Genomic DNA, 144,179 nt, shown 5'->3' on the forward strand with positions numbered 1-144,179 from the left:
GTCTAATTGTCAAGTAGCCTGCTCCTCGGGGTCTTTTCTGAAGTGTAGGGTACAGATCAGCTGACCCGTTTATTTCGGTTCATCTCAATTCCATACACCATGTATAAAGATCTGTTCTCAGGGCTGACGTGCCACGTGAACAATGAAGACAGAGCCTCCGCCCCCGTCTCCCCAGGGGACTCACTTCTACATAGAACCTCGTTAGCGCCCTCGCGCAGCAGGGACACACCAGCCAGTCTGGTTATCTTAGCTTCTCTAGCTTGCTTTCTTCATGCATAAAAAACACCATTATTAGAGGGGGATATTGATAATGGGGGAGGCTATGCACGTGTGGGGACTTATGGGAAATCTCTACCTTCAGCTAATTTTGCTCTGAACCTAAAACTGCTCTACAAAATAAAATCTGTTTTGAAAATGTCATTAGATGAGCTAAGTGGTTTTATTCATCATTTGAATTTTACTACTTTGGTCTTAAAGGATTAACCCACCTACATAGGTGTTATCTTTTCTCTGAATGCTCAGAGGGTTTATCTAGAACTTTCGCCAGACTTTGGCCTTCTCTACCCTTCCTGCTCACTGTTTTCAGGCAGGTGCTGTATTTGTGTGTTCACTCTCCAACTCCTCCATTAGAACGTAAGCTGCAAGAAGTCAGGGCCTCTGTTTTCTTCACCATGATAGCCCCAGAGCTCGGCACAGTGCCTGGTACCGAGTAAGTACTCAATAGAGTTAACCCAGCAAAGTGAATGAATAAATTGTTGGAGAATGAACCACAGAGCCACCCTTCTAGACTCTGCTCTCCGGGGGCAGGGTGCCTATCAAATGATTCTCTAAAACCTGCAAAATACACACTAGGGATTCAGTAATTGTGTGATGTATCAGGGACTCGAATCACAGCATCTTGCGCCGGTCTAACCGTACACAGACGTCCTTCTGCAGCATCCCAACTGGACAGTCATTCAGCCTCTCCTGGATGCTGCCAGTGAGGGAGGCTCAGTACTTCCACCACAATTTCTACCTTTATGTTAACATGACAAATGAAAAAGAATTAATTCTATCTTTATCCAAATATGGTGCTGTTCAGATAAATTAAAAGACATGATCCTTGCCTCCCTAAAGGTGCCCTTTTCTAGCAGAGTATCATCACTGAGCCCAAGCTGATGACTCCTCTGGGTGTCCCTTGTATGAGTGGATAACCTAAGGCAGCGTCGTTCACAATGTGTACCTCTGAATCCTCTCTGAGCCTCAGAAAAATACAAATACCAAGACTCCTCTTCTGACCCCCCCAAATCAGAGTATCTGGGGGAGGGCTCTGGGTAGACATATTTAGCTAACTAACCAGGACTGAAAAAACACTAAGATAAGGACATTTTTAGTTTCAAGTTCAAGAAAGAAAGATGTTTGTGGCAGAGGTCCTTAAATCTTGAGTAGGAGAGAAAAGGTCTGAAGACATTTCTCTGCCCTTCTCCCGAGATGGTTTGGGCTCCCATGAGGACAGCAGAGGCAGAGGTGGGAAAGTTGAGAGATCGGGGACTGGGGACATTGTGACACACGGAGGGAAGCCAGCATGCTGATGCAGTGCAGACGTTTGGGGGGAGGTCAGCAGCAGCTGCAGTCACCAGGGAGACAGGCAGGGGACTCAGAACAGCCAGAGGCCACAAGGGGACTGTGGTTGACAGATGGACTTGAACACATGGTAGACACCCTGCTGGGGACTTCCAGACTGGTTTGGGGAGGAGAACTCTGCAGGGAGAGTCATTCTTTCATCTAAAACATATTTGCTGAGCACCTACTATTTCCCAGGCACTGTTGGAGGGTCTGGGGTTGCAGGAGAGTGGGAATAAGTGTAGAATCAAGTGCAGGAAATGTGAGTTCTTAAGGCTCATGGGACTGTCAGGGGCTCTGCCTAGTAAAGTCCTGAGGCATTAGGAATGCAATTTAAATAGCTAATGTCAAATCAGATACACACAGATCCCCAAAAAAGTTACTCTTAGTGAAATAAGTCAGACAGAGAAAGACAAATACTCTATGTTATCACGTATATGTGAAATCTAAAAAATAAAACAAACGAATATAGACAACAAAACAGAAACAGACTCACAGATACAGAGAACAAACTAGAGGCTACCCGTGGGGAGCGGGAAGGGGCCGGGCGCAAGATAGGGGTATGGGATTAAGAGATACAAACTACTACGTATAAAATAGATAAGCAACAAAGATATATTATACAGCACAGGGAAATTTGGCCTTGTTTTGTAATAACTTAAAATGGAATACAACCTATAAAAATAGTGAATCTCTGTGTTGTACACCCGAAACTAACCTAATATTGTAAATCAACTACACTTCAATTTTTAAAAAATTGATACACATAAAGAGATCAAGAGGTTATTTGTCTTCCTAGCCTCTTACTTGAAGAAAAGGGAAATCACTTCTTGGCCTGCCTATATTTTTGAGAAAGGTACACATGCACAGCAAACCCCGGCACCCTCTCTGGGACACCAGGTATCACTTCTACACGGAGCCGTCCTCTGTTCGTTTCCCGCTCTGCCCCACAGCGCTCAGGAGAATGTCAAGTGGGGTGCGGCCTCCCCTTTGTTCTGGCCACAGCTGTCTCGGCGGGGATGAGCCTCTAACAGCCCAGGGTAACGGTCTTGCCCGTAACTGCTCACAAAAAGCTATGAAAGGTGAAACAGGCTGCCACATGAACACGATGCTCTTTAATTACAAGGTCACCCCCCCCACCCGCCACCCCATGGAAGGAAGGCCAGCAGACAGGCCAACACATTCCAATTATGCTAATACACCTGGTAAACATCAATTTTTTTTATTCTGAGATTAAAGAGAGCCTGTATCCTCACAGCACTCCTGAGACGACCGTGCATCTCAGGGCTGTTGCCAGTACTACTGGGGAAACAGGATTTCCTTTGGTTAAAATAGACTTTCACAAAAACAACAGCCTCGAGGTGGTCAAATGTGACTTCCACTGCAGGCTGTCCAAAATTTCAGTCATAGCTCTCAAAAAGCTTTCAAGAAGGACCGAGTTCATATTCTCAGAGGAAACTGATGAGCCTCCCCTGTTTTCTTCCAGCCTTTTCCCCAACCACACAGAGCCTGTGGTCGGTTCCCTTGGTTAAGCCTGGAAGTGGTGGGCCTTGGGGCTGAAGTCTGGTTGCCGTGTGGGTCACCCGCCTGCACTCAGTGTCAGCTCCTACTGGGCCACACACACACGGATGGAACTAACTCAGCCACGTTCTCGGGTCCAGGTCCGCGAGGGACCAGTGGCCTGAATGTGCCAGGTGAATCGTCTGGGTCCCCCGCCACTGGTTCCAAGCTCATCTGAGGAGAGGTGGTGATGAGACTGAAGAAACCCATGCATGTGCCTTTCTGAGAGCAGGCTTTCTGGTGGGTCACCATCATACGAAAAAAATATGTCCTTGAAATTCCTGATTCTCTATTACAAATAAATGTTGGCACAAATAAACTCCCAAAGGAAGAGTTTTTCCACTTGAACCAGTAAAACTCAACTCCTATATGATGAAAAATCCTACTCAGTGCAAACAACTCCACGTTACAGCAGTAGCTGTCTATGGTCTGCTGAACAGTGGCAGGCAAATCAGTCTTTATAAGGGCATCACAGTTTCAACACCTAGGAGAGCTCAACACACAGAGAAGACAGGCAGCGAATCCTTGAAAACTCTCCTCTGGTGGCATGGACATTCACTTCTAATTTCTCCATCACATTCATCTGAATTTTTGTATGTCAATCCCTCAAAGAGAGTGTTCATGCTACGTATTGGGGGAAATTATGCCTTATGAATCCCTCTACAAAACACAGTCTCTCTGAGATCGTGGAAGGAGGCGGTGAGAACAAGTGACTCTTCCACTTTAGGGGCTCTTACAGCAAAACTCCAAGATACTTGGGGGCTACTTGAGTGCTCAAAAGGCAGGAAGTGGGCAAGGTGGGCCTGAGAAGAGACAAACCTGTCTACACCCTCCTGCCCGCCCTCCCCCTCCAACCCACCTTGGGCTTTATACAGATTCAAGTGAATATCACGGGAAGCACTGAAGGGCAGGTCAGTCGTAAGGGCACTGCACGGGGAGAGTGAGAAACGAAAGGCAGGGTCCGTTCCCCACACGTCCCACATTTGGGTGAGGGAGAGCATGACGGTGTGGGGTGATCTAGGCTCATTGTTGGTACCCGGGAAGCCAGAGCATCCATTGCTTTAGGCACGCAGTAAACACCCTGCCTACCTAGCTATGACGGAACAGGCACTGGGGTGAGTGCTGGGGTTGGAAATGTGAGTTGGACAAAGCCCTCAGCCTCAAGCTGCTGAGAGTCTGGTACAACAAGTACACAAGGAAACACATTCAAAACTAAATAATATAAAAGTTCATCATACATGATGTGAAGAGAATACAGAAATGGAATAAAGGAGCAAATGATTACCTTGACCTGGGTGGGAGCAGAGTGGTCAGGGGAGGGGGGGTGGGGGAGGGGGGTTGTCTAGGCTTTGGTGACACGAGCCAGACCTTAAAAAATAAAAAAGAAACCCATCAAGGAAAAATGAGAAAATAAAATTCTGAGCAGAGGGAACGATCCCTGGAGAGGCACAGGTGTGTACAATAGTATGGCGCACTCGGGCAACACCGGGGCCTTCAGGATGGCTAACACTGCTGAGGGTAGAGGCAGGAACCAGGCCGTGGGGACCCTTGAACCCCAGGCGAAAGGATCTCAACTCCATCCTGTACTCTTGGGGAGCCATGGAAAGCGGGGGGGGGGGTGGGCAACAGAGTCACTTAATCTGCAATGTGTTTTCCAAAGATCGCTCTGGCTGAAGAGGGGAGCATAGATCAGAGGAAAGCCAGACTGAATGAAATGGAAAGTTATGCGTCAGGTTCAGAGGAAAGCAAGGGGAGCTTGCACTAGGGCAGTGGCCATGGAAATGGAGAAAACAAGAGGGGTGGGAGCCAAGTTTAGGAATCAAGTTTATGAGGTTGAATCATGACAGGATTTAAGGAATGAGGAGGAGGAACTACACCTAGAATGATGTTTTTTTTGTTTTTTTTGCGATACGCGGGCCTCTCACTGTTGTGGCCTCTCCCGTTGCAGAGCACAGGCTCCAGACGTGCAGGCTCAGCGGCCATGGCTCACGGGCCCAGCTGCTCCGCGGCATGTGGGATCCTCCCGGACCAGGGCACGAACCCGTGTTCCCTGCATCGGCAGGCGGACTCTCAACCACTGCTCCACCAGGGAAACCCAAGATATATTTTTTAATTAGAGAAGAGTGTAGTGGAAAAGTGTAATACGAATGAGAATGCCAAAGGAATACTAAAGATGAAGAGACTGTCACTCATGAACATGGTAAATTTCAAATTTACTGTATAAGTACCAAATTCTCATTGTCTAGTAAACTTGGTGAACCTCTTCTAGGTAAAAAATATATATATATTTTTTCCCCTTTTCCTTAAACTTTATGTGGAAATCACTGCATTAAGAGTGGCAAGTGACCTCATTTCCAATTCCAAATTTGTTTTTACTTTTCCTAAAAACTAAAAGTGATGCTTCTGAGAAGACATGGATAAGCATTTTAAGGACTGCCTTCTTCTATGAAATCCAGCCCCTATCACACTTTTTTGTTTTTACTAGAAATTTCTAATACATTACGAAGACTCCTATTTCTTTAAATAGAAAATAAAAGTCCACTTTCCCATCACTTAGATCAGAAAGACTGCTTCTTGTTTGCTGGGGGGTTTTTACAGTTGCAGCTTAAATTCAGGATGAGTTTTACGAGGCAGGGAAGATGTAGATCCCTCTGCAAAAAGAGGAACTTGCACAATGAGTGAAAACCAAGAGTGCTGATACAAGGGGCTGGGGGAAAATGATGTGACCACAGCAGCGCAGTGAAGGGAAGCGTAGCCCCAGCCGCCTTTCCCAGCCCGCATGCTGGTCCCACACACGCCCCCATGCTACGGATGCTCCTCCATGGGCTCTGATCCCCGAAGCAGGGACCACAATAAAGAGTCAAACGCCTATCTTTGCTTCTAATACTGAAACCAGCTGTGTTTTTCCCTCCCTGACTCCCTCACCTTCTGACTGCCCTCATAGCCTGCACAGAAAAAATGTCTTCGGGCCAGACAGGCAACCTTTCAGCTTCACGGAGCACGTAATTTCTTAGTAGCGAACGCCTTCTGTAGGCTTGTTTTCAAAAACTGCAAGTACCCAGTAGAAGCCCCGGTGATATATAAAAGGATGTTCTCCTCTTAGAAGGAGAAACTTCAGAGCCATCCCTGACATGCCAGAATTCACTGCTTTTCCAGTAAATATTATCTATTTTGGCCAGAGAATTCTAGGTTTGGGGATAGATTGGAAGATGAAGCGCCTGTGTTTGGTGTAGCCTTTCTATTTATATTCTAAGCTGGAAACGTCATCCACTGGGTATGTATAACCTCACAAGGCGGCCGCTCAGAGGGAGTGGAGCAAAAGCTCACTCTGACTTCGTTGACCCCGTCCTTGAAAAGCCATGAGCAAGCACGCAGGCAGGCCCAGCACAGGTGCTGTAGTGATGGATGCAAGAAGCAGGGCTGGAGGGAAGTCTGTGCTCCAAGGAGTGTTCAGCTCACAGGAGAAGGGCAGGCACCCTTGTAGAAAGCAAGGTTAAGGGATTTGATGCATAATTTTTAAGATGTAAAAATACTGTAAAATAATTGCTATACTAATTATGAGTATTTTATATGTAGTTGTTATAGAATTTACTTAAGGAATTACACGGGTTTTTGGCTTGCGTGTGTTTTGTGTGTGTGTTTGCTTAATTGTGTCCTCACTTTTCATTCGTAAGATGTCCTTTCTGTCCCCAGCCTGGGCTCCGATTTCACCATCTTTCACATGCTCACCACAATCTTCCCCATAAGCTTCACCAACAGCTCAGTTGGACCATTGCTCCTGACACGAAGTACCTTTCATTCTGTAGAGAATCAACCTCAGCAAAGCCATGAACATCTTTTTTTGGGTTTTTTGATGAGAGGAGGGGGATAAAACTGTTCACTCTGTGACTTAGAGATCACACCTGGGGCAGCTCTAACTCTTTACCTCTTCATGATCATAACAAGCATGTCACGCAAACTCTTCTCTACCACATGCAAAATAAAATCTCAAGATCTCTGACACAAAGGAATTCATGAGTCGACCAGATCCAAGGCAGTAAAGAGGCAGTGTCTAGAGAAACCAAATGTAGACAGAGCCATGACGCTGATTGGAATACCTGAGATTTCACTGGGCTGAACACAGGATGAGAAGTTAGAGACACGGGTATTTGAATCCTACTTTGCCATTGACTCACACGGCAGCTGCTCATGTCCCCTTTGCCTCAATCCCTCCATGGTGTCATTTAAATCACCTACCTACCTAGGACACACAAAGTTAGCCCCTTTTCTTGGACCAAGTTTCCTATGTGGTTGGTGTGAAAAGCAGCATTCTTGGGAATATCTACTTCTTAGGAGAAAACTTAAGTCTCCAGTCCTCTTAGTGTCCAAAGACTAGAGGCATCTGTCAACAGATGCCCAGAGGCCCCTTGCCCATCCCTGAGCCCCCTAAGCCAGACAAATAATTTTTTTGTTTTTCAGCTAAGAGAGTCTGGCTGGGGGTTCCAGATTGAATCTCACAGGTATCGGTTCTTGACAGAGCCACTGCGGGTTCAGAGCTTAGTCTTCAGAAACTAAGCTTCAATCAGCTGAGCCACTGGGAGCCCTTCTGGAGGCAATGAGCTCGTGCTACCCAAACCCACACAAGGGCAACTGTTCCAGCAGCACACAAATGAACTGATGAGCTGGGAGGCCTGAGTCCACGCATCTGTGGAGGTTGCCATTTCCTGGTTGGGTTAGTCATCCAGTAGGTCCACGAGGGAACTCCTGCTTAGTGAGCTCCACTTTCCATCAGGAGCAGCTGGTCTTTGTCAAGGACTATAGCTCCTGCTGGAAACACTCTTAGAGACTGCTCCTCTCTTCCCAGGAAGCTTTCTATACCAGGAACTGAGGCTGGCTGCCCCGAAATCGAACACATTCTTATCCAAATACAGCTGGATGGACTTCTTCCTTGGCTTGCTTCTTCCTGGCCCTTGTACCTAGCACACCCTTCTATTGCAGGCTAACAATTAGTCAAATTGAAATGCAGCTGAGTCGTGCACACTTTCTTAACATGCTACATTTCTGGCTTTTGCTGATAACATCCTAGGATCAGTGGCAGCATTTCAACAAACCATCTCTTAAGGCAATCTCCTTCACTTTCTGTTGACCCTTTCCAGCTTTTGTTTTCTCACCAGGGCCCCAAATTTTGAGAGTCTGCCTTCACAGCCTGCTACTTCCCAAGGATTGTCTGTGCAGACATGCCCCTTGGGTGTCTCTGAAACAGAATCGAAACAGGTCTGACATGTGTCACACACAACTAGGCATCCTTAAATGAGCTACACTGTGTAACAAGAGCAATCAGACCCACCAAGGCTATAGGTAGCTTTTTCTCAGTAAAGAATGCTACACTGCAGTATACCAACAGTGTACTCTCCTTGGGAACAGTAAAGAATGTTCCCAAAGGGCAGTCTTTGGACCAATTGATTCAACTGATTAAAAAACTATGCAACTGTTAAAAAGATATATTCCCTGGTCCCCATACCAAACCTACAAATATTAGAATCTCTTTGGTAAGATCCAAGAATCTGTATTTTTTTTTAACTTTCCTAGGCATCTCTTTTTTTCTTTTTTTTTAGCTAGAATCTCAGTTCTGCTATTACTTAGGGACATACACTGGGGAAGTTACTAAATCTCTTTGAGCCTTAGTTTCCTTCTCTCTAAAATGTTTATAATACCCACACCTTAGGGTTTTTGTGAAGAATAAATGAGATGGTATGAGGGAACTACCAGACACAAAGTAGGCACCTTAGACTTGGTAGCTATCAACAACAATGATAAAAGAGCAATGCAAATGAGAATGGCCTTGCATCTGGAGCAGGAAGGAAACCAGGAGGGACTGAGCACAGCACTGGGTCACACACTGAGGGGCAGATGCCCCTGAAGGTGCTCGGACACCATGCATCCCAACAGGCAGACACAGCATCCAAGTGCAGGCCCAGCTGTCAGCACGAGAAGCACAACAGGAAAGAGCAGGGATGTCTTGGGACATCCTAGGGAGAAGCTCTTGGGACTAGAAGGAGGAGCCTAGAAGCAAGGGATCCAAAAGCCTCAGAAATCCAGTCCAACCATGCAGCCTCAAAGAAGCAGGCAGCCACGTAATCTGGCAATCCCACTTCTGGGTTTATATCCAAAGGAAATAAAATCACTGTCTCAAAGAGGTATCTGCTCTTCCATGTACACTGCAGCATTAGTCACAATAGCCAAGATATGAAACAACCTAAATATCTGTCAGATGAATGGGTAAAGAACATATGATGATATATACGCACACATATCACACATGTATACACATTTAGCCATCAAAAAGGAGATCCTGCCATTTGTGACAACATGGATGAAACTGAAGGACATTATGCTAAGTGAAATAAGCCAGACACACAAAGACAAATATCACATGACCTCACTTATATCTGGAACCTAAAAAAAAAAACAGGTTGAACTCATAGTTACAGAGAGTAGAAGTGCAAGAGACTGGGGGATGGAAGGAAAAGGGAGATGCTGATCAATACTGATCAAAAGACATGAACTTTCAAATATATGGAAGTTGACTGATTAATGTTAAGGATCAAAGCGTAGGGACTTCTCTGGGGGTCCAGTGGTTAAGAATCTGCCTTCCAATGCAGGGAAACGTGGGTTTGATCCCTGGTCGGGGAAATAAGATCCCACATGCTGCAGGGCAACTAAGCCTACATGTTCTGGAGCCTGAGCCACAACTAGAGAGAAGCCTGCGTGCCGCAACGAAGATCCCACATGCCGCAACTAAGATCCCACGTGCTGCAACTAAGACCCGGTGCATCCAACTAAATAAATAAATTTCTTTTTTTTTTTAATGAAGAAGAATCAAAGTGTAGAATAAAGGCAATACCTGGGAGGCAGGGGGTGGGGGGAGGAAAGAAATTGGTGACGGAGAGTAAGAGGTACAAACTTCCAGCTGAAAAATAAACGAGTCACAGTTATGAAATGTACTGCGTGGGGAATATAGTCAATATCAAAGTAATATCTTTGTGATGACATGTCGTAACCAGACGTGTGATGATCATTTTCAAATGTATAGGAAAAAAATCACTATGCTGTGTAACGGGAGCTAACGTTGTGCTGTAAGTCAATTATACTTCAAAAACAAACAAATATACAAACAAACCTGTAGAAAAAGAGATCATATTTGTGGTTCCCAGAGGTGGGAGTGGGAGGAAGGGGAACTGAATGAAGGCGGTCAAGAAAGGTACAAACCACCAGCTATAAGATAAATAAGTACTAAAGATGTCATGTACAACATGACTAATACAGGTAACACTGCTGTATGTTATATATGAAAGTTAAGAGAGTAAATCTTAAGAGTCCTCAGCACAAAATCTATTTCTTTATGTACTTATTTTTGGCTGTGTTGGGTCTTCGTTGCTGTGTGCGGGCTTTCTCTAGTTGCAGTGAGCAGGGGCTACTCTTCGTTGCAGCACGTGGGCTTCTCATTACGGTGGCTTCTCTTGCTGCGGAGCACGGGCTCTAGGCGCCCAGGCCTCAGTAGTTGCAGCAGGGGGGCTCAGTAGTTGTGCCACATGGGCTTAGCTGCTCCACAGCATGTGGGATCTTCCCAGACCAGGGCTCAAACCCACGTCCCCTGCATTGGCAGGTGGATTCTTAACCACTGCACCACCCGGGAAGCCCTCTATTTCTTTAATTTTGTATCTATATGAGATAATGAATGGCCACTAAACTTACTGTGATGGGAATTCCCTGGCAGTCTAGTGGTTGGGACTCCTCGTTCTCACTGCCGAGGGCCCCGGGTTCAATCCCTGGTCGGGGAACTAAGATCCCACAAGCTGCGTGGTATAGCCGAATACATAAATAAATAAATAAGCAAACTTATTGTGATAATCATTTCTTGATGTATGTAAGTCAAATCGTTATGCTGTACACCTAAATTTATACAGTGCTGTATGTCAACTATATCTCAATAAAACTGGGAGGAAGTAAATAGATAAATCCAATACCCATACTCACCATTGTACATAATTTGCTTTTAGTTACAAAATTTTTAGAATTTCTTTCCCTAAAACATTCACAGCAGAGGTATTCATTTCACTTGCCTATTTCACCTCTAAATACCACCACAGTTACTGGGATTACATGAGGTAAAGGAATAAACCCAATGGCTATTAACCCAACATGGCTATCTGGAAATCTGATAGGAAAGTTACCTACAGCCATGTCTTACAAAGTGCTTAAAAGCTCAACCTGAGACCTTAAATACATAAATTTTAAAGACCTAATGTACAGCATGGTTACTATAGTTAATAATGTATTACACGGTGGAAATCTGCTACGAGGCCAGATCTCAAGTAGTCTCACTACACCAAAAAAAAAAAAAAAAGAATTACGGGAGGTGATGGATATGTTAATTAATCTGATTGTGCAAATCATTTTACAGCGCTACATATATCACATCATCACGTTGTATACCTTAAATATATACAATTTTTATTTTTCAAAAACACATAAATAAAAATCAAAACAAAACCAAAAAAAAAAAAAAAAAAGCAGGCATTCAAGCCTGGGTGATCCTACTAGGATTCCATAGCAGGATTCCAGTCCCTTAAGACAGAACAGAGGACCGCGGAGTAGGCTTTTTACAAAGAATAGGGCAGAAGCCCAGATATTAGAACTCAAGATAAATGACCCCCAGAGGACAAGGCCTAGAGCCCGATCAACTTCTTCAGAAAGCGTGGGCGTAAGTCTTTGTCATAAGTTGGTCTGACTCAGGCGAAAGCCACAGTATGACTACAGCAGCTGAAACAGTGGGGCTGGATGGACCCAGGTGGCGAGTCACTGGGGCTGTCACCCTGCAGGGGCAGCTGGCAGAGCAAAGGTTCTCATCCCGACAGGTGCAGCAGGGTGGGGGGCTGCGGGGGGGCCAGAGGGCAGGTGAGAGTCATGTGATGGGAGAAAATAAAGGACTTTTCTCTCCTGGGATATCAGAGCCTTAAAGCGTTAATTCATCTGGGGAGGGAAAGACAAAAAGGCACACCAATATGTTCTCTAGGGAAAAACAGAAGAACTCAACTGTCAGGAGGGTGGGCAGCGTGACAAACCGGGCGGCACATGCTGGAAGGTATGAGGCAGACACGAGAGGGCATCACAGAACAAGACAGCAGGTACTAAGTGAAAGCGATCAGGAGCTGGGGGTGGACGGGACAGGAGAGTGAGGGGCCTCCGAGCCCCTGGGAGGCCCAGAGAAGAGGGCAGAGAATATAAAAAAAGAATTGTGAGCTATGTTCTGGAACACTCTCAAATGTCAGCAAGAGGGTTAGAAAAGGATGAGAATTCCTATCTGTGCTCCTTGTAACACAGCACTTTGAGAGTGAACCACGTGGGTCCCGGCTGCCCGATGGCTGAGGTTTGCGGGAAGGGCAGTGCTGAAGAAACAGCGTAGCCCGGCAAGACCTCTCCCATGATCACATCTAGAGAGTGAGAACCGGATTTGTGGGGAAAAAAGAGCCAGGCGCCCCTGCCAAAGCCTCCTGGGCTGGCAAGTCCCAACCTGCCCAATCTCAGCTCGTCCCAAAGCGCCGGCCACACCACAGGCCTGGCCATGTTCAGTCCTGTTGCACAACCCCTTCCGCTTCCCCCATACTAGGTGTCCTCATGCCTGAGGGCCAGCTAAGCGCCCGTCCTCCCCAGAAGGGAAGTCTGAGCGCTGCTAACCTGAACCTGAACGTGAACCTGCCCCAGCCTTTGTCCACTTCCCCCCACCAGCAGCTTCCAGCCTTGGCTTCACTCACCATTTTACTCATGCCCTCATTCCAGCAACCCCTGGAGACTCCAGGAGGTGCCCCCCCCCCCCACCCAAGAGCACATGCCCCAGTAAGGTGATTCTGCCTCAGTCAAACAACTAATCAACCAGGAAACCCAACTCCAGACCCAATGGAGAAAACAAAGGAAAAGGAGATAAACTATTCCAGAGGGCAGATTAGTTCAATGTGGTAAAGGAAGGCGGAGGATGTAGGCTACACCAGAATCCCGGGTTCTCAACTGGACCACACGCACCAGATTCGAGGCAAGAAGAGTAATTCTAGGTCTCACTCACGGAGTGGCAGAGGTGCTGTTAACTTCCTGCGTTGTTCAAGAAGAGAGCAGCTTAAATCCTCAGCGGCAGCGGCAGCTGGCGACAGGGAACCTGCTGTGAGGGATAAAGACAGCAAGGTCTGAGCTCCAGGGACTGGGATGGGCAGAGGTCAAGGAGGTCAGTCCCAGGGAGAAGATACAGGAGTGGGGGGTGGGGGGGATGTTGGACGGAAGGGGAGAGATGCGATATTTGTCAAGTACCTACCAACCGAAGGGCACTGGGAGATGCTTTACGTATGTCATCCACGTTCATTCCTACAGTAACTCTGGGAGGCATCTCCATGTCACAGCGGAGGCGCTTAAGCCTGTTTCTCCTAAGTTGAAGCTAAGGAGCGATGGGGCTTAGATCTGAACACCTGTGTGTCTCATTCTACATCCTGGGCGTGTTCCTACAGCACCAGTGAGCGTGAACCAGACACCACAGAGCAACACAGGATCTGGCCCCAAAGTGTGCCTTGGGTGAAAGCAAATGACGTCTGAGATCTGTGTCAAAAATCACCTGGCGGGTGGTGGGTGGTGAGTGGGAGGAGAGCAGAAACGAGGCTGGCCACGTGTTCATAACGGTTGAGGCCAGAGGATGGCTGAGCCCGAGGCTCAGTGTACTATCCTATTTTTGTACATGTGTGAAATTTTCCATAACACAAAACAAACTCTCTGCTGTATGAACAGTCAAGTTAACACACCATTTCCTCTGGCTTTACCCATCACTAGACGCTTGCTCTTTGGTCTGGGGCTTCCTTTTGGTTATAAAACTGAATATTCGCTTCACCGAAGAATTCTCATACTTTCCTAGGAATTTGCTTCTGTGTTGGGTAAGCGCACACAGTAGGCACAGTTCCATGGAAGAGGACACTTTCAGGAATTTGTTGTTCCATGAAAATAAGAAACTTAAGAGCTTTTTCTCATTATAATATTAAGGGGGAAAATATGATACAAAACCACATCTGAATCATAAAATGGACTGGATATAAATACATATATAGAAAAAGGAAATGCACTAACATGAAAACCATGGAGTTAACTTTCTGAATTTTACAAACTTGACAATCAACAGGCGTTCATCTTTGGAAAATATTTTAAAGAAAGTTGGTTTTTTGGTTTGTTTGTTTGTTTTTGGTACGCGGGCCTCTCTCTGCTGTGGCCTCTCCCGTTGCGGAGCACAGGCTCCGGACGCGCAGACCCAGCGGCCGTGGCTCACGGGCCCAGCCGCTCCGTGGCATGTGGGATCCTCCCAGACCGGGCACGAACCCGAGTCCCCTGCATCGGCAGTCGGACTCTCAACCACTGCGCCCCCAGGGAAGCCCCAGAAAGTTGGTTTTTTTAATGGGCTTTAGGGAAACAGAACTGGACTAATTAAACGCTTTGTCTACAATACTGTGTTGTCATTGGTCTAGCAGTACTTTTCCAATAATTAGTATTGAGAGGCTACTATTAACAGCTATCGTGTGCCAGGCAATGCATAGGTTATTTCTAATCTTTACGACAATCCTGCAAATTGGAAGGTTTTGCACTGATTTTGAACTCAGATCTGCTGGTTCTGAAGCCTGTCTTGCTCCATCACACCTGACCTCCTGCTTCTTCAGCTCTTACATTCTGGAGTGCAGAAGCACCCCCAGCAGATCCCTGGAACAGTTGGGACTAGAGGTTTACACCTCCAGCTGTGGCTTGGGTTCTCCTATGCTGTCATGACCCATATTGCCCAGTAGTCTGGGTCTGGCCAGGATGCAGCTGGTTAATCACCATCTGGCCAACAAGACAGACTAGACTCGCCTGTTCTTCCTTCCTCTGAGCTGACAGACTGGAATCCCAGCACCCTACTCTACGAATGGATGACTTCTGATTTATACTGGAATATGACCATCCTCTCCAAATAATACTCATATAACATTTAGTTTAGGGCCTTGGAAGGGAGAACACTATTTCATTAAGGGGGAAATGGGCCAAGATTACCTCTCCTTCCCCATGACAGCAGAAGCCACTACCTGGTAACCATGGCGAAGTACAGAAAGGGGAAAAGGTGCCTCTACGGAGGCTGAGGGCAGACACTGAAGCCAGGGGAAAGTCGGGAGTCTGAGCCAGACGCTAGAAGAGGTTTCAGACAACCGGCTGGATGGGTTACCGGTGCTGGCAGCCTCTTGAGGTGACAGGGCAGGTTGGCCTGTTTGTAACCGGCCATCAGGGAAATGATCCAGTCAGCAAGCCGGGTCTGGAAGTTCACAGTCTGGGAGCTGTTGTGAGAGCCACTTTCTTCTAGTTCTCCCACCCTCCCTCTGAGTGACGGTGAGGCCTGAAGCAAACCCAATTCATTTTCCTGTCGGTGAAACGTGGACACACCTGCTCCTTGACAGGAAGGTGTCTTGTTCTATGAAGTGTGTTGAGCAACTCAATCAAAAGTATTATATACACAGTTCTATTTTATAACAAATTCCCCTAGAAATGGCCAAATCATTTCCCCTGGTAACTAACGCTGTCCACCGCACCCCAATTCCCCGGTGGTAGGTTAACCACTGTGGTAGCACAGCTGTGCACAAGCCGTGCGGCCTCTCACACCTAACTGGTTCCCAGCGGGCGCTCGGCTAGATCTGTTTCCCAGGCAGTCCGAGACTTGGGTGTTGTGTGCTGCCGATTCTTGGTCTTGCTTTGTTCTACTCAAATTAAAACAACCAAAAGTCATACATCCACCCTTCACAGCCTCCTCAATTGTAAGAATAGGTAGGGATCCGATGTGGGAGGAAAAAAAAAAAAAGCCCAGGAAAGTATTCAGAACCACTTTCTTCTGGAAAAGAAATGGAGATCTAAGGAGGTGGTGTATCTTATAGAAAAAAATCATCCACCTTTGCAAAACAAGAGTAAACCAGGCCTGAGTGGGATAGAAATTACTTCCTAAAAAACAGTTCTTGCTGAAGACACTGACGCCTGAGTCTCTGAGAGTGGGCAAGGAGGGAGACTTCAGCAAAGGGATTAAAGTAACTCACTGGTCACTGAGAATGAGAGGGTCACTTCACAGCCACTGTGGCCCCAATCGTCAGGCTATTTGGCCGACCTAGTCTTAGCAGCTGTCTGCCCTTTGAAGGCTTCCCAGGTAGCTGAATGACTTCCGTTCACTTTGGGCTACCTGGATTTGATCATCTCACCTTGGATTTGGCTGTGATCCCAAACACTAACCCTGAAATCTACAGTGCCTTAAGATAATCAAAATAAAGAAAAAGAAGACATCGGAGGCTTAGGAATTCCTGCTTTCCGTTATTTTCGCCAAAGAAAGTGTTGCTCGCTCTATGTTTAAGGGGCAGGGCATTTTCTAAAACATCTAAGGTGACTTAAAGGACTAGGCATCAGTTTTGGTTTGATTTTATATTTTAACGATTCAAAAATTACTAGTCATGAAAAAAACTAGTAGCCCTGTATGAAGTGATTTTTACCTTCAAAAGCACCTTTGTGTACAGTGGTTTTGGTTTATGTGGGTCTTCTGTTTTTGTTTTGGGGTTTTTTTTTTTTAGTATAAAGGGAAAATGGTGGGGAAAATACATATTGTATTTTATCAAACCCCAAATGTGAAAAATAGTTTAAAAGACTGCTGACGCAATTGCAGCTGGGCTCATTGAAGCCTAATTAAAATGCCGGTAACACATGATCCTGCCCAGAAGTGCTGACTACCGCTAGGCAGAAACCAGGGCCATTCAGCTGAACAATATTAATAACACCAGCAGCCAGAACATTATCATAAACGTTTTGAGTGAAGCCCCCAACCTCTATTTCAAGGTTTAGAAAATCTATGATTTTCCAGGCAGTGGTAACCACAGAGAAACCAGACTTAATTACAGAATAAGAAACCAGCAACTGAACATACGGCTTAGACAAAGGGACTGCTCAATCACTAGGACCCGATCCTTCATTCGTTGTTCTGGCAATACATTAGAAGCCGGGGATACAAAATTAGAATAAGGTTATGATCCATGATCTCAAGAAGGTCCAAGTCAGAGCGCTAAAACTCTTGGACTTCAATCTTACGTTTTCTGAGTGACGAAAAAACCTGGTAGAGAGGTGAATGACAAATTAACTCCAGACAGAAAGACAACATGAATGGCTGAATAGAAGCTATAGGAAGGAGATCTATATAAAGCCCTCTGCTGAGTACTATGAGAAGATAGTTGAGTAAATAGAGATGATGCCATCATTCAAATGTATATAGTGCCCCAACATACCTGGCATTATACTGGTAGCAGTTAAAACAAATTTTCTCTCAGCCCTAACAATAATAGAGCACTGAAATAGTGTCTACTCCATGCCACACAATATCCTAAGTACTTTACATACATTCACTCATTTAATCCTCAAAACAACCCCATGAAGTAAATACCGTTATCATCCCCATTTTACAGATGAGGAAACTGAGAGGATAGTAACACATCCAAGCTCATTCAGCTAATAAGTGATGGAGCCAGGATTTGAACCAAGTCAATCTGGCTTTATAGACTGTATCCTCAACTACTTTGTTATACCTCTTCTCTATAAAAATGGTTATGTTAAAAACAAAGGAACCGTACATAAACACTGTACCGTAGTTGCTAAATTTGTTTCTCATGGGGATACAGGTTAACAATTCTGAAACTGCTTCACAGTTATGCTGTGGTTGAACAAATATTAAACGGACAGTGGACAGTGGGAGCCAGGTTTCCTGCTATTGGAGAAGGGGTTACAGATAAGCAAGAATGACTAGAATGAACCCTACAGTGCTGTATTATAGTCAGAGACACCAGTATAAACTCATGTTTAGCTTAATGTATATATACAGATGTTTAGATACAGAAATAATTATAGATATGTGTTTACACAACTAATACACACACACTATTCCCAGCTCTGTTTGCTGACAGAGCCCAGAAGCAATGGGGCCCAAGAAGAAATGAGCACACCCAGCACCAAGATCTTGGTTTCTAAATACCATTTTCCAATTAAAGGAACCAGGGCTCTTCGAAGAAATGGCTATTTCTGGGAGTGGGGCAGGGAAAACACAAGATATACCTGCAGGTTCTTGTGGTATCAGAAAAGAGAGATGTGTTCAAAAAAATAAAAGGATGGAGGCATATCAAAGGGACACAGGAACCAACCTGAAAGAGCTCCCATGGCCAAAGGTGGAATAATTTAAGCAACAAAATAAATAGCATCCTATAGGATTATAACCCAAAGTAGAAAATAAATACACGAGTCCACACTGATATAAGCAAATGATTAAATAAGTAGATGGGTGAAAAGAGACAAATCTTCCTTAAAGAAGAATTCTAAATAATGTATGCAGATACTCTTCATTCCAGGAGGTACAGCTTATCCCCTCCCTGTTTGGGGATGGACTAACCTTAGTGACTCACTTCCAAAGAATACAGTGGAGAAGTGGAAAAATAATACCTTTACAGTGGAGAGATCTGCCCGCAAATGCTACCTTAACCAAGTGATGAAGGTTAAGATCCTCTGTGATATTATGTGGGTATCACGTACCCTGTCATATGATGTGACAAGAAGGACACTCCACTTCTGTGGTATTCTTTCTAAAAAACCATAACACTCGTTTTTAATCATGAGAAAACATCAAACAAACCCAGACTGGGGGACACTATAGGGTATCTAGCCAGTGCTCCTCAATACAGTAAGACTGTCAAAGTCCTGAAAAACAAGGAAAGACTGAGAAATTGTCACAGACCAGAGGAGACCAGGGAGACATGTCTAAATGCCATGTGGTTCCCTGGATTGAATTCTGGAACAGAAAGAGGGCATTCATGGAAAAAACTGGTGAAAGGCAAATAAAGTCTAGAGTTAGGTTTCTTCGTTTTGACAAATATACCATGGTAATGTAAGATACTAACATTAGGAGAACTGGTGATGGGCATACAGCAACTCTCTGTGCTATCTCTACAACTTCTCTGTAAACATAAAATTTTTCCAAAATAAAGAGTTTAAGAAATTATTTTCTTCGAAAATAGGCAATCTATGCAAAATAAATAAAAGAGCAATCATGTATCATGCCAGTGAAAGGAAGCTAGAAATAAGAGCATAACAATTTTCACGTTAACGTTAGCCTTCTGCTACCTAGCACTACTGATAGGACTGTTATTCCTTAATTCTTCATAAGGTATTGTATTCTGGGGGGAACCCTAAACCCATCCAAGCTCATTCCAGTCACAAACGCTTACTGGGTACATAAGCGCCAGGCACTGTCCTAGGCACTAGAGATGCACTGGTGGACAAGACATGCTTCCTTTGTCCAAAGAACATCTAGCTTCGTTGAAGAGCGAGATATAAGTCAACACAAAATAAAACACAGCATGTTAAGTCCTGACTAAGAAGAGGTAATTTTAAGATGGTAGGGGCACACCCAGGAGGAGCATCTGACCCTTTCAGTGCCAAGGCACCATGGAGGACAGAGACGGTCTCCTGGAAGAGTCCATGAATAATCTAAGTGTCTTATGACCATCACAAGGACCCCTGGTGATGGTGATATATGCCAACCTCCTGGCAGCATAAAGTGCATTCGGGAAATACAAATTTAATTATGCCACCTCTTCCTAAAACCCTTCAAAGGCTTTCCATTACTCCAAGTTCCTCACTGTGTGGGATGGGTAATTTGATATGCTAACTTGGCTAGGTTATAATACCCAGTAATTACCCACTAGCTGAGGTGGGTTTTTTAATATTTTAAAATTTCTTTTTAATTTTTAGTTTTTGGCCATGCTGTGTGGCATGTGGGATCTTAGCTCCCTGACCAGGGATCGGAGGGTCTTAACCACTGGACCACCAGGGAAGTCCTAATTGAGGTGTTTTTGTGAAGACATTTTTAGATGTGCTTAATGTCCATAGTCAAATTTTTAGATGTGCTTAACATCCACAGTCAAATTTAAGTAAAGGAAATTCCTTGATAAAGTAGTGGGCCTCATCCATTCAGTCGAAGGCCTTAAGAGAAAAAAACCAGTTTCTCAGAAAAGAAGAAACTCTTGGGACTTCCCTGGCGATCCAGTAGTTAAGATGCCACACTTCCACTGCAGGGGGCGCAGGTTCAACCCCCGGTCAGGGAACTAAGATCCCGCATGCATGCCACCGTGAGGCGGGCACGGCCATAAAAAAGAAGAAGAAGAAATGCTGCCTCAAGATTGCAGCATCATCTCCTGCCTGAGTTGGTAGCCACCTGCCTGCCTGACCTACAGACTTCAGACTTGCCAGCTCTCTTTATGTAAATATATTTCATATATGGGGTTATATTATACATAGGATATTATATAGAGAATTATATATATGTAGTATATATATTATATATAAAATAGGATATGCATTATACATCTCTTATTCTGTATTTTATATATATATATATATATATATATGTTGAAGACATATATATCTTCTCTTGGTTCTGTTTCTCTGGAGAACCCTAACTGACACACCATGGTCATGGTCTCCGGGCTTCATGTAGTCTGGCTCTTACCCTCATCAGCCATGCCTTCCCCCCCACGCCTTCCCCCCCACCCCTTTCACACTGTCTCTTCTACTCACACTGGCCTTTTCTCATCCTGAGTCCTTTCAACTCTTCCTGTCCCCTCCTTCCACAGGCTGCTCTCTCTGTCTGGGTCACTCTCCCTTCTTTTCCTGATTGACACCTACTCAAGCCTCAGACCTCAGCTCAACTGCTGCTTCCTCAGGGAAGCTTCCCATCATCAGACCCACTTAGTAAGCCTTCAGAGCACCTCACAGCTCTCCTGAGTAGCTGGACAAATTATCACTTCAGGCCTCCTTACACGTAAGCTCCACGAAAGCAGGAATGATGTCTGGTTTTGCTCTTTTTTTGTAATTATATTCCCTAGCACAGTGCTTGGGGCATGAAAGGTTCTCAATGAGCACTTGTTTAACGAATGTCAACACAGGTGTTAGAAGAGCAGAAACCTGCCCCTCTCCATAGCCACAGCCTCTGAAGTTCTCACAGGTAGAATCCAGCGACACAGTCCTCTTGACAACGCATCAAGCTGAAACTCAAGGTCAAAAAAAAAAGAAAAGGGGAACTTGGAAAGGCAGTCAAAGCAGGGAGAAGGAGGGGGCTTTACTTGCTGGAGACAGAAATGTCTCTGCAGATGGGCTGGAGGTAGTCAGTGCGGCTGCAGCCTCAAGTTGACACTGATTTCTCCAAAAATGCCACCTGCCTCTTCACCCAAACTGGGCTTTATACAATCACATTTCCCACTTATTACCGACTGCCAAATGTCGAAACTCTCAGAAGCACCTTTTTTAAGTCTTAAAAGAAACACACTCTAGCCTATTAAAGAAGAAGAAAAGAAAATGAAGATATGTTCTTACCAGACTTCTTTTAATAAAAAAGGTTCAAACCTAAAAAAAAAATTTTCCCCAAGTTTAAGTGCTAAGATTTTATTAGGAGGTACATTCCGAAGGCAGCAAGGGTGAGGGGAAAGGCAAAGGAAAGCAAATGATATGCGCAAGTGATCGTTACCTTTCTTCTTTAGGTTATTTTTACCCTGAGCTACCTGTACTGGACAAGCTGGCAAATTTCCCAAAACATCAGGCCACTGGGTCACGTTTCTAAAGGCAGTAACTACAGCTGATGCCTCAACTCATATACGTGACAATTTTAAAGCATATCTTCAAATTTATTGACATTTTTCCTAGTGACACATGGGGTCTATATCCCCTGCTTTTTTTTTTTTTTTTTGTGGTACGTGGGCCTCTCACTGTTGTGGCCTCTCCCGTTGTGGAGCACAGGCTCCGGACGCACAGGCTCAGTGGCCGTGGCTCACGGGCCCAGCCGCTCCGCGGCATGTGGGATCTTCCCGGACCGGGGCAGGAACCCGAGTCCCCTGCATCGGCAGGCGGACTCTCAACCACTGCGCCACCAGGGAAGCCCCACCCCCTGCTTTTGACTCTGGGAAGTTTGTGATTCACTTGTATCCAGTAATATGTGTTGAAGTGCTGCCAAGTGACTCCAGGGCTTGCTTATGGATAACAGTACAGTTCTGCCTTATTCACAGGGACAGTCATCGGTGGAGCCCTGAGCCCACAGGTAAGAAGTGTGACTTTCCTAAGGCTGCCATGCTACGAGGAAGTCAAGCCACAGAGGGAGGATGCGTGAAGGTGCTCCAGTTGGCAGTAATGGTCTTCAAGTCCTCCTCTCCCAGGTGCCAAATATGTGAGTGAGCATGTTCTCAGATGACTCTAGTCCCCAGCTGTTGAGTCAACCCCAGACTTTGAATCTTCTCAGCTGAGACCTCAGACATGGGGGAGGGGAGGGCACAAACAAGTCATCCCCACTGTTCCCTTTCTGAATTCCTGCCCCCAAAGCATACAAACACTGGTATTGCATTACAGTACTGTGGTTGAAGGGGTGTTTGTTACGTAGCAACGGTAACCCGAACAATATAGAAAAATGGGAGTTATTTCTTAGATGTCAAAACAGGTGTCTAACTTTCCTCCACAAATCTGACAAATCTCTGAAATGTAAACAAGCCAAACAAACAAATAAACAAATAAAAGCTGGTTTCGGCCTTTCATGAAAGGAGTAGATTTCAAACAGAGAGATACTTACTCAGAGAGAGAAAAGAATTGTCTTTGAGAAGGGAAGTGCTCAATGTTTGATGAATGAAGAAAGGAATGGCTCAAAGAACCATGAAATGTTTAGGTGAGGATATCGCAGAGGGCAAAGGATCATTTTCCAAGATCAATGGCAATCTTAGTCCCCAGTTCAAAACATTCGGTCCTCCAGAAATTTCTAGGGCTTATCCTCGTGTCCTCTTCCTGTAATATTTAATGATTTATCAACAAGCAAATCACATGCTGAGGATGTATACTTGTATATGACACACTTTCTGATGCAAAACTGAGCTGGATAACAAACACCTTGAATGACAGAAAGAATCAAAATTATTTTGACAAGCTGGAGTAATGAAGCAAGATAAATATAAGTGGCTGAAGTAACCCTATCCTAGAGGGCAGCTGAAGAGACTGTGCAAGGACTCCAGAGTCTTTGGGGGAAGTGTTGGACTCACCCTGAAGATGACAGGAAGCTACGGAATACTTCAGAATAGGGAAGCGCTGTACTAAAACACAGTGTTTTAGAGGATGAATTCAACATCTCTTTATGTGACGAAGTAAAAGGAGAACAAATAGAAGGAAGAAAGGCCACTTAGCACGTAGGAGACATCTGCAGTCCCACAACAATAAAAATATATAGGTCTGAGCTAGCATGACCATGGCATGAGGAAAAGAGGGGCAGCGGTGATTCAGTGGCACCACCAGGAAGACCTGGGCAGCCGATGGGGTATCAAGAGTACAGGTGAAGGAAGAGTCAAAGAAGGTTCAGAGGCCTAGAGTGGGAGGTCAGTAGAGCTGATGGAAACAGAAAAAATGGAGGAGAAAGTATGCTTTGAGAAGAGAAAAAAGAGCTCAGTAGGAACCCATGGCCTTTGAGATGGTGCTAGCAAGACATTTAGGTAAAAAGAGCCAATGGGTAATAGGAGACCTTGGATTAAGGTTTAGGGAAAGAGACAGGCCTAGAGAAGTGGAGCAGGTGATCCCTAAAGCCATGAATGAATTCCCATAATGCACCATGTTAGACTCTGTTAAATCTTTGGTCTTTATGGCATATTATAGCTCAGAATGCAATATTTTGAAAATATACTGCATCCTTGTCATGTAGTGAGTGGGCTGCATAATTAGGGCAACCACAGCACAGCCATTATATTGACCTTTTAATAAGTAAGAAACAAAGATATAAATTGCCAAGAGTACCAAAACACGAATTTGTTTGGCTCCCAATATATTGGGTTGGCCAAAAAGTCCGTTCGGGTTTTCCCCTACAATGTTATGGAAAAACCCAAATGAACCTTTTGGCCAACCTAATATTTTGAACTACTCCTCCTACTCACTTCAACTGACAGGATTGGCCTCAGAAATTAAGAACCATTTTTAACGCCTTTAAAGAATATCTGGGTGGGCTACTATCCCTTCGGCTCTCCACTTGAGTAAACTGTAAGAACACCAAGAGCTTGTGTGGGGCCAAAAAGGACCAAAGAATGTGCAGCTGGAGGTGTCAGCTGTGCATGTCGAGTTCTAGCCAAAATAACTCCCCAGGGTGTCCAGCTGTAGAGAGAGAAAGAAAAAGAGAAGAAAGACAGTAATTCAGTCGGGGAAGTTAACAGTGGCTGAAGATTCGAGTTGGCCACAGAACTCTCTTAACAGTTGGGTACCAGAAGACACGCTGCTGCCACATTTGGGTAACTTACAATTACAGAGTGAACATCTGTCTGTGACCATCTGTCTGCAAGCACGCTGGGGGTCAGAGGCACAGTGAAATATAGACCTGAAAGTGGAGTGAGATAAGATAAGGAGAGGAAAATATGTAAGGCATCTAACTGATTTCACCTAGAGAAAGACAGCCAGTTGAAAGCAAGTGTGGACGGGGTCTTCTTAAATAAATTATGACTCAGCAAGTGCCATTTTATCTGTCTAAGAAAATAATTACAGGAAAGCAATGTTTCCTGAAAAGTGTCTCTTCCGGAAAAAGCCCGTTTGGAATAGCGGCAGAGGTTTCTGGCAGATGGAGGGTAGCACTGCATGACTTCTGCAGATGACCTGGCCTGAGCTCAGTCAGGTACAGAACTGAGACATTACAAGCAAGCCCTTCTAGAGAGCACTGAAACCTGCTTTCCTCGGCCTCCATGACATCTACCATATTTCATGTGTGGATGGTCCTCTGACCACTCACTTTTACAGGTTTTTCTTCCTCTGTTGTTTCTTAACCCCAGAGCTCCTCTGGGCTCTAAGCCCTCCTCTCTCCCCACTCAAACACTCCCCTTAGGGCATCACATCTGCTCTGTTGGCCTTAGAGCCATTCATGTGTTGATGACTGTCAAATATTTACTCTCACCCAGACCTTTTGTCTGAGCTCAGACCTGGACAGCAACTGCATACTGCATAACTCCTCTTGGGTATTTTACAAACTCAACTTGTCTAAAATTGAACCCATGACTCCTGGAGACTTATGCCTTCTCTACTGCTTTCTATCGGTAAATAGCCCCTCCACTGTCAGGTTACCCAAGTTGGCCACCTGGGAATCCTTATTTGAATGTTCTTTCCCTTGGCCCACACTTCACCCACACACCAGTGGCCCACATTGACCCACCACTCTCCAACCCCCTTTCCCTTAGCCTAGACTCAGGAACCACTATCTTTCATTTCATTATCACAACAGCCTTCTGAGTTGTCTTACTGTCTGTGATCTTGACTCTGCCCTATTTCATCTCCATTCCATTCTCAAGCACTCACTCTGAAACAAATCCCAGCACCTCACTTCTTCAGCCTGAAACTCTTCAGTGGGTTACTACTGTTTTTAGGATAAGGTCCAAAGCTGTTAATATGATCTGCATAATTTGGCCCACCCCATCTTCTTACCCCTCATCACTGCCTCCAAGTCCAGCCATGCTGAGTTTTTTCTAGTTCCTTGAACCCACCAAGTTCTCCTTCAACTACAGACTTTTGTATATGCTACCTGGCATCCTCTTCTCCCTTTCTTTGCCAAACAATGACTATTCCTCCTTCAGGTCCCAGTTTAGACAAAACTTCCCCTGACAAGCCTTCCCTGTCCAGTCCAGTCTGTGTTAGGTGGCCCGCAGTGAACTCCCAAACACTACTTTTCCCCAACAAATCACACTCTACTCTTAATGCCCACTTATATGCCTTTATCTTCCACTAGACCTTGAGCTCAATGAGGGCAGGTAGCATGTCTGTTTTGTGAGCAATTGTATGTCCAGCACCCAGCCCAGCATTGTTATATATTGAATATGTAAATGATTCCATGAAATATGGGATCTGTAGGCCCTCTGACCAGCCATGAAACACTGCTAGGTCTATGTCAAACAACGTCCCCTCAGAGAATTAGAAAGATTTTCAAAGTTCCTTTGTCTAAGATGAGCCTAGCAGCTGGAACATTCATCCAGGAACATTCATTCCCTGATGTGTGGCCAACAGAAGTCTACTGAAGGATTCTCAGCTGCAGCTCACTGCAAATCTCCTACTCCTAGCACAGAATAGTCTCTTCAATTCCAACAAGGGACATCAAGAAAAAAAAGAATCTTTCCTTTGGTGTCAGGAGACTGGGAAGGCAGAACATAAGGCAGAAAATTCTAGATGGACTCAGAGTCTTCCTAGAGAAGATTGTATTGGACTGTCCCCTAAATCAGTGGTTTCAAAACTTGAATCATAATCACCTGGACAGCTTGTCAAAGCACAGATGTCTGAGCCTGACCCCCAGAGTTTCTGATTCAGTAGGTCTGGGATCGAACCAGAGAATTTGCATTTCTAACAAGTTTCCAGGTGATACTGATGCTGCTGGTCTGGGGACCACAACCTTGAGAACCACTGCACTAAACATTTGAGTCACCTCTTAAACACACAAACATAAGAGAAGTAGCCTCCCCCTGGGCTGGGGGAGGAGAGGCACTCTTCCTAAACCCCTACAGAGCAAGAGCTCACTGCTGGGAAGGGAGTGGGGAAACTTGCCTGAGGGTTCAAGAGCCTGTGGGAAACAAGAAATCAGAAAAATGAAAATTCCAATCCCTTCTGCATTGAGGCTGAAGGCTACTAGAGCCACTCTGATAACTTAAGACAGTTCAAATTATAATAATTGTTCAAGAAAAGGACATCAAGGGGCCTTGTGGTGGAAGTGCCTACCCAGCAGTCATTCACTGGGCACAGGGAAGAGCTCCAAACATAGGTCTGTCCAGTTAGTGTGCACACACACCCAACCCACAAAGATTGGCTCAGAGCTGCCTAATGAGAGTCAGCACCAAACAACTGTGGGATCACAGACCCTCTTTTTTTCCTCTGGGGTTGCCAAACTGATAGGCAATAAGTCTGGGGCTTCTGGTGGCCATTGCCCCAGAGGGAAGAGTGTGGCAGAGAATGACACCAACACTGAAGAAAACTCAGGCAAGAAAGGACAGGGACAGACTCCTGATAACATTGTCTGAATCTAGCAGGGCCTGAAGTTCAATATCCTTGAACTTGAGCTGAATTTCTGTCACTTGCAACTGAAAGAGTCTTGACCGATGGAATTCTACTAGCAAATCAACACGTTGCTCTGGCCTAGGATGTTTAAGTAACCATCTGTTCTAGCAGTTTCTCTGGAGATAGACAGAACTTCCAGGCCTACAGCTTTCCCAGCCCCTCTGGGATTCTACTGATAAAATTTTTTCTAACAAATCACTGCTTTAGCATAGCACTTAGCCTCATCACTGCTTACTTGCCTTCATTCTCTCCTCTGTGAGCTCCCTGAATATATACTCTTTATAACAGTTTTCTTGGTTCCCAGGCAAAGCAGCTGGCTTACAGGTACTCAATCTGCAAACAGCATTTAAATGAAAAAATAACAAATTTGGGTCAGATTCGTTTGACGAATGAAAGAAAAAAAGGAGAGGAGGACAAAGCACGCTTGAAGAAATACTAGACTAAAACCGGTAATAACTCACAAAGGTGAGCTCCTAAAGTCAGGTAAACCTTCACTCGACTCCAGAATATTTCTAACTGAATCCCAACTCCCACTAACAGCTTCAGCATTTTTCTTTTCTTTGAAAAAACTATTATGGAGGAGGGGGTGCCAGAGAATGACAATTGAAACGGTGACTCCCACACAAGTCAGCTTCCTCTTCCCCAAATCAGTTTCCAGAAACTCTGCCACATCATTCACCGAGAACCCCCCGGCTTCCAACTCAAAGGAAAGTCTCAGACGTCTCGGGCACAGACAACAGCAGCCCTCCTTTGGTGGCTTTCAACGATAAACAGCTTCCTGCCAGCGCTCACCAACCCTGAACTCGTGGAAAAGAATTACTACAGAACCCAGGAAAGTGTTGGAAGCGTACCCGGCACAGGGTTTGTCACTCGCATCTCATATGAAACGTGCCTTTTGCCTCCTAAGGGAGTCTATCGGAATCCCTGGGCACAGCTGTGGTCACGGACGCTCCATCCAACAACTGGACCCGAGAAGTGACCCATCTTTCTGACATCAAGAGACCTGCCGTGGAAGAAAAACAGAAACGGCACAGATGGAGCTGCCTTTTCAAATCCTTGTGAATGTCATGAGATTAGCAGCTTTCCTCTGAGTCGGCCTCAAAGACTTCCTTTACAATTGTTCATAAGCTAGCTCAGGGATAGGCAGTGAAATTCACTCAAATAAAAACATAACCTCAAACATCCAAAACAGCTGGTGGAAATTGTGACTGTGTTAGAGGAGCAGACTTATCTAGCTGAGTCAAAACAAGTGTGAGTGCTTCAAACAGGCAGGAGATCAGAAACAAAATTAGGTGTTTATTGAGTGCTGTCCTTCTTGATTTTTTTCCCTCCCTTGCCGGACGTGAGTCTCCACTTTAGCTTCATCCTGACAAGGAATAAAATCCTTTATGATATCAGAATTGACATTTTTGGAAATTTATTTTAAAGTAACTTTTTTCTAATTATAAAAGTAGTACATGGTCTTCGGAGAACATTTAGGAAACACAGAAAAACCACAAATCAGAAAATAAAAATCATCTGTAATCACATTGCTACTCTCCGTTTTGTTCTTTTTTGACTTTGGTTTTTCATACACATGCATACACCACGTAATGTTAAATATGTATTTAAATATATATAATCATTATTAAAATGACTCCTTTTGATCCTGATTTTTCATCTAGTCCATTATGACCATTTCCCCAAGTCACTGATATATTCTTTCACACGTATTTATGCCTGCGTATGAACACCATAAATTACTGAGCTAATGCCAATTGTAGACATTTAGGGTACTTCCAATTCCACGCTATTGTAAACAGTGCTGTGGAGAGTATCCTTGTTGATAAATCTTTGCACACATTCATACTTAGAAAACTTACTTTCTCTTTCAGGGCACTGCAATTCAGGATGTAAAAGGGATGGTAATTGGCACTGAAGGAGTGTAGCCCCTTCCTCCCTGTGAGTTTCTGCCGATTGTTTCTTTTGCATATTTTCAGACAAGTTAGCTACTTTTAGAACCTGTAGGCCTTCCTGGTCTCGTGGAAGCCTTGTTTTCAGTCAGGTTAATGGTCTCTCCAGTTTGCAGTGCAGAAGCATCGAAATAACTGTTTCTTAAACGTATGGCAAGAAATGAAGACAAATAAACATTAGAAAAGACTACTAACGTTATTAGGAAAAAGAAAATAGAGAAAAGTAATTCCATCAAAAGAGGTTATCAGACTGATTAGACTGGGCTACTCAAAACTTTGTCTTCCAGAAAACTCTCAAATGTAGATGATTTGTAGCAGGTTTTACAACAGAAGAGAACTAGCTAAAATTTTGCACTTTCTTATTTTTCCTATTTTCTAATCACAAGAGTGAAATGAAACATTCCTAAGGAGAAGACTCTTAACTGGCATTATTACCTCTCATTTGAGATTTACTGCCAACATCGAACAACAATTGCTTCTGTATTGGCACAAGCCATTCAGTCACTCACCATTGGGGGATGAATCACTCCCCGTGAAAAATCATTCCAGAATTTGGATAACAGAGAAGTTTGCCTCCAGCCAAAAGCTTGACAAATGCTGGCAAAATTTAGGAAAATCATTATCATGAAAGGCTGCCATGGTTTCAAAGAGCATCTCTTAGTATTTACTGCACTCTATGACCTCTAAAAAAAAGCGCAAGCAACTTCGTGCACACACACAGCCCCTGCCAGTTTCACTTAAAAGTCTCATTCTCTTCATCACCACTGAGTGGAATTAAAAACAGTTGGTCAAGCTCCACTAATCGACAGCTGCTTGCAATTAGATGAAGCATTTAGAGCCATTCTCTTAACTACCTTCCCCACTGCCTAAGCATTCAGCATGAGCAATACACCGTGATAATTTGCCAGAATGTTTAACTTATCTCCATCTCTAGTGGTTTCTATACCTTCCTTATTTTCTCCAGTCTTCCCACACACTGTCTGACTCTTCCAGTTCCTCTTGTTAAATTAGGGGTATACAGAGAAGAGATTATACAAAACCAGGTCGAGCTGCTTTGTGCTAAGATGGAAAATTCTACCCAGGCAACTATTAGAGGGCAGAGTGAGTCTTGATGTTTCTCAAAGAGAAGAGAAAAGACGCCCTTTTTCCTCTTTTTTTTTTTTTAAACAATGAACTGGAAAGTTCACTGTAATTTTTCTCATCAAGGATGCTGATGAAAAATAACAGTGCCTGGGCTTTTGTAAGCTCTTCCCAATTCTCCATTAATTTTGGAGTAGGGAGAAGACGCACAGATCACTTTATTCCATTTTTTCCTTTACAAACTGGGCATTAAGAGTCGAGATGCTTTCCCCAAGATCCCAGAAAAAAGTGGCAGAGCATGGCCCTAATCCAACTCCGTGACTCTCAGTCAGTCCAGATGGCTTTCTGCTCCTTCAGCTCCCTTGGCTAAAGAGAAAGTCTTCCAACTCTTCTAGGAGGCAGGGGTCAGCACGGCTACACCACTTGCCCAGTCCAAGGGGTAGAGCAGCTGTCCTCCCAAACCTCTCCAGCCAGGAACCCACTCTGGGGCTTAAAGCAGAAAAAAAACCACCACCAACAACAACAGAGATGATATGGCTTCACCTGTGCAATCACCCCTCTCACTCCCCCACCTAAATAAGAACCTCACAAACTTAACTACATTCAGGGCCACATAACCATGTGTTTTCTCTGTCTCACGCTCCCTGATGCTGATCGCCATCCCATACTCACCTGACCTGTTGTGTGGTAAAGGGGGCAGGAGGGGAATGCAGGGGATATTGGAGGAAGGGAGGGGAGAAGAAGCGAGAGAGACGTAGGGCAATCAGCAGAAGGGAGCAGTTACCCACCCAAAATTCAAGAAGCGGAGTGAGAGTCGAGACCAGAATGGGAGCTCTCATGCCCCAGACTGCAGGCCCACAGCCCTGGCTTTTCCTATCTCTGCTCTTCTAGAGGCTAATCCCCTTTTTTCCAGAAACCTCCTCCCCACATGCCCAGACAGTCATGGAATCTTCCTTCTGTATCTGAGGCCAATTCACTCCTATTTAACTCATTAAATATGAGTTAATATTTAATTAATTCATATTAAACTCATTAATTCATTCATATTAAACTCATGTTTCCATTATACTTACAGCAGAGAGTTATCCTTATATTTTTTCTGCTTCAAAGTCTTTCTGTTGACCCTTTTATGTTCTGTTTTATATAGATAGATAGATAGATTCCTGTTACATATAGAAAGTTAGATAAAGATATATAAATAGAGATATAAAGAGAGATTGAGATAAATTTTTTAAAGTTTTTCGGTGGCCATAAATGTTCTAAGTGTCAAAACATACTATTCTGGCTCTTTCCCATCTTGCAAGATGGTGGATGAAAAAACAGAGAAGCTGGATATAAGGAGAAGAAACCTGAAGCCAAGAAGGCTGATGCCAGGGCAAGGTTAAGAAGCGTAACCTCAAGGCCAAAAAAACACCTCAGAAGGGGAAACCCCACCACAACCAAAACCCCATCCTAGTCAGCGGAATTGGAAGCTTTTCCCCATCTGCTATGTGTTCCAGCAAGGCCATGGCGAAGAGGAAGTCACCTGCAGCTACATTTAAGGTTGAAAAGAAAGAGACATTTCTTGCTTGGGGGTGACAGAAATGGTGGGACCTGAGTGGATAAGCGTCACAGAATGCCTGGATACTGTTCTACTGAAGATGTGCCTTGAAAGCTCTCGAGCCACCAAAGAAAACCCTTCCGTCAGATGTAAGGAAGCTGCGAGCTAGCATCACTCCCAGCACCGTTGGGAGCAACCTCACTGGGTGCCACAGAGGCATGGCGGTGGTTTTCCTGAAGCAGCTGAGCGGTAGCACGCTGCTTGTGACTGGACCTCTCGTCCTCAATCGAGTTCCTCTGCTAGAACACACCAGAAATTTGTCATCTCCACCAAAACTGGTAAGTGGTGTGGAAATCCCAAAACATCTCCCTGAGGGTTATTTCAGGAAGAAGAAGCTTCGTAAAGCCCAGACACCAGGAAGGTAAGACCTTCGACGCAGAGAAAGGGAAATCCAAGCTTACAGAGCAGAGCAAGATTGACCTGAGAGTCCTGGACTCAAAAACTCTGCGAAGGGGCTTCCCTGGTGGCGCAGTGGTTGAGAGTCCGCCTGCCGATGCAGGGGACACGGGTTCGTGCCCCAGTCTGGGAAGATCCCACATTCCATGGAGCGGCTGGGCCCGTGAGCCATGGCCGCTGAGCCTGCGCGTCCGGAGCCTGTGCTCCGCAATGGGAGAGGCCACAACAGTGAGTGGCCTGCGTACCGCAAAAAAAAAAAAAAAAAAAAAAAAAAAACTCTGCGAAGAAATCAAAGTTGTTCCTCAGCTCTAGGGCTACCTCTATTCTGTTTTCTCTCACAAATTGGTGTTCTAAATTTCTTACAAAGAACCTAATTAAATAACTGATACATTTCCCCCCAAAATATAATTCTGGTTGGTGTAGGTATTACGTTTATCACAAGTATAAAGCTAGTCAACATAATTATAAATTGTGTAGATAATTATTAAATATATACAATGTATCAGAAATGAATCTCTTAATGAATTCAATGACCCTGTTTTGTATCCCAATTAATTCATGTATCTATGATTTGATAGTACTTAATGCTAAATTATGACAGTTTTCAGAGTCGATTCTTTTTCTAATTTTTCATTTTTAGAGAGGTAAGAGAAACTGCTTGTTTTATCCACCTAAATAAATAGAGGAAAGGAAAGTTTTGTTACAGCAATGACACTAAATGCTAGTCTCCTTTCCAGTTATACGTCAAAATAACAAAGTGATCCATCATCAAAAATAATTTTTAATGCCCTGCCGCTGACAGCTTACTTAGGGCCTCCTTCAATTTTGCTGAAAGCCGAGAACCAGAGACCAATTGCCTCGAGAACAGATTTTGTTTTTATTCCACATAAGAGTCTTTTACTTTTTCAACACCAAGGTTTTTTGAGGTCTTTTATTTTTTTGAGTTTTCTAATTGAGTTATTTTATCTTTTTCAGTTATATTTTGAGTTATTCCTTGTTTTATCCCCCAAGTGATTTTTACACCCTAGGACAAGGTACCCTAGCAAGATTCACTAGGAGATAAGTTTGCCTTTATTCATAAAGAGGTAGAAAAGGTAAATAAGTACTACCAAAATACTGGCCATTGGGTTGATCCATTTTAGGAGAGCACAAAGGAAGATGATTCTCTTAACAGTACATGTGCCCGCATACCCCTTAGAAAGTCTTGATGCTATCCAGGAATGTGCGCATCCCAATTTGAATGTCACTCGACTAAAGACCCCACATGATCTAGTCCCTACCCACTTTCCAGTCTCTATTCAAATCCTTCTCTTGCTCATGTTTTTAGTTCCTCTGGTTTATTGATGTGATATTCCTGCTGCCTGAAAGCTATTTTCTCAGACATCATCTCTGACTATCCAATATATAATAGGTTTCCCAGTTTCTCTCTCTCTCTCATAGTTCTCTTTCCTAACATTTAATCACAAACTGCCGTCAGATATTTATTTGTAGTTATTTAAGTAGCCCGCTAGACCAGTGCCTAATGTGGTCCCCTACCAGAACCTTTAGCATTAATTGAGAACTGGATAGAAATGCAAATTCCCAGTCCCCACCCCAGACGCAATGAATGAGAAACTCTGAAGCCATCTGTATTTTATTAAGTCTTCCAGGTATTTCTGATGCTGCTAAAGTTTGAGAACCACTGTACTGGGTCATAATCCCCATGAAGAAAGAGCCTATGACAGTTTTCTTCATCACTATATACCCAGGCCTTTGCCCAGTGTCTGGAACATAAGAGATGCTCCATAAATACATATTGTTGAATAAACTCAAATAAGACAAAAGCTTGCCCCCAATAAGAAATACATTTATTAAATATATGGAAATAGGGACTTCCCTGGTGGCACAGTAGTTAAGAATCTGCCTGCCAGGGCTTCCCTGGTGGCGCAGTGGTTGAGAGTCCGCCTGCCAATGCAGGGGACATGGGTTTGTGCCCCGGTCCGGGAAGATCCCACATGCCGCAGAGTGGCTGGGTCCGTGAGCCATGGCTGCTGGGCCTGCGCGTCCGGAGCCTGTGCTCTGCAACAGGAGAGGCCACAACAGTGAGAGGCCCGTGTAACGCAAAAAAAAAAAAAAAAATGACTCTGCCTGCCAATGCAGGGAACACGGGTTCGAGCCCTGGTCCGGGTAGATCCCGCATGCCACGGAGCAACTAAGCCCGTGAGCAACAACTACTGAGCCTGCGCTCTAGAGCCTGCAAGCCACAACTGCTGAGCCCACATGCCACAACTACTGAAGCCCGCATGCCTAGAGCCCGTGCTCCACAACAAGAGAAGCCACCGCAATGAGAACCCTGCACACCACAACGAAGAGTAGCTCCCGCTCGTTGCAGCTAGAGAAAGCCTGTGCGCAGCAACGAAGACCCAACACAGCCCAAAATAAATAAATAAATATTTTAACATATATATATATGGAAATATATACACACACACACACATATATATGTATATATGTGTGTGTGTGTGTGTGTGTATATATATATATATATATATATACACATTTCACAAAATAATACCTTTACTACATGCCATGGACTCCAAACATTCTCTATCCTATTTGTTTTATTTATTTTCCTCCTTTTTTTTCTGGTAAGAGGACCCCCAAATTTATTTCATCCTCTGCTAATGGGTCTTATGTGCAGTTTGAAAACCCTAGTCACTAAGGCTGTTCTAAAGAAACCCACACTTACGGCCTTGTTCCTCTTTTAATCTGGAATTCCCTTCCCTCCCATCTCCTCACACCCAAGTCGCACTGATTCTTCAAGGCCCACCTGTCAGAGTGGATTTCTCTGTTGTGAAGGTAATCTTTCCCTCTTTTAAATTCCCACCATATTTTCTCTGCACTCAGCTTATGTCTTTTCTTACTTGTTTCTTTTAATATACTGTTTATGGAGTATCACTTTTCCTATTAAAGTTCATCCTTCAGAGCAGAATCTATATCTGATTCATCTTTGGACTCTTCCCAGCATTTAGCATATAAATTCCAATGTTTCCTAAGTAAACTAGACCTTCAAGGTTCCAGGGCAAAATATTTCTAATAGAAGTAGGATTTCAATGGGTGGCTGAGAGAGGGAGGGCAGGTGAGAAAAAAGGAAGCATATGGGCAAAGTGCCCGTGACAGAAAAGGAAGGCACACGCAGGGTGTGTTATGTGTGTCGTGGAGCAAAGGCGGGAAAGGCGGGTGTGGTCAGACGGCAGAGCAGACTTTTCTGCAAGGAAAGGAGAACCATCACAGGTCTATGGCTGTTTTCTGTTTTTCTGCTTTTAAATGACAATTTTGGTGGCAAGATGTAAGCGATATAAGGGTGCAGAGGCTATGAACATGTGCCTCTCGGACCTCCTGCATATTCCAGCACATTCAGCGGCCCCCAGCTGCTGCCCCTGTGGACCCACCACCGTGTTCATGCTGAGGACACTATTTCCCGGCTGCCCCCAGCCAATCACTGGAGGAAGTAGCACTGACCCTTTCCTGTGAGACACGGGACTCCTTCGACTTTGGCTCAAGGACTCCCACTACTTGGGCGCAATTCTTTGAAAACAACTCACTGCAGTGTGAGCCTTCCCATGCCGTCTCCTCCTTTCTTCCAGCCAGATCTGCACTGCAGGGTGACATTCTCCCCACCATCCCTGCCTCCTCACGTTAATCCTTCCCAAGCATTTCCCCTAAAATATCTCCTACACTGCTAATCCTGTCTTGGTGGCCACTTCTCTGGGGATATGAACCAACTGCAGAGGCGGAGATAAGATCAGAAAGGAGGTAAGAGGCAAAGAGGTAAGATGGACATGCCTGGGCATTAAAATACACATATGCCTGAAAATATACCTACGTGTTCATTAATGTATACATACAGATACTGAACTACAATAGACACTCAAACTTACTGAAATTACCAAAACTGAAGGAAGGAAGAGTTCACCTAGGAAGCCACTGTTAGGAAAAAAAAGGCAGATCTTTCATCAAACCGCATTTCTGAGTAGGCATAAATCTATCTAAGGTCAGATAACACGAGACAATCTTTCACAAAATGTGAGATGCCCTTCTGACCAGAACTCTCTCGCCCTATCACATGCTGCCAGAGAAGATTGGACCACAAAATACAAGCAGATGTCAACACTTTCACCTTCCACTTTCTAAATATCGCTGATTGGGCCAAGTTTCATTTCACTTATTGGGCCACTTTCCATGTTAGGGGAGAAGGGTTGAGAAAGGGCGGAAGAAAGCATTAGGATTCAAGTTTCATATCTGCTAAAGTAAACTGATGTTGCTTACTGCTGGGTTTCAAGAGAAAAGCTTCCCTAAATGAGGCAACAGTTGTTCAGAGGAACACATAGACTTGAGGTAGGCAAATGTTTTCTGTAAAGGGCCAGATAGTAAATATTTTTGCTTCTATGGGTCATGAGGTCTCTGCTGCACCTACTACTCTGCTGTTACAGCCCCAAAGCAGCCATTGACAATACAGAAATCACCGTGTGGCTGCATTCCAATAAAACTTTATTTACAAAAACAGACAGTGGGCCAGATTTGGCCCATGGACCATCATTTGCCAACCCCTGATATAGAGCACTAGGACTGTTTCCCCAAAATACCCTCTTCTGGTTTGGATGTGGATACTCCACCTGCTTTCTAATCTTTTATCTACTTACTACAAAAGGCACACAATTAAAATCTAGTTGAAAATGATCAGCTATATTAAACACCAATGCTAATAAGGGAAATGACTATGAAACAAGCTCTGGCCTGGAGGAAAGGAGGCAAAATCGTCATCAGACTTCAACCTGAAGTTACTTTTATCTACCGGACCATTGGTTCTCAAAGCATGGTCCTTTTTGTTTTGTTTTGTTTTGGTTTTTTGTTTGTTTGTTTTTGCAGTACACGGGCCTCTCACTGTTGTGGCCTCTACCGTTGCGGAGCACAGGCTCCGGATGCGCAGGCTCAGCGGCCATGGCTCACGGGCCCAGCCGCTCCGCGGCATGTGGGATCTTCCCAGACCAGGGCACGAACCCGTGTCCCCTGCATCGGCAGGCGGACTCTCAACCACTGCGCCACCAGGGAAGCCCCAAAGTGTGGTCCTTGTACCAACAGTACCAGCTGTGCCAGGGAAAGTGTTAGAAGTAAAAAATTCCTGAGCCCTGTCCCAGACCTACTGAATCAGAATATATGAGTGGGATCCAATGTTTTAACAAGCCCTCCAAGTTATTCCGATGCAAGGTCAAGCTTGAGAAGCATGGAGCTATGTCTGAAGCTGCCTGTGCCTCAAATTCTCCAGCAGCAAAGTAAGGATGTTGAAATCTTGTTATTTTCCCCTATCGCTAAGGTCACAGAGATTGCCAGGACCTGGCTGATACACACTTAAAGTGGTTCACTGAAGCCTATTAGTGTTTAAGTCAAAATACATGTTTTTTTCTTCTTCTTTGAATTTGGATCATCTGCCATTTAGAAGAAAAGATGATTCAGTTCTAAATCAAGTATATATTCGTAAAGATTTTCTTCAGCTTGATTTGTATATTGATCAATAGAGTCCCTAGAATTGTAGAGATAAGATATATAACTTGTAATGGGGATCAGAACCCATTGGCCGAAGCCAAGATTTGTGTACCACAGGTGTGTGGAATTAGGTAATACCCAAACCCTTCCTAAGTACCTCTTTGCAGCCCTAACTTACATGGGGACCAAGAAGAATCCTGGGGGAAATCTCAAGCCTATCTATGACTGGGCATCGGATATTCAGAGACCTATCTGGGAGACTTGGTGGGGTACACGGGGAATGGAAATGAAGAATGAGAGGGGAACAGAAGCCAGATTTCAAGTCTCCCCCTTCCCCACTTGCACACACACACCAAAGTAAAACTGACCATTACTAATGGAAAGTCATCTGACCAACTGGATATGGCCCTTTAGAATGCCCCTTGGAGCCTAAACAGCTGAGCAGAGTCAGGTTCTGGGTGCGGCATGGCGTATGAGCGATCTCCCCGCAGCTCTCCTAGAGGCACACGTGCACTTAGGGATACACAGTGCCTGGGTTCACTAGGCTTGTACATGGAAAAGGCAGGCTCACTAGGGGACTTCCCTGGCGGTCCAGTGGTTAAGACTCTGTGCTTCCACTGCAGGGGGCACAGCTTCTATCCACACACGCCATGCAGCCAATAATAATAACTAAAATTAAAAACTTTATAAAAGCTCAATAAGTTCTATAATGTTCCAAGTTCTATAATGTTCCATGGGTCCGAGAGATTCGATCCCTGGTCGGGGAACTAAGATCTGGGCAGCCAAAAAAATAAGTAAAAAGTTTTAAAAAGCAGGCTCACTGGGCTTCCCTGGTGGCGCAGTGGTTGAGAATCCGCCTGCCGATGCAGGGGACACGGGTTCGAGCCCTGGTCTGGGAAGATCCCACATGCCGCGGAGCAACTGGGCCCGTAAGCCACAACTACTGAGCCTGCGCATCTGGAGCCTGTGCTCCACAACGGGAGAGCCCGCGATAGTGAGAAGCCCGCGCACCGCAATGAAGAGTGGCCCCCGCTTGCCACGCTAGAGAAAGCCGTCGCACAGAAACGAAGACCCAACACAGCAAAAATAAATAAATAAATTAATTAAAAAAAAAAAAAAAGCAGGCTCACTAAGTTCTATAATGAGGCACTGGCAGCACAGCAGAGGCCAGGAGTTTTGCAGTCAGGAGCACCACAAGAGCTTTTATTAGGCACCTTTTGGGGACTTCCTCAACACCTGTAGAAGTCTATGCGAGGTCCTGGAGTTCCCAAGTGAGCCAGCTGGAGCCTGGATGCAGCAAGATTCTGGTAACCATGTTAATGTAGTTTCATGGTACCCATAAGATGGTGAGGCTGGGGGATATCTGACACCCTTTGGGTCCTGTATCAGATACACTCTGCCTCACCTTTCATTTATTCCAACAGTCGCTACAGTGACTGGTTTTGCACAGACTCCAACAAGCCTCACCCAGGTGTAACCCAAAGGGCCTCTACTCCAGCAAGCCTCTTGCCTCCCACCCCGGGGCTTCTCTGTTGAGACTGGGGAGAGGGGCAATTAATATGCACGGGGTGAAGCTTTGACCAGTGGGGATAGGAACTCATCAGTGAATATTTCCATCCGCTTCCCACCACCACCACCAAATGGAAGGCTCTGAAACCCATTTCATTCAGCTCATCAGGAAGACCTGGGGAATCAAGTAACCAGTCGCCCACCGTTGTGGTTGACTCTGTACAGCAGGCTTGTTTCGGGTCTCCCACTTTCTTTGCTTTGCAACCCTGTCCATTCCTGGTGATTCCTGGATCACACTCCCCACATGAATATTCGCACTTGAACCTATGGTTCAGCCTCTCCTTTCTGAGGAGTCCAGGCTAAGACAGGAATGTTTCATTTTCACGTGACTTAAAAGTAATAATACATTTGTGGTCAGTATAGGGCTTGTCGATCTTTCAAGACAAACAAATGGTACTATTTTCTATGATTTACAATAGTGTAATAATTTCATTACATTCCTCTAGCAAATATATATTGAATAATCCTCATCTATTTCCTTAGATTCCTAATCTTGCATTTCCAATGTACAACGTACAGTGAGCCTTCCCATGCCGTCTCCTCCTTTCTTCCAGCCAGATCTGCACTGCAGGGTGATGTTCTCCCCACCACCCCTGCCTCCTTTTTTTAAAAAAGCTAAATATAACCACAGGCCAGGACTCTAAGAATTCATTAAACAATACTCTAGTGACCTGAAACAGCAGTATCAAACAAGTTGTGAAACAGACTCAAGATAGATGATGAGAAGAAATATAAGCAGAAAGAAGACACAAAAATGACAGTCTTAGTTTCAGCAAAGATAATGAGCAACTGAAGACTCCCCTTCTGCAGCTACAATGCTGCAGAAATCATTTCTAAAAACCAAGGGTAAAATCATCATTTTCTAAAAACCAAGGGTAAAAATGTCTTCACTCATATTTAATTTCCTAGTCTAGCCTGCCCCTCCCTCACACCACCCCCATCCTCCCACTAAGGGACTTTTGCTTCTCTGAACTGGCGGTTGCCGCTTTATTCTGTTTTCTGTTTCAGGCTTTAAAACTCTCAAAGATCATTTAGATTGCAGGCAAAATTCAAGGAGAATACTTTTATTAAGGGACAGAAAATAAAGCAAATGCAGCTAAGATTTTCAAAATAATCCGTAGGTTAAAACACTTCAATACTTATTTAAAAAACAAATTCTTGGAACATGAAGGTTGAGGATAGGGAGAAATTCCCATTTTAGATACTCTTTAATCCAAAATGGAAAAGGATGCAGGTGTGGATTGATTTTTCCACCTGTGGTTATCAATTTTAATGTCTTGGGCATCAGTGGAAAAATAACCTTCCTTCTTTGTCATAGCTGGCACATGGAGCACCTCACAGATCGCCTCAAAGACCCCTAATGCTGCCGGGCACCCCATACCATCAACCTTCAATCCTCTGCTGCCTCTGCCCAAGACCTCACCAGGTGCGAATCAGTTTTAATTCCAGAAAATATTCTTCTGGAATAATTCTTCTTCAAAGATAAAACTTTAAGTGCTATTAAACATACCCCTCGGGACTTTTGTCATCATTAGGACAAATTCTCAACCCTTGAAGCTCTCAGGGATTGCATCCCTAAGGATAGCGTAGGCTGGCCATCTGGTCCTTTGGCCTTGAACAACCTTGTTTTGATGACATCGCATTTTGATCACAGTGATGCAATCACCCTATAAAAAAGTACCACTTTGATATTATTTCAATAAAAGGATCAAATAATTTACTGAATAAATGATTTTGTTGAACTCAAGTTACATGAACACTTCTTTCAAACTCACCTTCTCTGCCCTCACAAATGTCTCTAGTAGTAACCCAGGACCCACACAGATGTGCTAGGGAAGGAAACCTCAGCTCATTGGATTTTTCCCAGCAAAATGAAATGGCCAAAATAAATAAACCACCTACATAATCAAAAGAACACATAATACTATATTTCTCAGCTCTCAAACGTGGCTATGTTCTGGCTAACAAAATATAAACATTATAAATGTTTCCATTTTTTCCTAAGTTTATCTATAAATACAATACGATCCCCATAAAATTCCTTCATTTTTTTTCCCCTAGAGCTAGACAAATTGATTATAAAATTATTGGTTCTTCTGGGACAGGTCATTAAAAGAAGCTTTTATCCCTTTCCTCCTTCCTACTGTTAAAAGTGAGACGGCTGAAGCTGCAGCAGCATCTCAGGCCATGAGAGGTCTTGCAGATGAATGCCACATGCTAGGATGGTGGACCAGAAAGACAGAAAGAGCTTAAGCAACTGATGATATTAGAACCACCATACCAACAGTGAACTCCTACATTCAACCTTCTTTTACCAGAGAAAACAAATTCTTTTCAAACACATTAAGCCACTCTGCTGGGTTTTTATTAACTTTAGCTAAACCTAGTTCTACCCGATACAATATACCATTGGCCAAGCAGCCAGCTGGTAGCACACATGATTCAAAATAAGTTCAGCGTTTCTGATGTCCCCCACAAAATAATAAGATGTAATGATAAATGGATAGAGGAATGGAGAGAGGTAGATAGATACACGATAAAGTAAATGTGGCAAAATACTAATGTAGAATATAGATGGTGGGTATACGCGCGTTCACTATATAATTCCTTCAACAATTCATAATAAAATGCTGAAGATCCTACTGACAAGCCATCAGTACCATTTATTATGCTTTTAAAAGATATCCCTCGTAAGGAGGAGTTTTGTAGCTTCTTTTCTCTCACGAACAAGGCCCCTTCTCTTCCTGTTCTATAAACACTATTGTGGCCTTAAAGTCTTAAAAAATAGAACTGGAAGTACTGCCAATGGGACAAACTGGGTGCAAGTAAAAATTTTAAAGGCTGTATAAACAGAAATCCATCTGGAAACATGTTTTCTCCATCAGCACAGTAAAAGCTAGAACAGAATTTCCTGATATAGATGTACTGTTTGACTCTCTGCAGATCCCACTGGGTACAAGAGAGAGGCCTCTTGCTCTTTAATTTAAAAGTAACTTTCACTCATAAAACGAGGCTAAGAATGTTAGAATTTCAACTCAGCTGAGCTCAGCACTGGGCAACATCCTTTTCTTCGCCTGTTAACTGTCCCTTCTCTTTCCCCATCATCACAGGGACATGACTAAGGAGATAGAATTTCAGCTTGGTCTTCCGATCAACTTGAAGCATTTCTGTTGAGAGAGTAACAACTGTGGTGTTGGATCTTTTCCCATTGGTCTGTATTCTAAGCAAAGCAAGATTGGAAATGACTGCTGAACAATTCCTGGCAAGAATTCTAAAGTTTGCAGAAGCATTGCCTGCAAACTGTCAATATAGAAGAAAAAGTCTTTTCCTATTCTCCAAGATGCAGTAAAAATAGTAAGAATGTGAATCGGGGTTGCTGAAAACAATGCCAAAACACTGATTTGGACTATCATGTTTACTAAAAGAATCTATTCATTGGGACTAAAATGCCTTCAGAAAACGGTACAAATTTAATTCCAGAGAATTTAGCTCAGAACTCATCCAACGGTATTCATTTATTATATTTATTGAGGGATATGAGAATAGACACTGAGCAAACTGAAGAACATAGATTCACATTGTAATCCCATAGAGTCACTTGTTTATGACTTACTGAAAATTTCTGCTTTCAAATCAACATTTTCCAAATTTGATCTCATCTCAGAAAGAATGCTCTTACAAAGCCTGGAGAAAACATCCTTAGCTGTGTTTAAATTATTCAGGGATGAAAAAGAATACAATTTACAGATATACTTAATTTTGGTAGAAAATCACCCACACTACATGGCGTTTTATAGCATGGTCTTCTGGGAGAGAAACAAAGGCTGGAGAAGTTAAGACATTATAGACATTGTCAATATAAGGCAGAATATTAAGCACTTTACATGGCTTATCACCCCTGATCCTCACAAAATCTTGTAAGACAGGGATGGTTATTCTTCCCATTTTATAGATGAAGAAACAGAGGCTTAGAAATGTTTACCCAAGGTCACCTCTCAGTAAGTGGTGGAGCCAACAATGGGACCCAAGTCTGTCTGATGCCAGAGTCTGGTTTCTTAACCGTCATCTGGTATTGCTGTGACCCTTGAAAGTCAAGTGTCCCACAGAACACTCAGTGAAAGAGGGAGGGAGGAGGAGGGAAAAAGGAAGGAGGGACGAAGGGAGGGAGGAAGAGAAAAATCTGTCTAACATATAGGTTGGGAATATTGTAAAAGAAGCATTTAGAGGTTACAGATACGAAGTATTTCACATCAAATCTGGATGATTTCTTTGCTTCTTGCTTACTTTTTCATTCTTCATTTCCTCCTTGTTTCATTTCTTCTGGTAAAATTTTTTTAAAAAGAGGAGCAGTACTTATATCTTAATCAATTGTGAAATTGATTCATTGTAAACTACCTCTTCCTCCCTTCCATTTTGTCCAAATATTTATTAAACACCACTGTGTGCCAGACCCTGTCATTTCTATTCTACCTTCACTATAAAATAAATCCAATTTAATTTGCTTTTATTAATTAAGAGGAAAAAATATTTTAATTCTTGACACAGACTAAGACCATGAGGCACTAAACCAAAAGGCAACAAACGAACCGTCAGAATATTAAAAGTGTTGACATGAAAGAACTGGATGAAGCCTCATGTTCATCAACCAGACCAGATGTCCAGCTTGAGTGACTACTTTCCATGACCTTCACCATGAAAGACATGCAACCACTACTGATATTAAGGCCACTTGAGAAGGGCATTTTGTGGGAAGGAAAACAGATAAAGAGAGTGGATAGGAACCAGAGAACCAATGACCGTAGATGAGAAGAATTGAGAATACCTCATTTTCACTTTGTTTATGGCCTGGTGGCTCTGTGAGTTATGAGAAAATAGTCAAAACCTTGTCTATCCTGTTCACCATTGTAGACACAGCACTTGGCACTCTACGAGGAATACAGTAGGCACTCAATTTTAAAAATTGGTTAAATAGACAAATTAGTTTATGAATAAGCCAGAAAATGACAAAGAAGCAGTGACTCTGATAAACAACAAGGTCCTACTGTATAGCCCAGGGAACTATATTCAATATTCTATATCCAATTTCCATAATGGAAAAAAATATAAAAAAGAATGTATATATATATATATGTATAACTGAATCACTGTGCTGTACAGTAGAAATTAACACAACATTGTAAATCAACTATACTTCAATTAAGTAAATAAATAAAAGCAGTAACTTTATTGTCTCTGTTATTTGACACAAAAGGAAGAGCCATTCATCCAGAAAATGTTGACGTCTCTATATCCAATTTATGTACATCCAGAAATCTCTGACAGCCTAGAAAATCTATTATGAATCTGTATCTCACAGTAACCACACCACAGTAATCTATAACTCTAATATAAGATACAGTCATAGATAAGAGATATAGAAAGGCAGCACATGGAGGGAATGACTCACTTCCTTACTTCTAAACCTGTTTGGTTTCATAAAGAGATTTAGTAATCCTCAAGATATGTCATAACCCTGAGGGAACCTTCCTCTTGGAAAGATCACCTTGTTGGTTTCTGTTAAATGACCCCATCGACCACTGCCTTCCAAGCACCCTGAATCAAGAAATGATTGTGAAATGTGGGGAAATCTCATTTAGCTCAAATCATAAGGCCCTAAAGCCCTCACCAATAGTCACTGATATTTAGTATGATCAAGTGTAATAGGGAAAGCAAATATTCTGCTCAGTTTTCCTCACTGATGTCACCTGTTTCTCTTCCTACCTCAACCTAAGGGGGTCTTATTTAATAGAGTCGTAATAGTTCAGTGTAAAAAAAAAATTAGAACACGTCAAAATGACAATGTATTTCAGTAGTCATTTTTATTCAAGCTTTTTGAGTCCCTCAGCACACATTTGTTCCCTGTCTTAACATCAATCCTCAGTAGCCATTGAGAGTAATCGCCCTGGAGCCACTCTGTCACAACTAGAGAAAAGTCAAGATATGACCCAAAGGAGCAAAAGAAGAGCAAGGCTCAACGGAAGTGAGAAAGCACATCTGAAAGGGACACAGAGTAGAGGAAGCTGGCATGGAACCCAGGGTCCCTGAGAAAAACAAATGGACTAGCAGAGCTAAAATGGGTTAAAAAGAATTTGAGTCTTGATGTGGTGATAACAGAGAATACTACTACCCAGATAAAACATGAAGAAAGCGGTATATAGATGCATAAGAGAAAAAAAGGAAGCAAAGAGACAAATTAAATACAGTGTCAGAGTAATCCAAACTTAGGTGATGGAGACCTTGGCTAGAGCTGTGGTCACAGAAAAGTCAAGAAGGGACCAGATTAAAGGCTCACCAGACTGTGTGTCCTTGTTGCTGCATGTTTCTGGCACCACCATGCACAACACATTTATGGTGAATGAGTGGAAGGAAGAATGAGAAGAAGAAGAAAAGTGAGAGGCTCAGTAGCTATAGGATGGCTCTAAGTATTTGCTTCAAAGGATAAGAAAAGGAGAAGTACCTGTGACAAGTTAGAGAAGCATAGCACTTGGCCATGGGATTGGTGTTAACAGTGGGAACTCCAAGTGGAGCTGCCCAACACGCAGTCAGCAATATGGAAATTCAGGCCATGGCAGAATCAGGACTGGAGATGGAAGTTTAGAGGTGCGATCTAATGGCTGGCAAGTAAGCGAGATCATAAGAGAGAAGCCGAGGAAAAGGAGCAGAGCTTCAGGTACATTCGGAAAGGGAACTAACAAAGGGGACTGAGAAGAAAAAGCCAGAAAAAAAAAAAAAGAACTAAGAAGATGTCATTTCACGATTTTGGTGGAGAAAGTTTCAAGGAATGGTTTGTGGCGTAATGAGGACTCAGACCTGAGGGTGTGGGACGCTGAACCCGAGCCCTGCCTCTGCCAGAAGCCTACTTTGTGACCTGGGGCAAATGTCCAAACCTGCGCGGCCTCCATGTCATAATCTGCAAATGGTCTCTGGGGGTTATGCCAGTTTTCAGGTTCCCTGGACTTCTGAGGACTAAAGGTGTCAGAGATCAGGACGGATGAAATGAGGAAAAGAGAGCGGTAATCAAATCAAAGCAAAAGTGTCTCTATTAAGGGCAGAAACCAACAGGCAAGGACTGAGAAGAAAAGAACAGATAGGACTTCAAGACTCTGCAAACAAATACACATGCCCAAAAAAGCAGCAAGGTTGGGCTTCCCTGGTGGCGCAGTGGTTGAGAGTCCGTCTGCCGATGCAGGGGACACGGGTTCGTGCCCCAGTCCAGGAAGATCTCACATGCCGCCGAGCGGCTGGGCCCGTGAGCCATGGCCGCTGGGTCTGCGCGTCCGGAGCCTGTGCTCCGCAACGGGAGAGGCCACAACAGTGAAAGGCCCGCGTACCGCTAAAAAAAGCAGCAAGGTCAAAGGGAGATTTGTTTTGATGATAGGAGAGGCTACAGTTTGTTGAAGGCAAGGAGAAGAGAGATTAAAGGCGAAAATTTGAGACAAGGTCATAGAAAAGATGAGGAAGAATGGGATCCAAAGTATAAATAGAGAAAAATGAAAGAAGGTTTTTGTTCCTGGGGTGCGAAGGAGAATGATGCCATATAAGTACTATGAGGGCAAAATTTTTGGAACAGAGACTATTTATACCTAGAGCTGAGTCTCTTTACAACATAGTCGAAAAAGGAGGCAAATCTTTGTACTAGTTACCTTTTGCACTATTACAAATTAGCCCAAAACCTGTGGTTTAAAACAACAAAAATTATAGTTGATAAGAGGCAGGAATCCAGAAACATCTCGGCTTGGTTGTTATGGCTCAGGCTGTCTCATGAGACATGTAGTCGTGATGTTTGCCTGGGCTGCAATCATCTGAAGATTTGACTGGGCTGGAAAATCCACTTCTGAGATGGCTAACTCACATGGTTGTTGGCTGGAGGCTTCAGTTCCTTGTCACGTGTACTTTTCTCATGCCATGTCACCTGACTTCCCCCCAGAGCACGTGATACAACAGAGTAACCAACATGGATGTTGCAATGTCTTTTATGACCTTGTCTCCGAAGTGACACAGTCACTTCTAACATATTCTATTCATTAGAAAAGAGTTACTGGGACTTCTCTGGTGGTCCAGTGGTTAAGAATCCACCTTGTAATGCAGGGGACACAGGTTTGATCCCTGGTCGGGGAACTAGGATCCCATATGCCGCAGGGCAACTAAGCCCGCACGCCACAACGAGAGAGCCTGTGTGCTGCAACTACAGAGCCCATGGGCTCTGGAGCCCATGCGCCACAGCTACAGAAGCCCACATGCTCTGGAGCCTGTGCACCATAACTACTGAGCCCGCAAGCCACAACTAGAGAGAAGCCCACACACCACAACTAGAGAGGAACCCACTCACCACAACGAAAGATCCTGTGTGCAACAGCTAAGACCCAATGCAGCCAAAAAACAAATAAATAAATAATTTTTTTTTAAAAAAAAGAAAAGAGTTACTAAGTCCAGCTCACTCTCAAGGGAAGGGGAATTAGGCTCCACCTCTTGAAGGGAGGAGTATAAATCACTTGTGGACAAGTTTTAAAGCCACCACAGTCTTCAAAGTCCATGTGGATTAGGAGGAGGATTGGCAATTTAAAAAACAGTAGCTGTGAAATACCCGTAGAAGGGGTATTCTAGGGCTTATTTAGTGTAGATTAAAAGGTTCCCAAGAAGGTTACACTAACGCTACAACAACAACAAATTGGCCTTTTACAAAGAGTAAAAATAATGACATGACTTTATACCAGGAAGAGCGCTATGGTTATCAGGCAGAGTAAAAGCCCAAAAGGAACCCATTAAAGGTCATCAAGGGTAAGAAACTAAAACCACACCAGATACACCGACACACTGGTCCTCTCTAGAGTTAGGGAGGAAACACTGATGCATGCACAAGATCTGGCCATGGCTATGCTCACTGCAGTGGTCAACAAACTCCAATTTGGGCCCTTACCCAAGTGGGTAGGAAAGTTCCTGGGCTGTTTGCCTCAGTGCTCTCAGTTTCACTGAATTAATTATCCCCTGAAAGCAATTTAGAGCAAGAATCATGTTGTTACTATTATTGTTGTTGTTTATTTTAGTATCCCCAATGTTAATGTAACATCTGGAGGAAGAAAAGCATAGAGAACACATAAATATCTATTTGATGAAAAGACGTGTGGATGGATGGATAGATGGATGGATGAAACTAGTTCAAATAGAGAAGCCAGTGTATGTTATTTCCCTTTATGCACTTCGAATGCTTAGATTTTAATGGGACAAGAAGGTACTGAACTCATTTCTTCTTAAACTTGGAAATATTGGTAGTTTACAAAGGATCATATAGCACACCATGTGGTAGGCAAATATGCATTCTAATATAGGAAACAATTAGCAAATGTATTAAGGGTGATATTATGTTGAATAATTAACAAAGTTATTTGTTTAGTTTTTTTCTTGTTTTTTTGTTTTCTTTTGTTTTTGCCGTTTGGCTGCATTGGGTCTTCGTTACTGCATGCAGGCTTTCTCCAGTTGTGGCGAGCAGGGACTACTCTTCGTTGCGGTGCGCAGGCTTCTCATTGTGGTGGCTTCTCTTGTTGCAGAGCACGGGCTCTAGGCGCACAGGCTTCAGTAGTTGTGGCTCATGGGCTCTGAGCGCAGACTCAGTAGTTGTGGTGCACGGGCTTAGTTGCTCCACAGCATGTGGGATCTTCCCAGACCGGGGCTCGGACCTGTGTTCCCTGCATTGACAGGCGGATTCTTAACCACTGCACCACCAGGGAAGCCCCTTTGTGTATTTTTTAATTGAATGATTTATTTATCTTTAATTTTCTTCTGCCTGTCACTACTATTTAATGATAAATGTGTACAATAGATATGCTTGAACTTAACATATTTTCAAAAAGAAGGAATACAGGCTCAATTAAAACTTCCTTAATCTAATTATTTTTAAGGTTATCTATCTTACTTTAATTAAAACCTGATTTAAAACACATGTTTATCAAAAATAAATACATAAACAAGAAAACCAGTTAGAATACTAGCTAAATTCTTCCCAATTACAGATAGCTCAGGTGTGTATTTTGACACATAAGAAATATTATTTCTCCCTTTTCATAAAAATATAATAAACTTATATCATCATAAGCATATATTTAATTTTGTTGAGGATCTGTTGTAAATAAATTGGATATTGTACTGGAAATAAAGAGCATATGAATGTCTTCATCTGGGTAAAAAACATAGAAATAACTGTTTGGTGGATAGCTAAAAGAGTTGTTCAGATACATTTTTAACATGGCTATAACTTTTCTGCACATTTTAGTGTATAATGTAGAACGACATTAAGTTAAATAAGATTAAAAGCAAGTGGGATGTTTGTTGCTTGTTTTAGTATTAACTTTATTGTACCGTTATTCTAACTTAATATTATACTCGTGTTTGAAACTTATTATACACATGGAAATGTATAATGTATCACATAATGAAATATGAAATGTATATAAATGGGAATTATGTAGGGTGGTGTAAATATCAACATGTCAAATGGTCTTAAGAAAGAAATGCATGCTCTGCTCTGAACTTTTATAGAAAACGATTTAATTTTCTACTTGTATACAAATCAACTTCAATCATTTCTAAACACTAGGAAATGAAATGTTGTATTCTTTATAATGGAAGGGGGGAAGAGTTAAAGCTTGAAGAAATTTGAATAAAAATTCATCTCCTAGACGCTTCTAAGTAATTCCTCAAAGTGGCAAACGGTGAAATAGAAGGAAAGTATACTACCTGCTCACTATGAGCAAGAATGGGCTGACAGGGCTTCCCTGGTGGCGCAGTGGTTGAGAGTCCGCCTGCCGATGCAGGGGACACGGGTTCGTGCCCTGGTCTGGGAAGATCCCACATGCCGCGGAGCGGCTGGGCCTGTGAGCCATGGCCGCTGAGCCTGCGCGTCCGGAGCCTGTGCTCCGCAACGGGAGAGGCCACAACAGTGAGAATAGAATGGGCTGACAACTGTGACTGTTTCCATAAGTGGGCACTGATTTCATTGGATTTCTCTAGTAAATATCAGACATCCTAACAAAAACACCAGGGTATAATAAGCAACTCTAAATCCATTCCCAAGGCCTACAACATGAGCAAGGATCCAGAGACTTCAGGTCCTGGCCCTACTTCGAGACAGCCAGGGAGAAATTCCCCACGCCCACGGTGTTAGTGTCTGGGTATCTGATGGCGGAAGTGGGGATTACATTCAGTGGTGTGCTGGAGTCAGATCTACAGTCTCTCAAGAGCCAACCGTGTGTGTGTACCTCTTCCCAACTCCACATTCAGGGATGCTGTACTGGTAGCTTGACATGGGCCATGTGGGAATATTTATACCACAAAAGTTGGTAAACCCTACAAATCAGGGCTTTTTATCCAGAGAGCCAGCTGTTGAACATTTATAGGCATTCCACTGATTGATCACAAGTCAATACGTCCCTACAGAAAAGCCAGTGAGCAGTGCTTGTGCCACAGCTCCCCAGTGCAGTGATCCTGGGAAGATTACCTTCTTCAATTCCCAAGTCTCCAGTAGATGTCAACTCCCTTGTGAAAACACATTAGGCTATAACTATGAATTAATCTAAATGTCTGAGTTATTGACTGTGCTGATCCCATTGTCAAAGTCAATAAAATGTCACTGGATTCAAATTTTCAGTCCTTAGCAGCAGAGAGACAGAAAAGTATAAGATGTGACTGTCCCACACAGTACCTAGAATTACTTTACTTTCCATCAATGTTTATTGAAATGAATTGCCCAGACAATAGCAGTTATCTATGAAAGAGAATGAAAAAGAAGTAAGTAGCATGGGATGAAAATAGAGGAAGAGATGACAACTAACAACCCAGGGGCACCGGTTGCATCCGCTGGGATGTACATTCCTAAAGACCCCATTCCAGACTATAGTTTGAAACAGATGGCCTGACTCCTTTCCATTCCGTTTCTCTAAGCTGGCACTAACAGTAAAGATGACTGTACTTGGTAAATTCATTTCCCCTCCCGATCTGCTCTCCACCTCTCTTCACCCTGCTCTGTGCCCCAGGAATTGACCGTAGACTGCATCAGTTAAGGCTCCCTTGTCATCTGGCTCCAGGAAAGGCAAGTGGGGAGGAGAGGGAGATCAGAGCCTTTCGCCCCAGTTCTTTTCCTCCACCAAAAGGTGGCTGCATCCCTCCACCAAGGATCACAGCTCTTGTCGGGCAGCCCCTCCTTGAAGGTCCCCAATTCCAGTTCCAAAACCCCATCCTTCCATTGCCCCTTTAAGCCTTGGGTGAAAGCAATGCCCCACCGAGACAGTTCCAGCATACTGTACCATCGCTTGTGGGCTGCCTGACACCTCGCCAAGAGCTTCTAGTTGTCCATTTATTACATTCTCTTCCTATTACTCAATTTGAGCAGACCGTCTATTTCCTGCTGGGACCCTGACTGATACAACAGCGTTGGAAAATCTAGAAAAACCACTAAACATCACCAGATTATTGCCTTCCCTAATGCCTCTGATGCCCTCCACATGACTCTGTGCTGCACAAAACTCTCGTGCTTTCAGACTCATCTAAAATATCATGCAAACAATTCACAAGAGCTCAGGGAGCCCCTGTCCCACACCCAGCACCATCCCGGACACTGTGTCCCAGGTTACCTACAAGGGGATCAAAGTGGTCAACTTTTTTGCCAAGGGGGATGAGGTGTAGGGGAGGGATGGATTGGGAGTTTGGGATTAACAGATGCAAACTATTTTATATAGACTGGATAACCAACAAGTTCCTACTGTATAGCACAGGGAACTATATTCCATACCCCATGATACACCATAATGGAAAAGAATATGAAAAATAATGTACATATATGTATAACTGAATCACTTTGCTGTACAGCAGAAATTAACACGTTGTAAATCAACTATACTTCAATAAAATAATTTTTTTTTAAAAAAGTGGTCAACTTTTCACTCTTCCAAGTTGAACTTGGAAGGCTGATCTAATCTGGGGCCTGATCTAATTTCTCCCATAGAGCTGTACAGGTGTACATGACTACATTAACTTTGATATTATTTTATTCCCCATATCAAAGTCCTATGTTTAGGTATGGGATAGTTACCAAAAAGAAAATACACAAAGCTCCGCCTCCTTTATAGCATCAGCATAAGGCCAGAACAGGACTGGTAGCAGAGAGCACATTGACCTCCAAAATGTCAAACACTTAAGTCTAAACTGTACCCACCTCAGTATTCTCACACAGAACCATCCTTGAAGCCTGATAAGAGCTAACATTTTTTTTATTACTTCCTATAGGACAGACCTTGTGCTGAGCGCTCTACCTGGACTGTCTCATTCCACACTCTAAATAGCTCTTCGAAACAAGCGCACGGCATTAGTACTCCCATTTTATAGATGATGAAACTGAAGCTTACAGGTTACGGTCCTGGTCCAGGCTCACACAGCTGGTAACGAGATGCGATTTGAAGGCAGGCAGCCTGCTTCTAGAATCCAGGCTCCTACCCACTCACTGCACCAGAATTCAGGCTGGGGCCAAGAAACTGCTGGTGATTGGAAAATCTTATGTTTGAGGGGACAGTTTTAAAGAAGACGGAAAAACCTTCAATTTTCCTGCAAAATATTCTCTTTTTTTCCCTTTGAAATCTTCAAGGCTACCCACTCAGATCTGGGAGTTGGGGCGGGGATGGGGGCGAGAGGAGTGTTCTATATATTATTTTTGTGCTCTGGACAGAATGCCTTCTTGGCTTCAAGCTCTGCTCTCCCCACACCCTGAAGGGTTCTCAAAGTTCACACACTTCCAGAAGCCCCTATTGTCCAGGCTCCTTAAAGGCTCTGTAGTGCCCAAGGCCATCAAGCATTTATTCCTGTAGTTCCTTCTAACTGACAAAGGCAAAAACAATGATGTCAATGAACGTTTTACCTACACTCTCTTTTGTGATATTCCAGGTATGCAACAATTGATAGAAGGAGTTCCCCAGGGTGTTCTAACTATAAACTTCTTCCCACGGATGTGGAAGGAAACGGTCTATTTCACAGAAGAGTATTTTGTAAAACTCAAATGTCAAATTGAGCTGAAAATGAGTTCAATTATCTTACCTAGTCCTTTTCTTGTCCTTGGAACACCAGCATATCAAACTAGAACTTCAGACAATGCCCGTCAGCCACTTCCTCTGGTGGCCAGTTTGGGTTTAAGATTAGAAATTCACTGGAACTAGCAACCGGCCTTTTGGGTTTCTAGGAACATTGCCACATCGATTGTCATCTATCTGCTCCTTTGTAACTCTCCAAAAAGCTGAATGTCCTGCTTCGTTTTCTCCCCAACTCTAAGGATTGGGGTATTATCAGTGTATTTGTTTGCTAGGGCTGTCACAGACTGGGTGGCTTAAACAACAGAAAATTTATTTTCTCACAGTTCTGGATACTAAAATTCCAAGATCAAGGTGTTGCGGGTTGGTTCCTCTTGAGGCCTTGAGGTGAGAGAAGGACCAGTTCCAGGCCTGTCTCTTTGGCGTATGGATGGCTGCCTTTCTCCCTGTATCTTCAAACTGTTTTCCCTCTGGACATGTCTGTCTCAAAATTTCCTTTTCTTATAAGAACACTAGTTGTATTGGTTACAGTCTACTCTAATGACTTCATTTTAACTGAATGACCTCTGTAAAGACCCTGTCTCCAATTACAATGATATTCTGTACTAATTGGTGTTCGGACTTCAACATATTTTTGAATTTTGGGGGAGACATAATTCAGCCTATAACAATCAGTATGTGACCTACAATCAATGTACTGTCCTTTTCATATCAACCTACTGGTCCTTAACGTTAAAAAAAAAAATCCTAATAACACATCTGCTTTTGACAAATAAAACCCCTTACATTTCAAAAGCAGCAGCTACCCCACCCCACGCTGACTGAAGACTTTTAAAACTTGTTTTGTTTTCAAAAAGAAAAGAAGAAAGGGGGATGAAGACAGCTTATTGAGAAAGCTTAGATTTTAAAACAAGTCCACCTAACAGAGCCTCAGGTCCTAATCCTTAGAAATTCCCACCTGAATACCCTCATTCTATCACTTATGATTCTGGGTGCTGGCCTGCCAGTCTGCCTCTGCTTTTTTTTTTTTTTAATTACTGTTTTTCACTCTTTAGAACATTCATTGTTGTGGTTTTCTTTTTATGTATTCCCCAGGGAGAATTTTCCCAATTGGGTTTTTCTTCCTATATTTATCTTTCCCATGGCTTTGGATGATGTGGATGTGGGCAGGTTTAGTTGGAGAGAACAAGATAAGGGCAGTACAATCACCACACTCCATCAATAGCAAATGAGCTTCCTTTCATAACATTTTTCCTTGAGTACCATTTCTTACTTTAAAAGAGAAAGAAAGTTCCTGTTAATGCAAGAAACATTTCTTACTGGCCTATCCACTTTGTCATCCCCTCCAATTCCAACCACTACAAAATACACATTCAAAAAGGTGGCCAGGGCTTCCCTGGTGGCGCAGCGGTTGAGAGTCCGCCTGCCGATGCAGGGGACACGGGTTCGTGCCCCGGTCCGGGAGGATCCCACATGCCGCGGAGCGGCTGGGTCCGTGAGCCATGGCCGCTGAGCCTGCGCGTCCGGAGCCTGTGCTCCGCAACGGGAGAGGCCACAACAGTGAGAGGCCCGCGTACCGCAAAAAAAATAAAATAAAATAAAAATAAATAAATTTTTAAAAAGGGTGGCCAAGTGGGAGCTCAATATATGTGCATGAGCTGAATGAGTGTCTTTATCTATGTATTTTATTTTACAGAACTGGTTGGCTAGTGATTCAATAGCAGAGCGTAGCGATTCAAACACTAAGTAGTTTATATAACCCTCAAGAAGTCATTCCATAGCTACACCTCATATTTCTTATCAATAAAATCTGAGTTATATCACCCAAGATACTTATTTTATAGATTTCAGGTGAAGAAAGAAAGATACTATATGTTATAGAAAAAGAAATGTCCACTGACAGAGGAATGGATAAAGAAGATGTGGTACATATATACAATGGGTTGGTACTCAGCCATAAAAAAGAACAAAATAATGCCATTTGTGCCAACGTGGATGGGCCTGGAGATTATCGTACTAAGTGAAGTAAGTCAGACAGAGGAAGACAAATATCATACGAGATCACTCAAACATGGAATCTAATTTTTAAAAAATGATACAAATGAACTTATTTACAAAACAGAAACAGACTCACAGATATCGAAACCAAACTTATGGTTACCAAAGGGGAAACGCTGTGGCAGGGGTTGGGGGTTAAATCAGGAGCCTGGGATTAACATTCACACACTACTATATATAAGCCAGATAACTAACAAGGACCTACTGTACAGCACAGGGAACTCTACTCAATATTCTGTGATAATCTATATGAGAAAAGAATCTAAAAAAGAATGAATATATGTCTATGTATAACTGAATCACTTTGCTGTACACCTGAAACTAACACAACGTGGTAGATCAACTATACTCCAATACAATTTTTTTAAAAAGAATAAGCTATTTTCAGCTTACAGATGGGCTCTATTCCAAAATAGACATTGACAACTAAATTACTGGGAACTTGGAACACATTTTCCCAGGAAAAACAATATGACAAAGGGGGTTGGGTTTGCAGGCACCCCCAAGGGAGCTGAGCATCCCATAAGCAGGTGAAGTGCAGAGCTAATGTCGTCCTAGAATACAATCAGTGCACTTTTGATAATCATGGGAAAGTAAACCCATGTTCTGGCGAGGAGTTATCAGGAGTTCCTCTGTGTCACTAGGACAAAGGGCACCTCTGGGATATACGTTATCTGTAGTTGAATTGCCTCTGCACCTCCTACACATTCAACTCAACAAGAAACTCTAAGGGCAGAAGAAGGGGGTCTCTAGGCCTATAGGAAGGGGCGTCTTAGAAGTAGAAGAGAATAGGGACTTGGCAGCCTCAAGGGGATAAAAAGGAGAAAACTGGAATAAAGGAATCAGGAGGGAGGGGCTGTGGGGAAGAGGTCTTAGAACCACTTGTCCAGAGGAGCTGATGAAGAGTGGGGGCAGTAGGTGCTGATATATGGAGCTGCCAGTGTACGCAGTATTCTAAATCAGGCTCACAGCCAAGTCTGTAAACTAGTAAGCCAGCCATATATATATATGCATATATGTGTGTATATACATTTTTTTCCCTAATTTAACAGAACACTTGTACACTTAGAGTATTCGAAAGCTGACATGAAGGCAATGGTGAAATGTAGTCCTCAAGATGAATGATACCTTTTTACGGCACCGGAGGACAAGCATCTGCTTAGCATTGCCCAGGGTGTAACAGAAGCCACACTGGAACCTCATTAAATCGTTTCAGAATGAATGAATAAATATAAGAAACAAGAGCTGGATAATGAAGCCAGAGGTCAGAAAAAGCCATGGATATCCACTTTAACTGAAATACAGTTGTTACATTGTAAATACAGTTAAATGTCCATCAGTAGGACAAATACCATGCAGCTTTTTTAAAAATAAAGAGACTCTGTAAGTGCTGATCTGAAATATGTATCTGTGTATACACACATATATATACAGATTTAAGGTATATTGTTAAGGGATAAAGGCAAGGGGCCAAACAGTACACGTTTTAAAGAACAGTGACATAGGCCTATATAAATATATACATACTTGTATATAACAAGATTTCTAAAAAGATATCAGCTCTGGCTGCCTCAGAGGAGGGATGAATTGATGGTAAAAGGCTGAAAGACAAACCTTACTGTTTTATCCTTCTATGCTGTTTAATTTTTTATCACAATAAGAATGACTTTTTTCATTTTTTATTGCGGTAACATATACGTAAAACATAGAATTTACCATTTTAAACATTTTTAAGTGTGCAGTTCAGTGACAGGAAGTACACTCACTCTGTTGTACAATCATCGCCACCATCCATCTCCAGGTGAATAGAGAAAAGCTGAAACTCTCCCCATTAAACAATAACACCCCACTCCCCCTTCTCCCAGATTGACTTATAACTTAAGAGACTAACATAGGGAAACTCTTTCCACACAAAACAGCCATGCTAAATTCGCTGCTAACAGTGCTACCTTTAGAAGTGATAAACATACTTAATCATTTATGATAGATATAACTTGATAATAAATCCATGCTGTGAAATCAGACTAACAAGCAGGTTTTGTAGGTTCTGTTGAAATAATCATCAGACTCTTTCTGAAACAGGAAATTCCGTAACACAATACCAGACTGAGTGTTCATCTGTATACAATTAATGTATGCAATTTATTAATCATCCCTGATGGGGTTTTTTTCCCACCTCCTAACTGTTCTGACTCCTGATCATTGCCACATCCAAGCATTTGGGACTTTGACAACACCACAAAACCGAAGTATCGGCATGCTAATACGTGCTCAGTGCTCCACTCACCCTTCCCAGACTCTTTTCCCCTACCCTTTTCCTAGTTACAGGCCAACCATGAGTCCATCCAGAGGGGAAAGATATTCTATTTACACAAATGTGTGTCCATTTGCTCTGAAAGGGGGGGACACTATACAACACATGCAATGCGTGTTCAGGTGCCACTTGAGAGGGAGAGGCTAGCGGAGGCAGCAGCAGGCAGGCTGGGTGGGTGTACCAAGGGTAGGAGGCATGACAAGGGAAGGGACTGTGGAGGTCCAGATGGCAGGAGCACAGCCAGGGGCATCTGGCACACAGATCTGGGGGGATACAAGGAGCCAAGATCTGGCTGAGGGTCAAGAGAACGGATAGAAAGCTTAGCACCCAGAGATCTGAACTGTGGAGCCGCCTTTGGACAGTGAGTTGTTTGGTTCATTCCGATCTACAACACATTACTCAACCAGTCTCACTACTAAGGCAAGAATATGATGTAACTTTTCTCAGGATATTTTGTTCTTGCTGTGTCTGCCACATATGGAGCTAAAGGAAATCAGACTTAGGACTTCCCAGTTTATAAAGACAAAACCACGTACCTGAGAATTTTCACCTATCTAGTTACTCCCCAAGAGAGCAACTTAGAAAAATGAATGCGAAACCAATGATATTAGCCACGCGTAGAAGTAGGTAGTGAGCAGGAAATGTGAGACTGAGGAATTGTGAGGCGTCCAAAAGCAAGATGGTTAGGATGTGTGACATCAGGGAAGCATGTCCAGGATGAGATTACAGTTAAGAAAGTTGAAAACGAAATACTTGTATTGAGGAAGTGTCCAGAAAGATTATTACAGCTGGAGGAAAATTATCTGCAAAGAGTCTGCAAAAGTAATGACAATAAGAAGAACAAGAGGTAACCATTTCCTGAGTGTTGTACTCAGGCATCATTCTAAGTGTTCAGCATATGTTAACTCACTAATCCTTACAGTACCCTAAGAGGTCAGGACTGTGAGTATTCTTCCCATTTACAGATGAGGAAGATGAGGCATACATCAGGAGAAGTGAGGAGATCTTCTTATATTCCAGCACTGTACAGGGGACAAAAACACTGGATGACTGAACACATATTTTCTGCTCATTCAAGAGGTACAATCTGCTGTTGGCTAGGAATAGTCCATGGGATTCGTCACAGCCAACATGACATGTCCAGGAGGCCATCCACCTTCCTTTGCTTTGATGCCATTCTTTCCTGGAAATTATCTGAATGGAAATTCTGCCTCCCTGGGACCCTGATTAGTGAGCAGAGTACCCTTGGCACCAGAAAGGAATATCCACCAACAGAAATTAATAAGTTAACATTCAAGCTTATACATCAGTCTCTTGCACGTTTCATTAACCTAAGTTGGCCCCAGAAAACCTCCAGAAACTAAACGATTTCTCAACTTCCAAGCTGAGAAACTGGGCCAAGATGGCCTCATCTCAGAAGGCCTTGTCTAGGATGTCATTATTTCTGGTCCATCTAAAATAGTGAAAATTAAGATTAATTTGCCAAATTTAGTATTGGTTCAGCTCTATTCTTTCTTTGCACACAGTCGTGGTCCACCCTAAACCTGCCCTTTCTCTAGTATCTATAGTAACAAGTCTGTTTCTTCACAGATGCCTGCCTATTCACTATCAATGATGAAAGAAACCCCTGGCTCCAGGATAAGAGAAAAATCACAAACGGCTGGGTTCAAGACTTAGATGAACAAGCACATAGAAGGGAGATGATGGTAATTTAAGGAGTAATAAATGGAGAAGAGTATCCTACAAATTTTTGCCTAGAACTTAGATTCATCACCAGGTTCCAAGAGCTTATTTTAATTGAAGATGGATTCAACAAATATGCATAGAGCATACCTCCACGTCCCAAGCCACATGCTGGGATCTGTGGACATATAGGCAAACTAGACCTTAAAAATCTCACTTTCCCCAGACCTCAAGAAGTTCACATTCTACATTTGTTTCTGTTTCTTTCTCCTCTCAAGACCAGGAGATAATAGTATACGATACATAAATTCTTCCTGAATTGACTTAAATTTTGGTAATTTCAGGTCAGTGAGATAACCAAAGAGTTTGCAGATGTACTCAACCACCTGATTCTCTAACGCACTATTTCTATGCCTGTTTCCACCAAGTTCTAATAGAAAAAGGTTTAGTAAGGGAATAAAGGTCCAGGAAGGGAAAAAAATTGAGTTTAATCTTAAGGATTTACAAATATCCCAGAGACCTGTCTTCCACATAAATTTCCCCTGACCTAGTCTTTTACATATGAAAACTAGACAGATGCAGCTGCCCAATACAGAAAGTCTAAGGCAGGTCGGGTAAGTGTTTTAGTGAATGCTTTTCCTCTCACTACTACTAAAGGTACTACCTTTAGATCCATTAATAATAATAATTCCTAACCCCCCTACACTGTTGGTGGGAATGAAATTGGTGAAGCCACTATGGAAAATAGTATGAAGTTTTCTTAAAATACTACAAATAGAGTTACCAAATGACCCAGCAATCCCACTCCTGGGTATATATCTGGAAAAGAAGAAAACCCTAATTCAAAATGATACAGGCACCACAATGTTCACTGCAGCAATATTTACAATAGCCAAGACATGGAAGCCACCCAAATGTCCATCAACAGATGAATGGATAAAGAAGATGCTGTGCATATATACAATGGAGTATTACTCAGCCATAAAAAAGAATGAAATATTGCCATTTGCAGCAGCATGGATGGACCTAGAGAGTATCACACTAAGTGAAGTAAGTCAAACAGAGAAAGATAAATATTATATGATATCATGTATATGTAGAATCTAAAAAATAATACAAGTGAATTTATTTACAAGACAGAAACAGACTCACGGATATAGAAAATAAACTTATGGTTACCAAAGGGGAAAGGGAGTGGGAGAGGGATAAATTAGGAGTATGGGATCAAAATATACACACTACTATATATAAAATAGAAAAACAACAAGGATTTACTGGGTAGCACAGGGAACTATATTCGTTATCTTATAATAACCTATAATGGAAAATAATGTTTAAAGCTATATATGTGGGCTTCCCTGGTGGCGCAGCGGTTGAGAGTCCGCCTGCTGATGCAGGGGACACGGGGTCGTGCCCCGGTCTGGGAGGATCCCACATGCTGCGGAGCGGCTGGGCCCGTGAGCCATGGCCGCTGAGCCTGCGCGTCCGGAGCCTGTGCTCCTCAATGGGAGAGGCCACAACAGTGAGAGGCCCGTGTACCGCAAAAAAAAATAAATAAAATTTTTAAAAATATATATATATATGTATATATACATATGTATATGTATATATGTATATGTACATATATATAGAACTAAACCACTTTGCTGTACACCTGAAACTAACACAATATTGTAAATCAACTATACTTCAATTTAAAAATTAAAAATAATAATAGTAATAATTCCTATAATGTTAAGGGAATGTATTTTGGAGTCAAGAGGTCTCAACAGGAGTCCCAGTCCAACCAACGAGTAGTTCTGTGAATTTCTCACTTCAATTTCCTCATTTGTAAAATGCATATGATCATAATAATACCAACACTGACTACCCTCACAAGAGCACCGTAAGAATTGTCTTCTATATAGAGTAAACTATTTGTATTTGAAGATAACAATACTAACAACATTTTTTTTTTAAAAAAAGGCAGGTAAAATCCCAGGCAGCGTTCCACTTTCCTTTTCATGCAGAAGCAAGTAAACAGTGTTCTCTGGCTTATCAGGAGCAGAAGCTTATGGAACTTGTTGGCTTCCTGCTGCCCCACTTCTTTGCACTGTCTTGGTCCTTGAAAAGTCTTTGTTAGAAGCATAGATGCTGTTACGGCTACTGGGGTTGTATTATCAGAAAATGTCCTTCAAGATAGCCAACTGCTGAGGAAACTTACGAAGAATCAGCACCTGAAAATCTTAGAGCACTCTCCACTTGGATGAAAACGCTCATGGTTCAGACTGGACTTGGTTGTGTTAGGAAGCACTTCCTCACCACTAGAGCCACACTGTGACTTTGTGGGCCCCTTCCTCCATAAAACAAACAAAAAAAGCCAACATTAAAATCACATTTTGGGAATTCCCTGGTGCTCCAGTGGTTAGGACTTGGTATTTTCACTGCCATGGGTCTGGGTTCAATCCCTGGTCAGGGAACTAAGATCCCACAAGCCGTGTGGCACGGCCAAAATAAATAAATAAAATCACGTTTTATGACTACATTGGTAGAAAGACAGATATAATCTGGGCAGTATTATTATATATTCATCATTATTATAGCATCTGTTTCTTTTAAAAGAAATTAAAATCCTAAAAGTATTGTGGGCTCTAGACACCGGCCTGCTGTGTCGAATGGACAAGTTGGTCCCGCTCACTGATGCAGGTGTCCACCATTGGGCCCCGGTCACCTCTCCAGTGATCTCTGCACACACACACCCCTATCCTGCTCTGCTCTCATTCACTCATTCACTCTATTCCAGCCCACCTGGCTCTCCTTCTAGTCCTCCAACACTCTCAGCATACTCCCATCCCAGTGCCTGAGCCCTCAGGGGTCCCTTGGCCTGGAATCCCCTACCCCAGATCTTCACATGTCACTCAGGCCTCAGCACAAATGTATCCACCTCAGAGAGGCCTTTCCTGATCACCCAGCCGCTCCCCATCCCATTACCCTGTTGTAGTTTCTTTTTGGTGCTTACAACAGTCTGAAAAGTCTCATTTCTTTATCAATTGTTGGCCTCTCACGCCAGCAAGATATAAAGGATATGAGTTATATGAGGGCAGGGACTTGAACTGCCTTATTCATCCTCATATCCCCCCAGTGCCTGGTCTACGGTGAGCCCTCAGTAAACATTTAAGGAATAAGTGAGTGAGTGGAGAGGCTGCAGAGATTTCTCAGCTCACTCAGCAAAAGTGGGAACAAAACAGAGTGTGAAAAAAAAAAAAACAGAGTGTGTCTGCCCCTTTGTTCTTTTGTCTTTATGAATAAGAAGCCTCCAGCAGACCAGGACAGGCACTTTGAGGAGTTAAGTGTCCAGCACTGCAGGGAGAGGAGGCAGGAGGCATGCACCCCTTCACTTACCACAGGACAAGACTCACGGGAGAGCGCAGGACATCCCCACAGCTGCATTCTCAGGTTCCTTTAAGAAAATCCATTCAACAAATATCTGTTGAATGCCTGCAATGGGTCAGCCACCATCAAGGAAGAACTGGATTTGTTTCTACCCTTAAAGGATGTAATAAAAAGGCAACCAAACAGAACGCTGAAGACCAGAAAGCACCTTGAAAGGACATATACACGGATTCCACTCCTTCCCTTCAGGCAGGACCCTGGACATTGTTAAGGACTCAGAGAAGAGTGGTTTTAGGGACATGGGATCTTCTGTTCGTTGGCCAGCTGCTTCTTTTTGTAATAGTACATCTATTATTTTTGAGGGGATTCTCTCTCCCCCATTATATGTAAATTTGGTGGCAATCTCATTCAAAGTCCCCTTCTGTCCTCTTCTCTAAGGAATGGTCATGTGACCCAAACAGAGCCAATCAGACTTTCTCCAGAGGCTTGAATCTTACCAAAGTGACTCAAAGAGTTGGGGGGCGGGGGGGGGGGGGGGGGCAGTGGCAGGGAATTGAAGCGTTCATTTATTCCAGTAGTGACACCTTCAAAAACCCATGGGTTAATTCCTACTTCCAAGAACCCCAGGAATATCCTAGTATCCTTCTTTACCAAGCCCTGTTCGCCAATGTTCCTTGATTTTGTGAACTGCCTATTAAATACTTTTCTGTTTAAGGAAGTCAGAGTCATTCCTGGGAAGCCCCCTGACTAACGTAGTGGGAAAGATGTGGACTGGAGTCGTTAGACCGGGAATCCAAATGACCCCTCCTTTGTACTTCGGCTTCCTGAGACCTACTCGATAAGCATCCCAACATTACCAGAAGGTTAAAATGAACTAGTAAGTTAACCGGTCCATGTGGCAAGTAGGTCTCCCTTAAGCAGATGCTGAGACAGTTAGGAGAGCAAGTGGTTTATTTGAGGGTAACACCTCTGCAAGATAAAAGGGGGAAGAAGCAGAGCCAGGCAGGGCGTCTTCAGCCCACCATGTGTAATCTTGTTGTAACTTGATGATGATGGGAACCTACACATTCATAAAAAGCAAGGAATCTCTTGGCGGGTTGGGGGCAGTGGTGGGGATCCAGACCCCAGTCTTTTCTCTTTCAAGATTCAAAATTATTAGTACTTCTTGAATGAGCTGTCAGAGTCTCAACTGGATGCCATAGGGGAACTCACCCTGAGAGCGGGTGTCTAGACCAGGGCCTCAGGCTCACTACTAGGTCTGTGGGTGTCGGAGGAGAGAGTGGTTCTAGCACTGCTCGTGGAAGCCCGTCCTGAGCCACCCTTGTTCAGAATCTCAATTTCCAAGGCCCTGATTCAATAAACAGTCTAGACACCAAATAACTAAGTATTAACTGTTAAAAAGAATTTTTTAGGTCTTTCCAGCACTACCCTCCACTATGCCTAGAAAACTGTTGAAGTTAAAGGATGACAAAATAAATAAATGAGATTAAAAAAAAATTAAGCATTTTAACTTAAGTGAAAAAATAGAGTTCGAAAGATTTAAACCAGTTTAAACCAGATTAAGCTCGATTTGCTTATGTGCTGGCGATAAAAGTATTACATTTGTCTCCAAAAGAAGGAACAATCCTGGTCAGAAAGAGGGAGCATGAAGGATTTCTCCTGGCCCATCTGAACCAGGCGTTAAGAAGGAAACCACTGGCTGAAAAGTGACAGGCTTCTTTTTCAAGTACGATTTGTAGAGTAACAAAATCAGGGGTTGGGCGTCAGGAAGGGAGGAATTCTTTTTCTCTCCCAAATGGCCCTCGTGTTGCCAGTAGGAAGACAAACGCTTAATTCTAAGCGACCTTAGGATCCACTTATTTGTCATCTAGGAAACAATAAGGTAACAGTTGTCAAAATACCTGAACAATATAAACAAACAGCTGCTTTGACTAATCTGGGATCTACTGCTTCCATGAAGTCACTTCTGGGACATTTTCAGAAAGATCTTTTTTATTAATCTCCCGACAGCAAGAAAGACCCTGCCTGAAAACTGGTGCGTAAAAGGAAGCCATCATTCACACTAAAGGCGCCTTCGCTTGCTGCCCTGCGCCCTGAGCTGTCCTAGAGCTTGAATGTGAGGCTGCTTAACTGCAGGGATGGGCAAGAGAACGTCACCACCCTTCCTAGGCACTCCAAGTAGGCTTCTTCCTAGCAGATTTTCTTCACGTTTTCATCCCAAACTACTCTAATCACTAAAATAAAGCACTCAAATTTCTTCGCACCTGAATAGTGCTGACATATATGGCCTCAGATGAGTAGGGTGTTTAAATCCCTTCTCCACCTCCCACCCCAGCAATAGCCATGTGTAGTGTATGGACCCAGTCCATCTTTTATTCCAAGTGCTGTTCTCAGTTTGTTTTTTCTTCTCCCTGCCTCCCCACTCAGGCATACGTACAAAATTTGAATCACATTCAAAAGCTGAACCAATTGTTCTTCTCGGGAATAATTCCTTTTGCTTTCTGAAATTTGAGGTGAGAAATTTCATTTGTTTTTCACCAAACCACAAAAATGGCTGATGTCACCTTTATACCACAGGAACTTGTGCTACAAGCTCGACTGAGAGAGGTATGTTCTCATTTCCAACACAAATGATCAAATTACGCGCAGTCTTCGTGAGGAACAAGAGAGCAAGGATGAAAGCCACATTATAATCACTGATTATGCACTACCCTCTCGCGGGATCTGCCGGGGCTTGGTTCCAGGACAACCACAGATACCAAAATCCGCGGATGCTCAAGCCCCTTGTATAAAGTGGTGTACAGTACAGTGGGCCCTCAATACTGAAGGTTCCACATCTGCCGAAATCAACACAGGATTCCATCCATGGCTGGCTGAATCCGCGGATGTGGAACCCGCAGATACCAAGCACTGACTGTATTCTTCTATTTCTCCCTCCCTTTAGTTACTTCCGAAAAGTGTTAACGGAATATTTGGGGCTTATTCCTTTATATCATTTCCCCTCAGCTGGGAGCTGCTGGCTAGTTATCTAGATTGGTCCCAAACAAGAGCAATGTGCCTAACGAGAATAAAGTTTCCACCTCTTCAACTGTTTTTGTAACAGGGTTTAGGTACACAGAGATATCACTGAAAATTGTATCAATCGTGTGGTAAAAGGCCTGCTTTATAGGTCCTTTGAATATTTTTTTAATCAGATGAGCCTTTTTCAAACTTAGAGACATTATATAGTCCAGCTAGACTGTCCTCTCTCTATGAGGACCAAACAATGGAGGGGATTTTTCTCAATATTGCACACCTAATTAGAGGCAAATTGAAACTAGAACCTAGATTTTCCACATCTGTCTTTGTTGTATGATTATAAGGGTGGTCAAGAAATTTATATTTATAAAGTGGAATTTAAGCTAGATTTTTCTATTGAAAGAACTGCTCAACACTATTTTCCATATTTTTAAATCTTACTATGTCTTCAACACTATCACTTCTGCACAGCTATCCAGATCTGTCTTCAGCTTTGTCACAGAGCAAATAAATATGGAGAAATAAATTTAGCTGCAGTATGCTGAAGTGGCTTTAGACTCAAAGAAGAATCTGAAAGGAAGGGTTACTGAGCACTGGATTAACCAGGCAGGCAGTAAAACATTAAAAATTACAGAGCCCCTGAGGGCATGGAGCTTAACTCTCCACCATTTGAGTGTGGGTTGGGCCTATAGACTTGCTTCCAAAGAGTAGAGGGGGGAAGCAATTTTATAGTGGTGAAAACTGGAAAACACCACCTCAGCCCTGTCATCAAGGTTAACATCATGGTGATAGCATGTACCTTTTTTCTTTTTTAACATCTTTATTGGAGTATAATTGCCTTACAATGGTGTGTTAGTTTCTGCTTTATAACAAAGTGAACCAGTTATACATATACATATATCCCCATATCTCTTCCCTCTTGCGTCTCCCTCCCACCCTCCCTCTGCCCCCTCTAGGTAGTCACAAAGCACTGAGCTGACCTCCCTGTGCTATGCGGCTGCTTCCCACCAGCTATTTTACATTTCGTAATGTATATGTGTCCATGCCACTCTCTCACTTTGTCACAGCTTACCCTTCCCCCTCCCCATATCCTCAAGTCCATGCTCTAGTAGGTCTGTGTCTTTATCCTGTCTTGCCCCTAGGTTCTTCATGACCATTTTTTTTCTTAGATTCCATATATATGTGTTAGCATATGGTATTTGTCTTTCTCTTTCTGACTTACTTCACTCCGTATGACAGACTCTAGGTCCATCCACCTCACTACAAATAACTCAATTTCATTTCTTTTTATGGCTGAGTAATATTCCATTGTATATATGTGCCACATCTTCTTTATCCATTCATCTGTTGATGGACACTTAGGTTGCTTCCATGTCCTGGCTATTGTAAATAGAGCTGCAATAAACATTTCGGTACATGACTCTTTCTGAATTATGGTTTTCTCAGGGTATATGCCCAGTAGTGGGATTGCTGGGTCGTATGGTAGTTCTGTTTGTAGTTTTTTTGTTGTTGTTTTTTTTTTTGCGGTACGCAGGCCTCTTACTGTTGTGGCCCCTCCTGTTGCGGAGCACAGGCTCTGGACGCGCAGGCTCAGCGGCCATGGCTCATGGACCCAGTCGCTCCGCGGCATGTGGGATCCTCCTGAACCGGGGCACGAACCCGCGTCCCCTGCATCAGCAGGTGGACTCTCAACCACTGCGCCACCAGGGAAGTCCCCTATTTGTAGTTTTTTAAGGAACCTCCATACTGTTCTCCATAGTGGCTGTATCAATTTACATTCCCACCAACAGTGCAAGAGGGCTCCCTTTGCTCCACACCCTCTCCAGCATTTATTGTTTCTAGATTTTTTGATGATGGCCATTCTGACTGGTGTGAGATGATATCTCATTGTAGTTTTGATTTGCATCTCTCTAATGATTAATGATGTTGAGCATTCTTTCATGTGTTTGTTGGGAGTCTCTATATCTTCTTTGGAGAAATGTCTATTTAGGTCTTCTGCCCAGTTATGGATTGGGTTGTTGGTTTTTTTGATATTGAGCTGCATGAGCTGCTTGTAAATTTTGGAGATTAATCCTTTGTCACTTGCTTCATTTGCAAATATTTTCTCCCATTCTGAGCGTTGTCTTTTGGTCTTGTTTATGGTTTCCTTTGCTGTGCAAAAGCTTTGAAGTTTCATTAGGTCCCATTTGTTTATTTTTGTTTTTATTTCCATTTCTCTAGGAGGTGGGTCAAAAAGGATCTTGCTGTGATGTATGTCATAGAGTGTTCTGCCTATGTTTCCTCTAAGAGTTTGATGGTATCTGGCCTTACATTTAGGTCTTTAATCCATTTTGAGTTTATCTTTGTGTATGGTGTTAGGGAGTGTTCTAATTTCATACTTTTACATGTACCTGTCCAGTTTTCCCAGCACCACTTATTGAAGAGGCTGTCTTTTCTCCACTGTATATTCTTGCCTCCTTTATCAACGATAAGGTGACCATATGTGCATGAGTTTATCTCTGGGCTTTCTATCCTGTTCCATTGATCTATGTTTCTGTTTTTGTGCCAGTACCATACTGTCTTGATTACTATAGCTTTGTAGTAGAGTCTGAACTCAGAGAGCCTGATTCCTCCAGTTCCGTTTTTCTTTCTCAAGATTGCTTTGGCTATTCGGGGTCTTTTGTGTTTCCATACAAATTGTGAAATTTTTTGTTCTAGTTCTGTGAAAAATGCCAGTAGTAGTTTGATAGGGATCTGATAGCATGTACTCTTGATATGATGTAATGAGAATGGCCCTTCATCTCTGTGGTCTTCCTCCCAAAACCCATAACCCCTGTCTAACCATGAGAAAAACACAAGATAAACCCAAACTGAGGGATATTCTACAAAATACTAAAACAATACTCTTCAAAACTGTCAAAAAACAAGAAATATTTGAGAAACGGTCACAGACCAGAGGAGGCTAAGGAGACATGACAATTAAATGTAATGTGGTATCATAGATGAGGTCCTGGGACAGAAAAAAAAAAAAAAAGACATTAGGAAAAAACTAGTAAAATCTGAATAATTTCGTGTGTAATTTAGTTAGTAATCTACCAATGTTTATTTCTTAATTGTGACAAACATACCACACTAATATGGAATATAACAACATGGAAAAACTGTGTTTAGGGTATATGGGAACTCTGTACTATCTTTGTAACTTGTCTAGAAATCTAAAACTATTCTAAACTTAAAAGCTTACTTAAATTTAAAAGTATACAGCAATCTTATGCCTTAGATACAGTTCTGTATAACATAAATGAGACCCTAGAGTTTTCTTCATCTTGGTATTTTGTTTCATTCAGAATGAGATATAATGGAAAAATTCACATACTTCTCTCTTCTGTGAGTTGTAAGAACCATTAGATCACCTCATGTTTCACTTGTGGAAACATCATCTTCAAAAGTGGTAGAAAGAACTTCTGCTACTAAATATGTTGAAGTAGGTTGTATCAGACCATCCATCCTGATGTTCTCAACAATCGATCATGGATATAATATTTTTAAAATATGTTTGAAGTAAACAGAAAGCATCTAAGACAACCAGAACTTGAGAAGGCAGGATACTGGAGAGAAGAGATGTATAAAGAAGTGGGTCTGACATTAAGAGCAGCTTTTCTCCTCAAGCCATTTGCCAAGTTATAAGCAGCAGCTGTGAAGTAGAAAAGCTTAGCAGAGCATACTTCAGCCTCATGGACATAGGGACAAAAAAATTGGAAATTAGGGTGCTCCAAAGAAGAGTCCTCATAAATATCCCATGCTTTCAGTTAAAATTCCTGAAGGATTTCACTGTGAAATAAGGGCTAACCAGAAATAGGCCAGCTCTCATAAATATTGAAACCCAGCCTTGAATCCCTGATTAGATTAAGCTAACTAGCTTAACTACCTGCCAGAGGTAAAAATATATCCTCTCTGGAAGACGATAACATTATCCAGAGCCTTAAATTAGCACCAGTTTTTCACACACTCTGAACAGCATTCAAGAAAGATTATCAGAACATCCAGGAGATAAAATTTAAATGAGCCCAAATCAAAAGGAAGAAAACACACAATAGAATCAGAGCCACAGGAGATCCATGTACTTTAACATAAATGTAGTATTCAAGGAAATAAATGGCAAAATGGATACTTCCAGAAGAAAACAAAATCCATAAGAAAATATTAAACTGAAATTCTTGAACTAAAATAATAAAATAACTCAAAATGGGAAGTCAATAGATAGGTTTAAGAGAGAAAAAAAAGGATGGAAAATACAGGAAGGAGTGTGAAAGTTATATGAGACATGGATAAAAGATCTAACATGTATGTAAATGGATTCGCAGAAGGTAAAGAAAGAGAGAGTGGGGGAGAAGTAAAATTCAAAAATAGAATAGCCAAGAATGATCCAACTGATAAAAACATATTAACCTATAGTTTCAAGGAGCCCCAAGCAGAATAAATATAAAGAAAACCACACCTAGCTACATCATAGTAAAATACCTGAAAACCATAAAAGCAGGCAGCTGGGACTTCCCTGGTGGTCCAGTGGCTAAGACTCCACGCTCCCAAAGCATGGGACGTGGGTTCAATCCCTGGTCAGGGAACAAAACCCACATGTCACAACTAAGAGTTTGCATGCCACAACTGAAAATCCTGCACGTGGCAATGAAGATCCCTAGTGCCGCAACTAAGACCTGGCACAGCCAAATAAATAAATATTTGTAAAAATAAAGACAAATGAAAGCAGGCAGCCAATAAGACACAATATCTTCAAAGGAACAGTCATGAGGCTGATGACTGACTTCTCAACAGAAATGATGAAACTCCAAAGACAATGATGCATTAGTACAGTCAAAAAACAAACATAGAGGGCTTCCCTGGTGGCGCAGTGGTTGAGAGTCAGCCTGCTGATTCAGGGGACACGGGTTCGTGCCCCGGTCCGGGAGGATCCCACATGCCGTGGAGCAGCTGGGCCTGTGAGCCATGGCCGCTGAGCCTGCATGTAGGGAGGCTGTGCTCCGCAACGGGAGAGGCCACAACAGTGAGAGGCCCGAGTAACACACACACACAAAAAAAAAAAAAACATAGAGAGAGGATACTACAAAGACTTATATGTCAATTAATGTGAAATTTTTAAGGAAATAATTTTCCAGAAAGAATGGATTTATTAAACTAAATAAAGAAGAAATAGAAAACCAAATAGTCCTTCTGCATTAAACAAATTGAAACTGTAATTTAAAAGCTTGTGCTCTCATATATTCTTCCAAGCATCTTTTTCATAAGATCTTCCAGAGAATAGAAAGGGAGGGAACATTTCCTTACCAGTTGTATAAGGCTAGCATAATCTTAATATAAAAATGGGACAAGGGAATTCCCTGGTCGTCCAGTGGTTAGGACTCAGTGCTTTCACTGCCGTGGCCCGGGTTCAATCCCTGGTTGGGGAACTAAGATCCCGCAAGCTGTGCAGTGTGGCCAAAAAAAAAAAAAAAAAAAAAAAAATAGGGACGATAACATTTCAAGAAAAGAAAATCACAGTAAAATCTCTCATAAACATAAAAACAAGACATCTTAAACAAAATATTACCAAATTGAATCCAGCAATGTAAAAAGCAACAGTGAAATGGAATTTAAACAGATGGAGAAGAGGCATTTCAAAAAATTAAACACCTACTCAATATTTTAAGATAAATATAAACGAAGCACATTAGGAATAAAGGAGAATGTCCTTTATCTGAAAAAAGTTATCTACAAAAAATTTATAGCAAACGTAATACTTAATTGTGAAATTTGTTGAAAGCTTTCCCCTGAGACTATAATAAAACAAGGTAATGAAAAAAGGACGCCAACTATCACCACTTTTATTTAACATTTGTATTTGCGGTCCTAAATGGCTCAGTAAGGAAGGAAAACAAAATGAAATAAAAGACATAAGGATTGATGTACTCATGTAGAAAAGCACAAAAGAATCAACAGATAAACTATTAGAATTAGGAAATTAATTTTGCAAAGTCATTGGATAAAATATGAACAAAATTAACTATATTTCTTTTTTTTTATTATTTTTTTGCGGTACGTGGGCCTCTCACTGTTGTGGCCTCTCCCGTTGCGGAGCACAGGCTCCAGGCGCGCAGGCCCAGCAGCCATGGCTCACGGGCCCAGCTGCTCCGTGGCATGTGGGATCCTCCCGGACCGGGGCACGAACCCGTGTCCCCTGCATCGGTAGGCAGACTCTCAACCACTGCGCCACCAGGGAAGCCCTAACTATATTTCTAAATAAGCAGTAAGCAATTGTAATAGCAACCCAAGAAATAAAGTACTAGAAATATATCTATCAAAATATATGTAAGACCTCTAGGTCAAAGACCACAAATTACTGAGAGGAGTTCTAAAAGGTCTAAGTGAATCAAGCGACATACGATGTTAATATGTTGGAAGACAGTATTGTAAAGATGTTAATTCTACCTAAATAGATCTGAAGAGTCGCAGTTCTAATCAAACTCCAGCAGGGGTTTTTTGTTTGTTTTTCTCCCAATGGAAATTATTTCTACACATTTCCTTATATAGAAATGTAAAGGATCAGGAAGAGCCAAGACAATCTTGAAGAAGAATAAAGTGGGAGAACTTACTCTATCAGATATCAAGACAATATAACGCTATTATAACTGCAAAAATTGGACAACAAGCTGACGATAGAAACAGGGTAGGTAGTTTTGAAGGTCTAGGTGAGGATAGTGACCATGAATTCTTTGTAGCTTCTGTTGGTGGTGGGAAACCTGATTTTCCCTTGATAGATGTTTCCATATGAAGGAGCTAACATTCCCGGCTTCTTTCCATCCCCTCAACTAACTCCTTTCCAAGGAGGAGGAGTGCCTTACTTGATCAGTGAGTTTGAGAGAAGTTGCTGAGCCTGCAGTGAGCAGACTGTTCTCTCCTTGGGTGCTACCCAGCCCATAGAAACACAGCTTGACAAGGCCAGGTTCCCTTAGCAAGCAGTCTCAGCTGAGGCTGTAGGTAGGGACCCAATACTACAAAGGCAATGGTGACCTATGAGTGTATGAGGTGCTGGTAATGAGGTTTGCCCAGGAAATTAAGAAAGAACTGGTGTGATTCAAAACTATGCTTCACTCCCAGGAGATTAAAGGCTTGAATGACATTCCTTCCTTGGAAATTCTGAAGAATTTATAGGTTTGATGGATTTTTTAAAAATTCATGTCCCATGACGCCTCAACTAGTTTGTGAGCATCAGGGATCATACCTTTCCCTCTTCGTTACCCCAGTGCCTGGCAATAATAAATAATACCTGGTAATGAGGGAGGTGAGAAAATGGCTAATCTGATCACTTACGGAACTTTCTGTTGAAGACACTAATGTTAAATCTAGTTTCTAAAGTCTGCACACAATGGAGAAACAGGATCAGCATTTCCAATATTACAAAACAGAGACGCGTACCCATCCCTCTTCCAGAACCCTTGAAGCCAGATTGTTTTGGAATTTAGAATTTTTCCTCTTCACTGAGGTAGCACTTCCCATAAATATTTCACAATAAGTGGGTAAATAAAAATAGCAAAGACTGTACATACCCTCATGTTAGTTCAGATCAGGTGTGAGTTAATAAAATGAACCTTGATAATCTGAAAAATAAAACTATGCTTCAGTTTTATTCAGAATGGAAACAGTGGATGAATGAAAAGGATTAAAGGAGGACTGGCTAAAATACCTGGAAGAAGAGAAAAATTATTTCAGGAAAAGACTGAAGTCTTAGAAGGCCAGCTGCATAGAATGGACATATAGAAAAGAAAAAAGAAGATGCACTCGGTTCTAATGGTTCTTTGAAAGGAAATTCAAAACAAGATGAGATCTGAAAGACTACCAGGGCCCAATAATCTAACAGGGGAAGGAAGGCATGATTTTGGAGGACAGACTAGAAAACTGCCTTCACAGGAAACTACTGGGAAATATTCTCATAAAACCTCAGATACAGAGTCCATTATAAGAACACATGAATGATGACCTTTTAAATATTATGACATCTGTTCCAAGTGACTGGGTACAGACTGGGCATACCTGAGAGGAAAAGTTCAGAAATATCAGAATGCTCAAAAAAATTGCTGAGCTAACTTTCAGGGTAATACAACTATTATACATGAGTACATAGGTCTTGTCTGCACCCTAGGAAAAGGTGCTGAAGAAAATTGTGGAATTAGGACCATAAGGGCAGCCATAGCACGGACAAAATATATTAATGGAACCCAAGAAGAACATATTGTGTCCAGACCTGGATAAGATATTGGTCTGGTGGGTGGGATCAGCTAATCCAGGTAGACAAAATGTGTTTGAACAAGAACGCTTTTGACAAACCCCAAATTTTGTATCTCTTGTTATGATACCACAAGACATAATCTAGATGGTAAAGGAATGTGTAAGAAAAACAATGATCTGATCCATAAAGTACTGAAAAAGTATGACAGCATACAGAGCTAGCCCCACTTGTGTTCGATAAGGAGAAGGACCAAATTTAAAAGCAGATTGGAGAGATGGTAGTGAAAATGATGGACTAAGGACTTCCAGAATTTCTGTGCTCCACAAAAGCCACGAGAATTGTCTGAATCACTTCGTTAATTTATTACGAAGTTATACATCACTTGGTTAATTTATTCCTGTGAATTTTATTCTTCTTGATGTTACTGTAAATGGAATTAGTTTTTTAATTTCGTTTTCCGATTGTTCGTTGCTAGGGTATGGAAATACAATTGATTTTTGTATGTTGAGCTTGTATCCTGAAACCTTACTGAACTAACTTATTAGTTCCAATATGTAATAGGTTTTATGTAGACTTCTTTGGGTACTTAGGATAATATCATCTGCACATAGAGGTAGATTTACTCCTTCCTCTCAAATCTGGATTCCTTTTGTTTCTTTTCTTGCCAAATGGCCCTGGCTAAAACCTCCAGTACAATGTGGAATAGCACCGGCAAAGCAGATTTCTTTTTCTTGTTTCTGATCTCAGGAGGAAAGCTTTCAGTCTTTCATCATTATGCATGATGTTGGCTGTGGGTTTTTGAAGGTCGAGGAAGTCCCCTTCTATTCCTAATTTGTTGAGTATTTTTATTATGAAAGGGTGTTGCGTGTTGTCAAACACTTTGTCTGTATCTGTTGAGATGATCATGTGGTTTTTGTCTTTTTCTCTGTTAATATGGTGTATTACATTGCTTGAACTGGTAATCAAAAAACTTTCCACAAATAAAAGCCCAGCACCAGATGGCTTCAATAGTGAATTCTCCTCAATGTTTGAAAAAGAATTATCATCATTTTGTCACAAATTCTTCCCCAAAACAGAAAAGGAACACTTCACAAATCACTCCATAAGGCTACTATTACCTGATATCAAAACTAGCAAAGATAATCAAAAAAACTACAGACTAAACTCCTTATGAATATAGATGCAAAAAAACTCAACAAAATACTAGCAACTGAGTCCAGCAACATATAAAAATGATTATGCACCATGAGCAAATGGGATTTATCCAAGGAATGTGAAGCTAGTTTGGTGAACATATGAAAATCAATCAGTATACCTCTTAACAGAAGATCTCCCTCAATCAAGTTTATTTTATGGGTCATGAAATAACGGCTGGCATCAAAGGACAAGGATCATGGCAAGAATGAAAACTAGAATTTTTCCACTGAGTATCTGCCATGGCCTTTGGCAAACCTGAGTCCTGGGTTCTGGGAACATCATTTTGTTTGAAATAATTGCCCTAGGGCTGAAGATTTGCTTATTTTCTAAATTTCATGGGTGTTGGCTATTGCTGTGACAATCTTGTATATCCTATTGAATTCTTTAGACTCTTAAAAAAGCGCAGGCACATGAGAGCCTTTGTGGTGAATTAACATAACCTCTGAGGCTGTGAAGACTTTGGCTCCTGAAAAAGAAAGACCCTTGAGCTAAAACTAAGCAGAGGGCTTCCCTGGTGGTACAGTGGTTGAGAATCTGCCTGCCAGTGAAGGGAACACGGGTTCGAGACCTGGTCTGGGAAGATCCCACATGCACGAGCCACAACTACTGAGCCTGTGCGACTGGAGCCTGTGCTCCACAACAAGAGAGGCTGCAAGAGCGAGAGGCCCACACACCGCGATGAAGAGTGGCCCCTGCTTGCTGCAACTAGAGAAAGCCCTCGCACAGAAACGAAGACCCAACACAGCCAAAATTAAATAAATAAATATAAATAAATTTATTACAAAAAACAAAAACTAAGCAGAATAAGAAAATGGAGAGGATGGATTTGGGATTCAATTTCTTTATACTTTAACCCCTTTGAACTTAACTTTTTGGGGAATTTCATCTTGGGACTTGAATTTCTTCCTAAAAAGACTGATAATGGAGGGAATTTTTATTCACATTTGAGGCACCTCTATGTTGGGGGCACTTTATTATTGGAGCATCCTTCTGTGGGTGTTTAATCTTATTGTAGAACATCTCTATTGGATAGATGTGAAATAGAATAAGGAGTAAGATTTCTACCTTAGGTTACTTTAATAATTGTCCATTACAGGTACATGTAAAAGTATGAAATTACAGCACTCCCTAACACCATACACAAAAATAAGCTCAAAATGGATTAAAGACCTAAATGTAAGACCAGAAACTATCAAACTCTTAGAGGAAAACATAGGCAGAACACTCTATGACATAAATCACAGCAAGATCCTTTCTGACCCACCTCCTAGAGAAATGGAAATAAAAACAAAAATAAACAAATGGGACCTAATGAAACTTAAAAGCTTTTGCACAGCAAAGGAAACCATAAACAAGACCAAAAGACAACCCTCAGAATGGGAGAAAATATTTGCAAATGAAGCAACTCACAAAGGATTAATGTCCAAAATTTACAAGCAGCTCATGCAGCTCAATAACAAAAAAACAAACAACTCAATCCAAAAATGGGCAGAAGACCTAAATAGACATTTCTCCAAAGAAGATATACAGACTGCCAACAAACACATGAAAGAATGCTCAACATCGTTAATCATTAGAGAAATGCAAATGAAAACTACAATGAGATATCATCTCACACCAGTCAGAATGGCCATCATCAAAAAATCTAGAAACAATAAATGCTGGAGAGGGTGTGGAGAAAAGGGAACACTCTTGCACTGCTGGTAGGAATGTGAATTGGTTCAGCCACTATGGAGAACAGTATGGAGGTTCCTTAAATCCTACAAATAGAACTACCATATGACCCAGCAATCCCACTACTGGGCATATACCCTGAGAAAACCAAAATTCAAAAAGAGTCATGTACCAAAATGTTCATTGCAGCTCTATTTACAATAGCCCAGAGATGGAAACAACCTAAGTGTCCATCATCAGATGAATGGATAAAGAAGATGTGGCACATATATGCAATGGAATATTACTCAGCCATAAAAAGAAATGAAATTGAGCTATTTGTAATGAGGTGGATAGACCTAGAGTCTGTCATACAGAGTGAAGTAAGTCAGAAAGAGAAAGACAAATACCGTATGCTAACACATATATATGGAATTTAAGAAAAAAAAATGTCATGAAGAACCTAGGGATAAGACAGGAATAAAGACACAGACCTACTGGAGAACGGACTTGAGGATATGGGGAGTGGGAAGGGTGAGCTGTGACAGGGCGAGAGAGAGGCATGGACATATATACACTAACAAACGTAAAATAGATAGCTAGTGGGAAGCAGCCGCATGGCACAGGGATATCGGCTTCGTGCTCTGTGACCGCCTGGAGGGGTGGGATAGGGAGGGTGGGAGGGAGGGAGACGCAAGAGGGAAGAGATATGGGAACATATGTATATGTATAACTGATTCACTTTGTTATAAAGTAGAAACTAACACACCATTGTAAAGCAATTATACCCCAATAAAGATGTTAAAAAAAATGATAACTACCTTCAATATATAATGTAAAATTAAAAAAAATAATAATAATAATAATAATTGTCCATTGTAACCCATTTAAGCGATTTCTGGGGGGAAATTTACACTATTTATCAGCAGTCCCCAGTAGGTTTGGGGAGCTGCTTTGTGGAGGTGGGAGAAGGAATGCCTTGGGGGACTGTCAATGCCCTCTTCCTGGGGGCCAGCCCCTGAATGATCAAAGCCTTCATGGTAAAGCCCAAATGCTTAAACCAGGATATTGGGCAGAGGGGTAAGTGTGCCAATATTTTCATAGACTCTCTAGAGAGTGACACACCTGGGTTTTGTCCTTGGGATTGGAGAGATTGAGGGAAGGAGATAAGCCAGCCTATAGGAAGCACACATTCTCTGTTCCTTCATGCCTTGAGTTTTATGGCAGTGGAAGTAGTTTCGTAAGCAAGCTGGAAAGATAGGAGCTGTGATCGGAGAGTGAGAACTCTGAATTAGTAACTTTGGAGCAAGGGCAGTATTTGGTGAAGACAGGATCCAGGGTGTGTGGCAAAGGGTCATTGACATGGGAGAAGAAAAGGACCATTGGAGGTTGAGGAGGACACAGTCCAAACCAGAGTACGGAATGCACCATCCACAAGCACTCCAGAGCCTGCCAGCAGAAGGTGGGTGCTAGGAAAGACCAGGAGCCTGCTAAGCCACATCTTTGATGAAGAAGGCACACCTGGGAGGAGACAGACGACAGTGGAGGAGCAGTGACGCGTGCGGCTGAACACCAGGAACCTCGGTGGAGCAAAGACCTCTAGGTGGTGGTGGCACAGGGTGACCTGGAAGCAGCAATGGAAAACAAGGACAATCCCCGACCCTACCTCCAGACTTGGAGGTCTAGGCATGTGAGAGAAAGAAAGCGTCCAGGTGAGACTACGGGGGAAGGGTGGAAACTTTCAGATGAGACTGCACACATGGAGTGGGTTTTGCAGCAAGAATGACGGTGGGGGCTGGATCGTGTTTGAGGAATTAGAGAGAGTAAAGTATGCCCGGGTAGCAGATGAGGATTCGGACCAACAGGGCTGGGAGCTAGGGAGGCTTGTTCTTTGGACAGAAAAGTTTTGGTACCTCCCTGGTAGAAAGGTAACTACCCAGAGTCATCATTCTAAAAGACAAGCCAGATAAAGAACAAGGACCTGGGCTTCCCTGGTGGCGCAGTGGTTGAGAGTCCGCCTGCCAATGCAGGGGACACGGGTTCGTGTCCCGGTCTGGGAAGATCACACATGCCACGGAGCGGCTGGCCCCGTGAGCCATGGCCGCTGAGCCTGCGCGTCCGGAACCTGTGCTCCGCAACGGGAGAGGCCACAACAGTGAGAGGCCCGCGTACCGCAAAAAAAAAAAAAAAGAAGAACAAGGACCTGCTGTATAGCACAGGGAACCATATTCAATGTCTTGTAGTAACCTGTGATGGAAAAGACTCTGAAGAAGAATATATACATACATACATACATACATACATATATATATGTATAACTGAATCACTTTGCTATACACAACATTGTAAAGTAACACAACATTGTAAATTAGCTATATTTCAATAAAAAGTGGTTAGTAAAAAAAAAGGAAAGAGGGCTTCCCTGGTGGCGCAGTGGTTGAGAGTCCGCCTGCCGATGCAGGGGATGCGGGTTCGTGCCCCGGTCCGGGAAGATCCCACATGCCACGGACCGGCTGGGCCCGTGAGCCATGGCCGCTGAGCCTGCGCATCCGGAGCCTGTGCTCCGCAATGGGAGAGGCCACAACGGTGAGAGGCCCGCGTACCGCAAAAAAAAAAAAAAAAAAAAAGCTTCCTTGCTGTTCCTGAAAGAGCCCAGTGTGCATCCTCCTCAGAACCTTTGCAACTTCCCTTAGCTTTCTTTCTCTGAAAGCAGAGTCTGAGACGAGGCTAGCCTGGAGTAGTTTATATGGGAAAAAACAAAGGGACAGAAAACAAGATGAACAGGAGTGTCACAGAGAAGGAAGGCAGGCAGATATACAGATGCATGATTCATTTGATCACCTCTGTAGGAGACAGGTACTCAATCCCATGGCACCATTCTCAGGAAATTCATCTCAACTGTCTGCCACAGAAACAGAAGAGATTAGAACCTACCTATTAGAACTTCCTATTAGTCAGAACCCCATGCCGCAGCATCAGAGAGGTCCCAAGCCAGAAGTCAAAAGTGTGTGAATACATGTGGTGCAGGTCCCAATGGAGGAGCCATCAGAGCACACCTCCATGCAGCTGGCTGAACACTGGGGGACTGGATGTTGCAGAAATGGCTGGAGAAAGTGGCAGGAAGACAGGATTTGTAGTGGCACACAGGTGTCCAAAGCAAACTTGCTCCTTCCTCTGCCTAGAACGCTTCCATAGATGTCTACATGGCACTCTCTCTCGTGGCTCAAATGTCATCTTCTTAGAGAGGTCTTCCCCAAGCATCCAATTTAAGATCGTAACCACTGCACACACACGCAGATCCTCCATACTTAAAATTATGACTCCTATATGATTTAACTGATATTCTAATTAGAGGGAAATGGACAAAAACATTGCTACATAGAGCCTAGAAGATTGTGAACCATTCTGAAGTTTACTTAAAAAAAAAATGGGCAGGGGCTTCCATTGTGGCACAGTGGTTAAGAATCCGCCTGCCAATGCAGGGGACACGGGTTCAAGCCCTTCCGGGAAGATCCCACATGCCCCGGAGCAACTAAGTCTGTGCTCCACAACTACTGAACCTGTGCTCTAGAGCCTGCAAGTCACAACTACTGAGCCCGCGCGCTACAACTACTGAAACCCACGCACCTAGAGCCCGTGCTCCGTGACAAGAGCCGTGACAAGAGAAGCCACCGCAATGAGAAGCCCACGCACCGCAACAAAGAGTAGCTCCCGCTCGCCGCAACTAGAGAAAGCCCGCGTGCAGCAACGAAGACCCAACGCAGCCAAAAATAAATAAATAAATTTATTTTAAAAAAAATAAATGATCAGGGCTTCCCTGGTGGTGCAGTGGTTGAGAGTCCGCCTGCCGATGCAGGGGACACGGGTTCGTGCCACGGAGCAGCTGGGCCCGTGAGCCATGGCTGCTGAGCCTGTGCATCCAGAGCCTGTGCTCCGCAACAGGAGAGGCCACAACAGTGAGAGGCCCACGTACCGTAAAATAAATAAATAAATGGGCATATGGTTGGCTGATGATACTTTGCTGAATCCTATTTAATATCAGCTATAACTCTGTAAATATGGAATACTAATCAAACAGCAGGAAAATGAAGCTTTCGTTATACATGATTTCCTAATCTGAGTGAAGGATTTTTTTTTTTTTTTTTTTTTTTTTGCGGTACGCGGGCCTCTACTGTTGTGGCCTCTCCCGTTGTGGAGCACAGGCTCCAGACGCGCAGGCTCAGCGGCCATGGCTCACGGGCCCAGCCGCTCCGCGGCATGTGGGATCTTCCCGGACCGGGGCACGAACCCGTGTCCCCTGCATCGGCAGGCAGACTCTCAACCACTGCACCACCAGGGAAGCCCCTGAGTGAAGGATTTTATCACTAGGACAAATAGGAGAAAAGGGGGGAAAAATCTCTTTCCCTGAACCACCTAGGTCCTGTGTAGTTACAGATCTGCCTATCTGAAACCACTGGAACATTGTATTAAAGAGACATGAAAATCGTTTCTCTTCAAAAAAAAAAAGCATCTGTAGAACTAATGGTCTGCAGACAGGTAGGATATGATGGATTCCGGAGTAAGAGAAACATCATGATTATTTAGTGTATTGATTCATGGTGAACACAATCTGTGTAGTTACGCGTACTGTGCTTCCGCTGTGAACAGTTGCTCCTCAGAAACCATGAGTGGGAACCAGGTTCAATGCCACTTTTAGAGCCTTAGAAGGAATGCTGAGAATATCTCTCAACATTTAGAGAAGGTCTTATTTAAGACAAACCCAGTGGGTGACCACCTTATTTTAAAGTCTTCTGGAGAAGAAAGGGACATTCAAATGCCCCATTTAGAAGCCTGTCTCCTTTTTTTTTTTTTTTAATTTTTATTTATTTATTTTTGGCTGTGTTGGGTCTTAGTTTCTGTGCGAGGGCTTTCTCTAGTTGCGTTGAGCGGGAGCCACTCTTCATCGTGGTGCGCGGGCCTCTCACTGTCGCGGCCTCTCCTGTTGCGGAGCACGGGCTCTAGAGCGCAGGCTCAGTAGTTGTGGCCCATGGGCTTAGCTGCCCCGCGGCATGTGGGGTCTTCCCAGAGCAGGGCTCGAACCCGTGTCCCCTGCATTGCCAGGCAGATTCTCAACCACTGCGCCACCAGGGAAGCCCGCCTGTCTCCTTTTTGAGCAATGATTCTATTCTGTATCTAACTCAATCCTGCCAAAATGTATGTCCATTATGTGCAGACTTAATAAAGCTATCAAACTCTCTAACAGTCTATATATCTGGTATGCATTTTTACATTGCCCTGCAGCTTCCATCTTTGTAATACTGAGGATAATTTCTTTCATCCTTTCTTGCAAGTTTAGTGTCTTCTCACTGTGTCTCTGGCTCAGTTTCCTACTTCCTTTGACCTGAGGATTCAACAGGCTAACCCAGCATGGGCTTCTATAACAGGATTGATGATTTGTACGTTTGGTGTTTCCAAATTCAGTATGGTCTAGCCCCTTGGAAGCTTGTTAGAAATGCAGATTCTTTGGCCCCACCTCAACCACTCGATCAGAATTTGCCTTTTAACAAGATCCCAGGTAATTCATTGCACTTAAAGTCTGAGAAGCATTGTTCTAGAGAAGTAGAAAATGAGAGTAACACCATCATCCCCAGTACCCTCAAAGGGCCTGGTGTTTTGATCTCTTCTGCTACTGATTTTTTCTCATAACTGCTTCTAGCATAAATTAGTAATTTATCTGTACAAAATCAGTAAAACTACATCATTTTAGAGCCATCCAGAGATGATGGTCTTTATTGTAATCTTTGAAGAAAAGTTATTTCTTCAAGATGCCATCTACTATTTATCATACAAATGATGTTCAATATATGCTACCTTGCAATGTGACTTGCTAAGGTTGATCCCTCACCCCCTAGATTATAAACCCCCTGAAGGGCAGGGACTGGGTTTTATCTCTCTTTGCAGCTTGAAAGTGGGCATATATTCAGATTTTTGTAAGCAGTTGTTGATGACTATAAAAAGAAGGCATTTCCTTGCATCTTTTGTCCTAAACAATTAGCCCATGGATATGCAAAAAGTTGGGAGAGTCAATTGCACTTGTCAATTTCATTGTGAAAAAACAAAACCAAAATTCTTGTTAAAATCAATATAGATAAAAATCTGCCATTTCCTTTTGCCCTACCAATCCCATTATCCTACCACAGTAAGAGATAAGATAGTCTGATCACATTTAACACCAGGCTGTCACTACCTAGGGCTTCTTCAAATTGCCAGCAGATTAAATTCATGATTACTCTTTTCCCTAATAGCACACTTTTAAGGGTCATACTTTTTCTAAATTTTAGATATATTTTCTATCATACACAATTTCCTAAAGATAATTAGCCGCACTGCGATCTTAATCAGTGCACTACGAAATGTTACTCTTTCTACAGCCCTAAAATATGAATAATCAAGGTCGATTTGTTTAATTTTTCATAAGGCAAGTTCCCTTCTTCATTTTGGTTCCTCTTCCTACTGAACTGCCTTTTCAGAGTAAAAGAGATCACTTTTTCGAAGGAATGTATCTACATGCTATGATATTGTCTTTTTCGAGTCATATCTTAGCAACTTTCCATCTTAAAAAAGGGCATCAACATTTTCTTTTACTTTCTCTCTGTTGCTCTGTATTGTGGGTACAATAGACGGATCTTTTTAAAGTCTTCCTTCTGCCTGAAACCCTATGTTCCAGAGTGTTCCCTGCGAAAGGCTGAGTACAAAATGGCTTTTTCAAGGTGCTTTTCTGAACACTCCTACAAGCCTTCAAAGCTTATTTGTATTTGTTGATAATCTGCTCAACTATCGCACTTTCTCCCCTTACACAACTCTGTGCGCCTCATACAGCATCTTAAACACTTCTTCACTGATTGATCCACTGATTGGCTTCTATTCTTTCACGGTAGATAAAGTCTGTATCCATACAGGTAATGTAAAATTGAGAGTTCAGGCAATCACCTAGCTAATTAAAGCAAAAGCCAATCATTCTCTCCAGCCTCCGTTTTCCTCCCACAATAAAACTTGCAAACTCAGCAGACTGCATGCTTCTAACACGAATCCACACATAGTCACTAGAGTTACTCAGCCCTCCACCAAAGTATCTTGTTTTAAAGTAGCCAAGATGACTCCCCTGGTGGCACAGTGGATAAGAATCCCCCTGCCAATGCAGGGGACACGGGTTCGAGCCCCTGTCCGGGAAGATCTCACATGCCATGGAGCAACTAAGCTCGTGTGTCACAACTACTGAGCCTGTGCTCTAGAGCCTGCAAGCCACAACTAGAGCCCACGTGCCACAACTACTGAAGCCTGCGTGCCTAGAGCCTGTGTTCCACAACAAGAGAAGCCACCGCAAGGAGAAGACTGCACAGGCAATGAAGAGTAGCCCCTGCTCTTCACAACTAGAGAAAGGCTGTGCCCAGCAACGAAGACCCAATGCAGCCAAAAATAAATTTAAAAATTGAATCTTAAAAAAAAAAAAATAGTAGCCAAGATAGCACAGAGCTTTGTAAAACATAAAGCCAGGATGGACATATATACACTACCAAAGGTAAAACCGATAGCTAGTGGGAAGCAGCCGCATAGCACAGGGAGATCAGCTCCGTGCTTTGTGACCACCTAGAGGGGTGGGATAGGGAGGGTGGGAGGGAGGGAGACGCAAGAAGGAAGAGATATGGGGATATATGTATATGTATAGCTGATTCACTTTGTTATACAGCAGAAACTAACACACCATTGTAAAGCAATTATACTCCAACAAAGATGTTTAAAAGAAAAAAAAAATACAGCCAGGGTAACCAATTTCTCCATATCAGCACAGGGTTTCAACTTATTGTATGTATTATATCATCCCAAAACATAATAAATCATGCTGCAGCTTATTTATTCATTTTCTTTTAAAATCTGACCTCTTCCTTTTTTGCAGGATACAAAGTGAAGAAGAGGCATCTTAATCTGTATATATTGGAGACAAAGCAACAGGCTTTCTAATAAACATTAGAAACATTAGCTTTGTTTTAAATTAAAATTCTCTCCACTGTGTACAGAGATTCTGTAACTGCATGAGATTTAACAAAATTTTTTTCACAGTATTTGGATGTGTATGCAAATGGATTTGGAAATAGTGTAGTGTATATATATATTTATACTTATATTTATTATAACCACCTCCTTCCAAAAAAGTATTTAAGATGGTATACAGAAATGCAAAACTCACATCCACATACTTATAAGCACTACACACACATATACACTGACACGTACTATGAGACAGCCTAGGCACTATTGAGAATCAATTTTACAGCAAAGTTCAAGCTTTAGTTCCTATTTGATAATGTGTCATTTAATTACAGAAGACAGCATATATTAATGTTTAAGTTATAAGTTAAACTGTATTAAGCTCCTTTGCTGGTTAGACTTGAGTGAACATGACTGCATACTCTGATTTCAGGACTATAAGTAACAATATACTACATCATTAGTCATCTTCAAAGACTAGGAGGTCTTCACACCTTTCTCTCAATTTCCCCTTGCCAGAACCAAAAAAGGATACTATAAATGTCATGTTGTAAACAATAAATCCCCTTTTTATGGACTTAGAAGTTAATTTTGCTTAGAAGCATTTTTATGGACTTTGGAAGCTAAAGAAGAAAAGCAACTCGGTTTGTAAGATCAAAAACGTTCCTTCCACGGAGAAGCATTTGTTCTTTGTTCCTGGACATTCACCATTGGCTTCAGTTTCTTCTTGGTATTTTTTCACTGCTAAGAGGTATAAACTGAAAATGACATATATGTAATGAAGGCAACTTTTTACCCAGTCTCTCAATGCACAGAGAATTTTTTTTTGTTATGTATGGGAAACAATAAAACAATATTGGAAAGACCTCCCTTTCGTCCTTGCTGATGAGACGGTGATTTTGCTCAGCTGTCCACACTCCTAAGGACATGAGAAAGAGTGGTCCAGGTCCATGGGGTGAGCTGTGGTTAGTCTATGGCCTTCATAGTAATGAATGATGAGATTAGGAAGGGGCATGTGACCTAGGTCTGCTCAATAAGATCCCATTTCTGCCTCTACTTCTTGTCCCTCAAAGGGACTGTGGGTGGGAGGGAGGGAGACGCAAGAGGGAAGAGGTATGGGAACATATGTGTATGTACAACTGATTCACTTCGTTATAAAGCAGAAACTAACACACCATTGTAAAGCAATTGTACCCCAATAAAGTTGTTAAAAAATAAAAGGGACTGTGAAACTACAGTGGCCGTCTTGCTACTGCAAGAGAAGCTGTGCCACCTTGATGAAAATGGCGGAACAGAAACATGGCACCTGGATCTCTGGTGCCCCTGTCGTGCCACCGGATTAACCAACTCTGAAACTGCGCTACTTCTGAAGTTTTTCTGTCACCTAATAGTAAATTACTAATCTTTTAAATTACTAAATTTGAATTAGGAGTTTTAGTTATTTGCACCTGAAAACTAATACACCCCCTTTTATCTCATGCTGAGATGGAGGAAGGGGAAATGCAACATGAAGAGAGACTCGCTTGATATTTCACTATATACGTAGGAGAAAGGGAGAAAAGTGAACACAGGACCTGAGCATGAGTACTCCAGTCATGTATTAACTGTCTCTTTAACCTCAGTGCTCACTCACTCATTCCATCTTCTTTTGTAGAACATTAAATTCCCTAGCATTTTGCTGGGTACTAGGATACAAATATTAAGATACTACAAACCTCACTCTCATAGGCCGATGAACGAGACAGATGTGAAACTTGAGGGGCACCTAATTTAACCTGGGAGTGAGGGGCCAGCCGTCTCATTTGTCTGTGTTAAAGGAAACAGACTATTCAGGGAGGGCTCCAGAAGGATTTTCTTCCCCAAGTTCTAAGATATTTTCCTTTAATTTATCCAAACATTTCATTCATGAAGTCATTCATTTCAGAGCAAATCTAAGTGACCCTTAGAGTTACTCTTAAAGAATCAGTCTTAGCCAGACACAGGCAATAAGAGAAGGGACCGTCCAAGAAGGGAACCACAAATGTGCACAAGGGCACAGAGGTACGAGAGAACACAGCTGGGAACTAAAAGTCACCTAGTACGGCTGGCCCTGGAGAAACGGACGTGAACCAGACGATACAGGTCTTTATCCTGGTGAGAATCAAGAGCTATCAGAGGACTGCAAGTGACAGAGAGACATTACTATATATATATATTTTTTAAGCAAACCACTCCAGCATTAGAAAAGGATGATAAATGCAGAAAGGGAAAATTGAAGAGAGAGAGGGACGACACTCTGAAGCTATTGCAGAAGTCCACCCAAAAATGGTTAGGACCCAAACAAAGGCTGTGGCAACAGGGACAGAAAGAAAAAGAGGGAAGATAACGATGATTAAAAGAAATTGATCCGAAACAGAAACAGACTCACAGACATGGGGAACAGACTTGTGGTTGACAAGGGGGCCGGGGTCGGGGGGTAGGGGGGAGGTGTTGTTGGTGAGGGAAGGATGGATTGGGAGTTTGGGATTAGCAGATGCAAGCTATTATATATAGAATGGATAAACAACAAGGCCCTACCGTCTAGCACAGGGAACCATATTCAATATCCATAAACCATAATGGAAAAGAATATGAAAAAGAATGTATATATATGTAAAACTGAATCACTTTACTGTACAGCAGAAATTAACACAACATTGTAAATCAATTGTACTTAAAAAATAATAATTTTTCAAAAACCTGATTGCTGGCAAAGTAAATGGAGGGACAGGAAAGGTAACCTAAGCTGACTCCAGGGGGAGATGACCCAGCCAAGAACAGAGACAGGACATCCACGGAGAGGAGAAGTATAGCACAGCATAAGCAAGAGACACTGCCCTGGCCAGGAGCCGTGAAGAGAGTGCCATGTGTCCTGATGGCAAATGGTCCGTCCCAGTGTCACCTCTGCAACTGAACCCACCTGAACTGAGTTCATCTCGGAAAATATGTCACTCATCAACTGTGAATAAACGATCATCCCCTCTTCCTAACCCCTTTCAATCCTCAAGTAACAGAAAACTTCAGATGTAGATATAAATACAGGGATTTATTTTAGGACAGGTGGATAAAACACAATGTAATACAAGGGAAATGGAAGAGTAAGTTGAATATCTTTGTTTACCTAGGAGCATAAATAAGCTCAAAATTAAAGAGAAATCATTGAAAGTGATTTTCCCGTTTTACTTTGGCTAGTTGGTCTGTATCACACTGTGTAAATGCAACAGTTAACTTCTATTAATATTTACATTTGCTTATTCATGTATGTTGTATAGGAAATAGGAGATATATAAATACATAGATATTTTTAAGTTACCTTCTGATGGTATCCTTAAAGACACAGATGTTGGGCTTCCCTGGTGGCAGTGGTTGAGAGTCCGCCTGCCGATGCAGGGGACAGGGGGGTGTGCCCCGGTCCGGGAAGATCCCACATGCCGCGGAGCGGCTGGGCCCGTGAGCCATGGCCGCTGAGCCTGCGCGTCCGGAGCCTGTGCTGCGCAACGAGAGAGGCCACAGCAGTGAGAGGCCCGCGTACCGCAAAAAAAAATAAAAAATAAAAGACACAGATGTGGCCTATGAATAAATTTACTTGCAGCCTTCAATGACATTCTATATGAAAGGGAAATGGCCTTCAACAAATGGAAGGACAACTGGAACCCCCAGAGGCAGCTCTTTTTGGCCTGAGGCAGGTACCTGGGAGAGCAGAGTCCTGTTTCCTCACGACCCCCTTCGCCCTGGCTGAGTCAGCAAAGGCTACACCAATCTCTCTCTCCAGCATATCTGGTATCTAACAAATAACTGAGGTTGACTTTTCCCTCACTGCCTACCTCAGAAAAATGGTATTAGATATGGAGGAGGTAGGCAGTAAGGAATGCCTACTACTCATTCAGAAAAAAAAATTCGTGGAGGAACTATTGTGAGTAAAGTGCCTACAAAGACGTAGCTCCTGCCTTCAAGGCGTTTACAACCGTATTAGTCCTGTACCGGTGGTGAAAAGAGGGAACCACAGCAGCGCCTTGAGCCGCGGGGCTTGATTCACAGCAGCATGAGGAGCTGAGCTAGCTCTTAAAACTGAGTGAGCTTTCTTTAAGGCGCAGGAAGAGGAAAGACTATTCGAAGTTAAAGGAACAGCGTGAGCAAAGAAATGAAGGCCAGAAAGAACACGGTGAACGCAGGGCATAACTCACACGTCTGCTCTTCGGTGACTCCCCTCGGGCTTCTGACGCCACTCCGGTGCCTCCATAGCGTCTCCTACGGCTCAGAGTTACCTCCTTACTGATGTCTCTCCGCAGCGAGAATGCTAACTACTAGAGCCTGGGACGTGCTTTTTCACCTTTGCATTCCCAGCACGTGCTGCCACACCTGTGCATCATTGGTATTCAGCACCAGCTCGTTGAAGGAACATGACTGCCTGTATGCTTCAGTGAAGGCAGTTCCAGGCAGCTGGAACCAGGGGGGGTTGGGGAGATGAGATGGGAGATGAAATAAGAAATGGAGCTGGAGCCAGACCACGAAAAACTCGAACCCCATTATTAAAGACTTTAGACTTTATAGAGCACGTGGACTGTTTTCACCCTGAGGCACTGGTGGTGGACGACCAGATAAGAACCTATTATGATGAACAGAGGCCTTGAAGATTGGGAATATGAGAGACAGCGTGAGGGACAGAGGACTTGGAAGCAATTTAGAGTCAGTACTTACCAGGTGCCAGTCATTGTGCTAAGCACTCTGTCGAAGTCTGCCTTTTCACTAAATCTTCGCGGTGCTCAAGCAGGTGCTATTGATATTATCCCCAATCTGGAGATAACGAATCCCAGTCCAGTCTTCACTCTTCTCAGCCACATCTGACTCTGAGAACAAAGCAGTATTTTGAGCAAGCAAGTACGAGGAACCCAGAGGGGAAAAAATAAAAATTCCAGCCCTGATCAAGAAGAAGCACAGTCTTCCAACAGGACTGGGGCAGTCAGTCCCCTCAAGGAAAACTGAAGCCCGCAGCCATGGACACAAACATAAAACTCCATCTTTGCAATGATTTAACCTCATGATGAAAAGTTTTAACACCGACTTTAAAATGTGCAGAGTTGCATCGTTTTTTATTTTGTTTTATTCTTTTCAGATGGTACAAGAGCAGAGATATTTGAAGACCCTTGCCCCGGAATAGATTTCTCCATAAAATTTTCCATGCAGGGCTTCCCTGCTGGCGCAGTGGTTGAGAGTCCGCCTGCCGATGCAGGGGACACGGGTTCGTGCCTCGGTCCGGGAAGATCCCACATGCCGCGGAGCGGCTGGGCCCGTGAGCCATGGCCGCTGAGCCTGCGCGTCCGGAGCCTGTGCTCCGCAACGGGAGAGGCCACAGCAGTGAGAGGCCCGCTTACCGCCAAAAAAAAAAAATTTCCATGCAAGGAATATTTACAGGGATAACTATTTTCTCCTTGTAGACATGAATTTGCTCTTATTCATTTTTGTACTTGACCTAACACAACCCTTCACACATAGTTGAAGCCCTATAATATATCTTAAACCAACTGGAACCTAATCAGTTTGGGAATGGTAGAAGGCGTGGTGGAAAGGTGACGACATTGAGTGAGAGGCTCAGAATCCTAAGTGTTGTCTCGGGGGTGGGGAGGAGTAGAAGAGAGAAAGAAAGAAAGAGACCACAGACTTCCCTCTGCAGGATACAGTGATATTTTCCCAGAAGCAGCCTCTTAATGCCTGTTGCTATCAGGAGGAGAAATCATAACTGATCACAAGTTAACATTTACTGCCTTTGTCAAAAAAAAAAACCCACAAAGTAAGCATGGGGGGGAAAAAAGTGAAGATCCTTATTGCCTGGAACGAAAGCGTGCATCAGTGACGTGCAGAACAGACAAGGGATGCCTACATCCTTTTTGAAAGAAAACAAACCCCCAGGTGATTTTTTTTTTTAACGGCTACTAGATTATAACAGTCTAGAGAGTGAGGAAATAAGGATTGAATTAGAAGAAACACTGATATAAGGAGATCATGATGCAGTTTTACAGAGCAGTATTAATATTGTAAAGAAGATAATTGGAAAATAACGTCACCTCTAAAAATGTATGAATTTACTTAGTTTCCGTATTAATGAACTTACTGGTGACATGAAATAACATCTTAATGAATCCGTGCCGCTAGAGCACACTCGCACCAAGTGTTCATCATCCAAATCTGTTGCCTTTTAGCTGTTTTCTTCATTTGCTAAGTAGCCAGCAAAGCCTCTGAAAACATTCTTTTTAAAGAACCAAAAATCAATGTCTTGATTCTTTCATTCTTTGTACAAGTATTTTTCCTAACCATTTATTAAACAGAAGCACTCGATACTCCTGCGCCCTGGGGGATGTGATGATAAATGGCAAATTCCAGAGGTAGGGAGTTCTAATCCTGTAGCAGAGCTGACAGCTCCACAAAGAACTACAATTCAAGTAGTCAGTGCCACGGGAGAGATAGTAACGTGCCCCTAGGAGTTCAAAAAACGGAGAAAGCACTTCTGGCCGAGGTGATCAGGGGAAAGCTCCTTACAGGAGGAAATGAGTAGGTTCCTAACCTAAAAACGCCCCCTCCTTTGGCTTTCAGAAAGAGATGTCACCTAATGCCAAATGCTTTGCTTTCCCCTCCGTGTGCTCGCTGGTTGACTGAGAGAAGAAATCCTGACCTGTCTCCTTCAGGATCCAGGTGCTTCTTGAATAAATACAACAACACACAAAAAATAACCACCAATAGAATTCCTAGACGTGTCTTCAAATTAGTGACAATAGTTTTAGCAAAGTGGGTGGTAAATTCAGTGGCATGTTGTGAGACGATTTACCTTTTCCTTCTCTGTGCTTTTCACTCATTCGTACAAGGGAAGTGTTTTCAGCAACACACCTGAAACAAACAAATGACCTAACATGCAAACAAACAACCCAAGACTATTGGCTATAATGATTTAATCCTTGAATATTAGTGAGGACGATGCAATATTTGGCTTTAACCCCTGGCTCCCCTGTGTTCGCTAGAAGCCCTCCTGGCAAGGGGAGATGGAGGGAAGGGACATATTCCATCCCTGCCCCCACCTCCAGATGTGAGCCTGCCTCTGTCCCCTTGTATTCGTCACCTTTCTTCACCTGTCAGCAAAGAGGAGGATATAACTGTGTTCTCATAATGAGTGTTAGACACATAGGAATCATCTAGAGCGCTTTTCAATTATAAACATAATGTAACTAAATTTTGAAAATCTATATTTCAGTACATTGAAAAAATAATGTATCTATATGGTCTTCCTTTTGGAAAGAAGGAAAAAAGAGAATGTTAAAAATATTTCTAAATCTCGCACTATTTCTAAACCCACTCACTTCCCCAGACACAGATGTTCCTTTGAGTTTGGGATGTATGCAGCCTTTCTTCTATTTTTTTTCAATAAACAATATATGGTGTTTTCTCTGCTTTTTGAATTTATACAAATGGTATCACATTATCCACGTCATTCTGCAACTTGCTATTTTTCTTCTTAATGTTGTGTTTCTAAGATCTGTCCATGTTTGTTTTGCATATGAGATCTGGTTCATTACCAGATCTCATATGCAAAGATAATTATAATTATGGTCTGCTTCATGGGCCCATTTCCCACTGATGGGCAGTGAGGATGTTCCCTATTGTTCACTATTACGATGCTGCAAAGGTTTTCCTCCTGTGTCTGTCTGTGCAGCTGTGCAATAGTGTGGGGCATTTGCACCATTTTAAACTTAGCTACGATGGAAGTACATTTCCCAGAATTCCCTCCCTGTATATTTCCCGGGTAGCTGGAGCCATGAGAGTTATTTTGCCCAAGGTTTGGGATGCAGATGTGAACAGCAGCCAGTCCTGCAGCTCCTCCAGCAGGTCTCCTCCTTCAGCCCCTTTCCTCCCAGGCCAGGTGCATGTTGAGCTCTGAGACAAAGGGCAGCAGCTTCTCCTGCGGGTTTCCCCCATCATCAAAGCTGAAAGGTTGGAGGTGGTGAGAAACCTACAGTCTCCAGGCCATCTTTGTTGGTTCCAACTTGTCCTTGCTCCAGATCCATCATTCCTTTTCAACTGCCCGAGCTGCTGACTTCAGGCTCCAGTACCAGACACAGAGGCAACAACCTCACGTAGACAAAGTCAATTCCCTATAATAAAGCCATTATTCTGCATCAGACCTAGTGCATCAGCTTCTCTGGATCCAACCCTGCCTGGTACGCTGAGGGGATGACTTCAGAGTCAGAGAAACCCAAAGCCGCCATCTCCTCCAAACACCTCACTCCCTCCTGCTTCCCTTGGAGGTGTGGATGGACAGTAGCTGCCTTATGCCTAGGGAAGAAAAGTTGTTCATATCAGAAGAAGATTCCCTCCCACCTCCTTTGTTAACCTTCTTTTCATCCTTTTGAGGGCAATGCCTACTCCTTGCTTAGAAATTAACTGATCAGTGGAACATAAAATTCCTTCTTGCTTTCTTACAAAAACTAAACATACTCTTACCATACAACCTAGCACTCATGCTCCTTGGTATTTACTTCTGTCCATGAAAACCTACACATAGATGTTTATAGCAGCTTTATTAATTTATTGATTCATAATTGCCAAAATTTGGAAGGAGCCAAGATATCCTTCAATAGGTGAATGGATAAACTGTGGTGCATCCAGACAATGGAATATCATTAACCACTAAAAAGAAATGAGCTATTCAGACATAGAAAACAAACCTGTGATTACCAAAGGGGAAGGGAGAAAGGGATAAATTAGGAGTTCGGGATAAACAAATACAAACTACTATATATATAAAATAAACAACGAGGACCTACTCTACAGCACAGGGAGCTATGTTCAATATCTTATAATAAACGATAATGGAGGAACTTCCCTGGCAGCCCAGTGGTTAAGGCTGCATGCTTCCACTGCAGGGGGCACAGGCTCGATCCCTGGTCGGGGAGCGAAGACCCTACATGCCACGCAGCGCAGTCAAAAATATTTTTTGTAATAAAATAGAATAAAATATAAAAAAAAAATACAAACAAAAATAGAATAAAAAATAACCTAAAATGGAAAACAATCTGAAAATGTGTATATATATGTGTGTGTGTGTGTGTGTGTGTGTGTGTGTGTGTGTGTGTATGAATCACTTTGCTGTACACCTGAAACTAATACAACATGGTAAATCAACTATACTTCAATTTAAAAAAAAAGAGAGAGATCAGCTATCAAGCCTGGAAAAGACATGGAGGAAACTTACATTCATATCACTAAGTGAAAGAAGCCAATCTGAAAAGGCTACCTACTATATGATTCCATCTATGTGACATTCTGAAAAAAGCAAAACTATGGAGACAGTAAAAAGACCAGTGGTTGCCAGGGGTTGGGGTGGGGGAGGGATGAAAGTCAAGAGGATTTTTAGGGCAGTGAAACTACTCTGTATGATATTATAATTATGAACACGTATCATACATTTGTTCAAACCCACAGAATGTACAACACCAAGAATGAACCCTAATGTACACTATGGATTTGGGATAATAATGATGTGTGTACGCAGCTTCATCAATTGCAACAAATGCACCACTCTGGTGGGCGATTTTGATAACGGGAGGGGCTATGCATATTTGCGGGGGAGTATATGGGAAATCTCTGTATCTTCCCCTCAATTTTGCCGTGTACCTAAAACTGCTCTAAAAATTGTCTTAATAAAAAAATTTTTTTTTAATTCTTTATTGCCACAGGCATACAAAGAAGGTAACTGCCTTATTTTTGAGTTAAAGGAAATTCACTTTCTTGATTTTAAATACAAACCATGTGTCCTTTGAAAACAACGAGTAAGTCAACACAGCACTTCACCAGGGCTCCCTCTTTATTGGGTTTTCATCAATATTGAAACAGATGAGGAGAAGAAGAAAAACTTTTTTAATTAGTTTTTAAAGCCGAAAGGTGTAGCTGAGACAAGTAATAAGGCAAGACTAAAAATCCAACAGCTTTGCTTATCCCAGGGAGAAATGCGACAGAGCCAACCCTGTGACATTCTAAGAGGGGTCGTAGGGCAGGGCTAAGCTGAACGTCCCTCTTGAGAGGATGCCAGCAGCCAGGGCCCATTAACAGCAGCGCAGACAGCAGGGAAGGGAGAATGTGATTCTGGAAGCTCAGTCTCCTGAAAGAATTTCCTGCCTCGTCAAGAGGCCAAGGAGCTGAAAGCTGGGTCCTGGAAGAGAACTAAAGCACCGCAGTAAAAAAGACTGAAATCCACTGACTCTCTCACTTTTTTGAGTTAGATTACTTCATCCTACCAGCACTAACCCTTTCCTCCCTCAACTTTAGATTGATGAGGGATGGGAGAGGAAGGGGGGAACAATTCCTCCTTCAGTGCTTTTTCTCTTAGGAGAGAGAGAGAAAAAAAGAGAGAGAGCCTCTGAATAAGTTAAATATTTTCCCCTCATGCAACTGTGCTCAAATTAGGGTTATAAAACAGACATGTGAAATCATAAAAAAAAAAAAAAGAGAGAGCAAAAGGTAGGACAAGATAGTTTTGGCAAAATAAGTAGTAGAACAAATAAGTAGTCAGAATTATTATTGTACCTAAGACTCCTATGTTACACGCATTCTTAACATAGCTCTACACCTGTCGTGGTAAAAGGAATGTAGCTTTATATGAGTCTACTTTAGAGTGAAGGGTGAGTGCAAGTTTGGTAGTATCTGAGTTCATCTCCTGTTAAATATTCAAATCCAAGTGAGAAAGAGCCTCCAGATAAAATAAGTAACTCTTTGCTTCCATTGGATGCCTTTATCTGTGAGTCACCAAACACCCAGAGATGCCCTAAACTCTCAGGGCACTTATTTTCTTACATAACCAAAGTCCAGAGGGAGACCAGTACCAGAGCTTATTAATTCAGTGGTTTAGCAGCAAAGTCCTGCACCCAGGGTCTTTCCATCCTCCCACCTCATCTTCAGGGTGCCAGCTACGTCTTCTCATAATCACAAGACAGTTACAGCATCACATCCTCAGACACCAATGTCCAGAGGTGTGTGTCTCTTTTTAAGAGCTAAGATACCTCTTTCAGAAACTCCTTCCCATCTCCTTGTGGAGAACTCGCTCGTGGGCCCATCCCGAAGCCATTCACAAGTAAGAAAAATGAAACCTCCGTGATCCGCTAAGGCCAGTTGGGGTTGAGCCAGCTCCTACGGGTGGACACAGGAGCCAAGGCAAGGCTCTGGGTGAGCCACTGAGAGCATGTGTTCGTGCTGAAAGCCGATGTCTGGTCGACTTCTACTTAGGAAGGAAATATTTGCTATCAGGTTCAAAATGGGCAGTTTCCATAATTTTTTCTAGCTTAATATTTTGCCTATTGAGAAGTCTAATGAATAAAATGTTAGTAGGAACTAAGCCCATCTGAAACATCTTTATGCCAGTAGTCAGAGCTTATTCTAAATGAGCGATTTGACAGGTAACATTCCCCCCAAACATCAACAAAATAGCCAAAGACCACCTAACTTCCTTGTTGAGAAAAACACTCGATGTTACATGAACAAGTTCCAAAATCCTGGGTGTTTATCAGACAGCCACCTTTATTTGTCTACCCAGTAGTCTTCTTTCTGTTGAAAAACATAATCCCCTGCCACCCAGTATTCCTATAGGGTTTTGGTACACCTGCCAACTACAGCGCCCACTGCAGAGGTGACACGAGGTCCAGGCCTTGGCAATCAGGGCACTCCAGTCCCTTGACTACAATATTAGACTATCAACCAGACATTTAACCCTAACCCAGGCAAGGACCCAAAAAAATAAGTCCTTCTTTGAGATTTCTGAGATAAAAAAAACAAAAGAGCAAGTGTCACCTTTCTTTTATTGGATACTGCCATGTTTGGATCCTGGGGACCACAGGAGAAAATGTGGCCGAGAACACACAAAAAGCAGCAGAGACTAGTGGCCGTGAGAGGGAGAGACAGAGAAAGAAAAGGAAATAAAGAGGTGACTCCAGCTGGCCTGACCCTGTGAACTTCCCAGCGTGACAGATTGCATAATTGGCCCCAATTTTCACCCCTCCCTGTATCCACCACTTTGGCTCTGAGACTCTGCAGTTTCCCTCACTTCCATGGGGAGAGCGTATTTTCCCACTCCTGACTTTGATCTTGGTCAGGGGACTGACTTTGGCCAACGGCACTGGAGTACACATGACCCACAAGGGCTCTCATTGCCCTTGCCATCACCAGGAGAACCTGCCTCAGCTCACCTGTCAGAGAAGCAGGCGTGGATCCGGCTCTGCACTGCAGCCTCCCTCGGCCAGTCTGCTGATGCCTGAGCACGCTCAGTTGAGATCAGCAGAGCTGGTCCAGCCACCCAGAGTGTGAGCTAAATCAGTGCCTGCCTTCACATGTCACTGAGATCTGTGCGGTGGCTTATTACACAGAAATGGCTGTATGAGCCCAGAGATCACTCCCTGCTTTTCTTCACCTAATGTCTGTTAGTTTGTTTTCGATCACCAAAATGGAGGATTCAAAAGGCAGGGCTTTTAGCCTGTTTTCTGTTACATCTCTAATACCAATAAAAAAAAGACTGGGACATTGTGGGCACTCAATAAATTTCTGATGAATAAAGCAAGTTTGAGCTGCATTGCTGTCACTTCAAGCCCAAGCTCTGACTAATACAAGCCACAGAGCTGATGGGGTTCTTTTGTTTGGGGGATTTTTTTTTCTATTTTTAAATTTATTTATTTATTTATTTTTGGCTGTGTTGGGTCTTCGTTGCTGCGCGCGGGCTTTCTCTAGTTGCGGCGAGCGGGGTCTACTCTTCGTTGAGGCGCGTGGGCTTCTCATTGCGGTGGCTTCTCTTGTTGTGGAGCACCGGCTCTAGGTGTGCAGGCTTCAGTAGTTGTGGCTCGCAGGCTCTAGATTTCAGGCTTAATTGTGGCACACGGGTTTAGCTGCTCCGCGGCATATCTCCCCAGACTAGGGATCGAACCTGTGTCCCCTGCATTGGCAGGCAGATTCTTAACCACTGCGCCACCAGGGAAGTCCCCAGATGGATTTTTTTTCCTTTGATTTTATAGCATATGTTTACATCATAAAAGTCACATCAATAGAATTTAGTCTAGTGGTTTTCTCCCATATCGGAGGATTTTCTGGATCAATAAATAATTCACGTATCAAGGGATGGCACAAAAGTACAGATTTAGTACTTAAGTCAATCCTCAATTATTTCTTGATAGAGAAAATGCAAGTTATAGAGCCCTAAACTCACCCAGCCAAGGCCACACTACGGCACTGTATAGCAATGCTATTCCTTTCTTACCTACACCTCTGCTGATTATTGAGACCAGAGACCACCATTTGATTTTTGTTTCTTATTTTTTATTTCACACAGAAAAGTTTCACGAATGGTACAAAGAACTGCTGTAGGTCTTTTATCCAGATTCATCCATTGTTAGCATTTTGCTCCATTTGCTTTATCATCTGCTCACTCTATTTTTCCCCTGAATCATTTCAGAGTAATTGCAGACATAATTCCCCTTGATTTATAAATACCTCAGTGTATATTTCCCAGGAATAAGGGCTTTCTCTAACATAACATAACCACAGCACATTTACCAAAATCAACAAATGTAACATTTAATACTGATATCCAACCCACCACTCATGTTGTTTCCAATGGTTCCAATTATGTCATTTATAGCTTTGCTTTTCTTTTTTTTTTTTCCTGTTCTGAGATCCAATCCAGGATCACACAACTCCAATTAATTGTCATGCATTTTTAGTCTCCTCTAATTGGGAACATTTCCTCAGCCCTTCATTGTTTTCATGAGTTCAACATTTTAAAAAATTTGTAATTGAAAGTAAATGTATTTAATAGGATTGATTCTTTGTTGACCATTGCACTGAATTGTATATTTAAGTTCTCTTAATCTCTCTCCTATTATTTAGTATATAGTAGCAAGGAATTTTATTTATCCTAATTTTTTAAATTGTAGTAAAATACATGCAAAATTTATCATCTTAACCATTTTAAAGTACATAGTCAGCAGCGTTAAATATATTCACACTGTTGTAAAACCATCATCGCCACCCATCTCCAGGACTCTTCTCATCTTAAAAACTGAAGCTCAGGGCTTCCCTGGTGGCGCAGTGGTTGAGAGTCCGCCTGCCGATGCAGGGGACACGGGTTCGTGCCCCGGTCTGGGAAGATCCCACATGCCGCGGAGCGGCTGGCCCGTGAGCCATGGCCGCTGAGCCTGCGCGTCCGGAGCCTGTGCTCCGCAACGGGAAAGGCCACAGCAGTGAGAGGCCCGCGTACTGCAAAAAAAAAAAAAAAAAAACTGAAGCTCTACACCTGTTAAACAACAACTCCCCATTCCTCCCTCTCTCCAGCCCCTGGCAACAACCGTTCTATCTCCATCTTTATGAATTTGACTCTTCTAGGTACCTCATATAAGTAGAATCAAATGGACTCATTCCGGGTATTTTGAGGGGAGGGGGGGTTTCGACTGGCTTATTTCACTTAACATATTGTCTTCAAGGTTTAACCATGCTGTAGCTTGTGTCAGAATCTCCTTGCTTTTCAAGGCTGAACAATATTCCATTGTATGTATATACTACCTTTGTTTATTCATTCAGCTTTCCATGGACACTTGTGTTGCTTTCACCTTTCGGCTATTGTGATTAATCCTGTTAATGAAACTGGATGTACCCGGTTTTCAATGTTGAGGGTACATACCCACCAGCAGAATTGCTGGATCATGTAGTAATTCTATTTTTAGTTTTCTGAGGAAATGCCATACTGTTTTCCATAGAGGCTGCACCATTTTACATTCCCATCAACAGTGCACAAGGATTCCAATTTCTGTATATCCTCACCAATACTTGTTCTTTTCTTTTCTCTTCCTTTTCCTTTTTTCCCCCCTAGTAGTAGTCATTCAAATAGATGTGAAATGGTATCTCACTGTGGTTTTGATTTGCATTTCCCTAATGATTAGTGATGTCGAGCATCTTTTCACGTGTTTGTGAGCCATTTGTATATCTTCTCTGGAGAAATGTTTGTTCAAGTCTTCTGCCCCGTTTTTGAATTGGTTCATTTCTTTTGTTGTTGTTAAGTTGTAGGAGTTCTTTATATATTCTGGATATCAGCTTGTTATCAGATATATAATTTACAAATATTTTCTCGCAAATATTTCCGTGGTTTGCCTTTTCACTCTGTTGATTGTTATCATTTTATGCACAGAAGTTTTAAATTTTGATGTAGTCAAATTTATCTATTTTTTTCTATTGTTGCCTGGGATTTTAGTGTCACATCCAAGAAATCATTGCTAAATCCAATGTCATGAAGCTTTTCCCTCATGTTTTCTTCTAAGAGTTTTATGGTTTTAGCTCTTACATTTAGGTCTTTGATCTATTTTGAGTTAAATTTTGTGTACGGTTTTGGTGTCAAGGCCCAACTTCATTCTTTTGCATGTGGATATCCAGTTTCCCCAGCATCATTTGTTGCAAAGCCTGTCCTTTCCCCACTGAATGGCCTTGGCACCCTTGCCAAAAATCATCTGACCATATATGTGAGGTTTTATTACTGGGTTCTCTATTGTATTCTGCTGGTCAATATGTCTCTTTATGCCAGTACCACAGTGTTTTAATTACTGTAGCTTTATAAGTTTTGAAATCAGGAAGTTTTGAGACATTCACCTTTATTCTTCTTTTTCATATTCAGGGCCCCTCAAAAATACATACTTATTTTAGGTATGCAAAAAAACACCATTGCGATTTTGACAGAGTGCATTGATCTATAGATTGCTTTAGGTAGTGTTGACACCTTTACAATAGTAAGCCTTCCAATCCATAAATACAGCATGTCTTTTCACTTATTTGTGTCTTCTTTAATTTCTTCCAGCCACCTCATGTACTTTTCAGTATACAAATCTTTCACCCTCTTGCTTATGTTTATTCCTAGGTATTTTATTCTTTTTTATGCTATTGTAAATGGGGTTATTTTCTTAATTTCCTTTTCAGATTGTTCATTGTTAGTGTAGAGAAATGCAACTGACTTTTTTTTTTCCTTTGGCTGCGTTGGGTCTTTGTCGTTGCACGTGGGCTTTCTCTAGTTGTGGCGAGCGGGGGCTACTCCTCATGGTGGTGCGCGGGCTTCTCATTGCAGTGGCTTCTCTTGTTGCGGAACATGGGCTCTAGGCATGTGGGCTTCAGTAGTTGTGGCACACGGGCTTAGTTGCTCCACGGCATGTAGGATCTTCCCAGACCAGGGCTTGAACCCGTGTCCCCTGCATTGGCAGGTGGATTCTTAACCACTGCACCACCAGGGAAGTCCCTGCAACTGATTTTGCCTGGTGATTTTGTATCCTACAACTTTGCTGAATTTGTTTATTAGTTCTAATGCTTTTTTGTGGAATCTCTAGAGTTTTCTACATTTAAGATTATGTAGTCTGCAAACAGAGAGAATTTCAATTTTCCTTTCCAATCTGAATGCTTTTTTATTTCTTTTTATTTTCTAATTGTTCTGACTGGGACTTCCAGTACTGTTTTGAATAAAAGTGGCAAGAGTGGGCAGCCTTGTCTTGTTCCAGATTTTAGAGGAAAAGTTTTCAGTCTTTCTCCATTGAGTATGTTAGCTGTGGGCTTTTCATATATGACATTTAGTAAGCTGAGGTAGTTTCCTTCTATTTCTAGTTTATTGAGTATTTTATCATGAAAGGTGTTGGATTTTGTCAAATGCTTTTTCTGCATCAATTGAGATGATCATATGCTTTTCTTTCTTCATTTTGTTAAAATTAAATGATAAGTAGTCTGTTCTCTTGCTCTTTGATTAAGGTAAAACAAGCTACTATAACAGCAAAAAATATAACCGACCCTCAAAGAAAGTTCAAGTTAATTCATTCATTTAGTCAAATATTTATTGAGAAAATGTTCAGTTTGTGGCAAGCAACTTTCTTATCACTAGAGTTCAAAGATGAAGGCCTAGATCCTTTCCTTCAAGAGTGTCACAATCTACTGAGGGAGACAGGCCCTTCCCCAATCAGCCCATGATCTCTATGCTCTAATCACAACAGTGTATCAACCACATCCCCCGTTTGATCACAGAGTTCCCTGAGACCAGGGAGCTCTGACTCTCCTCCCTTCTTTGCCTGTCAAAATCATAGATATTTTTCCAGTCCTAGCTCAAATTCTACTTCTGAGAAATACTCTCTGATCACCTTGTCCAGAATTACTTACTCCACCTCTGTAATCTCTATTATACCCCACTCACTACTCTGAAAATTAAAAAGTAAAGAGAAAGCATGAAGCATTTATCCTGCCTTTTCCTATACCATAGTGCTTCAAGAGAGCAAAAGAGCGATGGGAGAACGTTTTTAAAGAAATATTCCAGTTAATAAATGCAGAGAAATGACAGAGAAAAATCACCATTTATAAACCTCCAGTGAAATGCTGGATCTTCTAGGCAACAGTCATCAGTGGATCCCAAAACAATTAGGTGAAAGGCTGTTGGGGAGATTAAGCTGACACCCCCTGAACCCACTGATCACTGAAATCAGGATAACCAGACATTATCTGCTTCAAGAAATGATGCCAGAGCAAGTGTACTATAAAGTATTCCTGCTGAAGTACACTGAACCTGCTGAAATACACCGAACCTATATCTAATCAAGCTTCTAGGTCTAATCACCAATCCACAGGAAATACAGGTGGAGGAACAAGATAAACACCACCACAAAGGAAGCAATCTGCCAAATCCACAGACGGTGCCACATTCTACGAGGATAAATGTGTTGGTTTCACTAAAAAGCCATTAAACGAAAAGGAGGAGGAACAGTTATAGAATAAAAGAGGCTTATGAACCATAACAACAACTTACAATGTGTGGACCCTATTTAGAGGCCAATTCAAACAAACCAACTGTAAAAAAGGTACCGTTGATACTGTTAGAGAAATGTGAATAAGGAGTAGGTATTAGATGATATTAAGGTTTATTGTTCATTTTGTTTGGTATGCTAATAGCATGGTTATGTGTTTTAAAAGTCTTTATCACTTAGAGTTGCATACCAAAGTACTTACTGGTGAAACAATATGGATCCTGGGATTTGCTTTAAAATACTTCAAAAATAAATAAATACATAAAAACAAGGGAATAGATGAAATAAGAATGGTATAAATGTAGGCTATATATATAGAGAGAGGGGGGGGGGTTCATTATACTATTTGCTCTTTTTTCATACATATTTGAAATTTTCCAAAAGTAAAACAAATCTTAATAAAACAAACAGTAGCAAGAAAAACCCTTTGATGTGGAAGAACATTGGAGGATCAGAGGGTGGGCATCTGTGTCAGAGTCCAGATCTGCTACTAACTAGCCACTCTAGGGCTCTGGGCCTCAGCTTTTTTGTTCATAAAGTAAAGAGTTGGATTTGGACTTCTAAAGTCTCTTTCAATTCTAACATATTATGACTCTGTTACTCTGAAATCCCCATCTCTGGTTCCTTCTCAAGAATCCTTTCCCAACTAAGTAACTGTAAGCAAGATAGGAGTTTCCTCTAATTCTCCCAAGACTACTCTCTGAATATATGACTTGCCTATCTCACTTTCTTTTCTCTCATTCAGAGAAAGCACCACAACTAATTCCTCTTTATCTCAGTCATTCAGCACTTGCTGCAGTCCATATACACATCTGCTTCTGTTATATGTGTATATGTGTCAGTGTTGTAAGTCGGAGACTGTAAACTAGGACACTGTCAACCCAGCATATGGGTGTTTGCTTTAATCACGCTGATGACTTAGCACATTGTCAGCACGCAGCCAATGTGTAGGATTATAATACTACGGTGTAAATAGTGAACTTTCTAAGCAATCTGTTGCAGCTGGCCTAACTGGCCACAGAGAGAATACAAAAACCCGTATATTCTGTCTTAATTTGCTTCTTTTCCTCCTGTCCCACATTGTGAGATGTCATTTGGTGGACCATATTTCCAGGGATGAGAAATGTGAATAAGGAGCAGGGAAAATAGGCCATGCAACATTGGCTTAATCCACAATATTTCTCTTTTCCCTCACTAAATCAGGGTGTATGACCCCTTTCCTGTGTGAGGAATGCAAACTCCTCCAATTTTATCTTTTAGATAACTTCTCAAAACCAGGTAGTGACCACATGAGAACTTAAGAAGATGTCTTTTCTTTTCTCTTTCTTTTTTTTGTTGGCGGGGAGGCGGTGTTGAGGAAAGGGATGAAACAGACGGCTGTGCTTTTGAATGTTTAGCCAATTCCAACTGGGTCATCATATTTTGCCTATATGTAAAATTGCTTTAGGTAAATTTTCTCTAATCCATCCTCTCAACTGTAGGATGACCTGGTTTAAGGTTGTTAAACACTATACGTAGATGAATTTCATACCTGCTGAAGCAGTGTTTCAAAACCTTTTCTTCATAAAAAAATGTGGCCATAAATTTCCATCAGAGGTTGCAAAAGGGTAGCCCTTTACTGTTGCAAGTGACCTCACAAGACTATGCTGGTGGGGTAGTACCTTGCATACTGAATTACAAACAAACTCCTCAGCTTGCATTCTATACACAGGGTAACGATAGTTCCTACGTTTCAAGGATCTATTACGAGGATCCAGTGAAACAATACACATAAAGTGTTTAACACCAAAATGTTCATTGCAGCTCTATTTACAATAGCTCGGAGATGGAAACAACCTAAGTGTCCATCATCAGGTGAATGGATAAAGAAGATGTGGCACATATATGCAATGGAATATTACTCAGCCATAAAAAGAAACGAAATTGAGCTATTTGTAATGAGATGGATAGACCTAGAGTCTGTCATACAGAGTGAAGTAAGTCAGAAAGAAAAAGACAAATATCGTATGCTAACACATATATATGGAATTTAAGAAAAAAAAATGTCATGAAGAACCTAGGGATAAGACAGGAATGAAGACACAGACCTACTGGAGAATGGACTTGAGGATATGGGGAGGGAGAAGCGTGAGCTGTGACAGGGCGAGAGAGAGGCATGGACATATATACACTAACAAACGTAAGGTAGATAGCTTGTGGGAGGCAGCCGCATGGCGCAGGGATATCGGCTTGGTGCTTTGTGACCGCCTGGAGAGGTGGGATAGGGAGGGTGGGAGGGAGGGAGACGCAAGAGGGAAGAGATATGGGAACATATGTGTATGTATAACTGATTCACTTTGTTATAAAGCAGAAACTGGCACACCGTTGTGGAGCAATTATACCCCAATAAAGTTGTTAAAAAAAAAATGCCCGTCATATAGGGTGATTCTGAAGATGAATAGTAACGTTTACCATTTATTAGGGGATTTACTATAAGCTAATCAATTTATATATATATATATATATATATATATAATTGCATTAATCTTACAGAAATTCCACAAAGTAGAAATTATTATTCCATTGAGAAAAAAGGCTCATGGACGTTAAGTTACATGACCAAGGCCTAATACCTGATAAGCAGCGGAAGTGGGATTCAAACTCAGGTCTGAACTGGCTTCACATCAAGAGACACTACACTTTCTTCTAGAAGTAATTGAGATAATATCTTTAAAATGAACAAGGACTGTACCTGACATAAAGTGGACAATAAACGGCAATTGCTGTTATCATTATGATAACCTCCTCCTTCATGTCCAAAACACACACACACACACGTGCACACGTGTATGAAATAAAAAAGAATCTGTATGCTAAAAAAAAAAAAAGTGTTTAACACAGTGTCTGGGAGCAGTAGTCAAACAAGATAGTCCTTTGTAAGCATTCCCTTGCAGTCCCTAGAAAGAGGACATTTTCAATAAACATTTGTTGAATTAATACATTGAATGACGTAATTGGAAAGATAAGTGGTTCGATATCCATGAACAAATAGAGGTTCTCCTTTAACAGGGTCAAGTAACTTCTCAAGGCTTTTTACAAAGAGTGTTTTAAGCTACAGAATGCCCCAACACAGAGCTTTAAAATCAAATAACTCAATATTGAAATTTTAACAGGGAGAGTTAATAAAGGGAAGGCCCATTTATTCAGATGAATCAAAGATGAATCTGAGATATAATCATATTTTATGTGTACAGGTCATTCACCCTAGAATCAAAGCACTCACCACATATTTCACTAACCCTTGTAACACCCACAGGTAGATGTTGGAGATGATCCCCTTGTTACTGATGGAGAGAGAGCCTGAGGCCCAGGACAGTGAAGGGACTTGTCAGAGGCCACATCAAGTGAGTAATGGAGCAAGAAACGGAACTAAATTCTAGTCTTCATCCCTGGTGCACTTTAGGTTTTACCACAAAGTTGCCTAACATCTCAGTTACTTTTTAACTCTAAAATCCATTTTGAAATAAACCCTCCCCTTAAAAAAAAAGAAATTAGCCAAGAGTACAAGATTCAATAACTAAAATAGAAAAAACATAAATCAGCTGGGTTTTTTGTTTGTTTTGTTTTAATGGTTCCACATCAGTTAGCAGCGTCTAGGGAAGAAAATGGAAACAAACATTGGTTCAAAAACAAAATTCTGCATAAGGCAGATCGCTGCCTTTTAGGGCAATTAATGCGAACGCTAATTTGCAACTGAAAACAACGAGGATCTGGTTTCGAGTTTCCAAACAGAACTATAGACGTTGAGCAGATTCCTTCATTGATTTCCCTATGATTCTACCTGGGGGTGGTGGGTAAAGAAACTCTTTTTAATTGACTCATTAGAACAGGGATTACCAGAATTTTCTGGTATTTTAATCTCCACCTTCTCCCAGAAGCCCGCAGGATGAGTAGTTATGGTTTTAGTATCCCTTGACTTAAGATAAAATAAATAAAGACAAAATGACCAAAAGCTCCTATGAATTCGGTGACATTCTCAGTGAACTTGTGTTTACTACTCCCCATATCTCCGTACCAAAAAACCACCATCGCGCTGCGAAGGCGTGCTGGGTAGACGGGTTCCCGGACGCCCGCGAGGAGCGCCCAGGCAAGGACCCCGGATTCGGGGGCGCAGGGCCGGGAGGGTGGAGTTTACGTTCACTCCATCGCTGCAGTAATGGAGAAAAACGGACTCACAGAGTAAACCACTCCACTCCCAAGCGGTTTTTCTGATTTTTATTTTTTAAGCATAAAGACGACGTGAACGAGGAACTCGCTGGCAGCGGCTTGCCCGGCCGCGCGCCCGCTCCCGCCGCGCGCGCCCACGCCCACGCCGCGCCCGTGTCCGCGCGTCCCCGCCGGGGCTCGGCGCACAGCCCGCCCAGCGGAAACCCGCGCCCGAGCTCGCCCCGCACGCCAGCTGCCCGTAGCAGGCGGGCTCTCGGTTCCCAGAGCAGTAGTTCCCAGTTTCTAGTTTCCTTATCGACACGATTTCTCTCTTGGGTCTTCCGCGGGGATCAGACGGTGGCCGCGGCCGCGGGTGGGGAAACCCGCGCCTGCGCCGGGTTCGTTCTATCCGGCCTCGTGTGGCTGGTTTATTCCTACCCGGAAACTTCGAGCTGTGTGGGCCCCGGCAGGGACTTGGGAGGGAGGGAGTTTGAGAAGAGGCTTCACTTTTTAATCTCCTAGGCAGTTTGATGGGCGCATGCCAGGCCCGCGCTGGCTTCGGGGCAGCTCGGCCAGGCCCCGGGACACACCCGGCGGCCGCGGAAGCGCTGAGGGGATGTTTGGATGGCCGGAACCTCTGGCTTCCTCTCAACCTTCTGACCTTTCAGAGTCCAGGCCTGTTGTGCCTGCGGCTCGCGATCGGCCCTCTTTGCCATCTTCCCACGAGAAGGTTGGGCCTCCGAGCCTAGACCCAGATTGCGAGGATTCTGGCCTTGGCTTCACCGTTTATCAACTGCTTACTGCCGCTGACCAAGTTACTGACCCTCACTGGTCCTCAGCTTCTCTGCGAGTTGGGAAGTGAAAGAACACCAACTTCAGAGGGCTGTCGAGAAAAGGCATTTAAACAGCTGGGGCACAAAGATTGTTCAGTTCGTGTCAGGGGCTGCTTGGCAGAATTCAACAAGCTCGGTATAAGGACTCATCCGACAACGGGTATTTCTTGACCCTGCGTGCCAGGCCGTGCCCTGGGAGCTAAAAAGAAAGCAGCGAAGGTAGCAGACAAAAATTGCTGTCCTCTTGGAGCTTGCATGGCTGACGCGGAGGGGGCCGGGGAGGGGTTACCCAGCAAACGTATAGTATAGCCCATAGTGAGAGCAGGCACCGGGGCACAGACGCAACTCTAAACAGGGTGGAAAGTCGAGTAAAGTGAGGGTAGGAGGGGGAGCCATGGGAGAAGCTGGTCCAGCTAGAGGGAAGGTCACTAAGGATCTGCTGTCCAATCTGCTTCTAAATCCTGTCACTCCCTGGACCCCTCCCACCTCAGGCGAGCACATCACCGGGAGAGCCCGCCCTAGGGAGCTCTGCCTAAGGAAACAGGCTGGGTAGCTGAAGGGAAGCCCAAAGGTAGTCCCAGTCCCAGCCCTCACGTTTAAATGAAGTTCTCCTCCCTCCATCCCACCCCACACTCTGCAGCCCATCCCGGTACATCTTCAAAAGAATTTCCCTGCTAGAATCATAAAGGGGGTAAACTCACATTCTCGAAAGGAATCCAACTTCCCCTTCCCCCTTTCCGTGGAAGATGATGAGGCTGGCGGGTGATGGCCAGCAAAAATGGCTTCGCCCCGTCCCACCCCCAGACCTCTCAGCAGGAATAGTAACCGCACACCTCCAAGACACTGTACACAGAAACATCAACAGAGGAACAATTTCAGCTGATGCTACTACATTCTTCTTTCTGCACCACTACAAACAGAGAAATGGCTTCTAAAAGCTACGTAAGGTACAAGGCATATGTGCACACTTACCAGTCTGGCCTGAATACACACTATCAATCTTATATATCAGTAAAAATCACTACCACTTACTGTGCTCTTCTCATGTGCTTAGTGTTTTCTGTGGATTTACTTATTTAATATCACTGATAACCCTATGAGGTAGTATCTACCATCATTTTACAGGTGAGAAAACAGTTTTCGAGCAGTTAAATAACTTGCCCAAGGTCACAGAGCTAGGATTTTGTGGAGTACTCCCTTTCTCCCATTTTATTGTGGGTTCATTCATAATAAAATAAATATTTATTGAGTGCCTTCCACGTGACAGACACTGTTCTAGGCACTGGAGATACAGCAATTTTTTTAAAAAATCCCTGCCCCCGTGTATATGACTGACATTCTTGTGGAGGGACAGAAGCAATAAGAGGGGGGAAAGGGACTTCCCTGTGGCACAGTGGTTAAGAGTCCGTGTTCCCAATGCAGGGGGCCCAGGTTCTATCCCTGGCCAGGGAACTAGATCCCCCATGCATGCCACAACTAAGAGTTAGCATGGCGCAACAAAGGCGCCCACAAGCTGCAACTAAAGGAGCCTGCCTGCTGCAACTAAGACCTGGCCCAACCCAATAAATACATAAATAAAATTTTAAAAAAATAGAATAAAGATAAAAGAAGAGGGGGGAAAGTAAATACAGTATATGAGAAGTTAAATACTGAGCAGAAAAATAAAGCAGGGAAAGAGGAAAAGGAAGGGATGAAGTCGCAATGTTAAACAGGTGGTCAGGGAGCACTTCACCCAGAAGGTGACATTTGAGCACAGAGCAGAAGCAAACTATGCCTTTGTGAGGAAAAGCACTCCCCCCGCCTCGCAGAGGGCACAGCAAGTGCAAAGACCCTGAGGCATGACTAACAGGAAGGGCAGGGTGGCTGCGGAGAGTAAGCTTGGGCCAGGAAAGAGAGGTAGAAGTGGTCAAGGAGGGGTGGTCACTCAGGGGTGTAGACTGAAGGACATAGGCTGTGACCCTGAGTGAGGTGAGGAGTCACTGGGGGCTTCTGAACTCCCTCATAGAACTGGATCACTCTGACTGCAAGGGGGGACAAGGTAGAAACATGAAGAGCAGTTGAGAGGCTGTCATAACAACGTAGGTGCGAGATGATGAGGGTGTGGGCCCATGTAGCAGTCGCGTTGGTTAGATTCTGAGGATACACAGTAGATAGAAGCTCAGTGTTTTCCAGTAGGCTCCATCCTGAGTGTGAAGGGAACAGGAGTTAAAGATGATGCCAAAGTTTGGGCCTGAGCACCTCGTGGGAAAAAAAGAAAAAAAAATGACCTGCTCTTAAGGACGGAGCAGGTTTGGGGGCAAAGCTTCAAACAAGTTACATTTGAGCATCTTGTAGACGTCTGGGTGGAGATACATATCCGGCAGGCAGTTGAATAAACAAAACTGGAGGCTGGACCTTAGGGAAGAAGTTCAAGCTGGAAATATGTATATTTTTAATGGGGGGTTGTCAGGCTCTAGGTGCTGGTAACTGCAAGAGATCACTTAAGGGGTGAAGGCAGTTGGGGAGAAGAGGGCGGGAAGCCGGCCCAGGTGTGCCCCTACTTTCTCTACTTCATTACGACCAAAGAGAGAGGGAGACGAGGACTCGGCTTACTAGGTGCTTCCACGCTGAAGCTCTGCCCACTCTCCTGGGCAGAGTTAATCCCTCTCAGCGAGGCAGCTGGAAGGAAGCAAGAGTTTGGCGTGCTCCGCTGGGCATTAAACAGCCCGAAGCTCCGCTGTCATGATCCCAGGCAAGCCGCTAAATCTCTCTGGTGTCAGTATTCCCCTCTGTAAAATGGGGATACTAACACCCGTTTACTTAGTAGTAATCTGGATTCAGTGAATGGAGCCCAGCAAACCAGCCCTTGTGCTCCTTCCTGTTACTCAGGGCTCTCCGCAGCATTTCACGTCCTGTCCCCTCCACGCATTGTCCTATCTTCGTACACTCTCCCCCAGTGCCACGCTGGTACAAAACGGGTGTTCCGGGAAAGCATGAACGAAGCCTGAGATGGAGAGTGGACTCCGGAGCGGACGCCCGGTACCGGAGCGAGCCCGCAGCTCATCCCGCCTTAAAGGGTAGGGATCCCGAGCATCAGACCTGGTGCGGAGCCGCGATGGCGTGCCTCTGCCTAGAGCCTGGAAAGGGGGCGCGGTCCCCGACGCCCCCTCCCCCGAACCCACAGCCGTACGCGAGCGCCTTCTTCTCCCCGCAGACGCGGCGGGAGGGGCCCCGGCGCTTCCGCCCAGAGGCGAGCAGAGCAGAGCCGGCTGCGGTTCTCCCGGACCAGCTCCGAGAGGCTGGCAGCCGTCGCGCTATGGCTGTGCCGCCGCCTGGACGCGGAGGGCCGGGGCGAGGACTGGGCGGCCTGCGCGCTGGGAGCTTGCGGGACTGCGCCCACCCCGCCCGCCTGGATGCACCGGGAAAGGCGCCCTGGCTGCGGTTATATTTTTTAAAAACAGGGACTCCTCTCTCCCCACTGACTGCCGTCCCTCTGATTTCTGAAGGAAAGGGGAACACAAGTTTCCTGTAGACAGGTCATCCGAGGAATATCGTGTTAGGATCCTCTTCGATCTGCAGACCAGACGGTTGTTCTGGCAGAAGCAGCCCTGGCGCCCGCGACGCGGAGGCGAGGGGTCTGCCCGGGACGAGAACGCACGGAGAAGAATCCAAGCCTTCGGACCGTTTCCCATGCCCGCGGGTGAAACCCTCAGGCTGGTGTTGAGGATCTCACGCATTAGAGTAGAAATTCATTAAACCGAATTTACCTTCCAGCAAACCGGGCCAAGATCTCAGTCTGGCAACAGTGGAGGAATTAATCTGGATGTTACACGCGGTGCTACTTCAACTTTGGGAGGGAGGGGCGGGTGTCACCGATCTCTTCAAAATCGGACGCAAGCTATGGACCTTAGCTCAAAAACACACACCAGTTTGGGATGCATGTTTGACGTTTCAGGAACACACACACAGACACACACCCCTCTCCTCTATCACACCTGGAGCCTTAGAAAAAACCCGGTGCCTGACAGAAAGAGTATGCACAGGCTTTGTGATCTCTGTAGAGGAAAAAAAACAAAAACAAAGCATCCACAGGGCTTGTTTGGGTGGTTGGTTTTTTCCTCAGTAACAAGTGGACAACAGCTAATCAAGCGATCAAGTGAGTTTGGTGGATATGAAAGGACACAGACCTCCTGGGAAAGGAAAGATGCAATTAAAATAGAATCATTCCCTTGGGTTGTCCTGCCCTCTCCAAACCACCAGCAAAAATGTAATTAGGACAAAAATGTTTTGGAAGGAAGTTAGCAAACAGGGAAGGTTAAACGTAATGATGACAGTTCTGTACTTTTGTTGTCCTGTTAACCAAGAAATTTCTATGTTGTAAGTCAAGAACGTTTGATGGCCTCAGAGAAGCAGTACATGTGCTGTTTTTTTGGGGGGATGAGGTGGTCAGGAATGCCTTACATACTGCTCCAAGGATAGCAGCTCTCCACCATCTAACCGGCCTGCTGGTGCTGTTTTTGTGTAACCGTGGAGGATAACAAATCTGTCTTATTTTATTTCACCAGATGGAGAAAATGGAACAATATTTGAAAAAAAAAAAAAAAACCCTACATTTCCTGTCTTTTTGTTCTTAACATAAAAAGTACTTTATGGCTATTTTTTTCAGCATATTTTCTCCTCCTCTGGGGTGCTTTTTAAAGCCTCAAAGTATATATTTGCCAGGAGTCTTTGGATTTTCACAATATTCCTAACTTTTTCTATAACCAAGACTTGCTGGACCTGCTCCATTAGGGAAACTTGTGTTTTACAAGCTGTAGACAATAACTGCAATAGCTAAGCTTTTTTTTTGAGGGAAAATTTTAAACTTAAAACACTTAGTATTTATGGGCCATTGCTTTTTCTTTTATTACCCATTTAACCATGTCTTTTCTTTGACGCTCATCCAGAGAGACTCTCATCACCCATGGCTAGATCAGAGAAGCCAAAAGGAAAGGTCTTCATCATCTCTAATCTCCATCTCTCACCTCCCTCCAAAGCAGTTTACAATAAAGAGAACTCACTCCCACATCCTGAACCCTGCGCTTCTTTGATCTTCCCCATCATTTTCTTATTAAAAACAACTACCCTGTTGCCACCACCACCAGTTTCAGGTTGTCTGAGTAACTATTTTCATCCTTAAATTTTTAATTTTGAAAACCAAGTCACATATTAGAGTTATTACGGCAAATACAGTATCCCTACTTGAAAAACGGGAAATTTGTAGAGCACAACCTATTAATTTTCCACCAGTTAGAAAGCACTAAAATGCTACTTTCTGAATAGGGGTCTCTGGTTTTTTTCCAGCCTGGCTTCTTCCTGTCTCAGTCACACCACCTTTCATGGTTTCCTGGATTATTTCTTCCACTGAACAGCAATTAAAAGTGAGTGAATATTCCATTTCATACCCACCAACATCCCCATTTTAAAATCTGCATTCTGTAACAAGTTACCAAACTCCAGCCAATGATGCAATATACCACCAAATTCCAGTAGAACAAAACAATTTGAGAAAGACTTCAGATTTCACAGTCTTGGAATTTAGTAACTACTAAAACGCACGTTTCCTCTTGACTAATGAACGGGGTAAATAATTAATTTAGCAAATAAGAAAATGTAAAACAAAGGTTAAAAAGCTTATGCTTTAGATTTTATACATAAAGATTGTAATCAAATTTGGGGAAGGGGCATTAACATTAGCCAAAGTTGAAAAACATGAATAAAGCAAGGTTCTTTAGATTTTTATATAATGCCTAGACTTGTATAATACCTTATACAAGTCTCTAGGGGATTCTTACATTCACAGTTAGACATATACCTCCAGTTCCTGAGTTTCAGTGTCCCTAAGGTCAAGGGTACATTCCACTGGAATTATCTTCCTCCAGGAAATATGTTCTCATCATACAGCTTTCACCAGGTTGGGTGGCTGGGTCGGGAGCTGCTGCTACAGTTCCCTCAGCGGCATTTTCTCCTTCCAGCAGAGCACTGGCTGAACATTACTGCCCTTGCTCAGACAATTGGGAGTCTTCCCTGCTATAGTGTAAACTGTACCAGGGAAGGGATTACATCTATTTTGTTCAGTATTGCGTTCCAATACTTATTAAGTATTTAATGAATTAATAGAGAGTTGAATTGATGTCTTTTTTTAAGCCTAGGGAAGTCAAGTGCAAGAAACAAAACCAAAGTCTCTCCATCTCCTTCATTCAATCTAGTGAGGAAGCCTCATGAGTAAAACAAGGGCTGCGCAGCAACTGACCAGCAGCTGAGTTTAAAACCCACCTCAGATACGTACCAGCTGTGTGACTTTGGAGAAGTTACCTAGCCTCTCTGAATCGCATCTCCTCTTCTGTAGAAGAGGTATAATAAAGCCCACCTTGTAGGGTTGTTTCAAGAACTTATAAACAGAGAAAACACCTGACATATGTAGGCAATCTATAACCAAACAGTTCCCTGTTCTATACAGTAGGTCCTTATTGTTTCTATAATAATAGAAACAATAAGGACCTACTGTATAGAACAGGGAACTGTATTCAATATCTTGTAATAACCTATAACGGGAAAGAATCTGAAAAAGAATATATATATGTATAACTGAATCACTTTACACTTGAAACTAACACAACACTGTAAATTAACTATACTTCAATAAAAAAGGTTTAATTTTTTAAAAAAATCATCATTCATTCATTGAATGTATGTCTGCTATGAGCGCCGGGGATACAAAGATGAATAAACCAAAACCCTTCCTCAAGACATCAATCTCGTAAGTAATATGGCAAATGCGGTACCAGAGACAATCAAAAGGAATTATTGGAGCAACTCAGCTGGAGAGAGGGGTACAATCCAAACAGAAGGGAGCATATGATTAGAGACACAAGGTCTAAACACTATGGCTTGTGTAGGTGACCACGTGAGGCTGGCTTCCCATTTAATGCAAAGCGACCCCCCGACTTATTACAATGGCTGATGAAAACCCATCCAAAAATCACACTCACACATGCTGTCATCTCTCTGACCTCATCTCATACTACTCCCTCTGCTCTCTCCTATCCTGGATGTGCTAAGCACACTCCACCTCAGGGCTCTGCGCTGGCTGTTCCTTCTGCCTAGATGTTCTTCCTCTGTTTATCCATGCCTCACCTCCTTTCGCATCTTTGCTCTAATGTCATCTTTTCAATAAAGCCAAACTTGATCAGCCTATCTAAAATCACACTCCCCCCAGACCCTATAAAATGTGCTTGCTTATTAAGTCTATTTTTTACTGTTACCACCCACCCCCTTCCATAAAAACACCATGAAGGCAAAGATCTTAGTTTTGTTCCCCAAGGTATGCCAAGTGCCTAGGACAGTGGCTGGCACACAGTAGTGTCAAATGAATGAATCAAGTGTGGCTGGAATGTGAAGTCAGGGCAGGAAGGAGAGAGAGGTGAAGCTGGAGAGATGTACAGAGGCTTTGAATGCTGTGGCTAAGAGCTGAGATTTTTATCTGGTAAGTAAGGGGAAGCCATTAAAGGTGAGTGGCATGTTCAGATCTGCTTTTTAGATAAGTCACTCAGGGAAAGGATTTGAAGGGAATGATAATGGCAGAGCCTTAGAGTTAAGAGGCTGCAGCAGCAAGTGAGCTAGAGAGTAAGATAGGAAAGCCCTACACAAGAGCGGTAGAAATAAGAAAAGAAGGGAGGGGACATATCTGAGACATAATTAGGAGGTTAAATCAGGACTTGATAACTGACTTAAAGCAGAGGGAGAGAAAGGAGACTCAAAAATGACTCTTTGGTGTGTAGTATAGGTGACTGGGAGGTTGAATTCAGTGAGGTCTAGAATATGGAGAGGGAGGGGGTGGCTGATGAGTTCATTCCATGTATATCCATAGTGGTCCCAGTGTCACTTGTGGAAGAGGAAGTTTGAGCTCAGGAGAGAGGTTTAGATCAGAGATATTCTTTCTACCTAGTGAAAATTACACTAATTTTAAAAGGAGAACAACTTTCATTTCAAACATCCAAAATCACAGAAACAGTAGGAATTAAAACGCAGCTATGTTTCTTAAGATCTTATATGTCTACGTAAATATCTATGATTTTTTCCCCCCGATAGCAAAGAAAATGAGATTTGTTGTTGTTATTTAATTGACTCTTGCTCCAGACTTCACTATTGTTAGATTTTCAGCTAACTGCCCAGAGAAAATAATAATCTCTTCCCCTCCAAAAGTTACCATGTTTGGTTGTGAAATAACTAGTGGTATAATACAGAGAACATACCCTTTCATTTTGTAAAAGTGTTAGGGGGAAGTTAAAGAAATTCAAAGGCGATATTATATATTCAAAACAAATTTGAGGAAATACTTTCAAAATGACATGTAATTAGTGGAAGTTACTATCACAACATATGATTGAAACAAATTGCCTTATGAGCGTTCTCTTTTCCATCAAACCTCTATATAAATATAAAGCATGGAAGAAGGGACAACACTATACTGTCCCTTAAAATTACAATTAGGAGGAAGTTTAAATTGTTTTACTTCACTAACGATAATAATAATAATTTATTGAGTATTTACTTTGTGCCAGTGCACTGTGCTAGGCAATTGTCCAAGCTTTCCCTGATTTCTTCTTGCCCTTTGAAGGGAACAGATGATAAAACAACAAAACAGGACTTAGCTGAGCAACTTGCTAAAGGTCACTTTGCTATCAAGTAGTGAAGTCATCTTTTAGGAGAGGGGAAACAAAATTTTTTTCTTTCCAAGATCCAATTATTAGTTGCAACTTGCCTTGACCTGTTACGGATGGGCGCTGTGAAAGCACTGCAACGTGAGGCAGTCTGACTGGTTCACAGTTGCTGCTATACCCAGAACCTAGCAGGTCAGGCACTTAAAGATATGTACTATGTGTAATAACTTTGTTATATAAACAAATGACCAGATAACCCCATGTTAGTTGATCTGAGAACTCTCTCCACAGTGTTCATAATAATATAACTGTTTTCAATATTGTGAAATATTTTCTTTCTAAAGGTGAACTTATTATTTAGGACTCTGGAGAGAATGTTTTAAACTCAGTAGACAGTAACTAGCCGCGATCATAGAAAACAAGTGATAATAGCAAGTAAGTGCCCAAGCACACACACTGGATTGCGAGCTGGGCCCTGGGTTATACAGACTCACAAGCTCATCCGGGAGCCAGCGCAGAGCCCTCGCCCTACACTTTTGCTGAACTGATTCCAGCCAGGTCACCCATGGATTACAAGTGACATGGAAGCCATCGTCAGTTTTTTAAACCAGCGCTGTTTCCTAGGCTGCATAACAGGCTAGCATCTGTTAGCATCTGGACCTTTACTTTAACCAAATAAACTGCGTGAAGGAACTCCCTCTTCAAAGCCAAATTACCAAATCAGCGCTCAAAAGGTGAAGCTCCGACTGCTTTCTACTTTTGACTGCGATCCCCGCCGCCCCTGTAATTCGCAGAACGTTTCGTAGACCCTTGGAAGGCGGGAAACACCGGCTTCCCAGCCCCTCTCCTTCCCGGAGCGTGGACCCGGGGTCAGCCCCCCACCACAAGCACATGCAACCCTTATTTCTCGAGAATGCCTCCTTTTTGTACCGGTGACCTAAAAATCCTCTTTAACCGCCCCCTTCGCTCCATCGCTCGGCTGTGAACCCCAGTGCAGAAAGTGAAAGTGGGCGCAGGGCCCTGCTGCTGCCTCGGAGCGCGCGCGCCGAGGGTGGGGGCGGGGCGCGAGGACGTCCTCCCGTCACGTGACGCGCGGCGCCCCAATCCCATACCCGCCGCGCCGCGTGCGCCGACTGGGCCTGGGAAGCTCGTCTCTGTCAATGAAAGTTGTCATTTGGGCTGTTACCTCCTAAACACAGTGTAAAGAGGGCTTTATACCTCCTTCCGCTTCAGACCACCCCCCCCCCCCGCCACTACCTGTAGACGTGGAGAGTCAGACGTCCCGAACTCGGGGCTCCTGGACACTGTGCACAATCACTTTCATCAACCGCTACCTGCTTCGTGTGGGAAAGAGCAGTTCCTTTTAGGTGTGTCTTCAGGTGGGCCCAGGAAGGACTGTGGCCTCAGTTCTCTCTGCTTTATTTGCTGGGAAGGGAGCTAGGACTGTACGCCTCCTTCCTCCAAAGCAGAAGAGCAAAGAGATGGTTAGGAGTCCGAAGCCTTTGGGCCCCAACATACGACCCGCAGAGTCTCCCTGTCGCCACCTTTCCTAATTTCAGAGAGGGGACCTGCGAGCCCCTGGAAAAAACGGCAGATAGATGCAGACGTCAGCCCTTCTTTTATAATATTTCAAATAACTCTGAATCTTATTCTCCACTGGAGTCTTCATGCTTAATTCAGTATCTTAAACAATTTAAAAGAGCTGGAGTCCTAATAGATAAAGTTTTGCCCTTTCCAAGACTTCTGGGAGGCTTAACTGTAGCTTCACGGTTTTTACCCCTAATATCCACCACGAAACAAAAGCTAGCTTTCCCGAAGTCAATGACAATAGGAAAACTGGTTTAATCCACCTCTGGGTAGGCAACCCCCAGCCCCCAAGCCCTCCTTCACACTCCAACCTGCCCTGAGGTATGTTTGTGTAATCAGAGACTGATTGTAGCTGCCTCGCCGTTTCTCCCCGGGAAAGCTTAGTTTGAATTCCTTGAAGTTGCTTGTTTTCTAGGTTAATCTAGGCGAGCAGAGAAGATGCCACTCGGAAAACAGCTGGGTTTCCTGCTCGGCATCTTCAGGAGCGGGCTGAGCTGCGCAGGTGTGCGGGTTGTGACTGCGTTGAAGAGGGTGGCGTTAAAAGGTCTTTAAAACGTTACGTTTGAGATTTTAGGAAATATATTTTCCAAGACTACGGTGACTAAAAATATTTGGGCTAAGATTTTAGTGAAGAGAATCACGCCCAGGGTTAGTAAGAAGAACGGTGATTTGGGGCTTTGCTCTTGCTTAATCTGAAACCCTGGCGATGCTGATAGGTATCTCTCCGGCATTTATTATTTGGTATTTTAAAACGGTGTAGAAAGAGGGCCGTTAGGATTGATTATTACGGTTTCTTTGAAGGATAGAATTCCGTGTCACCAATTTGTAAGGGTAAATGAAATGCAGAACCGGGTACACCTTATTTTGGGAGTGTTGAACTTTGCTTTCCGAATTTATGAAATGTGAAGGGGAGCAAGGATGTCTGCGCTGGTTGAACCAGGGCAGGAGCGTTTATTACTCTCCAGTCACGGAAAAGCTGCGCCCAAAGTTTTGCAGAGCTTTGGGACTGTGGCGAGGGGGGCGAGGAGCGGTAGCGGCTCTGGGGACGGGGCTCTCAGCCGGCCTGCGGTGGACGCAGTTGGGAGCTGACCGTTCACCGGAGACGCCGTGGGAGGCCGGGGGCTCGAGGTAAGACACAGCTAAAGGGGGACCCCGCTGGAGACAGGCTTTCCCCCCAGGGTCATTGCTGAACAAACACTTTACACGGTGAATTCTACGGAGCTCAGCGTGTGTGCAACTAGCGGCTCTCGATTGGACTATATTAGCCTAAATTAAGTAATTAAAAAAAAAATCCGGCAGCAAAGCTTCAGCTCGAAGACAAGCGAGGACCTGTGACCGAGCGGAGATAGCTTCTCAATTACGCACCTCTACTCCGTGCTCGAACTCCTTTCTTTAAAGTCGCTCACCCCTCAAAAAAGGAGGTGGGGGCATGAGAATTACCAAAACGTTGTGTTCCTTTGGACGCGATGAGTAGGAAAGCATTAAGTGTCCTGACATCAGGTCCAGAGGACTCTCGACATAGGTTGAATTCGTCATTTTGTCTCGAGGTTCGCGGGGCTCCAGGACAAGCTTGCAGGACAAGCTTCCAGAGAAATCCTTTCCCGGATGCCCCTGCAGGCACAAGCCTCATCACTTCCTAAGAGTAACTTTCTTGTAGCAGATTTCGGGGCTCGGATGACTGGGTGTAGAAACTGTAAGGTCAGTTTCTGCGCGCGCGTCCGAGAGGCTGAGTGGGGAAGGCGCTCCCGCGATCCGGCCTCTGGTCGCGCCGTTCGCCCCAGTCGGGTGACCGTGGGCAGGTCTCAGGAGCCTCCGCAGACCTCGGAGCATCCCGAAGGCTTGATGATTATTATTTTATTTATTTATTTATTTTTGGCTGGAAGAGAAGAGGGCCCCTTGTCGAGAGGATTAGAGTGCGCATTTTTCTCCCGCCTGGCGCACCGCCTAACTCCTGAGCAGCCGCGCACTTCCCTCTTCCCGGTTTTGAAAGCCAGAGAGATGAGTCAAACTCAGACGCAGAGGAGTGACAATCTGAGCTGCTCGCCCAGTCTCTACCAACTTCCCCCACCCCCGCCCCACCTTCCTTTAGGTCCTAGGTTCGAGGCAAGTCTATAGGTTAGGCTTGGGCGGAAGAGGCTCTGGGCAGGTGCCATCTGGGGGCGCCTACCCTGTTTTGTCACATTCTCCTTGGGGGTTAAGGAGCCACTGACTGCGTCTCCCTTTGATAACCAGGCTGGGCACGTGAACTCAGCCGTCTCGGCACTCTGGGGGGCGGACCCTTAGGGTTTTTCTTTTTTCCTTTTTTCAGCGGAGACTTCTAGGGGAAAAAAATTTTTTTTAAGTTTTAAATATTTTGATGTATATAGAAACGAAAAATAAAATTTCCAAACGGGAGGCGGGGAACCAAAGGAAAAATCTGATTCGGAGGTGTTTCTGCTCAGCGGTCATTGTCGACGGTACCCCTGTGCAGGACAGAGGAAGAGCGTTTCCGAAGAGAACTGGTTAAGTAGAACCTTTAGCAGTAACGTAACAGGAAAGACACAAGTGGGGAAAATAATAAAATGCACAGTAGATACACGATACAGATGATTTGAGAAGCTCTGCCCCCACTGAAAGCCTTGTTGGACACAAATTATTTGGTTGCTTTCACAGTATTACATCTTTTTTTGAATCAAACTTCTTTTTTTTCCATCAGCCAACTAGACTTGGTTCCTTAATTAGAAGGCACAATGAAGTTTCTTACAGATGTAGTCAGCCACAAACTCTGATCCAAAAGAATCAGTATAATTAATTTTAGAGGACATCTTTAGTTTATAAGGCCTGAAATTAAAATATGATGTGTTTTAAACATTGTGGTACAAAAACACAGGGAAACATATTTGTTCCAGAGCCTTGTAGTGACACCATTTCCTTGCTCTGTGTTCAGTGAAAAAGGCTTCAGTAGGATATGGCTACTCTCCTCTCTCATTCCAGTACCTCTTTATTCCAACTTGATTTCTTTCTGATCAAAAAAATCTTAGGAAATACTACTCTAAAAATATTTCCTGATTATAAAAAGTCAGCAAGACCATATGAAATCCTTTACATACCACATGGTCCTGAACAGATCACACAAATATTTTTTCTTATAACCTCAGTGTTATAAAGAATATGCTTGAACAGCAATTCATCTAAATATAGTTTTTAAATATGTATAATTTAATCTGAATGAATGTTGCCAAACTCCTAGTACACCAAAATATAAGCACAAAGGTCAAATTCTTTATAATAATTGTCACATAAATGTGATAACCACTGGTTCTTCTTGGTGAAGTGAAAGTTAATTGATTGATCATTTCTAAATTGAATCTATAACGTCAAGACATTATTAAGTGAGATTTCCAAACATATGCAGTTCTTAATTCTTCTGGTATCCTGCCTTTTAAACTCTCTATGTAGTATGTTAAAGATGTGGCATTGTGAATTGTTTCCTTGGCATTGGAAAGAAGCAGAAAGTGAATATGTTTTCTATAACATTCAACCCTCCCCTGGCAAAAACCCTATGGTTTAGACTGTATTTTAATGTATGCCATATTTTGAAATCAGTTTTTGTTTTTGTTTTATAAATTTATTTATTTTTGGCTGCGTTGGGTCTTCGTTGCTGCATGCGGGCTTTCTCTAGTTGCGGTGAGCGGGGGCTACTCTTTGTTGTGGTGAATGGGCTTCTCATTTCAGTGGCTTCTTTTGTTGTGGAGCATGGGCTGTAGGTGTGCGGGCTTCAGTAGTTGTGGCGTGCGGGCTTCAGTAGTTGTGGCACGCATGCTCAGTGGTTGTGGCTTGAGGGCTGTTGAGCGCAGGCTCAGTAGCTGTGGCACAAGGGCCCAGTTTCTCCGTGACATGTGGGACCTTCCCAGACCAGGGCTCAAACCCGCATCCCCTGCACTGGCAGGCGGATTCTTAACCACTGCACCACCAGGGAAGCCCAGAAATCAGTTTTTAACAAACTTCAGCCTCTGTGCAAGAACAACTTATTATCCTTCAGTAGATCTTTATGGCTACTTTAAATAAAAGTTTTTAAAAAGTAAATACCAAGAGAGAATATTACAAAGTAAAGTCTGTATCTTCTTAGAAGTTCATATCCATTTGAGTCTTTGGATTCATAAGTACATTTCATTTTACAGGGATAAAGTCTTTTAAGGGGACATAGACCTGTATTATCATCTCCCTTTGACAGAGGGGGAGGTTGTTCTGACACAAATAAAATGTTTCTGCTAAACAGACTTTCTCCTGGGTTCAAGTCACATCACCAAGATTTTGGTTTGCTATATTTAAGTAAATTAGAAAAAAAAAATGTTGGCCTTGCAAACGCTGCTTCTTTTATGACTGTGATCCCTTCACTTACCTGCCCCGCACTGTACACTTACACTACATACTTATAGGCTGCTGAGGAGTACTGAGCAGTAAAAATCTTCTTGATGGGCAATCTAATTTAAATGACAGCTGTGTATTGGACACATGATATAAGGGGGGAAACGTAAAAAGTAGAAGACATGAAACCCAGAGTTTACAAATAAAAATGCTTCACCAATAAACATAAGGTACTGGGATGGATCATGTTACTTTCCCGGCAAATTCTTTTAATAGCAGTATGTTAAGTTTTGCTCTAAGTAACTTCTTGCTGTCTAAATTGTTGGTGAGCTTTGTTATGTCTTATGGAGAACCTGAAAGTGTGGGCCAGGAATATAATTTTTTTTAATCATTTCTCTCAGTTTGTTTATCTCTTTTTTTAATACTAGGATAATTGCTTAATTGATGGTACAAGTTTAGTCCTTTCTAAACAAAATGACTTATTTGTTCTTTAAAGTTAATGACATTTCTCAGTTGCACTTGATTAAGAGACTCACTGTATTTAGGAAACTGTCCGGTCGTGTCTCCTGAACTGGTTAGTGGTGATCGTGCTGCATTTAGGACTCAAGTTTCCCTAAGTACTGCTATCAATCCACCTACAATTTTTTTTTTTATTAGAAGTAGGTTGGAGAGGTTGTCCTTAGAAAGCTTGTCTTCTCTATACTTGTAAGAGGAATTTTGAAGTATTTCTTTACCTAGTGGAAATTTTAAAAATATTTGGAGGTATTACAAACTACTGGAAATGACTAGAAACTAGTGAAAAGGAGAGATCTCTGGGCTTTATAATAGACATTTGGGGGAGAGCTTCCAGAGAATGTATTTTGAAAAAAGGAACCATACCATCTATTTCAGTAGTAGTTTACTGTTCAGTAGTTAAATATGTTGGTTTCTTGCCCTTCAAAAATGTACCTTAAGTCAAAGATTTTTCTTTCATCGTTTTAGCCACATTTGCTCATAAGTTTTCAATGGTTCTGTAAACAAAGTTGCTTGTGTAAGCAGTGGAAGGCTTTGTACACCAAACGGGATGTCTTTCAACAGTTGCCTGAGTAAAATACGTGTGAGGTTTTCCCTGATGAGATTTCAAATATAGCTCTGAATGCTAATACAACCTGTGGGTAACATATGAAAAAAAGCGTGTGTGTTAAACATTACCATTGCAGAAGAAAAATACTGTGTTTCGTTTGGCTGGAACGTTTTAAACTTTAGTAATGGTGAGGATCATTGCTTTAAAGAAAACATCACCGCATGTAATATTTATTCACGTCTGACAATCGAGAGTCAATGTTTTGTAACTAATTCACTTAGTAAAAGGGTGGTGTATGCTCAGGCAGAATTAAAAAGTCAACTGATTGTTAGATTTTAGAAATATTTTATTAGAAAACTGCATGCTTTGGTCGATTTCTATTTTACATTAATACATGTAATTATAAAGTGCAAGGAGTTTGAATATTTTGAATTTTGAGTATTTTTGTTACAAAATTAATTTGCATCTGGTTGTGGTTTTCTAACTAGTTTGCTATTACAGGTTAACATTGCTGCCTCTCACAATATTTCACACATGAAATATCTGTGAATTGCATTATTTAGTTTGCGGCTAAATATTCACCCTTTTTTTAACTTAAAGGGGTAATTTAAATATAAGAGAAGAGACATACTTGAAAAAAGCTTCCTAAAATATTTATATTGAATAATAAGTATTTTCTGTCCCCGACATAAATTAATCTAAAAAGTGCAACATTTTGGTTTAAGAGAAGTTTAAACTGTAAATAAACCCATGAGTCAAATGGCTACACTGAGTAGTTTCCTTCTGTACCTTTGACAGTTAATTTTACTTTATTTAGATTTTTACCACTCCCAGAATTGCCATTCTCAATCTATTCATGAGTCAGACACAGGGAAGCCAGTTCACCTAGTTTAAAATAAAATGACATTACTTCCCAGTTTTTCTCAGTACATCATTCCTTCTTCTCGCATTTTTCCTTTGTCAGCCCAAGGACCATTAGCCAACCCACATCAGAAGGAAGCATTTTATCATTTATGGTTCTGTCTCTACTGGGCTAGTCACATTCATCTTCCCTCACGGGGTTATTACAGGTCAACCTGGCTGTGGTTTTGCATCAGGATTTTTAAAAAGATAATACTCATGTACTTTTTCATCCACATTTAGAAAACACATTGTGATCCATTAGAATAAAAAAAAAATTTGTATACAAAAGTGACACATAATGCTTTTGTTTGTATTAATCTAGAGCAAGACACCAGCTACCAGAAAGTTTGTGGCTAGTAATTAGGTGGAGGACTGTGCCTTGGAACCAGAGAGAATTGGTGTGCCAAGTACACAGTAGACCTAATGCCCTTCCAAATAGTTCCCCATTTGGAACCTTTCTCCTGCTGGTTTCTCTCTTCATTTTTGCTCATCGAAATACTGTCAGTTCCTGGTGGTCCAAGTAGACTTGATTCCAAGGGCATCCTTTGTTCAGCCGGTGGCAATCCTGTAGACTTCTGTTGCATTTGTTGCCACTTTTGTGTTACTTGCCTTGTATTCAGTCCTCTTGAACATTAGAGCCATTGTGTGCTGGGCTTAAGTATATCAGTCCTCTGCCCTCAAGTAATGTGGCACTGGCTCGGGGCCTTGGGTGCAGCAGAAGAGATCTGCACCCAGTGTTTACCCGCAAGCTGATGTAACCTTTGGAGTTACCCGCAGTGCTTCAGTTTCCCTATCTGTTCAATATGGGGAGTTGAGATGAAATGGTATTTGAAAAAATATGCAGCCAAATCCAAGAGCTTCAGAGTATTTTCAGAATACTTTGTTTTATATATTTCAACTATATCCAAAAGAATAATATAACCACCACCATGTTCAATGTGCTTATCTCTATGTACCTATCTCCAAGGCACATCAAAGCCATCTTTGCTTCAACTTTTTAAAATATACACATTTTTATGTTATATTTTTTTAGGAGGCTTTTTTATGTTAAAGCCTCCTAAATTTACTCTTTTCATCTCTTTTTCCTCTCTCCCTAAGGAAGGTTATTCCCACGCATAGGTTTTAGACTTATTATATTTGTCTCTATTCATAGCATTGTTTTGCTTATTTTAAAAAGCGACATAGGGATTTCCCTGGTGGTCCAGTGGCTAAGACTCCAAGCTGCCAACACAGGGGCCCGGGTTCGATCCCTGGTCAGGGAACTAGATCCCGCATGACGAAACTGAAGATCCCGCATGTCACAACAAAGGTCCTGCATGCAGCAATGAAAATCCCGCTTGCTGCAACTAAGACCCGGTACAGCCAAATAAATAAATACATAAATAAACAAATAAATAAAATATTTTTTAAATAAAATAACAAAATTAAAAAGTGACATAAATAGCACCATACTGTATACGTATGTTCTTTTTAACTAAACATTTTTTTTTTGAGATTTACCCACACTGATATATGCTGCTTTGGTCCATTCCATTATCAATGCTGTAATATTCCATCGATGAACATACCATCACTTTTTTTGGGTAATTATTATTTTTTTTTAATTTTATTAAAGTATAGTTGATTTACAATGTTGTGTTAATTTCTGCCGTACAGCGAAGTGATTCAATTATACATATATATTCTTTTTCATATTCTTTTCCATTATGGTTTATTACAGGATATTGAATACAGTTCCCTGTGGTATACAGTAGGAACATACTATCATTGGTTTATCTATTTTGTAATGTTCACTATTTCAAATCATGCTGCTATGAAATTCTCCTACACATCTCCTTGTGCACAGGTTGTCTCTCTAGAATTTTACACAGAAATGGAATTGTCGGTCATAGGCTTATGCATATTTTCAGCTTTGATAACTGTCACTAAATTGTTTTCCCAAATGTTTGCACCAATTTACACTGCTCCTAGCAGTATGGGAGAGTTTCTGCTGCATTGATATTGTCACCAACACCTGCTAAGATTAGACTCTCAAATATTTTCCCACTTCAGATGGGTATAAAATGGCAACTCATTATTGTTTTAGATTATATTTTCCTAACTGCTAATGAGACTGTACGTTAGACACGTGGCTTTCCTCTGCTCTGAATTGTTTGCTCTTATACTTTGCCTATCCTTTTCATATTTGGGGTGACTTATTTTTCTTACTGATTTATCATTCTTTTTCCATTCTGGATTCTAATTCCTTATTGGTTATGTTTGCTGTAAAAATATTTCCCTGTTCTGTGGCTTAGCCAGGCGTTGTTTATGGTGTCTTTAAAAATGCATAAGGTAGGGCTTCCCTGGTGGCTCAGTGGTTGAGAGTCCGCCTGCCAATGCAGGGGACACTGGTTCGTGCCCCGGTCCGGGAAGATCCCACATGCTGCGGAGCGGCTGCCCCTGTGAGCCATGGTCGCTGAGCCTGCGCGTCCGGAGCCTGTGCTCTGCAGCGGGAGAGGCCACAACAGTGAGAGGCCCGCGTACCGCAAAAAAAAATGCTTACGTTTTATTTTTAATGTCATGAAATATATTTCCTCTAGAGTTTGTCCTTTTTTCTCTTGTTTAAGGAAATCTTCCTTAGCCTGAAGTCATAGGTTTATTTACCTATATTTTCTTGTAAGTTTCATAAAGTTTTGCTTTGTTTTTAAATCTACCTAAAATGTATTTTTGTGTTTGGTATGAGGTAAAAATCTACGTTTCCTCCCAAATAGATATCTAATTGTCCAAGCACCATTTATTAAATAGCCCATCCTTTTCTTATACTTTGAAAATGTCACCTCCATCCTATATCAGATTCATACATACATCTGTGTGTCTCTTTTCTTTTTATCGGTCTAGTTGTCTCTCCTTGTACCACAACAGTGGAGTCAACTGCTTTATGTCTTGACATCTGGTAAGTTCCCCAACTGTGTTCTTCAAAATAGTCTTGGTTTGTTCTTGGCCTTTTTCTCTTCCATTAGATTTTAGGGTTAATATATATATACTTTTTCAAAGTGGAAAAACAGATTATAATATTTGGGGGGAGATGCTAGTATCTGTAAATAACTTTCTGTGGAATTTCAAGTTGGAAATATTCATTTAATATTTTCTGCCTTTAAATTTTGGATATTCATTGAACTGTGTGATGTAGTTGATACTAAACTACCTTCAAATCTGCTGCTGAATTTGGCCGTCCTGAATTTTGGTTCATGAATAGAGTTGGAAAAGTTAATTTAGTTTAAGAAAAAAAAATCGGAGGTTGACTAAGCTGAAAAGTGTTCTGTTGCAAAAACTGAGGGGTTTTGTTTTCTTAAGTAGCATTTGAATTGAGATGTAGAGGTAAGGCCAGGTAATCGCTTTCTTTTCTCCTTTTGTCATTAAGTAGAGATAGAACAATGGGTGTTATTTGAAAGCTGCCCTTCTAACCTTTGCTGCTTTTAAAATGCCTTCAGGTCATCACAGGTTTCTTAGTGGTGTTTTAATTTTTTTTAATTTAATGTTTAACTTCAGAAAGAATTGCTTAGAAACACTCAACCTTGTTGAGCTGCAGGAAAGTGGTTAGATAATTCTATCTATTGGTGATGATAAGGGATTTCATAACATGTTTATTTGGGGGCCTGATTAAAAATAAGATTGTCAAAGTTATATCTAACTGAAAATTTACTTTGAATTCTTTCATCCTTAAAACATCTAATATTGGAAATGAATAGTATTCAAAAGTAGGAAGACTTCTAGGGCTGTGATTTTTTTTTAATGTATTCTGCTTTATACAAACTTAGAAAATACTTTGAATTATCCTCATTGACTATGAATCTATATCATAATTGTTTTATAAATATTTGGGGTTTTTTCCTTACTTACCTCATTGCCTTTATCCACTGGAAGAAGAAATGATGCTAAGACATTCAATTCATTCCATTCTATAATTTACCATGGATTGGCCCTAGGTGTTGCTGTGTATACCTGTAGAGAGTGCAGTTTCTGGTTCACAGTGTTGATTTTTCTCCATTTCTCATCCACTTTCTGCTTTGAACTTTTTGGCCACGTTCCTCAGCTGTGTGTGTGTGGCCAAGAGAAAAAAACAAAAACCGAAAAACCCCACGGAGTTAGCCATTCTCCTTTGGAGCCTTCAGCAGGATTGTGGTGTTTGGAAATTTTTACTTTATTATAATGCAATGGTTTTAGTTTGTGGTTATTTTTTGTTCTTTCATTGGTTTATTCCAACTTAATAAAGACTAAGACAAGCCTAGTCAGAGAATTCCTTTACAGATACACATAGGAACATATAGTTGGAATTGAAGATAGTTGCTTATTTATTCATTCACTCATCATACATACACGGACATATTATGACAGAGTGACCACATAATGTGCTATCCAAAGCAGGACACTTTTGAGAGTGGAAGGGGGCATTAGGAACAATAAACACAAACCAGGGTCTTCCCTGGCAAGCCATCAGGCTCTGAGCATTGTGTATCATGCTTCCTACAATCAGGAAGTTTTTTGAAAACCTAGTTAACTCTCTCAGAATGGGAAAGGAAGGGAAAGAATTGATTAGAAGGAAGGGGGAGGCTTCTGTATAGGCACTGCCCCTATTAATATAAAACAAACACCCAGAGACTGCAGGTTTATTGGGTGCTAAGTGTGCCCTGCCTGTAATCTGCTAGTTTCATTGAATTCACACATCCTTGGTCCTGCTTTTCTAGAAATCGTGTCTGTCTCTACCTTGCTTTTTTATTATCCTTAGACATTTTGGAAAACTATATAACTGACATACAACGTTGTATTAGCTTTAGGTGTACCTTCGACACTTAAAAAATTTTAAATGTCTTTAGTGTCTGCATTTCTTTCATTTTGGACGGGTAACATACTTCTGGCCCTAGCCTTTGTTACTAGTCTTCTTATTTTATAGTTAGATTAATTAGACTTCCAGGCCATTCTCTAGGCAAAATCAATTGGCTATTTCTTTTGACTATTTGAGACGCCTCCTGGAAGGACAGGTGCTTTTCATTGCTGTTCAGTCATTCAAGTCACAGGATCTGTAGGTTCTTGTTTTGGATTATAAAGAATCTGAAAGGAGCACAGACGTTCACCTCCGGTCTGGACCTTGCTAATTTTTGGACCCGAGTGCAGATGATTCTCGAAGCAGAACAGCTTTGTGTGCCTGTGTTCCAGCACTGTGGCTTTGCAGTTTGCCTCTCCCTCCAAAGGGAGAGGGCGTGTTGAGTGGAGGGGAGAAAGAAGCAGGAAGGGGTTGCCTTGCCTTGTGTGGCAGACAGGATGGGGAGAATGTATGGACTGTTTGGGAAAGAGTCATTCTGGTTTTGTGGGTTATACCCCTCCCTTTTCTGAAATCTATACTTGAAAGTACAAAATATGGGAGTGTGTGTTTGCTGATAGTCAGATCAAAGGTTCCCAGGGGGCTGAACTACTTGAAAAGGGAAAGGAGGAGAGTAGCTCTCTGCAACCTGACCTCTACCTGCTCTCATTGTAACCAGGCTTGTGATAGGCAGCTAGATAGAAAACCACTGGGTATGACCTTCCCAGGTGCTTCTGAGATGGAAAGTATGGCCCTGTGTATGGATATGGTAAATTTGAGCCATTGGAGGTAGAAAGACAGTAACATACATGCTAACATAAATATTGAAACAGATTGCTCATCTTTCATCAGAGCCCCTTGGTTTAGAATCCTTTTGTTCAGCAATAATGAACGTAACTATTGACTAATACTGTTTAAAAGACTGATACTTGTGGCACCAGAGGTAAGCGTAACCTGAGTAACTTCTTGACCCTTTGCAAATATTTACAGGTTGAAAGAATATAGTTTGACAAAAGAGCCAAGTGATTTTGTAGTGGTTTACTTTCTGGTTTTCCTACAGTTCAGTAGATAGCTTATCTGGAAAAAAAGGAAGGATTTTTTTTTTTTTTGGTGGTAGTGTAATAGAGTATTCTAAACTGCTTTGTTGTTTTTAAGTTTTTTTGAAACAGAATCTGGATGAATTTTTTTTTATTGAGGGAGGCTGGAGATAGTGGTAATAGCATGACATATTATGCTGTTATGAATATATTAAAGCACTTTAAAATCTTTTCTACGTTTTGGCATGGTGATTAAAAATATATATGCTCGGCATACAGCTACCTTTTCTCAGAATAGATGTTGGGTTAAAAAATGTATTTTTATGAGCTTCTCAAAACAACTATTAGGAATGATATATTTGTGAAAAGGAGAACAACCGTCCCCAAATAAATGATTTTATGGAAACAACGAACTCCTCGCTAGATTTCCTCTCCTGGTTTTGTGGTTCTAATAATGTCGTAGGTTTCCCCTAGGACTGACACCTTTAATTCTCCCGTCCCTTGGCACAGTTAAGTGCTGGCTGAAATCTTCTCGAGGCTGAAAGAATGACACATTCAAGCAGCCTTTGACAGTGTTTAAACACCTCTTATCAAAACTTAATTTCCATGAATGATTGATTTTGCCACTTGATGGAAGGCTGAAGAATGTTCAATTACCCCATTTTCATGTGCTAATGAAGCCTAAAGTGACTTAAGGGGATTCCTTTCCACCGGGGCAGCCTGTTTGGATATGCACATGACTTCTTAGGTTTCTCTCCCAGGGTTTGTCTCTACTAAATAGTTGTTTTATGGAGTAACTGTGGCTAATCTGTGTGCTTGGCCACAGGCCTTGGCCTTCCTCTGCAGAGCGGACTGTAATTAGTGAAGCTGTCAAACCAGGTGTTTAATTTCAAGAAAACTTATTTTGTACAAGTCTTCCAGTAACGTGCAAAGTCAATGAGGTGGTTTTCTATTTGTTCACAGGCGCTCCTTGGGTATCAGGTTTTGAGTAAAATCAATATGGAAAACATTTTAAACGGGAAAAAGCAACTTTCAATTCCAGATTTGGGGTTTTAAAGCTTGACCGTTAGATTCAATTTTTCACACACTGCACTAGAATTTTGATTAAAACGTTTAGTCCAAGCTTGGCCGGAAGTATAAGTATAAAATTTAAGGATGTCCTGGCTTCTTTTTTTGAAGGGGAGTTGAAGGAGAGAGGAGAAAAATTGCACTATAGGAAAATTCTTAGTATTCTCCCCACTAAAATATATGCTGGTCATGGATTTAAATCTTCATGCTTCTGCTACATGTTCTTTTATGATCAATCTTCAGTAAATTTTAGCATTAACCAGCCAGAAAACTTTAGATTTAGTTATCCTTCTGGGTTGAGATTCCTTTGGGGTTTATAATTCTGTAGATTCCAGAAAGGTTGTTCCTCTGGCTTCTGAAGACTTCTGAAGACTGAAAGAAATCAGAGGTTGGTTTTGTGACCCCAGATGTGCTACTTCTATAGCCTCTTAAGTTCCAAACAACAACAGTCCTCATCCAAACTGCTTATTACTTCCTCACGGGTTCCAGTTCCTTCTAATGAAGGTGTCTGACTCGAGCCCCAAGCATGGAAAGTGCTGGATTCCCGGGAGATCAGATTCTTGTTTAGATTGAGGCAAACATGCTGTGTGTAAACACTTAAGCCTCTCCTTCTGGGTGTGTTCAGACTCAAGCAAGACTGACAGTGGCTTTTTCTTTTTTTTTCCCCCTTTTTTATTTTCCTCCCCTCTGTGGATGGGGTAGGGATGACCTCCTACATAGCAATTGAGTCGTTGATTACTGACCCCTGGCATGATCTTTACTTTTGTAGGAAGAGGGAAGTATGTCAGGGAAAGGAGCAGCTTTGCTTCCTCTAAGGACCCCTGCCGAATGAGCTTGCAGTTAATAAATTTGCCTTTTGGGGTGAACCTAAACTCTGATTAAACGGAAGCTTGAGATTCTTTTAAAACGTCATTTAACTTCAGGTATCATTTTGGCAACCATTTGTCCTTAGAGGACACCTTTCCTTTTCCTCCACCCTCCCACTAGTTATTCTCCCATTCCCCCACCAAAACAAAACAAGACAAGAACAGAAAGAGAACAAAAATGAGACCATTAGCAGATATCACCAAAGTATCCTCAGGGTTTGGCTGGTACTCATAATGGAGAAATGCTATCTTCCTTCCAGTTCTGCAAGGTGACGTCCATGTCCTGGTCTCCACTTTCCATCAGAAACTGCCTGTCCTGCTTCCTACTCAGATACTGTGTTGTAGGGGAAAGAGTATTAAACTGGATACTAAAGTATTAAATATCCAGTAATAATATCCAGTATTAAACTGGATATTAAAGGTATCCCCCGCATGGCTTCTCTACTTGGACAACAGAGGAAAATCATCTTGTTCCCGGGGCCAGAGTGTACGTTTAAAATGTCCGAGTTTTCTCCTAACTCCCACGCTCAGTGATTGTTTATGCCACTCGCATATAATACGGAAGGTGTGTTAACATATGATAACACGCTGCACTCAAATTAATTATTATTATTTGCAGTTTCCCCGGTGTATTTCATGAGGCCTTAGTCACAGTTAGATCTGACCTGTTTTCCTTCTGAGTGATTCCTGTCTCGTTTTTTCTTAGTCTGCTGCATTACCATTTCACGTGTTCTTTAGGAGTTGGTGAATCAAAAATTATTTGAGGCAAAAGCAACTATCGGGCTTCCCTGGTGGCGCAGTGGTGGCAAAATGATCTGCTCTATTACATCTTCCAAATTATGTGGAAGTAAACATGCGGGGGAATTGACAATTAAAAAGTTATATTCCAAACTAATTTTCTTGGTGCATTTAATCTTCTTAATTTCTTAAGACTATTAAACAAAGGAGATAATATAGACATTTCCCACATTGTCTGGACTTTTCCCTACTTCTTTAACACTTAAGACCTTCTCTTACTGTCATTCCTCACTTGGGGGTTAGCAAATCAGGGCATGCCTACCTATTCCTTTTCTATCACACTGGTTAGCCTTCTTTATGTTTTACTGAACTCAACTACTAAAGACCCTCCAGCTCCAGGCTCTCCCACTTTCCTCCACAACGGAGTCACTTCCAGCTTCCTAATGCACTGACGGTACTACGCCCTGTGAGGGGAGGGACGAGGCCTGTCCTCTCCCCCGCTGTATCCCTTTCACTCACTGGGTGTTGGTCCAGTGAAAAATGTACCACTTTGATGAAATCTCTTTTTATTTCCAGAGCCCCTAATGGCTTTACATTATACGCAAGCTAAATTTCATGCACCTTTATCCCGCATTCTTGTCAAAGCCTTTTAGGAAATGGTCCCAACGTTTCTCACGTAACTCACATTAGTGGGAATTCTCTCCCAGGTTTACCTTCCTTCCTGTCTTGGTGCAGAGCTGGGGTACCCCCTTCTTTAAGTACCTGCTTTCTAGGATTTTCTTCCTTCCCCAGACAGGAAGGGACAGCCCCTCAGGTAACATCTGAGTGTAGGAGGGAGAGTGGGGTTGTTTGGTGGTGCCCCAGTCTTCATCCCTGATTCTCCAGGGCTTTACCAGATGCTTTGCTCCAAATAGATGTGTGATTACTGGCAATCTCTTTCCCCTCTTGCGTGCCCTGTCTTCTGCTCCCACCAGCCCCTCCCACCTGGAATCGCCTCCCTTTCAACTCTGCCTTTCACCAAGTTCCCATCCATGGCCAGACACCATCTTTCCCTCCTGAAGACCCCAGAGACTGAGCATAATTCCCACATGGCAGGGATCAGGTTCTGCCAAGTGTTCGTATCTTCCCCTTGGGTCAGCTACCTTCTCCTGTCTTATCACTATCTTAGTCATTATTGTCTCCCCTAGAACCCTTGACTGGGGCCTGTTATGCCCTTGGTTTTGCTTCTCAGCATGAAGTAAATTCACTTTGACAAAAGATATTTGAAGCAAGGACAGTGAACAAATTCCGAATGCATGAACTATACTAGAGTTATATATGTGACAATCAGGTCGTTTTTTTAAATTAATTTTTATTGGATTATAGTTGCTTTACAATGTTGTGTTAGTGTCTGCTGTAGACAATCAGGTTTTAAACTGTGACTCCTGTGCTCCAAAGTAGATTCATTCCAGTTCCAATTTATATTGTAGCAGATATTAACGCGGATTTTAAGGATTACTTTCTCTTTCTTCTCGTCCAGAGAGCTGGATCACACTAAGATGAAGAAGAAATTGAGAAAGGCTCCACACTCACTCGGATGAGTAATCAGCACTCCTTAGGTAAATCATTCCCCCAGGGTTATATTTTGTTTTAATTTTCCTCCGAACTCTGCTCACTTCAAAAATTCACACAAGGCTTCCCTGGTGGCGCAGTGGTTGAGAGTCCACCTGCCGATGCAGGGAACACGGGTTTGTGCGCCGGTCCGGGAAGATCCCACATGCCACGGACCGGCTGGGCCCGTGAGCCATGGCCGCTGAGCCTGCGCGTCCGGAGCCTGTGCTCCGCAACGCGAGAGGCCACAACAGCGAGAGGCCCGCGTACCGCAAAAAAAAAAAAAAAAAAATCACACATATTCAGAGCTGCAGTAAAGGGAGGGAGAGAGTACAGAAGATATATCCATATAGGTACATACAGAGGAAAGAAAAAGCTATATCTAGGTGGAGAACAAAAATGAATCAGTAAATCAGGGGTACAAGTAGGAGAGAAAGCATTGAAATTAAAGAAGGGGCTAAGAGAAGGGGGCAGAGGCCAGGGGAAATTGCTGAGCCTCTGCCGGGAGGGGGTGTGGGATCCTACCGCCCCTGATTATCTGAGCCACCACTATGGCAGGTCAGAGTCAGACGAAGTCCCGTAGGCCGCTCAGAAAGCTACGGGGTGCCCACATGTGCCCAGGCCCCGCTCTGGAGTGTGGCGAGGTTGGTTTAGGCCCTCTGCAAGCTAACTGAGCTCCAGCCTCACGGCTTGAATACCCCAGACTCCGGCGGGACGTTCCTAAAGGTGTTTCCAACCCTTTATTTTTTCTCCTTCAGGAACAGACCCCTTTTTCAGAGAAACGTTTACTCAGAATCTCAATAAATAAAAAATACGTAAGTGATAGCTTATTAATATGAATAAAATGCATAACACCATAAATTTATATATTTAAAACATTCATTTATTATGAGATGAATCAGTTCAACACTCGTTGAATCCCAAATATGAAATCTATGGTTATGTAGTATAGTTACAGCCTTCCATCTGCCTGGGCATCCAATTAATTTCTATATGTTGTTTTGTGTTCACTTTATCAGATCAATCCATTTCGTGACAGTATTGCCTAATTCGGTTCAATTCATCTTAAGACTGATTAATCGTGTTACATCTGTCGTCAAGTTCTCTTTTTAGATTTTCCTTTCTTTGATCTCTAATTTGAGAATCAAAAAAACACCCACAATGTACAAGTACTGACACCAGAGCTATGTACAGCATGCAGCTGTGGACCTCTCAACGCCACGTGCCCTGTTATCACACGGGTCACTTTTTTAAAAAAAAAAAATTTATTTATTATATATTTATTTATTTTGGCTGCGGCAGGTCTTAGTTGCGGTACTCGGGATGTTCGTTGCGACAAGAGAACTCTTAGTTGCGGTATGCATGTGGGACCTAGTGGAGTCTTACCCACTGGACCACCAGGGAAGTCCCTCACACAGGTCACTTTTAGCAGAGAATTGGCCTGGGATCTCAAACCATTTCTGGGATCTCACTGAGCTCAGCCTGTAGGGACTGGAGGTCCATTCAGATAGCTTTACATGCACAAACTTGCTCAGGGCTAAGATTTTTTTTTTTTTTTTTTTTTTTTTTTTTTTTTTTTTTGCGGTATGCGGGCCTCTCACTGCTGCGGCCTCTCCCGTTGCGGAGCACAGGCTCCGGACGCACAGGCTCAGCGGCCATGGCCCACGGGCCCAGCCGCTCCGCGGCACGTGGGATCCTCCCGGACTGGGGCACGAACCCGCGTCCCCTGCATCGGCAGGCGGACTCTCAACCACTGCGCCACCAGGGAAGCCCGGGCTAAGATTTTTTAAAGACTCATGCCAGACAAGTGGCCTTCTAATCAATAATGCACATCTGAGGATTTCAGCTGTAGCCACAGAACAACAGCAGGAGCAGCCTGCAGAGCCCAGTTTGCAAACTGTTGCTCTGGTACACCTGGCACCGTTATTATCCAGATAGTACAACTTTTTTTTTTTTTCTTTTTTTTTTGCGGTACACGGGCCTCTCACTGCAGTGACCTCACCCGTTGTGGAGCACAGGCTCCGGACGTGCAGGCTCAGCGGCCATGGCTCACGGGCCCAGCCGCTCCGCGGCATGTGGGATCCTCCCAGACCGGGGCACGAACCCGTGTCCCGTGCATCGGCCGGCGGACTCTCAACCACTGTGCCAGCAGGGAAGCCCGATAGTACAACTTTTCATGGTTATTGTCCTCTCTCATTTTGTCTTTTTGTCTTGGAGTAGTTCTCTTTCGTTTGTTTGTTTTGTTTAGCTTTTTTACTTTAAAGAGTTGCATCGCATCGTTACAGATATTATGCAATACACAAAAGGCTGAAATTTGTCACTTTTTGTTATAGAAAATCCTAGATGTAAGACTCTATGAAGAACCTCCAGCGCCCGATTTTGGTCTGGCCTGTGGAAAGGGAAGTTGGCACGACACTGGGATATCCTGATGCTGACAAGTTTTCTTAAACCTAAAAATGCACTTTGGGTGTGTGTGTGTGTGTGTGTGTGTGTCTGTGTGTGACCTGAATTCTCCAGCCAGTTTCTAGACTAGCATATGGAGAACATTAGGGCTTGTTCGGGTCTTGCCTTCCTGAGATAGAAGTAGGACAGGGTGCGAGTGGAGGAAGGCTTGAACGTGTGAGGAGTGTGTGCTCAGTGCCATTCTCCCTGATCAGCTGTGCCCAAGGACACGAGTCAAGAGCCTCCTCATTCTGCCCTTACTTTACACCCTATCCTGGAAAACAGAGTATGTGGTAGAAGGAGGACAAGCCTCAAAGTCAGAAGTCCTCATTACTTGAAATTTCTAATGTGCATGGACAGTGGCATCTCCAAAGGGACAGGGACTTGGAAGTGGCCCTCGCTCACCTCAACATACAACGTAAGTGAAAACAGTGTGCTTGGTGGCTACAGCCCCCAACTCTCAATCAGCCTGCTGCCAAGCTCCCACCACCTTCACCCCCAAAGAAAGAGCCCACGGTTACGCTTGCTTTGCAGCTTGCAAGGCTCCCCACTGCCAGCCTATGCCTCCAGATATATCCAGGTGAATCGTTTTCTAGAGCAACTTCAGAAAATTCAGTAGCTCTGAAAAGTTGAACCTGAGTGATATGTCCTAAGGAAAAGATTACTTGCCCCTTTGTATGTTTGGAAATACTGATTTTAAGTTTTAGAGTTTGTTTTCTACTTTTTTTGTTTTTTAGTTGGTTAGATGGCTGAATAAATATGGAGTTAGATGTATAAGACCTGCCATGTCCTTTTTTTCTCTTTACGTCCTACTCTCGATATTTGCAAGTATATGTCCAGCATCCTTCCAAATCCTTCAAAAATAGAAATAATTTTATAGCCGCCCACCCAAACTGAGCTTATCTTCACCATGCATGTAAACTGCCTTCTGACCTTTCCTTGAAGCTCCACCTTTCATTCAAGGATCATCTTCACAGCGAACCAACTGTCTTCATCTTCGTTAGTGCTGCCAAGAGTTTCAGAAAACCCCACGTTGGTCCAATAGGGCTACAGAGGCTGAAGCGGCTGCAGGGCTTGCTCAATGCATGGTTCTTGAAACACACCCTCCATTAAGCTAACAGACCACAGCTTGGAACTTAGTGGGTATTACATAAAGTTCTGTTGAAATGAATGACCCAGATTCCCACCTCAGAAGAATAACTTGTCAGAGACCTTCACGTTGCTCAGGAATGTCAGAACCACTCTGAATGGTTCAAACAGCAATATTAGATCTGCTCGTTTACCATGATCTGACCTTCCACTCATTTCCCATCTCATTTAGGATAGAATCCATGGTCTGTGATGGGTTGGCAAATGTTTTCTGGGAAGGGCCAAATAGTAAATATTTTAGGCTTTGTACGTGTGTTGGTCTGCTCAGGCTGCCATAACAAATTACCACAGATTGGGTGGCTTAAGCAACAGAAATTTATTTCCTCACAGTTCTGGAAACTGGAAGCCTGAGATCAGGGTGCCATCATGGTCAGGTTCTGGTGAGGACCCTCTTTCTGGATTACAGCTGGCTGCCTCTCCCTGTGTCCTCACATAGAGGCGGGGCTAGCGGGGTGAGGGTTGGGAGAGGAAGAGCAAGCTCTCTCGTCTCTTTTTATAGGGGCACCAATCCCATCAGGAGGGCCCCACCCTCATGAACTCATCTAAACCTAATTATCTCCCAAATACCCCATTTCCAAATACCACTACATTGGGGGTTCCAGCCTCAACATACGAATTTGTTGGGGACAAAATTCAGTCCATAGCAGTGGGCTACATGGTCTCTGTCACAACTTCTCAACTCTGCCATTGAAGCACAAAAGCAACCAGAAAAAAATAAGTATGCTGAAATTTTAATTCTTTGAATTTTCATATGAAAACTTGTCATGAATTATTATACTTATTTTGATTTTTTTTCCATTGTTAGCTCATGGGCCACACAAAAACAAGCAACAGACCAGACTCGGTCTCTGGGGCATAGTGTACCAACTGCTGACCTATGAGGCCATACTTGTCTGACTTCTTCTTGCTTCTTTGACCTTCTCTCACTGCTGCCTTCTCCTCACCCCAGTGTAGCCTCCATGTTCTCTACCATTCCTTCCCAGGCTCTTTCCTGTGTCCCTAATTTCCCAGGGACTTGCCCTCTGCCTTTATTGGGTTTGGTCACCTCCTCACAGGGGCCTTTCCTGATGGTCATGTCTAAGAGAACTTCCTCCTTCCTCCTTTGCCATCCTGTTATCTTGCTTCATTTTGTTATTTCATAGCTCTTGTCACTGCCTAAATGTACGTATCTACTTGTTTTTTAAATTTTTCTTATTTTATACTGGAGTATAGTTGATTAACAATGATGTGTTTATCACAGGGGTACAGCAAAGTGATTCAGTTATATGCATACAAGTATCCGTTCTTTTTTTTTTTTTCACTCTTTTTCAAATTCTGTATACTTCTTTGCTGTCTGCCTCTCCAGCCAGAATGCTAACACCATGAATGCAAGGAATTTGCCTGCCTTGTTCACTGTTGTATCTGGAACCATTTCTGGTACATAAAAGATGCTCAAAAAAATACTTGAATAAAAAAATATTAAATAAATGAATGATGAATGAATGCAGATGCTGAAGTACTTAAGAATTTTTAAAAGTTTGAAACCAAATTCTCTTAATATATATGTTATCTACCTTTAGTATATAATAGCTACTACCATTGTCACTTCTAAAGTTTGGATTTATCCTGAAAAGATAGAAAGTGGGTTTTTTTGTGTTTTTTTATAGAAACTTAAAAGGCAGCAGTTGGTTTTCTGGTGACAGGTGCCTTTCTCTGTCTTTTAAAAATAGCCAAAGTTGTAAATTACTGTGATCAAAATAGTTTGGGAAAATGATGGTCTGGATTTTGCTTTTTTTGTCTGTCTTTTTGTGAGATGGGGTTGAGGCGAAAGGAAGGAGGCCCAGGGACAGAATAGGTTCATAGAGTTCAAGGCACAGTCCCCTGGGTCGCCCAGTGAACGTCCTTAAATTGAAAAGAACAGAGTCTTGCCCTTGCAGTCTGAGCAGTGATCATCCAGAGGCTACCCCACCCCCGACCTCAAGTGTTCCCTTTTCTGGGATGGATAACTCAAAGGTGGGGTGGTTTCATTTCTTCCTTTCTTTTACAAGGTGGTAATCTCTTAGCTGCCTATGGAAATAAGGCTGCTTTGAAAGAGGAGCTTTACACCTTGTAAAGTTTTCCCCCAGGGCAGGTCAGCCATCCTTAACGCTTCTTGAAGTTAAAATTTCTTTTCTCTCTTTTTTTGTTTTTTTAACTTTGTTAATGAAGTAGAAAGTGACGCTGCACTTGTTAAAAAGTGTTACTTGGGTAAAAAAATTATGTCTGTGTCTTCTTCCCGTACCAATGTGTAAAATCATCAGTTTTAAGGTACATTAAAACATTTCAAACTTCTCAAGATTTAAAAGAAAAGCAAAGTGCTAAACAATGAATATAATGTGCTACCTTTTGTGTAAGAAATAGTGGAGAAATGAGATATCTATTTGCGTTAGCTTCTGTTTGCTAAAGAAGAATAAAGAAGAAAGGGTAACGATGGTCTCTGATGGACAGCTGGGACTGTGAGGGCCAGTAGGAGGGCAAGGCTGGAGACAGGACCAAGGGTGAGACTCACCCTGTATATCTTTTTATATCATTCTGACTTTGAGTCATCTAATATATTCTCTAACCAAAAATGTAAAATAAAAATAAAAATTTTCCAAATTCTCAACTCCCATCTTATTTTGATCTTTGGCACTTACGCTTCTAAACTTTTTTCTTTCTTTCTTTCTTTCTTACTTTTCTTTTCTTTTTTTTGGAGGGAAGTGCAATTTTTCAAAAAAACCGTGGTCAAATACACACAACATAAAATTTACCATTTTAAACAGTGCAATTCAAAGGCGTTAAGTACTTTCACAATGTTGGGCAACCACCACCAATACCCCCATTTTCAGAACGTTTTCATCATCTTAAACCATAGCTCTATAGGCACTAAACAATAAGTCTCCCATTGCAGCTCCTTGTAACCTCTATTCTACTTTCTGTCTCTGTGAGTTTGGCTATTCTAGGTACCTCATGTAAGTGGAATCATATGATATTCGTCCATCTGTGTCTAGCTTATTTCACTTAGTTTCATGCATGTTGTAGCATGTATAGAATTTCATTACTTTTTATGGCTGAATAATATTCCACTGCATGTATATACCACATTTTGTTAATCCATTCATCTGCTGATGGGCATGTGTGTTATTTCCACCTTTTAGCTATTATGAGTAACACTGCTTTCTTTATACCTTATATACTTATGGCATGTAATTATTTGCATTTTGTCTTTCGCCCCTTCTAGACTGGGAACTTTGAGAGTGAGGGCCATGTCTTATGTATCTTATTCATCTCTCTGAATCCCCAGAGCGGGTAGAGTCATAAGCAGGTGTTTACTTGGCACTTGTCTGTCTGTCAAATGACTAAGTGGTAGGTTGAAAATGAGTTTTGAGTTTACTTCATAAAGGACAATAGAGAAGTCAAAGGTGTTTGTTCAGCTCTGTCAGTTTTGAAGCAATGATCTTGTTTATTTGGTATTAGTTTTGAGTTAAAATACACTTAGGTGATAGGAAATAGCTGCAGAAATGCAGCCATTTTCCAAACACAACATGGCAGCCAGACGGCAGTATTAATGAACGCAAGCTAATAGAAAACACTCCTGCTCTGTGTGTGTCTGAGTGTGGGTATGTGACTTCACTGTGAACTGGCCATAGAGGCTGACCTGTGCACTGCCACCCTACCCCTGCCGGAGGGCACCATGTTAAGAATGAAGTGACTAAGTTTAGAAACAGGCAAAAGGGAAGCAGCAATGGGGCTTGGGGTAAGTTCACGCAGTTGCTTGGCCATTCTGACCCTGGGCAGATGTCCCCTCATCTCTTAATGATGGATGATACACCAGCTTTGACCACTGAACAACCCTGGTTCCAAGGCCAGCTGCCAGCATTTTTAACTTTTTGCAAAAGGACGCTGAAGGGAGGTTGATTTAGTGGTAGCCCCTCATGGTTGACTCTGTCAGTCAGGGCGATGATGTGTGGAGCAGGGGCAGATGAAAGGCCAGGCCCACTTTTGGAACAAGAAATAAAGCCTGTCGCGGGCTGAGAAAAGGGGGTGGGGTAGAGGTGGGAGAGTTCTCTGTTATTTTGAATGTGTACCTCTGGTTTTTGGAGAAATAATATTGAATATGGTGGAACTGGAGAGCTGTAAAGAACCATACTGATAATCTAGTCCAGCTTGTTGGATTTATTGGTATGGAAATTAACAGATGAAGTTGTTTAAGAGGTCTTGCATGTGGCTATAGTACTCTGAGGACAAGTTGGGAAAATATCAAGACATTTTCATCTGAACTGCTCAGCCTTTATGACACAACTTGATTTTCCAATGATGGCTATTCCCTCAGCAGAACACCATTTTTTTTTTTTTTTTACACAAAGCTGGAATGAATAGACATTTGATTCTAGGAAAATAAGTTTGCTAGTAATGGACTGTATAGTTATTAAAATAGTGCTGTTCATGAAAGGATGCTCAACGTCACTAATTGTTAGAGAAATGCAAATCAAACCCACAATGAGGTGTCACCTCACACCAGTCAGAATGGCCATTATCAAAAAATCTACAAACAATAAATGCTGGAGTGGGTGTGGAGAAAAGGGAACCCTCTTGCACTGTTGGTGGGAATGTAAATTGATACAGCCACTATGGAGAAGAGTATGAGGTTCCTTAAAAAACTAAAAATAGAACTACCATATGACCCAGCAATCCCACTCCTGGGCATATACTCTGAGAAAACCATAATTCAAAAAGAGACATGTACCACAATATTCACTGCAGCACTCTTTACAATAGCCAGGACATGGAAGCAACCTAAGTGCCCATCGACAGATGAATGGATAAAGAAGATGTGGCACATATATACAATGGAATATTACTCAGCCATAAAAAGAAACGAAATTGAGTTATTTATAGTGAGGTGGATGGACCTAGAGTCTGTCATACGGAGTGAAGTAAGTCAGAAAGAGAAAAACAAACACCGTATGCTAACACATATATATGGAATCTAAAAAAAAAAAAAAAAAGGTTCTGAAGAACCTAGGGCCAGGCCAGGAATAAAGACGCAGACGTAGAGAACGGACTTGAGGACATGGGGAGGGGGAAGGGTAAGCTGGGACAAAGTGAGAGAGTGGCATGGACATATATACACTACCAAATGTAAAATAGATAGCTAGTGGGAAGCAGCCGCATAGCACAGGGAGATCAGCTCGGTGCTTTGTGACCACCTAGAGGGGTGGGATAGGGAGGGTGGGAGGGAGGGAGACGCAAGAGGGAGAGATATGGGGATATATGTATATGTATAGCTGATTCACTATGTTATACAGCAGAAACTAACACACCATTGTAAAGCAATTATACTGCAATAAAGATGTTAAAAAAAAAACCCATATTCTCTAGATCAGGGTTCCTTAATTTAGGCACAGCCCCAGTTGTGGGAGGCTGTTCTGTGTATTGCAGGATTTTTAGCAGCATCTCTGGTCTTTACTCACTAGATGCCAGTAGCACATGCTCCCCCTGCCACACCCCACTGTGACAATCAAAATATCTCCAGACATTGCTAAATGTCCCCTGGGGAGGTGGGGGGGAGAATCACCCTGGGTTGAGAACCACAGCTCTAAATTATAATTTTATCCAGATTTTATTTTATTATTTTGTGTCATTTTTGTTACCCTTTGTTATGATATAGTCAAGTTTCATGTAGTTTTCCCCTAAGAAGTTATTCTTTCTCTTGGGTGCAAAAATAAGTTTTAATCTCTACTGATAGTTTGTCTAATAGCTCAGCTTCCCATATTTACTTAAGCTGGTTTGATTATAGGTAGATTATGCCAACTCAGCTCTTTGGACAGATGTTTAAGCTGTTAAGAAC

At 42.6% G+C, this 144,179-nt stretch overlaps 1 pseudogene across 1 annotated transcript; it reads left to right on the forward strand.

Annotated features, from left to right (window-relative positions):
- Positions 1–31,684: 31,684 nt before the first annotated feature.
- Positions 31,685–107,712, forward strand: LOC307195472 (large ribosomal subunit protein eL6-like; annotated as a pseudogene). The gene is made up of 2 exons: positions 31,685–32,406; positions 107,272–107,712. The product of its transcript is annotated as a large ribosomal subunit protein eL6-like (transcript).
- Positions 107,713–144,179: the final 36,467 nt, after the last annotated feature.

The sequence above is a fragment of the Stenella coeruleoalba genome, assembly GCF_951394435.1.
Source record: "Stenella coeruleoalba genome assembly, chromosome: 12".
Taxonomy (NCBI): Eukaryota; Metazoa; Chordata; class Mammalia; order Artiodactyla; family Delphinidae; genus Stenella; species Stenella coeruleoalba.